This window comes from Vanessa atalanta, chromosome 27, assembly GCF_905147765.1.
Source record: "Vanessa atalanta chromosome 27, ilVanAtal1.2, whole genome shotgun sequence".
NCBI classification, from domain to species: domain Eukaryota; kingdom Metazoa; phylum Arthropoda; class Insecta; order Lepidoptera; family Nymphalidae; genus Vanessa; species Vanessa atalanta.
In genome coordinates this window covers 5,823,408-5,962,744 of record NC_061897.1, presented here as the reverse complement: position 1 = coordinate 5,962,744, position 139,337 = coordinate 5,823,408, and the positions used below count along the sequence as shown (strand labels likewise).

Below are 139,337 nucleotides of genomic sequence, written 5' to 3'. Positions count from 1 at the left end.
CACGAGACAATATTATCGATTGACTGTTGCTTACACCTTAACTATCGATAGTATATCGATAGTGGACTATCGATAGTATATCGATAGTGGACTATCGATATAAATAAATAAATATTGGACATCACATACATTACTCTGATCCCAATGTAAGTAGCTAAAGCACTTGTGTTATGGATATGCAACGCTAGATCAAACCTCAGAGCCCATCATTTTTTATTGGAGTTCTCTATCGAAAAGTTCTCAGTAGCAGCCTCGAGTCTGTAAGTTGGAACACTCCTGTGGCTCCGAAAGCCCATGGTTTTGAGCTTGAACTCTTTTCATTTGTATCGCTTTGTCGTCCCATCGGACTATGAAAGGGAATACAGTTACATCTGCGTGTTTGCGCACGTACAATAATTCGTCCTGCGCAGTTTGCTGGTCTAACTTAAGTGACCGAAATTCGTCAAGACTATCATTATTATATTGCTTAACGACTTAACGCAATTCTTGGAAATTTCGTTAAGTCTTTCATCTACTTAAAAACTCTTAAATTTTGAAACTGACAAAAAATTAGGGTACGCACATAAATTGTAAATAAAAGCCAAAAACGATTTTTTAAAATAATTTAATTTGTATATTGTATTGTATTGACTAATGAACTATGATAAATAAATAAATTAATTAATTAATGTCTTAAATTAGGAGAGGGTGAGCAGCGGCCGGGGCGGGTACACCGGGACCGCCTTCTCGTGTGCTCGGTACGGCGAATTGTTTATATTTTCACCTAACTCAGATTCAGCATCCTGTAAAGAAATGACTTGTTAATCTTACCGTAGAGAGAAAGAGGGGGGGTGGGGGTGTTAACGATAAAAGGTAGCATAGTGTTATTCTCGACTATTATCTCTGCGTCAAATTTCATTCTGATCCGTTCAGCAGTTCTGGCGTATTTGTATTATACATTCAAACTTTTGCATTTATTATATTAGTATAGATCACCTCAGGCTCCATGCTCCTGGACCAAGGCCCCCAGCCGGGCTCCTCTTCGTGCTCATAGTGATGTTGATGCTGAGCATGTTCATAGTATATCACCTGTAACAAATATACATGCATATAGTTTTTTAGTTAGTTAGTTTGGAGCTTATTTCAATGCGGGTCGAAGCGAGGTGGTATGAGCTCCAAACCTGCCCAAAGGGAGAGGAGGCCTTAGCCCAGCCCAGTGGAAAATACAGGCTGTTACCTACTATGAAGTTATTTGTCGTATTTAATTAGAAATTACCGATTGAGAGATTTAGAATAGGGTAGATACCAAAAGCCGTTCGACCAGATGTGTCCAAAGTTGTGCTACGCAAAGACTGGACATTAAATAGTTCTAAGGATGTTAAGCAAAATAAACACTATGTGGCTTACGATAACTAAACAAATATATCATCACAATGATATCAGCGTGTTACGGATGGTAGGGTGATGGAGGATGATACCAACCCAGGTTCACCAGACTGACCGGTGATTTTAGTGCTAAACTATAACGCATTGTTGTTCTTAGACTAAATGAGTGCGTAGAATTGCACACAATGGTTTTGGTGTCTACATATCGTTTGTTACGTTTTGCGTCTTAACTTCATAATCGAGAAGATACAAAAATTATCAATTCAATTGAAAAAAGAAAATAGCTATTAAACCATACTTTACAAAGTACTTTTGAATAATCATTTTGCAATGTGAAATTAAACATAACACCGGTACACAGTGTATAACTATTATTGTAAACCGGTTAAAAGCAGTCATGTAATTATATACAACTATACCCTGTACAAGATAGCTTGATCTTTATGACAGTGGTAATTTTTTCTGATCGACATAACTTTGCTAAGACGAACATATTATTACCTTAATTAAATTGTAAAAATATTAAAAAAAAAATACATATAACACAAAAGTCCCTAAAGATTCAAGCGTTATCCGAAATGACGTGTACAGGGTATAAACTATTATTTTTTTCTGCATGCCAATCAACAGAAACTTCATCGAATTATACGTCTTAAATTTGCTTAGCTACATATTTAAACCAATACCGAATTATATATATTTGTGGCATTTACAGTTAAACAAATTGGTGTTATAGTTACTTGGTGGTTGGGTTCTGTGCAAGCCATTCTGTGTAGGTACCACCCACTCATGATATATTCTACCGTCAAGCAGCAATCCTTAGTATTATTGTGTTCCGGTTTGAAGATGATGTAACTAAAGGCACAAGGGCCATAACATCTTAGCTTCCAAGGTTGGTGGCGCATTCGTTATGTAAGGTACTTTTAATATATCCAACAGAACTAATGTCTATGGGCAGTGGTGACCGCTTACCATCGGTGGGGTTATTACGATTAATTAATGTTGCAGTCGATCAGTATTATGGAGTATTATGCTGTGGTCCATGATACTGATTTATATTTTTTTATTTGATATCAATCCGCAAGAAATATTTGATAGCGACAGTTGCTATCCTCTAACCTCTAACTTATTGGTTTCATTGGAGACAGGACAGGTTCCGTCCAAAGAATTTGGTGATTCAACGTGGACGTGCTGACTTTTAGTCTCAATTCCACGCGTCAAGATTTAAAGCCGAAGATCTTAAGTCCAATAAATACTCGGGTGCAAGCAGAGTTCCGGCGAACTCCATCCCACCCAAAAATATTTTTAAGGCGCTTTTGAGGTCTAATCGAGGTCTCAGACCTGACTTTTATCAGCGAGGGATGTATTAAATCATCACCGTATAAATATTATATTACAATTACGTAATACGGTTCAAGTTAAATCAAAGATATAGTAAAATTTTAGAATTACTTTCAAAACTTATTCGTCAATTAAACTTGAATTTGATTACACCAAAATACGGAGAAATTAAGAAAGTCGGTATCTTAAAGGAATTTATAATCGCGGAAAATACGAGCTGCAATCCGGTTGAGTCAGGTCACTTTCACTCTAGTCTGACCTTATACTGACTGACCCTAATAGTCTGACATTAATTCTGACGCGGTCACGATCATCGATAATCGCTAACCGGCTTCCTACAGCACACTTATTACAGAAAGATGTCTCGTTATTTTATTAATAACACATCATTAACGCGAGCCGAGATGTTCTTAGTTGTTCGCTTGCATCTTGACCCATGATTGCGGGTTCAAGCTCCGAGAACTATTGAATTTTCGTGTGTTTATAATTGATTTCGTGCAAAATCAAAATATACTTTTATTCAAGTAGGCTTTTACAAACACTTTTGAATATTTTACAAACTATATTAAGTGAAGTTCCACTGGTTCGGAATGTAGATTCTACCGAGAAGAACCGACAAGATATACAGTAGTTAGTATGTAGTAATTTTAGCCAAATACAATTATATATGTGCATATGTAATATATCCTGCCTGGAAGTCAACAAGTATTAGCTCCACGTCTTTCTATCATCTATATAATCCCGTATTGAGTATATAGTTTCTATTTTTATTAATGTATTTTTTACAAATGATTCGAATTTATGAATCGGCAAAGCTATAATATCCGCGGAATTATTAGAGAAATTATATTAAAGAATTTATTGACTTTGTGGAGTCGAAGACTTGGTGTTATAAGCTTATCCTTACTTCTCGTGCACATACAATGATTATCAGTGATAATCATTGTATGATATGGAGAAAAAGTCTTTGAAGGAGGTTAAATATTGTGAGGAAATCTATATGCGTCTAATTTCAATGAAATTCTGCCTTAGATCGCCCGATGGCCAAATCATTATTTTCTTTATAATTTTCATAATGCCGTCAGATTTTCATCTCTAAATAATACTCAAGACCAAGTGAAAATATATTTTTAAAAAGAAACGAAAAAAAATATCTATGACTCAGAAATTGTACGTCAGAAGCACCCGAACTTCGCGCCAAAAAGTGAACCCAATCTGTGACAGGTAATCACGCGTTTTTTTTTTAAATGGTTTACGCTACAAGGTATAAATCTATAAGGCCTATACAAAAATAATTGTATCTGTGGGCCGGAACATTTCTTCAACACGGTCCAATTCTAATATCAGGTTTTTAGATAAACCTTTCTAAGTACTGAGGATTGTATGTTTATTCGCGTTGATTTAAGACATCTGTTTGAAGAAAGCCGTCAGACCAGTGGTTGTGTTATTTTCATATCGATTTGTTAGCACCGCAAACAATCAATTGATATAAATTTTCAAGTGTAGCCTATGTTTATGTTAACTCCATAGCTGTTCTCATTGGCAAGCTTGAGGGCTTGTCTCCACGAGAAACGGTACCGTTACTTCTGAACTATTCTGCGGAACCAGAATGATTCATCGAAGCCTGGATGTGATGAAAGTTTTGAAACATCTTTTGTGTGATTGTCAAGTTCGTTGAACGACGTCTATTGCCTATTAAAATAAATGATGACTGAGGGTCGTTTAAGTGTGATGTGTGGAGTCTCGCTTATCCGATTTCAGAGAGGCTCTTTAAAAGATAAGGCAGCAGATAAGGGATGGCTCCACGCTGCTGTATGCTCGAGGCACGGTGAGATCACCTTTTAATCCCTGAGGTAAGTTTTACTGAGACGTTTTTGTAAACGTCTAAGTATGGAAGCATATGACCCGTTTCCCCTCAGGGCTCAGGTGTCTCTACGAAGGTTTGCCGTGCGAGAAAAATAACGCTTCGCTTTTAGGAATACCTTATATCATGTAGGAGGCTGGCGAGTGGTCACCACTTCCTATAGACACTGGTACTGGAAGAAATATAAATCAGTTCTCATATCACCAATGCACCAACCTTGGATAAGACGGTGCGTCCTTTGTGGCTATAGTTATCCGGAACATAACAATACCACGCAATGCTGTTTAGCGGTAGAATATTTGACGAGTTAGTGGTACCTTCAAACTCAAACTCAAATTCCTTTATTCAATATAGAAGTATTACACTTTCTTATTGATTGTCAAGTTAAACACTACCACCGGTTCGGAAAAAGAAAACACCCTGACCCGAGAAGAACCGGCGAAAGAAACTCAGCGAGACTTTTTTTTTTTTTACGTCAAATTAATTATATACATAATTGTATATGAATAGAAACAGCCAGGAGGCGATCGTTTCATTCCCAAGGTGTGCTATCAAACATAAACCCACTAATTGTATAGTAACCTTTCGCACACAAGCGTTCCTTAACAATTTTTTTAAATTTCGCAACAGAAGCATTTTGAACGCTTTCTGGGATCCTGTTGTAGAAGCGTATACATTGCCCCACAAAAGAGTTACTGACTCTATGCAGTCGAGTAACAGGAGTAACAAGATTGTGTTTGTTCCTTGTACCAACGTTATGAGAATCACATTTTCTCATAAAAACATTAATATTTTTCCGTACATACAAAACATTACAGAATATATATTGAGAAGCAACAGTCAATATCTTAATTTCTTTAAATTTGTACCTCAATTGTGTAACGAATATTCGCTTTTACAAGATTAGTATCGTAAGTGTAAACATACATTGGCGTCATGTTGATTTATATTTTATTGGATACTAGTTATGACACGCCGCTTCACTCTTTTAAGGAGTTGGTCGCTCTTTTATGGACATATGGAATTCATCATAACAATTCTCTGCGTTGATAAATACATAATGCATCAGACACACCTGCGCGACGATGCGCAGCTGTAACGCGAGTCATATGTTAATAAACGACCACGCGAAGACCAATAAGTACATTGATCATTTTTTTTAATACCATATATAAATTGTCTTAGGACCGACAAGTAATTATCGCTGTCGTTTCGCTTCGTTACGCAAGTGGGCCGTAATCTTAATTATATTTAATGGTCACTGTCCGTGTCGTCGTGCATCTTCTCGTTGGAGTATGAAAAGTGTATCCTCTTGGCTTATTTCAGTCACAGCGACTTTCTCAACGGGGAGTAGCCATTAAAGTACAAAATTTTCCATTATTAAGTGTATAACTTCCATATTGAATAAAGGATTTTGATTTTATCCTTTGTGCGTGTAATTACGCTGGCAGACACTCTTCAACTTAAAACACAATAATTCAAAGTATTGCTGTTTGGCGCTAGAATGTCTAATGAGCGAGTGGTTCCTAAATCCTACCATCAAGAGATTTTTATAAACGACAAAACGGCGCCGACACTTCCGGAAATTGGTCTCTGTGATTCCGAGTATCAGGGCTAATGATAATTTCTTAAACCCAATAGTGCTGTTATTTCTTCGGACCATGATTAGAATCCCAAACCTGCCATTAGCAATGATTGTATAAAGAACATACTTTAAGGCTCATTTTCCAAAGTACCATTTTGGCGCTTAAGTGTTTCTTTTTTATGATATTGCCTAGGAAAATGGTAAGATTACCATCGCCCACAGATATTCACGCTGTATGAAATATTAACCATTCCTTACATCACCAAGGCGACACCAACTTTGGAAGCTGACATGTCCCTTGTGCCTGTAGTTACACTGGCCAATCTTGTTGTAAAAATATTATTTAGCATTATTTTTTAGAAAAAAACGCCTGGATATAGGCTCGGGTTCCATCACAGGACAGTAATTATTCTAAAAACAGGATTGTAAATCTGTTTATTTAAAAAGAGCAAATATGCGAGTTTATTGCCGTTTCATCCCACTGGAAGCTGCTTTTCCAAACGGTGGTGGTATTTAAATATCGACTTGATTTAATTATTAATTATATAATGTTTAATTATTTATTGAAATAAATAAAAACATTCTAGATCTAACTAGTGTGATCTGGAATAAAGTACCCGAACCGGATCAAACCAGTTCACATGTGCTCAATTTGTACTTCAAACTATACTATGTGGTTTGACATCGATTTGGATTGGAATTCAATCCATGATACATTAAAATTGGTTAAGTATGCTAAGGAAGTTGCAGCGGTCGATACTATTGGTGACCTGAGGCGCAGTGGTTGGATCGTGTGAATCCTAAATGAAGATTCAAATCGGAAAGGCGATCAAATTTTTACAAGAAAAATTTTTGTTTAATTATATTTCCGGTCTACGAGATGGAAAAAGAGTTTATTTTGCTGGTTCTTCGGTTCGAGGTGCTTATTGCCGAACCGGTGTTAAATATTTAATGTATAAGCAAGTGTAACGTATATTGAATACTAATAAGCTTCTGCTAGGACTAGGCACGACAATAATCTAAGGGGTCAGGTCGAACCTTTGACAGTTTTACGCAGTTATGATTTATACCTAAGTTTTTTAATTATCAATATATTTTTTTATGACGGGTTCATGGACCACCTTATGTTAAGTGGTCTCCACTACCACGTTACGTCACCAATGCTAACGACCTGTGGAACTAAGATATTATCAGACCTTGTGTCTGTACCTACACTGGCTCACTCACCCTTCCAACAGGTACACAACAATACCAAGCATTGCTGTTTCGCGGTAGAATCTGATGAGTGGATGGTACTTACCCAGACGTCATTGCACAAAATAGTTCTGTATTATGTTTTCATGTATTATAATTAAAAACCTACCTTCTGTGGTTGTTGGTGCTTATTCTTCAGCTCCACCCAGAACCTCGCCAAGTTGATTGCCAAGCCGATAAGCGCTATTATGAAGAATTTCACCTGAAATTATCAAATGAAAACATTACTAACAGCGGATAATAAATTAGACGCCTCTCTTTTTCCGTCAATATCGATTTAACGTACGTAAGAAAGAGACAGCAATGTTTCCCCAATGACCATATAAATAACACGTATACGTCACAGCTAATTGGTTAAATTAGTCATTCATTGAATAAGGTCATTTGTCTTAGACGCACTTTTGTGAAGTGAGGCTGAATGATTTTTTGAACGAAGTGAATCGTCGCGCAAGGAAAAAGGTTTATCTACAGCATCTTTCCCTATCTTTTTTTTATTTTATTTATTTATAAGGAACCAAAACCAAATAATGTACATGATGTATCATAACTGAATGAATAATATTACAATTTGTATGTACTTATTCTGTGAGTACAAGCGCCTGAACTTGGCCGAGCCTGTGTCTCAGACGTCTCTTCGTGACGTTAGACGTCTCTTTATATTGTATATTCTATTTTCTAATTAAAACAATTTTCTTAATGTTATTTAGTTATTTTCTTCGAAACCGTACGCGCAAGGGTCTGCGGCAGCCGTAGCCAAACTTAGAAATTATCGATAGACTAAATTATTTTCAAGAGCGACGTTAGTCTATGAACGGAAGATGTATTGGCTGTCAATCAGGACACTGGTTGAACGGCGCCGTTTATTAAAGTGACTAGGCGTTTTATTAAATGACCGATTTAATCAGTTGGCTGCGACACTCATATAAATATCTTATTTATTTAAACATAATTAAGGATTTAATACCGGTTTCATACTGATGTTTTTTTTTTTAACTGTAACTCGGTCTCAGCTCCATCGCTAATGTCTAACCCAAATCAAAAACCAAAAGATTAAAACAAAATCATCAAAATCGGTCCAGTCTTTTAGGAGTACATACATCCAATCTTACAGAAGAATTATACATATACATATATAACTATGAATGAGATAATATTTACACAAAACATAATGAAAACAAAATCAATGTACCTACTTGATTCAAGTAGGCTTTTATAGGCACTTTTGAATAGTCATGTAACGATAACGACGTTACATAACGATAATAATCACCCAATCATTTCACGGTCGATGAATCTCAATGTACATTCCAATGGCAGGAAGGTTAAAGAAAGATAAACAATATTGACCTTGAACTGACGTTATATCATTTACGAGCCTATTCCAATGGAAGTAGAAAAAACGATAAACAAACCTTAGATTTACGATTCGCTAATAACTCAGCTATATTGTACACTACTAAGAGTTTACGATTAATATATCTTTATTTATATTACTTCCAAAATTCCGATAACAGTTTCGTCGACCTTCAAAACGGCATTTTTTCGCTAAACCGTAGTGAATATCATAGATTAATCAAGCTCTCGACCAATGATATCGCGTCAATTTGCTGTCAAATGTTGTTCATTTGACAATTTACGGTATTCGCTTTGAATGTCAGCGATGTTATCGGAACTTTGGAAGTAAAATTAAAGTGGATATTAGTAGCTAAGTGTAAAAGTATTACAAATAAAGGTAAATTAATGATATTTTTAACTTTGCCGTTTCATAGATTCAAGACAATTGTAAGAAATACATTCCTAAAGAAGGGATATTATTCGATACAAGATTATATTGATGATAAAAAAGCGCGGAGTTAAAGCTTGTTGACTTCCAGGCAGGAGACATAACATACATATATAATTGTATTTAACTAACCTAACTGTTTATAGATGTTGAAAAAGAATAACTACTGAGTTTCTTGCCGGTTCTTCTCGGTAGAATCTACATTCCGAACCGGTGGTAGCTTTACTTTAAATAGTTTGTTAAATCGACAATTCAAAAGTGCTTGTAAAAGCCTACTTGAATAAAGTGTATTTTGATTTGATTTGTTTGTGGATAATATAAGAGATTGTTTATCTTTACTCATTCCGCCATTGGATTAAACTTTGAGCACTATAATAAAAAGTTATTCACCTGTAATTTGAACGATAGAATCTGTAACAAGGTCCCGATCTTCGCTTTGAGCACGGCTCCCAATATCAACAGTTTCAGGATTGCCTTCTTCTTCTTCTTCTTCTTGCCTCTTTGTTCTAGAGTTTTTAAGATTATTAAAAAAATCAGTAAAAATATTAACAATTTTATATTCAGAGCTGACTGTATGTATTCTACACGTGCAATTTCTGGCTCATGTGTGTTCAAAAGACTTACAACTGCCGTTGATAAAATATAATCTTTACGAATAAATAAAATCAAAATGTCTCTCTGTGATCAAAGTGCTGAAATAACCGAAATATATAAATACAACTATTTGCGAGTTACTAAAATCGATATAACTATTATTGTATTTGTAATCTTCTGTTTGGTTGGGGCTATCTTCAAAAATGGGCAAAAAAAACCGAATGTAATTTTATTTTATTACATATCATTAAACGTATTGTTTAGTACTTGTTTCATTAACATCGTTTAAGTTTTCGTACATATTTGTTTCGATATTCACCTTTTAATTTTTTTTTATGTATCTACTTTGCATAAGCTAGCCATAGATAGCCGGAAGTGAAATTAAATCTTCTATCGTTTCTTAAATCTTAAGTTAAGTAACGATCAGAAGTGGATTAACACGTTCATTGAACTCACGCAAACCACAATTGTCAGTGTCTGAATGCCTTGATGAATTTAGGCAATTCAGTAATTTTTTGAAACTCCCCGGAAAATATATATAGAAAAATCGTTGGTAACATGTCTTGACGACTTCTTCCTACAGTACGTGTATCATATAATTACATATAACATACTTTCTACAAGATATACTCAAAAATTGTGGAAAAAATCTTGGTCTCTAAGTTTGCCTAAATCACTGCTCCAGGTTCAAGACTAGGTTTGCCTAATCATTCAATTGATTTATCCATAGGTCCTCGTCATGATATTTCTTACACTAAATTGCCGTGCCCTAGTTATATTCGAGTAGAATTTTTAGTCGAATTAGAACCTTCGATGCTGGAAACAAGTTTGACAATCACTGACTAATGACTTCGTCATGGATGACCAGTTTACGGAGTACCTAAGGCTTTTAGAGAATGTAGTTTATTTATTCGTATCAGACAAAATATTTAAATCATTTTCAACTACATACAAGTTTCACAGACGGATTTTTTTAACATTTCCGACATCACTACTTAAGAATTTTTAAGGTATCGTGCAAATTAAAACAGCAAAAAAAATTGGGTCAAACATTTGCACCAATACAAAATTGGTCGCGTTGGTGCAAATCTTTGGACGTGCATGTAACATGCAACGATGCTAATGTCATGCTTAGATGCATTTATGAACTATAAATCACTATTTTAATTACCATTCTAGACGTACTTCTAACTACGGCTACGTACTTCTAACTACGGCTTATAAATAAATTTGGTGTAATTTCGTAAATTAAAAATAATTCTAATTTTGCTAAAAACACACTTACGTATACTGTTTTCATCCACTGATACACTTAGAAACAGAAAACAATGAGGTGAGCAACAATGTCAAATTAAAACTAATATAAATATGTCCATAGTCTATAAGAAGGTAGACAGGTCCCATTCACCTCTAGATGGTAAATGGTATAAACCGACCATTGGCAAAAGGGCTGCAAGAAATTAACCACACTTTATATAAAGGCGTCATCAAACTTGGGAACTAAGATGTCACGACTCTGTGCTTTTAGTACTAACTCGTTATCCTGATCTTCAAATAGACGACAATTACAAACGTAATGAAATATTTGAAATCTTTTTTATGATATCGATTGGCGGACGAGTAAATAGGCCATCTGATGGTAAGTGGTCACCATCATCAGCAGACAATGGTGCTATAAAAAATATTTAATAAAACCACCTTCAAACCGGAACACAACAATACTGTTTAGCTGTAGAATATTTGATGGGTGGGTGGTACCTACCCAGACGGGTTCACACAAAGCCCAGGCACCAAGATATGAAATGTCGTTTTCATGATAATCATAGAGTTAGATTTATTCATAAATCATATTGTACTCAGCAGTGAAGAAAAACATCGTGAGGAAGCCTCCATGTTACGGAGGTAATTCCACCAGTGGCGAGTGGTGCTGGTGAAATAAGTTTTGCCCATCAGTGGGGTTAACAGGCTGTTAGTTTACGTTTTATTTCTAATAGAATAATTAAATTAGTTGAACAATGCTATCATTAAGAAAATTTATCACGAGTAATTGAAAATTCTTCTATTTGAAGATTTGACTAAAGACAGTGGATTTAGGTGAAATACTGTAACGTTGATTAATCAGAATTAGAAAGAGACCGTCCACATAATCAATCTCTCTGCCTCTCTCTCTGATATCTTTTCTAAAATGTAAACCAAGAAATAAATCAAAATACGTTGAAATTTTGAACCATTCATCTAGACCATTTTGAAGAATAAGAAATATTTTCTACAATCATGCTCCATCACCAACCTTCTACGGAACTGCGATCTACAATTCCATTCTCTGAATTTTCACTGTCTAAAGCATGCTCAGCCATTGCGTCCAACGCTTTCGCTCCAAGACTCCAGGCGTCAGTCATAAGATCCCTGCCCCGTCTAGCTGTTTCGTTCTGGCCTACAACCCACGACTGAACCCTCCCGAAATTTCGACCTTTCTCTTCCATCTTCTTCATGGGCATCATCACTGGTTGGATCAGCTGTATCTTTGGCGGTTTCTGTTTCTTCTTCTTCATTTTCTTCTTTTCATTAGCTGATGTCGAGATTGTTATGCTGTCGATACCACCGCCATCGTCGTGCTTCTTTCTTGATAATGCTCTGAAACAAAGATGACTATCATAAGCTAAGAAGTTATTTAAACCAGACTGTTCGGTAGGTGTAACTTCATCATAACCTCGGGTAAAATAAAAATATATGTATAAGCCGTCTGGGGATGAAATTGTATTCGGTGAATTGTTTTCGACGAATTTTCCGCAGACGGGTATTGATAAATACATGGATCGGTTAAAATCACGAAATTTTGACACTTGTAAACTTTTTTTTTAGTCTGGCCAATTTGTGCCAAGAGGGCACAGATTATTTCGCCAATGTCACGTGCGAACACTTGTAAACTTAGAATTCTGCCTAAGTTTACAAGTGTCACAGTTTATGTGACAAAAAAAAAGACTGTAAAGTGTAAATACAGTTAGATTCTAATAAATCTGTCGAGAATCTAAAAAATGCTTTCAGAATGTTAGGATAGTTTTTCAAATTCGCTAGATGAATTATAAACGATTTATTAAAATTATTCCGTGACATTTATAGGATGACGATTTATGCATTCAAGTTCTGGTGTTTCAACATAGTTGCACACCCTGGAATCTATATATATAATAAATAATAATGCAATTTATTTGTAGACTATTGTGGACGTAGCATCTTAGTTAACAAGGTTTGTTATATACATATTGTACCTATTCATATGTTTGTAATTTACGATTTGTCGTCCCTGTGTCTTATAACAAATAAATAAAAACTGTATAATTATTTTGGTCGTTTCAACAAACGAAATCGTGAATCGTCACGGACATTGCTTGGTCTCTCTGATTTCCTTTGTGACATCTTTAAACTGACATTTATTAACAGTAATTCATACTATTCTGTTAACACGTGCAACTTAAACATTAAAAGTGGTAACTAGGACGTTCTAGGTACATTGTTTAAATTTTCTCTCCAAAGAAATCTCGAAGCTAATAGACAGTTCAAATATTTGTTCGGGTACTTCGGATGTCGCACATCGTATTTGTTCGACGGTACCTTATTTAATGTCTAGGATTCCGTTGCCGAATGAGAAATCTTTATAGAAATGTTCACTAGCTAACCTACTTAGACGTCAAAGAAGACCACGGAGATGTCAACGAAGACTTAATTATTCAAAGTGATACACGTTTATAGCGGTTTCTATATGTTAATTTAACCCCCATAACTAGAATGGTAAGGTATGAAGACCGAAAACGGAAATCGAACTCACGTTCATCGATATTCGAGACATATTAGCTTTCACTAACGGAACACACGTCTGATCTACATACGAATCATACGAACAAACGACCATCAACTATTTCGACTTAGTTTTTCTGAACAAAATGTAACAATAGTTATAAATATTAATGGGTTATAATAATAGTTAGTTTCTATTTCTAAAACCATAAACAAAATCAATCAAAAAATGTCTATGACTTTCGAGAGAACCTCTATAAGGTCTATTAGAGTGTTGCTGCCATCGATAGTTTGATTCTTCGATATGCTGAATAGCATTTGTTGATTTGTAGGCAGGATATAACATACATTAGCAGCCTGTAAATTTCTCACTGCTGGGCTAAAGCCTCCCATTTGAGGAGAAGGTTTGGGCCATATTCCAACACGCTGCTCCAATGCAGTTTAGTGGAATACATTTACTTGGTGGTAGGGTGGTAGGTACCACCCACTCATCAGATATTCTACCGCCAAATAACAGTACCAGTAGTAATGCTGAGTGAACCAGTGCAACTACAGGTACAAGGGACGTAACATCTTAGTTCCCAAGGTCGGTGGCGCATTGGTGATGTAAGGCATGGTTAATATTTCTTACAACGCCATTGTCTATGGTCAGTGGTGACCAATTACCATCAGGTGGCCCATTTGCTCGTCCGCCTACAGATATCATAAAAAAAAAATAAGATACTATATACTATATAAATTGCTTTATTAGCAGTTGAACGACGAATATTTCTTTTATTTCTTCCTTAAATCAGTGGCTTCTCCGGATCGCTAGTAAAGTTGGTTGGTATTGCATAACTATAAATTAAAAATAACCTTTTGAAATTACCTCGAAACGGTCACACTCCAAGGCTATACTATATTGCGTTTACTTTAAAGCGGAATTACTAATTTAATTTACGGTGCTGTTGTGTTTTTGTCTTCCTAGGCGATTTCAAAACAACAAAGAATCTGCGGTCGAATTATACTATTTTTTAACTGTAATGACAGGTTCCCGATGCTATTCCGATCCAAATTCGACTATTACTCGCTAGAATTAAACTCAGCTTGATTGAGGTTACGATACGATCTCGTTTTTATTACGATTCAACTTTGACCGAACCGAAAGCCACTGTGTTTCGTTTGTAGAATAAGTATCAAGTTTAACGCCAACGTATTTACTTTAGTTCCCGACTCCGCAAAGTCAATAAATCATTCTTGGGGCAAGGTATCTGCTACTATAATAAAATTCCGCAGACATTTTTAACTTTGCCGTCTCATAGATTCAAGTCAATTGTAAAAAATACATCGGTAAAGAGGGTATATTATTCGATATAAGATTATATTGATAAAAAAGCGTGGAGTTAATGCTTGTTGACTTCCAGGCAGGAGATAACATACATATATAATTGTATTTAACTAACACGACTGTATTTTTAGATGTTGAAATAGAGTAACTACTGAGTTTCTTGCCGGTTCTTCTCGGTACAATCAACATTCCGAACCGGTGATAGCTTTACTTTAAATAGTTTGTTAAAGGAAGATTCAAAAGTGCTTGCAAAAGCCTACTTGAATAAAGTATATTTTGATTTTGATTTTGACAATTTGATAGTAGAATATCCCGTGTATTACTTAACCCAATACTTTATCGATGCTAATTAAATACTTTTATTTCTTCCTTGATTGAAAGTGACTACCACTGCTTTGAACATCTGCAACAGCGAGGGGTTTACAGGTGCATTGTCGGTCTTCAAAGGCTATGTGCATTTTAAAAACTGGTTTCGTGTTAAAACCTTATTTTATAATCGGAAGTCGTAAAGACTTGATTAGTAATTCAATGCCTTGTTATTGTATTTAACTGAGGTTAGATTTCAAATTTTTGTCTCTCAACGTCGTTTTTAGGTTAACAACCTTCAATTTTAGTGTGTTGTATTTAATCAAAATAAAAAAATATTTATTCAAGTAGGTTCGTAATTGATTGTTTTTTTTTGGATGTGTGACATCTTCCCTCTCGCTCCTACAATCTGAACGAGTGATTTCGTGAAAAGGGACGGAAGTGTGTAACAGGATACCGGAGAAGCGCGCGCTGTTTGATTTGACCACTGATGACCGATGTTAGATGACCGTCAGATGTTACCAATCCATTTTCCAAGGGGTTATAATGTTAAAAATATTTGTTATGTAGTATATAAATTTGATATTGTTTACAATAACATTGATCATTTTGATAGAATCAGTGATGATCATTGTATATACACGAGAAGCAAGGAGAAGTTTTCGACTCCGCAAAATCAATAAATCCTCCCTTGGGCAAGGTTTCTATGATAAAATTCGGCAGATATTTGCCGATTCATATATTGAAATCATTTTAAAAAAAAACATGAAATAATTACAAGACTATATAAATGAAAAAAGTTTTAATTGAGGCAGGTTTTTTTAATATGTGAAAAAATATATATATTATTATTTATTTTGTATATAAAATCTTGAAAAAGACTAATGTAACTGCTCTACTATAATTCTTGCCGGTTATTCTCAGTAGAATCTACATTCCAAACCGGTGGTAGTTTTCCATTTAATACAGTTCTTTAAATTACGATTCAAAAGTAAAAGTAAAGTAAGCTCGTAAAAGCCTACTTGAGTAAAGTGTATTTTGATTTTGTTTTGTTTGAAAATATGTCCTAGGAAGGGGAATGAGCAATGGCAATTTTTGTTCAATGGTCACCACGACTTATGGACATTGCCACTGTAAGACATATTAACCATACCTTACATCATTCAATGCGCCACCAACCCTGGAAGATAAAACGTTAAGTACCTTGTGCCTGGAGTACTCTGGCTGGCAGTTGGAACAGTATTAATTATTGATGTTCAGAAGAATGTTTGGTATCTATCAAACGTACCAAACCCAGGCAAGCATCACTGAATTTTCATGTGCTTAATTCGTGTTTATAATTCATCTCGTGCTCTGTCTTATTTCAACGAAATTCTGCCACGTGTGTATTCCAGCAAATTTGGTGCAGCGTAGTGGATTATGCTCCAAACCTTCTCCTCAAAGGAAGAGGAGGCCTTAACTCAGCAGTGGGAAATTTACAGGCATGTTGTACCAATATGTAAAATGTGTTCGAACGATTCAAATCCCTTTCGATTTAACTGGTTGATTGACTACAATCGTCTTGTGTTAACCTGTAATAATATTTGTAGCAAGTCTTGCTTTCCCTTAAGTATAGTTTTGTATAATGTCATGTTGAAACAAGTTTTGAGTGAACGGTCAATTATCATGAGTCACGTCGGAAGCTGTTTTCTCTAAAGGATTTGCTCTTAATTTTGACCATCGATCTCGGTTTCTCTGACACACATCGCGACTTTCATTTTTCCCGAACTCACTTTTCGACATTTTTCACGTTTAATTGTATAATAACAATAGTAACAGCAGTATTCAAATGGCCTTCTGCTGGGGCAAAGCCCCCTCTTCCGAGGATTAGGCTTTGTCGTTTACATAGGTACTTATTTAATACTTTTATGAAATAACAAATATACATATATATATTTACTTGGTTGTAAAATTATTTTTTGTACATTAGTAGCCTGTAAATTTCCTACTGCTGAGCTAAGCTCTCCTCTTCCAGGAGAAGGTTTGAAGCATATTCCACCTCGCTGCTCCAATGCGGCTTGGTGGACTTACACATGTGGCAGAATTTCGTTGAAATTAGACACATGCAGGTTTCCTCACGATGTTTTCCTTTAGCGCCGAGAACGAGATGTATTATAAACATAAATTAAGCACAAGAAAATTCAGTGGTGCATCATCGGTTAAGATGGACGCGTTCTAACCACTGGTCCTTCTCGGCTCTGTTGCTCTGGTGGTAAACTTTGTAAGTACACCTGGGTAGGTATTATACCCTTTCATATATTCTACCGTGAAGCAGCAGACTTGGTATTGTTGTTTCGGCTTAAAGGGTGAGTCAAGGTTACATTGAAGCAGGGCAGAATAATTTTCATACCTTCTTACTTTTATTTATAATATAATAATTGTATGATTAGATGCTGAAAAAAAGTAACTACTGAGTTTCTTGCCGGTTCTTCATGCTAGAATCTACATTCCGAACCGGTGGTAGCTTCACTTAATATAGTTTGTTAAATGACGATTCAAAAGTGCTTGTAAAAGTCTACTTGAATAAAGTATATTTTGATTTTAATGGACAAACATCTGGATTCCTAATAGTTTTATTATATATAAATTTTCACCTCGATAATGCAAATATATCGTAATTGACACGCAATATATTATATATTTTACATATATTATATATTTTCTTATATAATAATACTTTTTGATTGTCTGATTAATAAATCCTTCTTGGGACAAAGTATAACTTATAAACAATAAAATTCCGAAGACATTTTTAACTTTGCCTCTTCTAATTTATAATCATTTGTAAAAAATACGTTGGTAAAGAAGGCAAATTGGACCATGACCATGGAGGTCGTCATGGTCATTCTAGGATCATCCTTTGAATTTCTTCTATATAATCATCCTGCGGCATGTAAACCTAATTATTCTAATAGCCCTTTGACTTACCTCGCCATACCCCTTTGAACGAAGTCAGTGATCCCCGTCAGAGACAGTTCGATCTCCTCGCCAAGTTTTGAAGGCATCTCGTCAAAGGATCTACCCGATGACCTCACTTCGGCATCCGCAGCATCTGGAGCAATATGAAATAATGCTTAATCTGATAACGTTTTGATCGAGACAATTTGTAATTATATTATGATGTACTTAGATTAGTCATATATCATTGGTTGATTAGTGTAATAATTTCTAACTTATTAAATTTCGATATCTCGTTTCTTGTATGTAAGAAAATCTTGGAATTTTAATTTGACCCACTTCCCGGTCTTCGATTAAGATGAAATACATACGCTCTGAGTTCTGATGACAAAACATGAGCTAAGAAACGTCATTACAAATCCAATATGGCGGATGTCCAAGATGGGGGACAGGCTATTTGAAATGCACCGCCATGATATGGGTATCAAATAAAAGTGTTTACTGTCAGGAATACGAAAAAAATAGTCACGTGACTTAAATCCAACATGGCGGACATCCGAGATGGCGGATTGGCTATTTGAAATGCACCCCCATGATATGGATATTAAATGAAAGGGTTTGCTTTTGTAATTTTTAATGCGTGCTAAAAGCGTGTTTTTTAGTTTTTTTTCACTATTTTATAAACACAAATTAAGTACTAATTATTTCATTAATGGAAATTCAGAGGTGCTTTCCTGGATTTGAGTCCACAATCATCGGTTAAGCACGCATTTGTACAATATTGTGTTCATTGACTGAAATATGTAGTATGTTATGTATATAGAGATGTATATTATGATCTTTTTTGGGGCAATGTATACGTTTTTACAACAGGATCCCAGAAAACGTTCAAAATTATTCAATTATAAAATTTAAAAGAATCGTTAAAGAGCGTTTGTGTGCTAAAGGATATTACAACACTAATGACTTTTTAGTTGACTGCACACCTTGGGAATGAAATGATCGCCTCCAGGCTGTTTCAAATAACTAAAATATAATTATAATTGTACATGGAAAATGGTTAAAAAAAAAAAAAAAAAATATATCCCGCTGAGTTTCTTCCGCCGGTTCTTCTCAGGTCCGAGGAGCTAACTTCCGAACCGGTGGTAGATTTTTGACAATCAATAAGCAAGTGCAAACACTTCTATATTGAATAAAGATTTTTGACTTTGACTTTGACTTTGATATATACATTTTATGTAGATCTTCCCGTGCGAAGTCGGATGTGGGAGTCAGACACAAGAAAGGTAATTTGTTACTGCAAAACCATTTTTGATTAAAACAAATCCCCCTTAGTTTCTTCTAACGGTTCTACTCAGTTCTGAGTTGTTTCTTTAAAAATCGGTGGTACATTTGACAACCCACTTTGTGGTAGGTACCATCCACTCGTCGGTTACCGATTTCAAATAGGGATACTCAGTATTGTCGTGTTCCGGTTTGAAGGGGGAGTGTACTAGTGTAACTACATGCACGAGATACATCGTAGTTCCCAAAATTGGTGGAGCATTATATATGTAAGGAATGGTTACATCGTTAATGCGTCATCGTAATAATGGAGGCAGGAAGTATAAGATTTTAAATTAACATGGTTATTTTTATCACTAACAGTATTTAAAACGACATTATCTACGAACACGAGTCTCGTGAACAAGAAATTCGTAGATAATGTCGAAATATCGAGTTCCAACAAATAAAAATAAAAAACATGGTAAATATCCCGTTTTAAATACTGTTAGGAATAAAAATAACCATGTTAATTTAAAATCTTAGTATTTATTGATTTGTAGGCAAGATATATGTAACTACTGAGTTTCTTGCCGGTTCTTCCCGGTAAGGAAATATACGGTTTGCCCTCCTTTATCAAAAAAAAAATCAATACGAAAGTATAATACTTGGATTTGTATTTCAACCACTTGGGGTCGAATTTCAACCACTGAACTAACACTAACATAATATATACATTCATTTATGTATGAAAGTCTATTTGAATGTGAAGATTGAATTAATCACATTAAATCTTCTCGCATTCATCATCCCTGAGAACAACTTTCATGTATAAAGAGACGACAACAAAAGAATGAATGGTTACTTTCGTTCAATGAATGAATGAGAACTGTTTCACTTTTCGTAAGACCGGTTAATCCAGCTTCACTTTTAATGCTTTTATATGATTGTATTTATATTAAAGGGCATTCACTAAATTCAATGGTTTGTTTTATAAGGTTTAAATGAATAAAAATATATCTGTCTCGCTGTTGTAAAAGAAAAGGCTCTTTTCTTTTGAGGAGAAGTTTCAAACGCAAGTTCATGTTGGATTGGTGAAAACTCATGATGAAAACGCAAGATGAATTCTCAAACGAACTACGAACTTTTGGGGTGAGAACGATTCGTACACGGTTACAGCAAACAGCATGAAGGTTTCATGCATGGTCAAATCTAGTCAGGTTAAAGAGAAATCCTATTTAAGTCAAGCGGGCGGATGTCGTGCGATTTTGGGCGATTTACAGAGGCCACTCGCGTCCAAAACGCCCATTCATTTACAGCATGATAATGACTTCCATTTTTTGGACTAGGTTCAGCATGGTCATGGTCCATCTTAGTGTTGCACATCGATAGTCAAGGTGTTAGCGATAGTATCCATAGTCTATCGATAGTATTATCACGTGTCAATACTATCGATAGCTCCCCATGAGCAATACTATCGATAGACCAAAACTATCGATACTATCGATAATCAACAGTATTGTTGTGAGCAATCAAAACGATACTATCGATATCCTGAATAGTTTTCGAGGTCTACAGCACTCTACCTGCCTTCGTTGCTAATAATTTATCTCTGTATGTTATAACAATAAAGTCACCTCCCGCCGTCTGTACGCTTAGATCTTTTAAACGACACAACGGATTTTAATGCAGTTTTCATCAATAGAGTGATTCAAGAGGAAGGTTTACATGTATAATACTTTCTTAGTCGAAAAAAAGAACCAATTCCATTCCAATTTTTGTTCTTCAATCAAATACTTGTATGACCTTCATTGTACCCGTGTAAAGCCGCGTTGATATATAGTTATAATAAAGAGTAGTATATTATTATTTTAGTGACGAAACTCTATGTTTACAATTATGATGGATCCTATGCCCCGCGATGGCCACATTTTAATTATAGTTATATATTTTCCGTAATGCATTGTTTTGATAGTCTGTAATAAGGTTTCAAGGTTAAAAAAGCGGAGCGTGCGTGTTTCGCACCCATTAGCGCACAAGACCACAACACGGGAATTATGCGAGTATCTACAGTCGTGATATGAAAACTTTTTCTTTTGTTTTCGAGACTGTTAAATTGTTACACGTTGCTACGGATAGATGGCGCTTATTAAAAAAAATCACGTCACGTGTCTGCAATTGTGCAGGCTAGTCCTGGGGATCTCGATAGCTAGATATAGTCAAATTATGTATATAGGAACACAACAATACTGAGTACTGCTGTTTGGCGGTAGAATATCTGATGAATGGGTGGTACCTACCCAGACGGGCTTGCACAAAGCCCTTCCACCAAGTAAAATATTACTAAATACTTTTTTTTTTGTTTGTGTGTTTTTGTTTTGGTAAATAAATTGTTGACAAACCTTACTGACAGAAATGAAATTGTTCAAATTAATTATTAGAATAATTATTACACACACTCGCTCCAGGGCCTCCATTTCGTTGTGACCCTAGGACCTCCTGATCTATAATCCGGCACAGCACACCAACAAGCAAAGTAATAACATCATACAACTTGCTTAGCGTTAACCAATGAGAATAGTAAAGGCATCGTGATCCCCGAACGCTCCCTTCGCAGGGACAAGCTAACCTACACCAGCTGCGTTTGTGGAAAAAAAGACGTCACACAAATGGACGTTACGAATGTTCCAATGGCTATGGGTGATAGCACACCTTGGGAATTGAACGATCGCCTCCTGGCTATTTCTAATCATATTCAATATGTGTACTTAATTTGATTGACAAAAAAAAAGACCCGCTGAGTTTCTTTCGCCGGTTCTTCTCAGGTCAGGGTGTTTCCTTTTCCAAACCGGTGGTAGCGTTTAACTTGACTATCAATAACTAAGTGTAATGCTTCTATGTTGAATAAAGGAATTTGAGTTTGAGTTTGAGTACCCACTTAACAATATGTGGCCTTTTTGCCATTCTATATCATATCTATATCTATTTTAATAATGGGGATGAAAACAGATGCTCGAGTGACCTTGACAATGTATGAGTCCAGATAGTATGAGATTTCCATATGTCGATAGTTTTTTGTTGACACATAGTTTTTTTTCAGGAACGTTTTTTTCGTGATTTACAGGAACTAAGTCAATGTGTGAACACCGAGAACTACTCCGAAAACGTATCTATCGCTATCGCTGGGTACCATACGATCTTGAAGAACGCCAAGATCTTTCCAATGATACAGGAGCGAAAAAAAGGAAGTCCTATAAATACGCTGCAGACATCAAATCAAATCAAGTCAAAATATACTTTTTTTCAAGTATCCTTTTACAAGCACTTTTGAATCGTAATTTTACATACAACAAACTATATTAAGTAAAACTACCATCGGTTCCGAATGTATATTCTACCAAGAAGAACCGGCCAGAATTTCAGTAGTTACTCTTTTTCAACCACAAAGTTTGTTATTTAAGTACAATTATATATGTATATAATATATATATAGTCTGGAAATCAAAAAGTATTAGCTCCACGTTTTTTTTTGTAATCTATATAATCTTGTATTGAAGAGTATGTGTTTTTTACAAATGTTTTGAATTTATGACACGGCAGTTAAATATGAGCCGAGATGGCCCAGTGATTAGAACGCGTGCATCTTAACCGATGATTTCGGGTTCAAATCCAGGCAGGCACCACAGAAATTTCATGTGCTTAATTTGTGTTTATAATTCATCTCGTGCTCGGCGGTGAAGGAAAACATCGTGAGGAAACCTGCATGTGTCTAATTTTAACGAAATTCTACCACATGTGTATTCCGCCAACCCGCATTGGAGCAGCGTGGTGGAATATGCTCCAAACCTTCTCCTCAAAAGGGAGAGGAGGCCTTTATCCCAGCAGTGGGACATTTACGGGCTGCTAATGCATTTTAATATATCAATTTATTTAAATTCCGGTTCAGCAATCTACCATTATCCGTAAGATCCGTCCCTGTGTATATTTGAGGTGCGCGTGTAATAACAGTTGCTATATTTGGCAATTGATAAAAAGAAGTATCTAATTATATTTAATATATTGAGGTAATACGTTATACCATTTTTTCATAAATGTTGATTTATCTCACGAACATCGTAAGCGTGCGGTATGATGTGCCAATCTTAATCTAGAAATTACGCTATCACGATGTGAAAGTTGTTTGTTAAACAAATATAGTTTATTTAAGAAGATTTTACGTTAATTTATACGTTCTGGCAAACTGTTCGATATCGATATAATTTTGACGACCTCCGTGGTCGAGTAGTGTGTACATCGGTTTTCATGGGTACGCCACTCCGAGGTCCCGGGTTCGATTCCCGGCCGAGTCGATGTAGAAAAAGTTCATTAGTTTTCTATGTTGTCTTGGGTCTGGGTGTTTGTGGTACCGTCGTTACTTCTGATTTCCATAACACAAGTGCTTTAGCTACTTACATTGGGATCAGAGTATTGTCCAATATTTATTTAAAATAATATGGCGACACGGGACGGATATGGACCATCGTAATAAATTTGGTTATATCAATAGGCTATTTGACAATGCGAAAACTAAAGTGTCAATTATTGTAATCAGTATATATGATGAGTTTAAAAATGGTTATTTATTAACTTGAAAATTGAAAATGATATTTAATTCATTCAAAAATCCATAAATAAAAATGCATTTTTTTAAACGTTTGCCACGTGACACAAAACACTTCTGAATGGTCGGGTTTATGATGACATCACTTGATTGTTAACCTCGTTTGCGTGCTGTATGTGAATTATATGTGCCATAGATTATAATACAGGCAAGTGACGTCACCGAACCCATTGCAGCGCCATATTGTCAAAGTATCGTGTACGCGCGCTATTTAAATGTGGAAAATTTAATTTGATATTTTTCAGCAAATATGTACTAGAATTAAAAAAAAAAACAACTTTTACTGGGTTCATTACCTTTTACTAAATAATATAAAATGGATTTTAAAAACCAGTCAAATAGCCTATTATACGTAGATGGTAAACTGTTCAATAGAAAATACGGCGACACAGGACCGGTGTATTTTGATTATAACAATTTACGATTCAAGACTATCAAATAAGAATAAAATGAAAAATAAGAAACGAAATCAATATCAAAATGTTAAAAGCACTTTTGAATCGTCATGTTACAGTATAGTACCGACAAGAAACTTGGTAGAGAAATATTTCTTCTTATTATTGAGATACATAATATACATCAAGATGTATAGATATAATAGATAAGATGATACATATATAGCCTATTCCAACGAGAGGCCAAATCGAATTGCCGCAATTTCATTGGTCGAGAGCTTGTATAATCCATGATATCTATTGTGGATTAGCGAAAAAATAGCTTTTTGACTGACGGCGAAGCTGACGTCGACTTAAGAATTAAAGTGGATTCAAGTTCTTAAGTGGAATAGTGTTGTATTTTTACAGAACGAGATACAGATTGCAATCTTAACAGACTCAATATATAATTAAAAAATCTATACTAATATTATAAATGCGATTGTAATTCTTTCTGTCTGTTTGGTTCTTTCACAGTAAACCACGGAACCAAATAAGTTGAAATTTGGTATGAGGTAATCCTCCCAATGAATCCCAAGGATAAACATAGGCGACAATTAGCTTTTTATATTTATATTCGAAAGGCTCTTTAGAAGCACTTTTGAATCATTTTCTAATATATTCTAACGATAAAAACTCATTAGATACTCATAGATACTCATATACATATACGAAAACTAAGTTACATCAGTAATGAATCACAAAGAGAAATGATACCGTACGTAAAAAATACGCCACGAGAAATTCAAGAATAAATGTGAAATTATTATAATTTTAACAAAATGGCGTATCGAATTTTATCATCCCATAATTCAAAATGTGGGACGTTTAATTTCACGTATTTATTTAAACCGGTTGCGTTTTTTTTTTTACATAAGTAGAAAGTTCGCGTCTCTGTAATTATAAGGAAAGTGTTATTAGGGAGTTTTAAATTTTATGTAAAAGAAAGTTATTTTAATATATTTTAATTTGTTATTTATATGCAGTTGTTGCCCCGGCTTTGCTAGCGGTATTGCGGTTGGTCCAGCTATAGCTTATTCCAATAGAAGTAGGAAAAAAGATAAACAAACCTTAGATTTACGTATTCCATGCGATTTGCTAATAACTCAGCTATATTGTGCACTGCTAAGAGCTTATGATTAATATATATTTATTTATAATAGTTACAACACAATTGCACTTAACCACTTATTTCCATTTAGATCTAATTTTTATACTTCCAAAATTCCGATAACAGTTTCGTCGACGATCAGAACACCTGATTAATCAAGCTCTCGACCAATGATATCGCGTCAATTTGCTGTCAAATGTTGTTTATTTGGCTTTTCTCCTCTTGTGTTTGGAATAGAGTATAGATTTAAAAAGTCTATGTCTACCTTTGGAGGCTGGCTTTATCGAATTCGGTTCAAGGGTCTTGCGGTGAAAGAGCAACAAACAGAAATACAGATAGAGTTACTTCCGCATTTATAATATAAGTATATATAGGATTGACAAATTAGGAATCAGAAGATAAGTTGTTACCACAAATAGAGATGGCGCTGTAAGAAATATTAACCATTCTTAATATTGCCACTGCGCTTGCAACCTTTGTAAACAGAACACTTAAATCTACGATTTAAATTAAGTACTCAATAAAGTTAACCTTTAGGGTTCTTATAAAGAAACCAAAATCAAAGTACTTTATTCGAATATGGTTTTATAAGGACTTTTGAATCGTAATTTTAAAGAACTGTATTAAGTGAAGCTACCACCGGTTTGGAATGTGGATTCTACAGAGAACCGGAAAGAAACTAAATTTGTTATGCTAACTGTGGAGCTAAAATATATTATAAAAAATAAATAAACGACTTTGACATTAAATTGACGCAATATCATTAGTCGAGATCTTGGATAGTCTGTGGTACTCAATATTCGTGAGAAAATGGCGTGTTGACGGCGAAGTTTCTATATGAACTTTTGGAAGTAAAATTAAAGTGGATACAAGTAGTTTCGTCGAATAGTGTTGTATTATAAATAAAGCAGCGTTGCAGAACTATTGATAGTTTGACTATCGATAGTTGACCTCGAAAACTATTCAGGATATCGATATTACTATCGATAGTATTGCTCATGGGGAGCTATCGCTACTATCGATAATATTGACACGTGACAATACTATCGATAGAATATCGATACTATCACTATCGATAGTAGACTATCGATATACAACACTAAAATAAAGATATATTAGTCAACTGTTTGTAGCGCGCCATATAGCAGAGTTTAAAGTAAATTGCTTGGAATACGTAAATCTAAGATGTTTTATACCTTTATTCCTTTTGCGAATGGAATATACAATAAAAGATTTATTTATGAAATATATAATTTAAAACGGTATATATTTATCACGCTTTGCATCGGTGAAGTTTATCCGAGCTTTCTACTTTGAACGATCACAGGTTGGGTTCCCATTTAAGGCATTATACCGGAATTCGTTGTGTTTTCACACCAGTTACCGGTATGTCCATTAGCGTTGTAAATGTCTACAGTGATACAATTTATTAATGTCGAAATCTTTATCTTTATCTTAATTTGTAGACCAGATCCTTCGCAAGGTTGGAATAATGGTCTACTTAAAATATTTATATCGTAAAATACATTTCTATCGATCCTTTTTTTTACGATAACTTTGATAAACATCATTACATCTCAGTCAATTTACAAAGAATATCAATGAATTATACACCTAAACCTTGGATATAAGACTCCGTACATTAGTGATAACCGTATCTCTTTTGGGCTTGATTCATCTTCTATTATAAAGGATTAACGTTTGTAACAGTTTAGATTCGAGCAGAGATTCCGATGCTCGAATTTGAGCTGAGAAGAACTGAGTGTAAAAAAGAGCTGAGCTTCCTATTCATACAAAATTGCATCAAATTTGGTTCAGTCGTTTTGCCGTGAAAGAGCACAGACAGATAGAGTCAAGTCAAAATATAAATATATATATCAGCACGAGTATATTGAGCCGAGATGGCCCAGTGGTTAGAACGCGTGCATCTTAACCGATGATTTCGGGTTCAAACCCAGGCAGGCACCACTGAAATTTCATGTGCTTAATTTGTGTTTATAATTCATCTCGTGCTCGGCGGTGAAGGAAAACATCGTGAGGAAACCTGCATGTGTCTAATTTCAACGAAATTCAGCCACATGTGTATTCCGCCAACCCGCATTGGAGCAGCGTGGTGGAATATGCTCCAAACCTTCTCCTCAAAGGGAGAGGAGGCCTTTATCCCAGCAGTGGGACATTTACGGGCTGCTTATGTTATGTATGTATGTATATATATATATATACATAAAATCGAAATACCACTCAGTGATATGTATATCACGAAAACTCAGAAACTATAACACCTACAAACTTGTAATTTAACAGGTAGGTTCCTTATAAGGCGTAGACATCAGCTAAGATTTTACAAAACTCCACCACCAAAGGGGGTAAAACATGGGTTGGAAATTTGTGTTTTATAAATTTCGCGCGGTTACATCGGGTGATTTAGTACAATGTATATATGTGTGTGTGTTCGTTTAACTCTTTACCAAAGAACAAACTGACACAACGAAAGCAGTTTCATTATACCGCAACTCCGTAAGCAGATGAAACAATACTAATGTTTTCATGCAATTTTGACACTTATATACATTGAAACAAAGCCTCAAATACATAATTGACTTAATACAATTATATACATAGAGGAATTTAGCGAGCTGAAGACGTTTATTTCGATGTCACGGTGGTTACGTTCAAATTTCTATTAATAGTGTATTTGTCACTTATTCTTATTTCTTAACCGATTTATATTGAACGAGGTTCTGTGTTTTCATATTTTGTTTCCAAATTGTTGATAAACAACCTAATTTTAAGGTTGGAATTACAATATTTATTTATGCTAATATCTCCGAAACGTAGCATTTTAGGTAAGGGGTCACACCGAGAATCTATTTGGTCAATAGAGTTAGAGAGTCCGGCTTTATTTAAAACAATTTTAAAAAGAGAGTCCTAAACAAGCAAGGCCGCCGGTTGAACAGGTCCGTTTCGTAAAGTCGCTAGGCGTTTAATTGGATGACTGATTAAGCTATTTGCCTGCGACATATATACAATGATTATCACCGATTCATTCAATAAGATTCATATTATTCTAGACGCCACAAGTTCACTAAGTAGAATGAAAACCAAGCGTATCTTTATTTATAAAATCGTTTATCCTGACTGACTATAAACACAGATGCTTACTTGGTAGTAAGGCTTTCTGCTACCTGGGTAGCTATCACTGACTCATCAAACATTATTTCGCTATATAGCAATAAATATTGTGGTGTTCTGGTTTGAGGTGTGAGTAGCACAGGCACAAGGGTCATAACATCTTAGTTCCCATGGAAGGAAACACTGGCAAGAAATGGTTAATATTTCGTAATAGCGCCAATGTCTATGACCATATATTGGTCGATTTGTCGACCTACCTATACCATAAACAAAAATATATTACATTAGCAGCCTGTAAATTTCCCACAGCTGGGCTAAGGCCTCCTCTCCCTTTGAGAAGGTTTGGAGCATTTTGGTTGGTGGAATACACATGTGGAAGAATTTCGTTGAAATTAGACACATGCAGGTTTCCTCACGATGTTTTCTTACACCGCCGAGCACGAGATGAATTATAAACACAAATTAAGCACATGAAAATTCAGTGGTGCTTGTCTGGGTTTGAAAACGAAATCAACGGTTAAGATGCACGCCCTCTAACCACTGGGCCATCTCGGCTATATATAAATATATATATATTATACTAATCTATAGTAATAGTTTAAGCTGAAGAGTTTTTATGAAGGCGTATTATCGATTCGTATGTCCTGTCATTTTTGAGAAAAGGCTATGGATTAACGTTTGAAAAGTCCACATTGGAGCAGCGTGGCAGAATCTACTGACGACCTTCGTGGTCGAGTAGTGTGTACACCGGTTTTCATGGGTACGCCACTCCGAGGTTCCGGGTTCGATTACCGACCAAGTCGATGTAGAAAAATTCACTAGTTTTCTATGTTATCTTGGGTCTGGGTGAATATGATACCGCCGTTACTTCTGATTTGCCATAACACGAGTGCTTTAGCTACTTACATTGGGATCAGAGTAATATATTATGTGATGTTGTCCAATATTTATTTATTTATTTATATTTAAGTCAGTTTGTTCCAAATTGTTCCAAATATGCTCCGAACCCTCTCAAAGGGAAAGCCAAGCAGTGGGAAATTTACAGGTTGTTACTATTATTACTATTAAATCAATATTAATGTGGTCAATACGACCGCTTCATCCGACATTGTATAAAGAACTGATAAAATGGAGGCGAATTCCTAAAATGCTCAAAGTGAGCCAGTACTTTAACGTAATAGTCAACGACGTATCTAAGATTGTTACATTACAGGGAAGTGAAGGACCGAACGTGAGACCACGCTTAAGTCATAAGGAAATTAGCAATTTTATGTCCTTACAGGAAAGTAAACTTTTGACATACACACGACCTTGTATTAAAACGGTGTAAAATCTATTAAAATGCAATATGAATGAATTTATTAATAAGCATTGTAAATGTTTTTAAAGAAATAATATTTAACTCATTTAAATGGATTCGTAAAAATGTGTGGTTTTTTTTTTAATATATAAAATAAAAAAATATATTTTATTTTTTAATTACCTGCCCATTGCCTCCTTTGTTTGTCGACATCTTTATCCCAGCTGTCAAGTAACTTTCCCGCCATTTCCCTCGTACAGGACCACGCGTCCCTCTCACCGAAACAGTCCATAAACGAATTAAAACTCGGCGCCAAATTCTTTCCTAAATTCATGACATATTCGTATGATTTTTCAAATAAACTATCACTTTTAACGTTCGTAAAAAACAGCACGAAAAATATGAAACATATTTTCGCCGCCATTTTGACGTCAATGTCAAAAATTTACGCGGCGTTTTTTTTTTTTTATTTCGATGTGCTAGTGCTTTCACGTTCAAGGCTGAACTGAATCATCGGTGTGAAAGTCGTCTTTATACATACTTGGTATTCATATACACCGGTCGGTCCCACACGTAGGGGAAAATAAACTTAAGTGTGAACAAGACAGTGTTTATTTTTAATAATATTCGTTATATTCCCATCTCTCTCGTATTTGTATATTTAATGGTTATTATAGGCCATATTATTTGTATACTTTCTTTTGACGCAAGGAGTTTGTCTTAACTCATAACTGTGCGTAAAGTTAATTGAGAACTTTTTATCTGTTTTAATAATTTGTTTGATTTTGAATGTATTAGGGTCATGTTGAATTTTTTTTTTTTAATTACTAACTCTTTTACATATTGAATATAGAAATTGATATAAATCAAATAATATTTATAATATATAAATATTTAACACGTATAAAATGTGTCTAATAAAGACAATATATTCTGTTTAAGAAATATTTCTCTTTAAAATGTTTATTGGAAAGTAACTCACATTTTACTACACAGATAATAATTATTTTTAATTATTAAGAGAAATGGACAATTTCTTATAAATGTAGGTATTTAGCAAAACTATAGTAATAAAAAAAAACAACAAAATTTATCTTATAAAATCTGAATGTAAATAATATTAAATTTTAATGAACTTTGTAGATGGATAATAACTACTAAACCATATCAAATAACAAAGTCATCTTTGACCAAGCATTACAATGTTCAGACGAGCAATATCAACGAACGCGCGTTAATTTTTAAACAATTAGTGTAATCGTAGATTACGTTGACAGCTGTCAACATTTCAAGATTCGTTCAATCAATCCTGCCAAAATTATATGTCATTCTTATTTTATTACTCTTTGCCATTGTACTCGCGTCAAAAATACTGCTCCGCCAATATGATATAAACTATTCATATAGATCCTTAGGTATTCTAGCCGATACTTGAAAGTCAAACAGCATTACTCAGTTTTGCTGTGTTTCGGTTTGAAGGGTGAGTGAGCCAGTGTAACTATAGGCACAAGGGACATAACATCTTAGTTCACAAGTTTGGTGGCGTTTTTTATTCGCCATTGTCTATGAATGATGTTGACCATTTACCATCAGATGGCCCATTTGCTAGTCCGCCAACCGATATCATAAAAAAAATAAAAATTATTTATGAAAAGATATACTTCTACATTTTGAGAATAATAAATCATTACTGGAGACATTTATAACTTTGATGTCATCGATTAGAGCCAGTAATTTATTTTGTTGTAATGTGCCTATCCTTTACGCAGGATAGTTAAGCGAGATGATATCAACATATATAATTTTATGAAATACTAGCAGCCCGACCCGACTTTGCCAAATTAAATAAGAATTTTATTTACTTCTCAATCGTAGCGTTACCTTCTAATCAAAACCATCAGAGAACTAATTTAAATACATACATAATAATCGAAATATCGTTATATTAAACGTCGTCCATTGTTCGACGTAGGCCTTTCCCAAGCTGCGGCAAAGATCTCCCGCATTAAGACAGGTCCCAACCACTCCACTTTAAGACTCGTTTGCTCCAACAACCATCACCAACCAGCACACTGCCACCTCAATCTGCTAATTTTACAAGCTGTGTCATTATCTCCAGTTCGTTTCTGGATAACCTCATTCCTGACTTTATTCTCCAAAGATACTTCGAGCAAAGAATATTATTTAAAGATTATCAATTGTATTTCTCGTAACGAAGGTTTTGTATGAGGATATGATTCCGATTAATTTAATTATCTGTGCTTGTAGATAACGCAAGGTAAACGCTTTCCGTCTGAAGACACTCTAACAACGATATGTTATTTAGGTTAGTGCGTTAATTATGAGCTCACGTTAAATATATTTAATTGTTTAAAATCGATTCTCTATGGACACACTTTCGTTAAAAAATATTCTGTTATTTAAATTATTATAATTAAAAAGTTTCATTGTTGACAATAAAGTAGTTCAGGTGAGAATAAACCTCCTTTGTTTTTGTTGCAGGAAAGTAAACACGAGAATTGAACAAGTGATATTCAATGGTAGGTTTCCTTTGTTCTTTATATTATGGGTAGGCGGACGTGTTAATGGGCCACCTGGTGGTAAGTGGTCATCACCTATAGACATTGGCGCTCTAAGTAATATTAACCATTCCTGACATAACAGACAGGGAAACATAACAATTAGGATTATTTTTCATCAAGCAATATATGATATACGAATACTATAAAGCGGTTATATATGTTTGTTTGTATGTAGGGGGTAACGTCCGGAACTAATGATACCATTTTTAAATTTCACTGATATAGCAACATTATTGTCTGTTACAGAGTATTAATTAAATATATATCGTATCATTTTCTTTATTCATAAATCAATCCGTGCGTAGTCGGGCGTTTCACTATTTATAATAATATATCGGTCTTGATTTATGAAGATTTCCTTGTCGATCTTGTTTGTGCTTCTGTCTTGATGGTTTATCTCCAATTGTGTTCAATATCCGTCCTAGTGGACCTCGGGAGTGCACTAGAGATAAGACATGCACTGTAAACTCCAGTGCATTCGGACAATATTTGAGAACGGCCGCCGTAGAAACTGGGCCAAGAGGTGTATATGTTACTATAAAAGCTCGAACTACGGTAAATCTTAAGATTTTCCAGTAAAAATTAAGATTTACCGATTATGAATGGTGAATGTCCATAAAACGTTGGGAATCGAACCTTCACCATCATTCACTTGGTAAATCTTGGGATTTACATGTTAGGTTAGGTTGGAATGGTAAAAGTCCGAAAAAGTCGTCCCTTTATAATAAATAAATTACCATCTCATGTCGGTATATCTTAGGTTTTAATGGAAAATCTTAAGATTTACCTTAGTTCGAGCTTTTACAGTAACATATACATAATTTTGTTGTTTGACGTCGGATTGAGTTCAGAATATATATTATTGATTTACATTTCAATATTTAATGTTTTCGTCCGTTTTATATGTCAAAGAGGAGATATATATATGAGCTGAGCAAGCCGTGAACTTTAGATATAAAATAATGAAAATTCATTGGTGGTAAGGTTTGAACCAGGGAACTTTATAGATATGTAATTTCAGATCTGGATACGGATATATGGCTAAAATGTTACCGATTTCTGATGCGGTTACGGTTACAATATTATTTATTAGTCAAAGTCAAAGTCAAAGTCAAAAATCTTTATTCAATATAGAAGTGTTTGCACTTGCTTATTGATTGTCAAAAATCTACCACCGGTTCGGAATTTAGCACCTCGGACCTGAGAAGAACCGGCGAAAGAAACTCAGCGGGATATATTTTTTTTGATTTTTTTTTTTTTTTTTACCATTTTCCATGTAGGTACAATGATAAGTATATTTTAGTTGTTTGAAACAGCCTGGAGGCGATCATTTCATTCCCAAGGTGTGCAGTCAACTAAAAAGTCATTAGTGTTGTAATATCCTTTAGCACACAAACGCTCTTTTGCGACTCTTTTGAATTTTATAATTGAATAATTTTGAACGTTTTCTGGGATCCTGTTGTAAAAACGTATACATTGCCCCAAAAAAGAGTTACTAACCCTGTGTAATCGGGTACTTGGAGTAACAAGTTTATTCTTGTTCCTAGTGTTAATAGAATGTACGTCACAATTTCTGGGAAAATCATTTATGTTTTTGCGTACATACATAACATTATCAAAAACAAATTGAGAAGCGACAGTCATTATTTTAATTTCTTTAAATTTACCTCTTAACGAATCTTTTGGGACCAGGTTATAAATTGCACGAATAGCCCTCTTCTGCAGTACAAAAATAGTATTAATGTCAGCTGCATTACCCCAGAGTAGGATGATTATCCGATTGATTCGGATAGTTACAAATATTATATTATTTAGAAATTGTAAAAGAGGAAATGATTAGCAAATAAATTTACATTATTTGAATGCTTTATTTGTAAAATCACAGACAAGACAAATCAAATTCCATTTGTCGTGAAAAACAGTTTTAGTTTCTTTATTTCAGTATGACACTAGGTAAAAATAAAATTATAGAAAAATCAAAATATACTTTATTCAACTAGGCTTTTACAAGCACTTTTGTCATTTAACAAACGATATTAAGTAAAGCTACCACCGGTTCGGAATGTAGATTTTACCAAGAAGAACCGATAAGAAACTCAATAGTTTTATACTCTTTTCCAACATCTAAAAATACAGTCATGTTAGTTAAATACAATTATATATGTATGTTATATATCCTGCCTGGAAGTCAACAACAATTTTTTATCATCTAAACCTAAAACTTTTTATATCTGTTTCAGTTACGGTTTCGGATAGATTTATATTTCGGATATCTGATAATTTCCATTGCAGTTACGGAGCTACATAACAACCCGGGTTTGTATAGTACTCGTGAAGATTCTCGTATTCCAACCTCTATTTTGGTGTGCTTATAATAAAACAAGAGATGTTACGTGGACACACATATTCTTAAAATTAAACAATATAAGGGTTACAAGTTGTGTGCTCCTTCAATTATAGGAGACCGAAGCATGCACAAAGCTTAAGCAAAAAATAATAATTTAAATACAATTAAGATAAATAGTGAAAAAAATATACGATATAATATATAACTAGAACTTAATAACGATAGATAAAATTAAATATTTTATGATAAGAAACGAAATTGTTATTAAAAATGACGTACGAAAATTAATGAAACAGAAAATTAATAGAATTAGAAAGAGATAGAGATAGAGAGAGAGAAAGAAAGAAAGAGGTCTCTAGGGGAAAAAGCTACTTTAGTTTTTTGTACCAAAAAAAAACTTCGTTCCAAAAAACATTTGTAATCTATTCTAAAACGATTGAATGATATTATAAATAAATCATTTCTAATAGACTTAATAACGTTGCGGATAGGAGACATTAATTTAGGTCATAGGTCGATGCAACAGACACTGACATACTTAGCTAATTACAATCAGATACACACACAGACACATGTTTTATCTCCGAAACTAATGAATAGTAATAATAAAATCCATGACACGTGAAGACTTGGTGGTAGGGCTTTTGAAGCCCATCTGGGTAGGTTTGACCAAATATTCTACCGTCTAACTTGGCATTAAATTGTGGCGGAAAGATCGAACTGCTCTCTTTTGTAAAATATGATAAGAAATAGCAATTATTGGCTTTTTAGTAACTATGGAAATGACAACTTGTGTTGCTAACAATAACATTGCAAAGAGTGATATTATAAGAATGAAATAGCATAATTTAAGTATAAAAATGATAAATATATCATTATTTATACAGTTTAAATACATTTCGAATTGATGGAAGTCGCTTAAATACTAAATACCATACTAATACGCACCTAATTCGTTGATTACTTTATTACATCAAACTCACACTGACATTTGTTTTTTTTTTATTCGGCCTTCCACAAAATGCCGAAAGCTGTGCTCTTAAAGGTCTTTGTAGGTTGACACGGGAAACAGTTCAGACAGCCGGCTGTAAATATAAAATGAAAGTTGTTTGTGATTATTTTTTTGCACGCACCCGTATGCGTCGTTGCCACTTTGATACACCTTACTGTATGAGTCATTTTGGATAGGTATTACATTTTCCTGATCCATGGCGGTATTGGCCAAAAGATACTAGCCCGGTAGATATGATGGTTACGTCACGGTAACAGCCTGTAAATTTCCCACTGACTCAAAGGGAGAGGCCTTAGACCCACTGCTGGGCTAAGGCCTCTCCCTTTGAGGAGAAGGTTTGGAGCAAATTCCCCCACGCTGCTCCAATGCGGGTTCGTGTATACATATATGGCAGAATTTCATTGAAATCAGACACATGCTTTTTGCCTTACGATGTTTTCCTTCACCGCTGAGCACTAGATGGATTATAGACACAAATTAAGCACATGAATATTCAGTGGTGCTTGCCGCGTTCTAATCACTGGGCAATCTTGGATAATTACGTCGTCCTGACCAATTTTGAGCAAGGCGCTCAATCTCAAGGGATACCGGTCAACTACGCAGGACACATTATAGTGGATATATACGTGCTTGTCAAATACGTCAAATAGTGTCCACTTTGTTAAATATTTGCCAATAAGAATCGTTTCGACATAATGATGAGTTTTGAACCTAGAACTGGAATCTGCAGTCGTAAAAATAGCCACTAAACCAATGATATGTTGTTAGCATTGACACTAAAAAGGTAGTGCAGAGGCGGCCATTTTGATTTTGTTTAAGAAGAAACGTCACCATGACATGACAGCGCGCCATAACAGCGGAATTAATAATTAGAGGGTTGATTTAATATCTTTATTAATTACTGTTACTGATTGTAATACTTTGTTTTAGAAAGATTTTATTGACATTTTTATTAATAAAACACATCTACAATAACCACGATAAGTTCATAAAAATATATAAAGACTTAGTGCTTTATCGATACTAGTATTAAGATGTCAAATTTGTATGTTTATATGTAGGATGTATAATTTCCGGAATATACGTACATTATATTTATTTCATGTATCATCATGTATCTATCTATTACAATTTTTGTCCGAAAGGAATGACTCTTAGAACAATTAATTTAAACACTTAATCTCTGAAAGATATTACCGATTCCGCATTATATGTAAATAAAATATTCTTCGCTTCGTCATTGGTTGGCGGACGAGCATATGGTCCACCTGATGGTAAGTGGTCACTACCGCCCATAGACAATGACGCTGTAACAAATATTAACCATTCCTTAGATCACCAATGCGCCACCACCCTTGGGAATTAAGTTGTCATATCATGTCCCTTGTGCAGGTCGTTACACTGGATCACTCATCCTTCTAACCGGAACACAACAATACAGAGTACTGTTATTTGGCGGTAGAATATCTGATGAGTGGGTGGTACCTACCCAGACGGGCTTGCACAAAGCCCTACAACCAAGTAAAATACACTTGATCTTTCTTTAGTAATATATATATATAATATATGAGGATAAAAAATATAATATCAAAATAATAATTTACTATACAACTAATGAATATACGACACTGAATATTTGATTATTTTTGAATGAAGTTATTTTACGCGGGCAACTTTACGCATGGAAAAGGTCTTATCCTCCCAACATTCCTCTCTCTGTCTCTTTCTAATTTATACGGCTTTAAACATGTTATATTATTTAAAAAAAATTTTTTTGTTTTTATTCACACGGTTTTTTAAATGGCAATTTAATTTTTTTCATTGAATTATTCTCAAACATTGTTAATTTATTTTATTGTTTGTGATGTTTAATAAAAAATCGGTAGCGGAAGCACTTCGTTCTAATAGGGCCTCCCACGGTATCATTCTTTTTTATATAAATATTTATTAACCTCACATTAGTAAAATAAATATCCTTTATATCACTGCACGTGTCGACGAAGGTTATAATTAAACTCAAATATTAAACTGACAAGGACTATATTTCTTGAAATATAAATAGGTCACTACATCATAACCGCCGTTTTGAATGCCGCGCCCCACCGCGCGGCCACCAGTGTACCCAGTTGATAAATAAAAATCATTTACCGGTACAGCTACTTTATATTTACGATAATTATTAGAAAACTAATAAAAGTTTTAATAAACTAATAAATTAGGGATAAAATAAATTTTACGACAATCATTCGTTTCAGTTCATTCGGTGATGTTTAATTTATAATTTACGCGAGATAATCTGTTGTACCGATTGTAATACAATAGGAATATCGTTCATTAATTTAAAATATGGTCTAACTTGTGCTGCACTCCGTGACATTACTTTACATAACATTGACATTTAACTTAAAACACTTGATTATACTCTATACAAAAATGACATCTGTCAAAAAGATCAAGCTATTTGCTTGATCTTTTTGACAGATGTCATTTTTTCTGATCGACATAACTTTGCAATGACGAACATATTATTTTCTTAATTTAATGATTTTAAAAATTATAAAAATATTTAATAAAATACATATTACAAAAGTTCCTATAGATTCAAGCGTTATCCGAAAATTTTAAGTCTTTTTCTATTGTTATATTATTGCTTCAAAGTAAAATTTAAATAGAAACACTGAAAATAATAGACGCTTATACAACGTTACATTGGTCGGACGGTAGGACACGAATGACAGGCAGTTAAAAATATCAATTACAAAAAATCATTATTAAAGATCATTGTTAAATTATCGTTACCTTTTGGTTAGGGTCTCTTAGCTGGTATAACTCTTTTTAGAAAAATAATTAAAAACAAAGTTGAATTCTAATTTGAATTATGCATTCCATCGTTCCATCGACTGTTATATATTCTGTTTCTCATCACTAGCCCGTCACAAAATAAATTTATAAATTTTGAGAATAACATGGCAACAAATAAAATTGTTATTAAAAACCCCGTTTGAATTCAAACATTAAAAAAAATAATAATTATAAAACCGAGTACAGTAGTGACAGAGAAAAGAGGGGGAGAGGGGGGGAAGGTAGCCTGGTGGGCAAAATGCTTTTTACTCATAGCCTATTCCAATGTAAGTAAGGAAAAAAGATAAACAAACCTTAGATTTACGTATTTCATGCAATTTGCTAACTCAGCTATATTGTGCACTACTAAAAGTTTATGATTAATATATCTTTATTTATAATACAACACTTTTACACTTAGCTATTTATTTCCACTTAATTTTTTCCAAAATTTCGATAACAGTTTCGTCGATGTTCAAAATGCCATTTTATCGCAATTCCATTATGAATATCATAGTTAAATCAAGCTCTCGACCAATGTTATCGCGTCAATTTGCTGTCAAATGTTTGTTTATTTGGCTTTTTTCCTCTTATGGTTGGAATAGAGTATACGTGGCCATTATAAGTTCACTCTACTGTAAGTCGCGCTAAAGAACTTCGTTCCAAAATTAAATAATTGTGTAATTATTGTACTATAGTATAACCTTATAATCGGACTATTTAGATCAGGATAATGACCGTGGTCTTTATAGCCTAAATGAGTAGCGCGGCAACTTTGACGGCAAGGAAATGTTCGTCCAGTGGGGAATTCTATAAGGCCCGTCTAGACTGGCAGACGTTTTTCCTAGAAATCTAAAAAAAAGGCAATGAATGAACGCCGCGCGCCTTCTAGTTAATACGTGTTTTCAATTGATTTAAAAAAAAATCTTTCAGTAACATTAATTAACAAATACATTAAATAAATCTTCTAGTAATTAATTACTAGATAGTTAATTGCCGCTGTCATGGTTCGCTGGTGACATTGAGATATCTTCATAAACAAAATCAAAATGGCTGCCTCGTTACCATAGACGCAATGCTCCGCTAGTGTCAGTAATCAACCAAGCGTGGAAACTAAGCTGTTACATCCCTTGTACCTGTAGTTACACTGGCAATTCTTCAAGCCGGAACATGACAATAGTAAGTATTTTTGCTGGCGGTATAATATATTTGAGCGGCCAGGTAGATATCACCCACTCCCCAGATATTCTACCGCCAAACAGCAGTACTCAGTATTGTTGTGTTCCGGTTTGAAGGGTAATTGAGCCAGTGTAACGACCTGCACAAGGGACATAACATCTTAGTTCCCAAGAGTGGTGGCGTATTGCTGATGTAAGGAATAGTTAATATTTCACAGCGTCATTGTGTATGGGCGGTGGTGACCACTTACCATCAGATGGCCTATTTTTTCGTCCGTCTACCTATACCATAAAATACCTAGACGGGCACCATCACCACTACGATATACTTAAAAAAAAATATATTTTGTGCATTTTTACGTATAAACACCTCGGATCTGAGAAGAATCGGCGACGTAACCAGCACTTGGTCGTAGGGCTTTGTACAAACTTGCCTGGGTAGGTATCACCTTGTCATTATTTTTTCTACCACCAAGCCGGGATATATAGTATTATTGTGTTCTGGTTTGAAGGGCGAGGAAACAGTGTTACTGTAGGCAAAACGGACGATATATTTTTGATTTCAAGATGGTTATGCATTGGTCATGTAAGGCATTATTAATATTTCTTACATAGCCATTGTCTATGGTCGGTGGTGACCACTTACCATCAGATGGCCCATTAGCCATTTTACTTATATCATAAAATATATGCATTCATTTTAAATATAAACTATAAAAACTTATATTGGTATGCGCTTGTCTTGGAATTAAAAAAAAAATGTATTTAATGAACAAGTTTTAAAGGGGCGAAATGTCAACAGTGCAGAACAGAACTATTCTTAAAAAGAAAACAAATTGGGAACTCACCGCAGATCGTGAAATGTCAGTAAGTGATTTTATAATATTGACTTAAATAATAGGTACTTGGTAACTATATTCAAAGAACGAATCGTTTAGCCTGCGGATAGTAGAATTATTTGAATGATCTGTTATCAAAGATTTACCTTACTACCAGTTATTCTTAGCCTTTTGATTCCGTGAGTATAAATCAAAATGTTATTTATTTATTTATATAATGTTACAGTATTGAATATAAATTTAATTAAAAGCTACCACCGGAAAGTAAATTCAAGCGAGAAGAACCGGCAAAAATTTCAGTAGTTACTTTTTCCACCATTTTAATGACAGAGTATGTCAGTAAACAACAATGACTTTTTATAAATATCCTTCCTAGAAGTCAATTAATACGTAATATGCCTTTTTTATCAATGTTTTTGATATGAGCTTTAAATTTGTTAATTTTATCGTATAGATGAGCGTAGTGGGTGTAAGTTCGCGCATGTACACTTTCGGCCAAATTACCGTAGCCGAAAGACAAGTGAGTGTCCAATTGAGGACTAGCGTTTACTGACGGACCAATCACGTTCAGCCTCGGCGCCACCAGCTCCTTTATTCCTCCAAAGAAACCTAAAATTGCACTACTGCGCAGGTTAAGGTTACGCTCGTTTCAAGCCACTATAGGTTTAGAATTAAGTTTCGTAGACTATTTTATTACCTGTGAGCAGAACGAATCGTATTTTGCATATAGCTTGTTATAGTTTCAATACTGGAAGTCAGCGTTTGCTTCTTCTCAAAAGGAAATGGGTTGGGTAACCATATACTAAATTGTTGATCGTAGAGACCACTTCTTTCCTAAAAGGCCGATTACGCACCTGCATGCCGAAAGAGCCCAGATAGCCTAGTGGTTAGAAGACGTACATCTGAATCGATGATTGCGGGCTTAAACCCGAGCACCACTGAATTTTCACGTGCTTAATTTTTATTTATAATTTATCTCGTGCTCGGCAGTGAATTAAAACATCGTTAGGAAACCTAAATTTGTCTAATTTTGAAGAAATTGTACCACATCTGAATCCTCCAAGCCGCATTGGACCAGCGTGGTAGAATATGCTCCTAACCTTCTCCTCAAAAGGGAGAGGACGCCTTAGCCCAGCAGTAGCCTCCGCTGTTCCAGACCATTATCCATCACGCGAGCCTTTGCTTATATAAACAACCGCTGGTTTTTAATCGGTATGGCAATCCAGAAGTCTCATATAACTCGTTAAGTAAGATGACACCCATGTAACGTTTTAAGCCAATATTACTTCTAATAATTTTGTTTTCATTAATGACGAGTTGATTTGTGGCGTCACCCCTAGAAGACAAGAGGGGGAGGTTATAAGGTAAGTAACGTTATTTTCAATAGTACTAAGAACATGATTGCAAAAGCTTATGATGATCGGTTGAGTGTAACAAACAGATAAATAAACTAGCCGTCGCATATACAATATCAGTTAAGCCAGATAAAAAAAGGCATTTAAAAAAAAGAGAGTCAGATAACCAGTTATGGTAATAATAAATGATCTCAGAAGATCAAGGAAAAAGTATACTTGGTAATCTCGGATTATAAAACAGACGAATGGAGCGCACGGAACATTGTAATGTTACAACAAAGCGAATATAAAATGATAAAGTGAGCCGAGATGGCCCAGTGGTTAGAACACGTGCATCTTAACCGATGATTTCGGGTTCAAACGCAGGCAGGCACCACTGAATTTTCATGTGCTTAATAATTTATAATTCATCTCGTGCTCGGCGGTGAAGGAAAACATCGTGAGGAAACCTGCATGTGTCTAATTTCAACGAAATTCTGCCACATGTGCCAACCCGCATTGGAGCAGCGTGGTGGAATATGCTCCAAACCTTCTCCTCAAAGGGAGAGGAGGCCTTTAGCCCAGCAGTGGTAAAATTTACAGGCTGCTAATGCTAAAAAAAAAGTGAATATAAATTTCCGGTAGAAGCCTGCGGATATGATCACGTTTTTGGAATATAGATGACTGTTCCATACTTTTTATGTTTCAAATCAAATCAATGCTAAATAATCGTATTCATTAGCCTTGACGGAGGAAGCGCCAATTAGCGGAGGGGATATCAAGCACACGGACAGATGCAATCTGCACAAGATAATAAAACTGCTTCTTTTGACTGGAGACCGAAATAATATCGATCTTACTCCATTGCCGATCCTTTTTTTCACGTACTTATTCGCAGGGAAAGGTCTCGTCTAACCTCACGAACCAGGATCTATCGGCATTCCATGAGTGACGTATGCAGAGCGGAGTTTTCGTGGTCGAGTCATCTCACTAGAGCTCTCTTGGGGTCCCGTGTCTTCAACAGCGGAATTCGCGCGCTCATAACGTCCTGGAGGATGTAGATCTGCTGATAGACTCTTGCGTCCATATTTGCAAAAATGTCCAAAGGTGGAAAGTGCGCTAAGAACAGTCTTAGCCAGTCTATGCTGCGCTGGATTTTAGTTCTGCATCTTATTGCCGATCTTGTTCCAACTAACCTAATTCTATTTTTATTTTAAATTTTAATGATTTGCTAGTGAATTTCTACAGAAAATACAGGAACCATTCAATACAATCCTTACTATCTGTTCTCCTCAATGTCCCCATTCGCTTTAAGGAAACATCCGCATCTGTTTTGCTATAAAATCTGATGATATATCGGTAGAATTGAAAACTTATCTCTGTTTTTATAGATTCTATGTACCACCTCATGGTTAGTGTTGCCGTAAGATTAATAATCATTCTTTAAAACACTAATGTGCTATCCTTGGGAACTAAAGTGTCCCTTGTGCCTGTAGTTACACTAGCTAACTCACCTTTCAAACGGAACACAACAATAATGATGCCTTATATTGTAACGTAGTTTCCTTGAATCGTAACCAGGACGGCAATTGAAAGATTAATGGCAAGAACCCTATGTCTAAATTTTTTAGCCCGACCCGGAGTTTGAACCCTTACTAAGATCAGCCTTAATAGCCAACAATTTAATCAACGAGACAAATTCAATAGCCATTACCCAACAAAGTTAATAGCCGTTCAGAAACTGGCCATACATAAATGTATCTTTTTTCTTCTCGATTCTTAGTTAAAATAAAACTATATAGTATTATATCTGCATAAATGAATATCGAGACATTCCTAGCCTTAACACCCAGCTGACAAGGCCGTTGGAACTGGAAACATAATGACATACAAGTGTTTGGTATTACCGCGAACGCACGGTTCAAATTAACACAGATAAAATAATACATTAAAAAAACAAATAATAATAAAATAATGACACATTAAATACTTTTTTGTTTATTAAAATAGTGTTGATTCGAAATTTTGACGTGTTCTATTTTTAAAAATGAGTGATATCGAATCGAATGTTCAAACGGTGCGTAAATTAGGACAGTATTCAAAAATTAATTTAATTTTAAGGTCAATATTCCACGGTTGTTGTTTTGTTGCCTTCGTGCTAGTGTTGTCGTGGGGTTGTAAAATATGGTTTACGATAAGCGCAGCGGACATGAAAGAACCAATACTGAAGGATTTGAAAATATTGACGCCATTTTTTTTTACAAATTGGAATTTTGTAAGTACCTACGTTTTTTGTTTTTTTACTAATAAAATATAACCGTGTTATAAATGCACCATTACCTTATAATTGTGATGATATAAAATTATAATTCACGGAAATCTCCGATTCATTGGAGATTTTTGTCATCAATGACAGACATTTTTTTTTTATTTTACGCGGGAAAACGTCTTGTATTAATTTTTAAAGCCACGAATAAACTTTTAAAATCGATTACACTTATTTCTATGAGATCGGATACAATAACTAAATATGTGTTTATTAAATATAAATATAATAATAATATGAATGTAAAATTTAAATAAACAACATTAATGACTTTTTTAATTGATAAAACATAAATACCTTAAATTCGACTTTTTATATTAAATCTTGTAGATAAAAGTTGTGTTTACTTCTAATAAACTTAGGATAGGTACCTCACACTCATCAGATATTCTACCACCAAACAGAAATGCGTAGTACTTGTTATATAACTATAAGAGGGAGATCTTAGCTCCCAAGGTTGGTGGCGCGTTGGCTATTCAAGGAATCTATACTGAAATCATAAAAGCGAAAGTAACTCTGTCTGTAACGCTTTAATGGCTAGACTGAACCGAATTTGATGAAATATCGAATGAAACAAGCTTGAATCCTAAGGATTACCATAGATACAGCCTTCCCCATCCGCTGAATTCGTGGGAAAATAATTCCATTTGCCCGTCAAATAAAAAAACAATTTATTTTAATAGTAAGTAATAAATTTATTACACAAAAAAATTATTAAATTAAGGCTTAGTAATGTTAATTTTTTTTTAAATCGGTTATACAATTATAATATATTTTTTCTACCCATGTAAAAATCACTGTATTTGTTTTTAATTCGTCTTCACATACGTTACCAAATTAATACGACATACCATACTCAGGGTTGAAACGGTCGAGTTTTAAATGAATTATAATGGTACTTACGCCATTATTAAAAAAAATATTTACAAGAAATTATCTCACGCGCCAGTTGTTCTTTTGTTTTGTTACACATTTAAATTACAGAAATCGTTATTTTTCTATTATATTATACTAGCGACCCGCCCCGGCTTCGCACGGGTGCAATGCTGATACTAAATATACTACAGAATGTCTTTATATATAACGCTCACAGCTTTTAAGTCTCTAGACAACACCAACCGCTATGTCCCTGCGTTTTGAATCTGTAATATCTTCGAAAATATTCATTTAAATTACATGCTGTAAACGGCCATATTGATCTATATTAAATGCACGATATATTTAAGGGAGTCAATTGGAAAATAATTAATGGTGTATTGCTTAAAATCGCTTCGAAAATAAGCCATTATTTCTCGTAAAATGTAAAGGATAAAAATAGTTCTTGTAGGTTATTCATAAGAGATAGACATATAGCGTCGCGGACTTATTTGTAGACCGTTTTAAGGTGTACAATACTGTCGTACATTATTTTGATCTATATCGTAGGATTCAGCCAGCATTTTTGCAACATAAGCTCAAAACTATGTGTTCATTTACTACATCACATTAGAAACTTCTGAAGTTATCAATGTTTCTCTATTATATCATGAATATCAATCTCCATCCATCCTCCATCCTCGTGCCCTTATCCCAATTTTACTTGGGGTCGGCGCAGCACGTCTTCTTCTTCCATACTTCTCTGTCAGACGTCATCTCACAATTAACATTCTTTCTAACCATATCGTCTTTCACACAATCCATCCATCATTTCTTGGGTCGTCCCCTACCTCTATATCTATCCACATCCATACTCAAAACCTTTCACACAACATGGTCCTCATTCCTCCGCATAACATGCCCACACATACATGCATGAATATCAATCTATATATTTAAAATAAACGTATCATAATCCGTTGCGTGGTTTTAAAAATTTAAGCGTACACAGGGACAGACAGACTGCGAAAAGCGACTTTGATTTATATGGCAACGCGTGCGTAATTTTTTTGGCGCAAGTTTATAGCTTAAATTGGAGATACGTTTTACGTAAACATTAAAGTAAATTAATGATTATTTAAGATTTGATATCCTTAATGGTCTTGCTTTGTAGTTTGTAGATACTTCGTTTTTTTCTGGAAAAATCTTTTGTTTATGCTGACATCCTCGTACATTATAAAAAATATATTTCGATGCGAGTTTCCACACAATCTAGTATAAGTAGGTACTCATAAAACTTAATTAGTACTTATTTAAGTACATTGGTGATAAATAATAACTAGTTTTTAATAGTTTTGTTTAAATACTAGTTGTAGACCGCGGCTTCGCTCGCATTTTGTGCGTTAATTAAAAGATGTAAGGGATAAAACAGTAGCCTATGTATTTTATTGGGGTTTGCTTCATACCAAATCTCATCAAATTCGTTTCAGCGGTCTGACAGACAGACTGACAGATTTACTTTCACATTTATAATATTAGTATATATTTTATTTAAAAACTAGCTGTGCCCGCGACTTCGTTTGAATTTAATAAAAAAGCGTGACTTTATTATTATTTTACATATAATTCTAAAATAAAAGTAGCCGTTCCGTCAAAATCGGTCCAGCCGTTTCAGAGATTAGCCGGAACAAACAGACATACAGACAGATAAAAAAAAATATGTTATTTAGGTATATGTACCGTGTATTCATACATATGCATTAAGTAAAACGCGGTTATTTTAATATTGCAAACAGACACTCCAATTTTATTATATGTATAGATAATTAGTATACATTTTTAAAAGTAACATTTTATTAATTTATTTATAGTAGGATGACTGGCTAGATGAGCTAGCTGATGGTGATAATTACAAATCTAAGATATATTCCTTGTGTCTGTAGTTACACTGGCTCACTCACGCAATAATCCGGAACAAAACTATATTAAGTAACGCCGTGTGAGGATTGGTTGGTATCTACCCAGGCGGAATTGTAAAACGCCTCAAATATAACACAATTAATGTTGAACTATTATTATTATGTTATTTTTGTGTTTTAGTTAAATTTTATTGTTGAAGATTTGCTCAATATGATGTTATAATCAGTTCCTGAAGAATAATTCTCTCCGATTCCTCTCATTTCCGAGAGAGATTAGCCATGTATAGCCTTTTCCAATGGAAGTAGGATTAAAGATAAACAAATCTTAGATTTACGTATTTCATGCGATCTGCAAATAACTCAGCTATATTGTGCACTACTAAGAGTTAATGATTCACAAATATTTATTTATAATACAAACGATTACACTTAACTACTTATTAATTTTATTTATAATACACATAATTACACTTAACTTTAATTTTACTTCCAAAAAATCCGATAACAGTTTCGTCGACGTTCAAACCGCCATTTTTTCGCAAATCCATAGTGAATGAGCCGAGATGGCCCAGTGGTTAGAACGCGTGCATCTTAACCGATGATTTCGGGTTCAAACCCAGGCAGGCACCACTGAATTTTCATGTGCTTAATAATTTATAATTCATCTCGTGCTCGGCGGTGAAGGAAAACATCGTGAGGAAACCTGCATGTGTCTAATTTCAACGAAATTCTGCCACATGTGTATTCTGCCAACCCGCATTGGAGCAGCGTGGTGGAATATGCTCCAAACCTTCTCCTCAAAGGGAGAGGAGGCCTTTAGCCCAGCAGTGGGAAAATTTACAGGCTGCTAATGCTAATGCCATAGTGAATATCATAGATTAATCAAAACCAATGATATCGCATCTATTGGCTGTCAAATGTTGTTTATTTTGGATTTTCTCCTTTTATGTTTGGAATAGAGTATACGCAGGACATTATGAGTACACATTCTATATTCCATCACTCTCACAGTCTGATAGGATGTTAAATAGGACCGAAAAGAGTTTCAGACTTAGGACCGAAGTCTAGACATGTTCTTCGAAGCACGGCATTATTACCACTACCTTTTATATTCTGAGGAGCTATTTTACAGACATAGGTTGCTGCTGCAACTTCGACTAATCCTTGCGTGAATCCTCAGTTTAATCTTAAGTGAGCGTCAATTCTTGTGGTGATACATATGATCCAATTTCGACCGAATAATTTTCTGAAAAGGTTTCGAATCGATTTGTTTGCGATAAAATGATGACGTATTGACGTAGACGATGGCGCATCTGGCGCCAATAAAAAAAACGTCAAAATCAAATTCAAGCGTCAGTAGTGTATTGCTTTAAAGGGCGGATAGAGTAAATAAAATGGGAGGTTCGATCCTGAAACCTTGGGCTTTTCTATCCCCCTCCTAGCACAAGCTTTAATCTTATTTGGAGAAGTAAGTACTTATATTAATTCCTCATAATAATTATTACTATAAAAAAAAAAAAACAAGAAAATATACTTAAGTTGCACTTCTGAATCTTTGTTATATAATATTATATTCTGCATGTACGAAAATTAATAAATATTTATATTTAAACTATCATCAATAATTTTTAAAATTTTGTGACGTGTTTTTGAACGATCTACAGATTGGCCTTAAATGATCCTCTAGATTGTGCGCTCTCTGCCCTCCATCTCGAGGACGATTGAAGTTATAAAAAAAAACTTAAAAAAAAATTGTATATGATTTTATCGTCTACAATATTGATAATAAACACAAATAGCGTAAACCTCACAGGAAACGAGTTATTTGGAAAACAATGTGTAAAAAAAATTGTGAACTTTGTCCTTAGTTAAGGTCGGTAACGTACACCCATATGTAGGTTTTGAGAAAAGCTTTAGGCTGTCAAAATTAAAGTTTGTACAAGTTCATAGTTGGGTATTCCGAGATACTTACCTAATTTTGACTAAGAACACTGGCCTATGGCGGTTGGAACGTTGACGAAGTTGTTACCGGTACTTTGGGTGTAAAATTAAACTAGATATAGTATTTAAGTGGAATAGTGTTGTGCTATAAATAGATATATATTAATGATAAATTGTCTATAGTAGTAAATATAGCAGAGCTTGATGGAATACGAATATTTCAATTTTGTTTATCTTTTCTCTGTCTTCGATTGGAATATTTAAATTACCTAAAGCCTAGTGGGAATTTCTGAAAATAACTTTTGATACATTTGACTTAATGGTAAGGCTTTGTGCAAGTCAATCTGGGTAGGTACCACTCAGTCTACAGATGTGCTACCACAAAGCAGCGTTGTTATTTATTGTGTTCTGATTTGAAAGGTAAGTGAGCCAGTGTAACAGGCACAAGGGACATAACATCACAGTTTCCAAGGTCGTTGGCTCATTAGTTATAATTTAATATGGTGTCATGTCTGTGGTAGCTAACCATCAGGTGGTCCATTGCCCGACGGCGCCAGTCGCTTGAAAAAAAAAGCAAGGAGGCTTACTCGTAGTAAAATTAATTACTATTGCATCTTCCGTGATAATTAACCTTCGACTTGTATTATTTGTAATTATATTATTATTCAAATATAATTACAACAATTATTACACGATGAATAGTTTATTAACAATTGTACCGCGTAATAAATAGATATAATCGTTTTAAAATATCGTTTGATTGAAGAAGCGGTATTAAGTGATGAGATTTTTGTACATCTTGCTTTATGTGGTCCAGTGGCGGGAAAACTGCAAAATTGCAAAAAAAATTTGGAAATATTATAAATTATATTAAACAAAAACTAACTTTATTATCATAAAGATATAACCCTTATTTGAGTATCACGCCTTATATTTACATTTTAATGTTGGTATGAATTGTGAATGTCAAATGTTTTTTATTTGGCTTTTGTCCTCTTGTGGTATATACAGGGTTATTGGTAATTCGACGTATTCCCGTTAGGAGGTGATAGGGGTGACTATTTGCGGTAATTTTAACCCCCATATGCATATCTAATAATAATATAATATTCTAGTTGTTATACATTTTTGGAGCGCTAATAAAACGGTTATGTTTTTAAAATAATCTGCAGGTCAAGTTTCATAACGATTTATTTTTTGTTTTTAAAGCATATTTGTGGAAAAAAATTAAAAAAAAAATTGTAATAATATCTTTTTCCTTTTCGCATTTTTAAATTTGGACCGATAATTATTGTTTTAATTAAGTCAGAAGAAAAAAATAGATTTTAATTGATACTTTTTATTATATAAATTTTTCAAGTTGCATTTTTGACTTATTTTGAAAAAATCTAAAAAACGTGATAACTTAAAAATGGTTCACTTTTGCATCATGCATATGGGGGTTAAAATTATCAAAAATAATCACCTCTATCACCTCCTAACGGGAATACGTCGAATTACCAATAACCCTGTATACATGTTCCTACATTATACGATCGACGAATATTTTATGGAAATTCGTTATTTCTGATGTTAGGAATATAAAAATCCTTATTTAGGCATGTTAATCAGTTAAAAAAAAATGTTAATATATATTTATTTGTATCTTTGACACTCACCATTTTTAAAATAAGAAGGATGGGAAGATTTTTAATTAGGCTTTTGTTTATGAGTTAAACACACATGTGAAAGATTTTTTTAAAAAACTTCACCCGAGTTGGTGACTTTGGGAATGAAAAATTGGTACAGAAGTTCACTTTTTTATTGTTTGGGATATAGAAATCGTTGTTTTGTATTGTATTGTATTTATGAGTAAGAAATAAAAAAGTAGTGTTACAAAATTTAAGCGGATGAAATTGAGGATGAATTTTTGTACGAAAGTTCATTATTTTTTATATTAGAAACACGGAAATCGGTATTTATCTATTTAAAGTAAAATATTTTTAATACCCATGAGGTTTACCATCAGGTATTCATGTTTGTAGATGTTTATCCTTTATGAAATTAAATAAAAATATCAAAGTATATAAAAAGTAAAGTTACATAAAAAAATGCTAATTTCAAAATAAGAGAATATTATAAAAATCGTTATCGTTGAGTACATTTGTTCTGTAGTAATCATTAAAGATGGCGCCAACTAATTACTGTGAAGCTTAGTCACGTAATCGAGATCTTTGGTATAGAGTATATACTCAGATTTGGAACTACATAATATAAATATAACAAACTTCACATACTTGGTCGAGAGGTTAAATCGTGGATCTACTAGTAGAAGCTCTCACCCTATTAACTTATATGAGGCACCTTAGGACTCGTGTTAAGTGGGCAATTTCTGGGTTGAGTATTTTAACTCGTCTTCCGGTCCGGTGACGCCGTAGAGGATATTCAGGCCAAAAGCAACACAGAACCCAAAAAAAATGTATATATCTTATGGATATTTGAGAAGTGTGAAATAAAATTTAAAACAATTAAATTTTAATTAAATTAAATGACATATTTAAATTGATTAATTGCTTTGACCGTAAATAGTTATACTCGTATGTAGCATTTTGATAAGATTCTCGTAAATGTGTAAAGTGTTGAAATGTAAACTCATAGGATACCCTCTATATGGGCAATACAGGTAACCAAAAAACTAAGTTATATTCTAGTTGACAATTTGAAATCTTCTTGAGCTGGTGAAGTTAAAATCTAGATTTAGGCACACTGGCAAATGGTCCACCGAATTGTAGATGGTCACCATGGACCACAGCCCACAGATATTGGCACACGCTGCCATCCATAGAATATATTGTTTCTAAGTTTTGATTGGGCGGGCTCACTCATCCTTCGAACCGGAACACAGCAGTAACGAGTACTGCTGCTTGGCGGCAGAATATCTGATGAGTGGGTGGTACTAACCCCGACGGACCTGATTAAGGCCCTACCACAACGTTCAAAAAATTTCTCTACGTACTACTCTAGACCAGTAAGTAATCTTGCCATCGCGATGTAGAAATATAAATATTTCTGCGTGGCGCCATCTAGTAGTCCATGGTGAAGTTACGTGCAACAACCAACTTTAGTTGGTTGTTGCACGTAACATACTTTAGTACATGTACGATAAAAGGAAAATCTGATTAATATTAAACTTAAGATATTTAAGAGGCTGTTTTATGTCCTGTAATACACAAGCTATAGTTTAGTGATTGAATAATTATATAGGAAGAACAAAATTATTCTTAACAACCTATTGTGAAAGGAAAATCATTTACAATTTATTAACGAGTCTTAATTTTTTGTGATGTGCAGACAATCGTTCAACATTATCGGAGTACAGCGGCGTTATTTTGTAAGAATTACCTTCGTACCTCACTCATGTTATATCGAAAAGTGCGTTACGGTGATACGCTATATACTCTATCCAACAATAAGAGGAAAAAATGTCAAAATCAACATTTGACAGCAAATTGACGCGATATCATTGGCCGAAAGCTTGATTGATCTATGGTTTTCACTATGGATTTGCGAAAAGAACGTTTTGAACGTCCCTTGTGGTTCGTCGGTATCTTGTGACATTGAGATATCTTCATTAACAAAATCAAAATGGCTGCCTCGTTACCATAGACGCGATGCTCCGCTAGTGTCAGTAATCAACCAAGCGTGGAAACTAAGCTGTTACATCCCTTGTGCCTGTAGTTACACTGGCTCACTCACCCTTCAAACCGGAACACAAGAATACTGAGTTCTGCTGTTTGGCGGTAGAATATCTGACCCACTCAGGGTGGTACGTACCCAGACGGGCTAGAACAAAGCCCTACCACTAAGAAAATCGTGAAAATCATAGATTAATCAAGCTCTCGACCAATGATATCGTGTCATTTCGCTGTCAAATGTTGTTTATTTGGCTTTTGTCCTGCTATGGTTGGAATAGAGTATATATCCAATAAATGTTAATTATTATAAGTAGTATGTATCATTTCACGATGGTATTCTGCCATAAGTTTTGAGTTTGTTTGTTGTTTCATTCTACAGATATTTAATTGTCACTCGTTCATACTCGGCTGATGCGCAGCGGACCTTGAGATTTCACATGTTATGAAACTATCAGCCTATAATTACACTGTTTAACTCACACTCATCACTCAGTATTTCATTCGAATACGATTGTCTTCTTTATTTCTAGGTAAACACGGACCAATTTCCTATTGAAGTATTTTTTTATTCGACTACAAAATATTACGACGAAAATGCTGCGATTTGAAAATTGATTTAGTAATTTTATATACATGTATTTGAAGGCTTTATTATTTATATTCTGCAAGTATAATCTCAATCTCAACGTAGCGACAATAAAAGCTCTAGTAGTACAACACGGAACTCTTTTGCTGTACTATAAGTGTTACGTTTTTGACATTCGACGATAGATGTCGCTAGTAGTAGATTAAATCGCGCTAACGAAGTTCACTGTTCGTGGATATATAAGAGCGGCCGACAGAGAGCAAATCATACTTACCTGGCGTAGGGGACACCGTGATCATGAAGGCGGTTCCCCCAGAGCGAGGCCTATCCATTGCACTGCGGATGGGTTGACCTCTGCGATTATCCCTAATGCGGATAACTCGGACGCGTAATTTTTGGTAGTGGGGACTGCGTACGCGCCGTCCCCCTTAAAAATAAGAGATATAATCATAATAACTGCAGTCGACTGTAGCGTTAACACCGACAGTTAAATACTTATATACTAGCTAAATATTTATGTAAGTAAAAATATTCTTTAATCAAATAGACCCAGAAACACTTCTGAATTTTTATGTTACCACCACAAAATATTTAGCTACCACTGGTTCGGAAAGTATCTTTGGAATCTTCTTATAGAAACGAATACCGTGTTACAGGAGGGATTTATTAACTTTACGAAGTCGGAAACTAGGTGTTATTAGTTCACCTTTCCTTCTCATGTCTATACAATGATTGTCACCGTCTCTTTCGAAAAGATCCACATTATTGTAAATATATTGTGAAGCAACTGTAAGTATACCCTCTTTATCAAAAACATCCGGAATAGTCCCGCCATTTAATCAACAATAATCATCATCCGGTCAACTCTTTTTTGCAGCAAGAAAACTGTTTTAACATCTGTAGCGATAACCCCAAAGCAAAATGCCGTAATCGAGCGGAATCAATATCAGTTAGTTGTCTAACTTTTCTAACCGCGTATGCTACGGAGCTGACACGCCCTGTTAGGGAAAAACTGTAGTGTCGTTTATATTTACATCACTATTGTTTAAAGTCAACTTAAAATGTTGCCTTTGTTACATTATGTAAATTAAACAGTAGGGATTATGTCTTTTTAGCATTTGTTACTAAATATTTTTTTCAAATAAAATCAAATCAAAATATAGTGGAATCCGTTTATAATGACATAATAACCGAACGTCACACAAAGCGTTTTGTAAAAAATATATATATACCTATATATTATGCACGTAGTAAGTACATACGAAACATGTATGTATGTACTATATTTTTCATATTTTAATGTAAGTAATCTGTAATAACAGTCTCTAATACTATTGTGTCAATAAAGGCGGAGTCATAATAAACGGATTCTACTGTATACTTTATTCAAGTAAGCTTTTACAAGCACTTTTGAATCGTCATTTAACAAACCATTTAAAGTAAAGCTACCACTGTTTCGGAATGTAGATTCTACCGAGAAGAACCGGCAAGAAACTCAGTAGTTACTCTTTATCAACATCTAAAAATACAGTCATGTTAGTTAAATACAATTATATATGTATGTTATGTCTCCTGCCTGGAAGTCAACAAGCACTCCACTCTTTTTTATTATCAATATACTCTTGTATCGAATAATATGCCTTCTTTACCGATGTATTTTTTACAATTGACTTGAATCTATGAAACGTCAAAGTTAAAAATGTCTGCAGATTTTTATTATAAAAGTGGATTAATTTTTTGTGTGCTCATATATATAAGGTTCCTTTAGTAAGAATCATCTCACATGAGGTTATTGACTCATTCAAATTGGCATTAAAAATATTGTCATGCTCAACTAACTCATAATGAAATCTTGGAGTATTATCATTTTCCTTGATTGCTTTAATGTTTTGAAATTCAACCAGAAGTTTTGAGTAGTCATTAGATCAAAGCCTTATCGTCTTCATCACAACACACATTGAGTCGCTAAATAAATTTAAAGATGATCCCGCAGACAATTAATATCTAGGCATCCTCCTCATTATATATTTTTATTTACAATTGACTTTATTCCTTATTTTCTCGGAGTAGTTTGTTGCATAACTCTTTTGAAGATTTTAATTCAGGCATGGTCATTTTTAATTTAGCCTCTGTTTCTTTTAAATTATTATATAATATTGTCCATATTAAACTGGAAAAGTGTAATTAATTTGTTTATTGAAAGAGATGATTATCTATGTGTATGATTTGAATTAAATTAATTATGTAATAATTAATTTCCATTAACAATACATTTTCTTGAAAGGATTAGAATTATTGATGTAGGATTTTAAATCAATTAATAATATACTTCTTATGTATTTATTTTTAATTAAGAAGTATGTAAAATCAACGATATTCTAATGAAAAAAATCATTGTGTAAAACATATTAAGAAAAAAATATTAGTTAAACCTTTTATATTTATTTATATGTAAAATTTTTATCTTTTATTTTTTATAGCTAATATTATATTCTATTTAGGTATAAATATATTTATATTAGTACTGATTCAAACAATATAATAAGCTCAGTTATACTTAACATAAGAACTATGGTTTATAGAATAAACTGTCTGTCTGTGTGTGTGTGTGTGTAATTATGGACAGCATAAATAATTTGAAGAACCATCTGAGGTCAATGTTAAAATCTTCAACGTTGCTTCCATCTGTTTGTCAAGCAAAGTGAGACAATAACTGAGCTATATATATTGAAAACATATATTGTTTACAATAAGAAAGCCTTATGTGAGTTCAAGTTAAAGGCGACTACATATATGTTAAAACAAAATACTCCCCGGCTGATATATTATATCAAATTTGAAGTTTCAGCCGTTGAAGTTCACCAGTCGAACCGATGATACTTTTTCTTGAAGAGTTTTTTTAACGCAACACAAACACATTTGAGCAATTATAATTTAAATACACTACAGTAGCTAGTAGCTTATAAATGCTTAAATCTTTATTTTTTTAACTATTTATTTTCAAATATTTCAAATACGATTTTTTTTTTTTTTTTTTCTGGCTTTTATTTGTGCCAAAAAGACACAGATTATTTCGCCAATGTCACGTGCGAGCAAATACGATTTAAATTTGACATGTCACCCGCCACCCGAATCAGTGTTGCACTATATATTAGTGTTGCGTATCGATAGACTATCGATAGCCCAAAACTATCGATATTATCGAAGGTATCAATAGTATTGCTGCTCCCAATAATATTGCTTACAGAGATCTACTATCGTTAGTATTGTCGTTGTATTGCTCACGGAGATCTATCGATAGTATTGATCAAAACGATACTATCGATAGTACTATCGATATCCTGAATAGTTTTCGAGGACAACTATCGATAGTCAAACTATCGACAGTTCTTTAACGCTGCCCGAATATGTGAAATAAATAACACGTTCATTAATATTAATTTTAATTTTAAATTTTATTTTTACTAATTTTTTTTTTTTATTCGTCCTTAGTAGTATGTTTTAGTCAATCAAATTGGTAAGAATATTTAAAAAATGTTAAGTAATTAGTGTAGATATAAGCGACTTGGTGTAAATACTGTTGAGCTTATATTTTTCAAATAAAGTTTATTATTATTATTAATTTTCTAAATATAAACAAATTTAACAATTCACTTATAAACAGTAGAAGCATAACACTTACATAATATAGATAGTCAAAGTAATAACTACCACAATTTTAGTAAATAAAGTGCACTGAACCGTGAAGTATTTAGTCTAAATAGTATTCATCACACTGAATCCGCTGAACCGATTTAGATGACATGTATAATTTTTTAATTAACCCTTCGAGGAATTGAAGGGCGTTGACGGTTTGTGTGTTATAGGTAATATTTTATGAATTTCGCACGGATAAAGTCGCAGATTCAGCTAGTATATTATACTAATAAAATGATTTAAATATTTTTAATAGATTTTAAATGCCCGGGGTGTAAACAAATTCAACCTACAGAATCCGAGTTGTGAAAATCTAGGATCTTCTGGCCTGGTCTTATATCTTGCCACTAGACCCACTTTTCCGACATAAATATTATGTATAATATTACATTGTACATACCATGTTTTATTTATTAAATAACTAGCTATATACATAATAAATGTAGCATTGTATGTTAATCAATATAAATGACATTAATTGCCTAATCATATCACTTATAATTATTTTATAAGAGACTGGTAAAAAATCTGTTATCGTAATCCTAGAATCGTAACTGAAATTAGTTTTGAATATAATTTTACGTTTTAATTGAAACGAAGTCAGCCAATAGGCTATTTGACAATGCGAAAAATAAAGTGTCAATTATTGTAATTGGTCAGGTTAATGATGACATAACTTGCTTATTAACCTCGTTTGCCTGCTGTATGTTGATTATACGTGCCACAGATTACAATATAGGCAAGTGACGTCACCGGCCCCATTGCAGCGCCATATTGTCAAAGTAGCGTTTTCGCGCGCTATTTAAATATGGAATTTTCATTTTGATATTTTTCAGCAAATATGTACTAGAATTAAAAAAGACAACTTTTACTGGGCTCCTTAACCTCTACTAAATATTATAAAATTCATTTTAAAAACCAGTCAAATAGCCTATTGTTTGGTTTACCAGACCACTTATATTGAGTGGTGCTATGACTCGATATGTTATAGTTTGGAATCTTTTGTTATTGTTATGTAGGTGGCATTGCGCCAGCTGATAATAAGTGATCATTATTACCATGGGCGCTGTAAGAAATATTAACAATTCCTTACATCACTTACGAGCCATTAACTTTGAGACTTAGCCACACTCACCCTTCAAACCAAATACACTAATACCAAGCATGGATGTAAAAAATACAATATAAGCCTTTAAGAAGAACTTCGATCATAGGGGCTGAGCACGTGCCATCGTCAATCGTAAAGATTATAAGGTTTTATAAGAATATTGGGAATTTTTGTATAATTATTGCTGTTAACGTGGTGAAATAGGGATTCCTATTTAATATTGTATCATCCATTCAGACTAAATTATTTGACTAAAAAAACTATAGACAATAAAATGCAAAAAGGCCAACGACACGCGGTGTTCCCAGGCGGTCACCCATCCAAGTACTGAACGCGCCCGATGTTGCTTAACTTCGGTGATCGGACGAGAACCGGTGTATTCAACATGGTATGGACGTTGGCCTTATTCTAATCAAAAAACTCTGATATAATACTTTCATTTATCATACTTATTTAAAGGTTATTATTTTAATTGTATCAGAATAATGGTTATAGGTAAAATTCTCAAGGAGTACTGCAAGGTAGCGTTTTAGGACCGTTACTTTTTCTGATCTATATAAATGAAATGTCAGAATATAGACATACATGACTGACAATTCTATTGAGATGATAGTTAAGTGTGAAATAAAGCAATTAATTATCTGACAAATAAGTCATATTATATTAAAGATAAAAAAGCTTGTAAATAAAATTTATTAATTAAAAAGAAAATTATATATCCAATATAGAAATTAATGAGTTTTTAACATTTTTGTATTTAGATTGATAAATCTCACTATTTTTAACGATTTTTTCACAACTTTATCAATATGTACAAAACTAAGTTTGTTATCAATCACAGCCATCCATGTAATTATTGAATATTTGCGTAAGTATAAACAGAGATATCCTTACTTTATACAATTTTTCACACGATTCAAGCCGTTGGTTTTGGTCCATTCGACAAGCATCTGCAAATCTTGTTGCAAAATGATCACAATATTTCGCAAAATGTATTAATACGTCGACTACCCTTACTCTTCAATTTGGTACAAAAGGCTTTTATTGTTACTTTCAGTTTCTACGGCATAAATAAGTATTTAATCAAACAAGCTTTTCAATTGCTAAGAAAATGTTTATAGAATCAAATGCTTATAAGATGTCTGTGTAGATACAGTCGATCTGTTTGGTTTTATCAATAGATTATGGTAAATCACCATCAAATAATACTAAATTATATACTGTGGATCGATTTCGAATGAAATCATGTTGTTTTTTAGTCATTGTCGATGGCATATGCCATTTTAAAAAGGGATATATTATGAGCTGAAAATACAAGCATTTTTGTGGAACAAATCGTTCGACACTCGTTATTTATCTGACGCGTTCGACTAACGCCTACGCGATTGGGCCGCCGGTATGACCATCATTTTCCTTTTTGCCTTTACGTAATTAGACCCCTGAAGAACCGCCATACTGGTACAAATGACCTACTATTTTGTGTCATCATCTCCCGGTCTATAACGATGCTAATTCAATTGTTTTTTTATATGTAAATACTGATAAATTTTGTAACTGGAAAGCTGATATCGAAGGAAACAGGACCTTATTAATATTAAAACTATATTTTAAATGCCTGAAAATGTAATGTTAAATAATTTATGATTGATAGCACACCTTGGGAATGAAACGATCGCCTCCTGGCTATTTCTATTCATATTCAATTGTGTAAATAATAAAATAGATAAAAAAGATCCACTGAGTTTCTTTCGCCGGTTCTTCTTAGGTCAGGGTGTTTTCTTTTCCGAAAAGGTGGTAGTGTTGTTGGTAGTATTGAATAAAAGAAATTTGAGTTTGAGTTTGAATGCGTACGGCAAACGATACGCGGTATTCCCAGACGGTTACCAACTTCAACCTCAAAAGTACTGAAAGCGTCAGATGTTTCTTAACTTTGGTGATCAAACAAGAACTTGACATGTTTTGGGTATTGGCGACAGTTTTATTAAAACACATTAAAAAAAAACTGCATTCATATTTAAGCATATGCGCACGGAGGCTTATGAGTCTTGACATGTTAAGGTTGATATCGAGAAGACAGGAGTCCAAAAAGGTAAAATGTAGATATAATCCATTAAGAATACATTATGACATATGACAACGTCCATCGTAACTTGCTAATAATAAAACCGTGTTACGCTTGCGACATTGAGACGAGAGATGTCGCTAGTAGTACATTAGATCGCGCTAACGAAGTTCGCTGTCCGTTGATATATAAGAGCGGCCAACGGGAAGCAAAGCATACTTACCTGGCGTAGGGGACACCGTGATCATGAAGGCGGTTCCCCCAGAGCGAGGCTTATCCATTGCACTGCGGATGGGTTGACCTCTGCGATTATCCCTAATGCGGATAACTCGGACGCGTAATTTTTGGTAGTGGGGACTGCGTACGCGCTGTCCCCCTTATATTAATATGAATTAAATAAATAAACTAATACTTACAGTCGTTAAGAGTAATAGAACCTTGGCAGTTTTAGTCCGATTCCTTTTCTTTCCATTCCTTAATAGCACCTAGAGGCTAGAATCGATAGTTCAATGAATGGTTTATGTATTAAATTGTATAAAATAGACATGTTATATTAACCGCGAATGAAAAAAATAAAAAAATCATTCGTTTATTAAATACAAGTGTATTTATGGTAGTGGGGCCTACATTGGCGCCTTTAGCACGAAAGCGATGCCTTTAGCACCTTCAGCGCGAAGCAATCGTCAAATGACAACCTAAACTCGTTTTTAAAGTAAACGATTACCGCTCGACTTAAGTTTTAATATCACTTGGGGATTATTCACATCCTGCTTTGTTAACCGCCTTGATGGAAATTAAGAGTATCTCAAATTTGCATATACGTCTTTGAATTGGGAACAATAAACCTAAACTAGATATTTGGTTTATCTCCAGCAAACATTTTGGAGAGGATAATAATCGAATCTACCCACCTGAAATTCAAAGTTTTCCTACGCCTTTAGCATTAGCAGCCCGTAAATGTCCCACTGCTGGGATAAAGGCCTCCTCTCCCTTTTGAGGAGAAGGTTTGGAGCATATTCCACCACGCTGCTCCAATGCGGGTTGGTCCTACGCCTTGCCGCCACACAATAGCTGCTATATCGCTTGTACTATTTAAGTAAGCTTCTAGAATATACTTACAGATAGCAGGTTCGATATTTCATAAGAGATTATTACATTCACTAACAATAACTTTCTTTTCTCCTGCTCGGTCTTTTATTTATTTTTTATGTTTTTTTTTGATGAATGGGTCGGAATGATACCTTCACATCCCATTCATCTAAAAAAAATTACATTAAGGTGATATCAGACGGTTCATTCGAGTGAATGGTTCATTTTTCCTTCATTCCATGTTCACACGACTTAGCTGGAATGACGTAAAAAAGAACATTCATCCGTAGTTTCTTTCAATATGGCGTCGAATGAAGTCGTGTCTCTTGGAATAAGTTTAATTTGTGATCATTTGATCAAGGAGCTAAAAAAAAGATTAAGAAAATTGCGTTCGAGATTAAATGGCCAAATCCGAGTGAACGTTCACTCTGTGTTCAGACTGTTCATTTTTCGTTCATTCGGAGTGAGAATGGAAGATGCCGAATGAAGCGATCCAACGTCGTTGGATCAGTTCGCTAATGAATTCATTCGCAACTTTTGCTTCACTTTGTGTTTAGACGCGTCACTTTGAGTGAAAGATGCCAAATGAAACACGAACATGAACAAAAAATTAATCACCTTTATTTAAACAAAATTACATATTATTAATTTATATTATACTAGCGACCCGCCCTTTCTTTGCACGGTTGCAATGCTGATACTAAATATACTACAGAATGTCTTACAACGTTCACAGTTTTTCAGTCGTTAGACAATACAAACCGCTATGTCCCTGCGTTTTAAATTTGTAATGCCTTCGAAAATATTCATTTAAATTACATGCTGTAAAAGGCCATATTAATCTATATTTAATCCAAAATATATTTAAGGTACTTAATTGGATAAGGATTAATGCTGTATTGCTTAAAATTGCTTCGAAAATAAGCCATTATTTCTCGTAAAAAGTAAATGATAAAAAATGATTGCTGTTGAGATAGACATATACCATCGCGGACATTTTTGAACACTATTTTAAGGTATACAATACTGTAGTACATTATTTTCATCTATCTCGTAGGATTCAACCAGCGTTCGCAATGTTTTGCAAAAAAATGTGTTTATTTGCAATCGAATACGATTATATTAAAGATTTAAGCATGCATAGGGACAGCGGTAAGCGACTTTGTTTTATACTGTGTAATAAAGTATTAAATCACAACAGACGTTTGGTTCGTGGCTTAGTGAATCTTTTATTTTAATTGAGGTAGTTCGATGTGGTGGCATACTTTTAGGCCTTTTATTAGAAATAGGCCATCTAGGGACGTGGGCAATATTTCTTGCAACTTTGTCAAATTCAGGACATTTGGGGCACTCGTTTTAGTAAACAGGATTCGTGTTCTCAGTTTTACAATAGACACATCCCACGTGTGGTCTGTATTCTATTTTTTTGTACATTGACTTGTGTTGTGGTCCTAGGCACAATATGCGCGACTCATTTCAGCAGGTCTGTACATTTTGACCGCATCATCAGGAGTCTTCGGGAGCCTTGCTTAATCGTTTTGTCGTTTAGGATTAACCATAATTATATCGTTTCATTGGGTATCACCATTAGCATTAGCATTAGCAGCCCGTAAATGTCCCACTGCTAGGATAAAGGCCTCCTCTCCCTTTGAGGAGAAGGTTTGGAGCATATTCCACCACGCTGCTCCAATGCAGGTTGGCGGAATACACATGTGGCAGAATTTCGTTGAAATTAGACACATGCAGGTTTCCTCACGATGTTTTCCTTCACCGCTGAGCACGAGATGAATTATAAACACAAAATAAGCACATGAAATTTCAGTGGTGCCTGCCTGGGTTTGAACCCGAAATCATCAGTTAAGATGCACGCGTTCTAACCACTGGGCCATCTCGGCTCCGACCAATGATAATTCAGGTTAAAGCCGTACTAGTTAATTTATCTTTGACTAGCGACCCGCCCAGGCTTCGCACTTGTGTAATTTATTAATCAAGAAAATTAGAAGTGCGCTTATAAATTTATTCATTAGTTTATAATATAAGTGGATACATTATAAATGAGGAATTTGAATAATATCACAAATGGTTTGATTCGTAACTTTATTGTGAATCAGATTTGATTTTGTCCACGGCTTATTGGTTAAAATCGTATTTTTACAGCCAGTTTTAGCAAGTGTTCCTATCCCAAAGTTTATTGTGATTATTGCACGATTCGAGATTCCGAACAGCATTGTCTGTTAAAGTCAGGGATAAGTTATGTTTGTATAAGAATAGTTTTCATATTATTGCTGTATTGACCGTTGACAATTATATAAGCTAAGGTTCATCGAGTTGAAATTTGACACGAAATAGCAAAAGCCAACACTGTTCCAAATCCCGGTTATTAAGACTCAGTAGTTTTGACTAATTAGACAAAATTGATAAAAAAGGCCAACGACACGCGGTGTTCCCAGGCGGTCACCCATCCAAGTACTGAACGCGCCCGATGTTGCTTAACTTCGGTGATCGGACGAGAACCGGTGTATTCAACATGGTATGGACGTTGGCGAGAGAACTGTCAAATAACACAAATATAAAACAAAGCGTCTTAGTTGAAAGGAACATTTATAGTTTTAATACTCCTTACTTTAGAAAGGGCAGGGATAAATTATAAAGATATGCTATAACACGAATACTACTAGATTGGAACAAGCTACCAAACAACGAGGTCAATTTCGATATAGCTATAGACTCAACGAATATGGAGTACCGCAAGGTTGCGTGTTAGGATCATTTCTTTTTCTGATCTACTACGATGATATTTATTTATTTATTTGGGAAGCCAATGCGATATACAAAGTGACTAATTCTATATATATCCAGTCTTAAAAAATATTACCATGTACATCACTCTTACAGGCTAACTCATCATGTAAGACAAAAAACATAAAAAAGTAAAGAAACAGACAAAAAATACTACTGTGCTTATTAAAGAACAAATAAATTACAAAAACAAAAAAAAAAAAACTAATTAAAATTATAAAGTAAACATCTAAGAAAAAAAATACATTATAGGAAAAAACAAAGAACAAATATAAATACCTCTGATAGCAAATACAACAGGGACATGAAAAAGGGATTTCCTTAATTTATTTTTAAAATTCAATTCAGTGTTGTTTAAAAATGGAATTATAGGTTTCTATAGCCCTTTATAAAGGAGCAGTTTTGCCTGAATTAGTTTCAGTATTCCTATATTGAAATGTTTGTTTATGCTTATTTTGGGCTCTTGCATTTTTCCTCGGTACGGCCAACATGATTTTACTCAATAACGCAGAACAAACCATACGTCCGTTTAAAATTTTATGTAATACACAAAGATCCATCATGTCTCGACGATTGGATAGTGAAATCGTCTTATAAAAGTGTAACTGATCTTTGTAACTTTTATTGCAATTTAATTTATTACTTTTAAAACACAAATGGCGCATATTTTTTTCTGTACTCTTTTTAATCTGTCCTTATGACTTTGATAGTACGGACTCCAGACAGTAGAACAGTATTCTAGCTTACTTCGAACCATTGAATTGAACAAAGTCAGTCTACTGCTTGATTTCTTAAATTCTTTTTTACTTCTTATTATAAACCCTAATGTTTTAAATGTTGTTATAATTAAATTATCTATATGCGGTATAAAACTTAATTGACTCTCAATTATAACACCTGAATCATTTTTTTTCTGAAATTTTTCTAAAATATGACTTTTGATATTATAATTAAAGTTTATTTTAAATATTTTTCTACCAAAAGTTATAATATAGCATTTTTTATTATTTAATTTCATATTATTCTTTTTACACCATATCAAGAGTCTATCCAAGTCTTGTTGCATTGATTTACAATCATCAATACTATTAATTGTTTTAGAAAAATTAAGATCGTCTGCATATTGATAAAACTTACTATTGTTGAAACATTTTGCAATGTCGTTGATAAATATTCCGAACAATAAAGGGCCGAGGTGAGAGCCTTGTGGAACTCCAGATGTAGCAACAAATGTATGGGATTGATATCCCCCAATAACAACATTCATTTCTCTACTTATTAAATATGATATCAGCTACTTACCAAAACTTCCGCATGTACCATAGCTTTCAAGTTTATGTAGCAAAATATTATGGTCAATTACATCAAATGCTTTAGAGAAATCCGTATATATGCAGTCTGTTTGATTATTATAGTCTATGATTTTCGATATGTCATCAATAAATAGTGTTATGTTTGTGCCGTATATGCACATAGGTATTAAAGTAAACAATTGATAAAGCTCACATATTCTATGACTAATATGTTTCACATCTGTGTATCTCTTACTCTTTGATATCATGTATAAAAGTCGAAACATTGCATATGTAAAACAGTGCGTCACAGTCCGTATAATTGTACCGTCTCGTTAATAAATCGTAAACCAGTTAGTGACTTTCATTATCCTCAACATCAGCCCAGCAACAATTGGTGACCCCGACGTGATTCTTCGACGTGTTCGACAATGTATATCTCCTTTGAATAAAACCATGCTGATTCATTGAAAGTACAGACTTCATGTGCCATGTCAACACTGGACAAATTAATGATTCGAAAATCTTAGCAAATGTTGACAAGATACATATTGGTCTGTAATTTTTTATTTATATTGAATACATAACAAGCTCACTCTGAAATAGAAACAAATCTTTAGTCGAAGTAATTGACGGTTTGAATTCGAATAACTAACAAATTAATTTAAACAAAAGTAAATACGTATCCTCCCTAAAGCATAGCATGAGTAGTTTTCACATCAATATTTAATAAATTCAAACAAATGTCAGTGTTGAATGAAAAACAAAAAGGCCAACGACACGCGGTGTTCCCAGGCGGTCACCCATCCAAGTACTGAACGCGCCCGATGTTGCTTAACTTCGGTGATCGGACGAGAACCGGTGTATTCAACATGGTATGGACGTTGGCGACGGTACACCGAAAAAATACAAACGAAAACAGTTAATTCAGTCGTGCCGTTAATAAATTGACGTTTTGTTAACACTCATTATTACGCGAAAATAAAACTTTTTATATATACTTGGTTATTCTTAAACTTGGCAAAGTTAATATAGAGATGAAGTCCAGAAATTGGTAATAATAATAAATAAAAGGTGTGAACACCAAGTAACTCAGTGGAATAATTAACAATGAGCTACAATTGGAATGTCTGAAACATCCACCGTACTGCCCGGACTTTTTTTTGGTGATAAGGAATGGTGGCGCATTGGTGATGTAAGGAATGGTTAATATTTCTTACAACACCATTGTCTATGGGCGGTGGTGACTACTTACCATCAGGTGGCCCATTTTCTCGTCCGCCTACCGATATCATAAAAAATAAATCAGTTTAACATTTTTTTCGGTATTTGGACAACTTTTAACAAGGAAAAAATTCAACTCCGATGCGGCAGTCTAAAACGCCTTCAAAGAGTTTATTGATTCTCGGCCCCATGGTTTTTTGTAAAGGGATCAATGAACATGAATGAGATGGCAAAAGTGCATAGGTAACAACGGTGCATACTATGACTAATTAAATATATTTTACAAAAAAAAAATGACTTTATATTCCCCCCGTACAAAACGCCAATTTCATATGTAAGGGCCTAATGTTACATTTCTGTTAATATACACCCTCGCAATATTATAATCCCTTATCTTTGTTTATTATTTAATAAATTTACAACTAGTTATTATACTCAGAATTTAATTATTATTTTGCAAATACGAAATAACAAACGCAGATTGCGTTTGTTATTTCGTATAAATTTCCTAATGATATTATATATTATAATAATATTAGGACTATATAGGACTTAAATTGCACGGAAGTGTACTGTAGTCGAATGACAAGTGAGTGTCCAATAGACAAAAAGCATCTACTGATGGACCAATCGCGAGCAGTCTTGGCGCCCCCGGCTCCTTCATTCCTCTAAAGAGACCTGTAAATGTTCTTTTGCGCAGGTCGAGGTTGTGAGCTAAGATTACACATCAAGAATTATTACGTTGCGATATTGAGACGATAGATGTCGCTAGTAGTACATTAGATCGCGCTAACGAAGTTCACTGTCCGTGGATATATAATGGCAGCCAACGAGGAGCAACGCATACTTACCTGGCGTAGGGGACACCGTGATCATGAAGGCGGTTCCCCCAGAGCGAGGCCTATCCATTGCACTGCGGATGGGTTGACCTCTGCGATTATCCCTAATGCGGATAACTCGGACGCGTAATTTTTGGTAGTGGGGACTGCGTACGCGCCGTCCCCCTTAAAAATAGGAATTCACCAATCTTTTCATACACTAAACAGTGATTAACCACCGGCATTCTCGGTTAAATAGGGGCTTAACTGTTAAAAACTATATGTAATTTTTAATAATTGCTTATTTACGTAAATGCTTCTTTTTCGTTGAAAACCTTAAACATATACATATATATACCTACGTATGTTTGTTTAACTACTTTTACGGTGATTAAGTGGCTGTACGTCTTAACATCTTTGCATTAGTGTTGCATATCGATAGTCAACTATCGATAGGCTATCGATAGTTAAGGTGTTAGAGATAGTATCGATAGTATCGATAACTCCCCATGAGCAATACTATCGATAGTATTACGCTTCAACTAAACTATCGATAGTCCAAAACTATCGATACTATCGATAGTATCGATAGCTCTCCGTGAGCAATACTATTGATACTATCGATAGTATTGATCAAAACGGTACTATCGATAGTTCTATTGATATCCTGAATAGTTTTCGAGGTCAACTATCGATAGTCAAACTATCGATATTTCTGCAACGCTGCTTTGCGTTTTCAAAATAGAACACTATAGTATATAGGCATGAGTACGATATATTGAAACTAATCTAAAATCAGACGTCGTAACCGTTTTCAAGTCAAAGCATTCAAAATACGATAACATTATACTCATGAAATATTGGCTGTATCACTCTTTAAATTTATAGAATTTGTTTCATCTCTTTCTCACATATCGTTTAATGAAAGTTAAACAAAGATAGGGCGACATTATCAACAGTGATATTTAATCCAAATATCCGTTCCACAACCGATGTCACAAAATTCGGATATCGCCTTTGCCTTTAAATTTAAATTAGTCTATAAAAAATAAAAAATGATTTTTCTTATAGTCTATAACAATTTCAATGAACTTTGCTTCGTACTTAGGCTGTGAGGACTGTCTGAATAATAATATTATATATCTGAATTACTTTAGTGACGTAAATTTGTAGTATGTACATATATATTTTATTAATAACATTATATTCAGGAGTACTTAAGGTTCTTTGATTTTTTATATATATGTCACTTTAGTTAAACATTTATATTTACATCTAAAAGAAAATCCATGAACCCATTAAAAATTTTAAAAAAGACTGTCTGACTGAAGTGTCTTCAAAGGACCGGCAGATGTCTTTATATCGAAATAGTTGATTTTTGGAGAAAAATTATAAATAAATAAAATCACTAAGTAAATCTGGAGTACATCCAGACATAGATTTAGTGATAATAATTGAATACGAATACAATTGTATTTATATATTTAATACTTTCATTGAAACAAATCAGATGAGATGGAGTAAATAAATATTTTGTATTTGTGTTTTTGGTATGTACTGTCGCCAACGTCCATACCATGTTGAATACACCGGTTCTCGTCCGATCACCGAAGTTAAGCAACATCGGGCGCGTTCAGTACTTGGATGGGTGACCGCCTGGGCACACCGCGTGTCGTTGGCCCTTTTTAGCAATTTTTATTTTTCAATTCCTGAGTCAAAACTATTGAAATTTGGAATAGATTATTTTTATAACGTAATCAACTGCTAAGAATTGATTTAAGAAAAATTAAATCTAAATAATGGACATAGGAGATTCTTAGACGGACGAGATGAACTTCAAAGCCGAGACGAGATGGAATTCAAAGTCAAGATGGACAACTAAATCAGTATGAAAACAAGCGGTATATACCTAGCGAAAAATATTTAATAAAATAAATAAAATTGGATTATAACTTAACAATTATAATCTAATTTTAGGATTTTTTTTTCTTTCTTGACTATGAATACGTGTATACGAGCCACACATACTAAGAAGTTTTGTAAGCACGTGTGTCACTCACTCATACTAATGCACGTCAATGTCCTGTAGAAATATATACCTACGATGTCCCTGAGGTTGTTTTGCCTGAATTTATTCAAAATTAAAAGTAGATACAGTTGAAAATAATTTTAATTTACATGCATAATTCTGTTAAATCAGATACATCATCATCTTAATTTAAAGTTTTATTTGTTTATAGTTCCGGTTCACACCAAAAGTATCCGATTAATTTTTATTTTAAGACGTTTTTTTTTCTTTTCTATCAGTTGTGTTTGTGCATTTATCTCTTTTGTACAAAAAAATCAAATAGATTAAAATTGTATGCTGTTCGTTGCTGGTTGATTGACAAAATATGAAATAAAATCCATCAGTCAAATGTAGAGCTTCTTTCTAAGAAAATACACTCGAAACTTCAGTATAGGATCGTAAAATCAGAAGGGGTGACATTGATTATAACTATTATATTGTTTAAAGACTACAAGCATCAAAGTAGTGTTAATACACGATGATTCATGAATTATTTTTTTAAGTTTCATGAGTATACGAAGTTTGTTTTTACAGAGTGGCACTGCAGGCTTGATAGTTTCAAAGTAATAAATAGTAAATATGATAAATAACGCAAAAAACATGAGGCAGAATAAATTAACAATAAAAAAGACCTTGAAGTTCTATATATGCTTGTACTAAAAATTACACGATCATTTTTTTGACTGTCAAATTGATATTTTTATATTTGAAGCATTAAAAGTATCCATCAAATAGTCATCAGCATCCAAGACTATATCTCGTTTATCACTTGCCAAATTATACAAGTCATTTATATGAATGAGGAAGAAAAGTTGACTTATAATAGACCCCTTCGGGACCTTACACAGTTAAAGTTTCGTATGACTGCTTCCAAGTATAAAACAAATGTTTAACGACGTCCACAATAGTCGATGAGATGATATGTCGAGCGATCCCTTGTAAATTGAAATTATTCACTGTGTAACAAAATTTGTGAGTAGCTAAATGTTATTCAAAGTTTTGCCAAAAGTTCTTAATATAGATACAGGTGTTTACTTTGATTTGCCTCCCGCGGCTTCGTTCGCGTTTTTGGGTCTGGTTGGCCCCTTGGTTGGTTACAAAAAAAGAGTCAGGTTTTTAAATTTAAGACTGTATTTTATTAATTATATTTTTCCACCTAAAAAAATAATTATGTATATGTAATCGATCGCTAAAATTTTTCCTCTAGGCAACCTTATTATATATAACATATATTATATACCATAAAGTTTAATTATAATTGTACCATTGAGAGTGCTATATATAGGTGGATTTTGAAATGGGCCACCTGATCGTACGTGGTCACCACCGCCCATAGACAAGGGCGCCGTAAAAGAATATTATTGAATCCTTACATCGTCAATGCACCACCAATCTTGGGAACTAATATATTAAGTCCCTTGTGCCTTTCACTCACCCTTCAAACCGTTACACAACAATGCTGATTACTGCTGCTTGGTAGTAGATTATCTGATGAGTGGGTGATACCTACCTGGCCGCTCACATATCTTCTACCGCCAGTAACAATACTTACTATTGTCATGTTCCGGTTTGATTGTGATTAGGGAGTGTGCCAGTGTAACTGCAAGGACAAGGGATGTAACAGCTTAGTTTCCACGCTTGGTTGATTACTGACACTAGCGGAGCATCGCGTCTATAGTAACGAGGCAGCCATTTTGATTTTGTTTATGAAGATATCTCAATGTCACCAGCGAACCATGACTATCTAGTATTTAATTAAGCCAACCACAAAGCCCATCCAAGACAAGGGAACCTTAAAAAAACACCGTACGTATTTCTTAAAGCTGCAAGCGCTCCGATGTTGCAGATGTCCATGGGCGGTAGACACTTTCCATCAGGTGAGCCTCATGCACGTTTGCTTAAACCTATATATAAAAAAATACTTTCATACACTATACGTCCCTAACTTCAGTTCAAATAATGGGTATACATGAATTGTTCGTAAATGACTTCTTTGAATACAGGAAAAATTATAATTTATTCGAATATGAACAGTTGCGGTCAAAACATTAACAAAAATAACAATGAAGGTACTTAAAATCCGACTTATAACAGACAATTAAAAACAAATAATTAAATATTATATTTAAACATACTTTTTTTTTTTTTGCAAATGTAAATTAATACGCTTATAAACACAAACTACTCAATTACGACGTTAAGTTGCCTCAGTACATTTTAAGACACGTTTTAGACAATATAGTTTTTAAGATGGCGATTATCATGAATTTGGTAGTTCTAAAGTTAATTATACATTGTGTTGAATTTATTTCATTACTTATAGTGATGGGGTATGGATTGTCGTTGATTACGGGAATAACAGATAATGGTGACATGCCACAGATAATATTAGATACAAAGAAGTATTCATTCGCGTTCTTAACTCATTGGAATCTGGTAAGTTTAATTTCTACAGCCTATTATAGTCGAAGTTAAAATATATATATTATTATATTTAATAATTCCCTAGCTCACCCCTTTGGGGGGCAATTTGTTATCAAATGAATCAATTGATAAAAATAATAATTATTTATTTGCTGACCATATCGAACCCTTATATTTCTCACCCCTTTGAGGTAAATATAATAATCAGGTCTCGTCGATAGATAGGTGTATGACGACGTAATGTGCACACATCAATCCTCCCTCCTAACGTCGACGGCATCCTCATCAGCAGTACTCTGTATTGTTGTGTTCCGGTTTGAAGGATGGGTCAGTGTAACTACAGGCACAAGGGACGTAACATCTTAGTCCCCAAGGTTGGTGGCGCATTGGTGATGTAAGGAATGGTTAATATTTCTTACAGCGCCATTGTCTATGGATGGTGGAGCACTTACCATCTGGTGGCCCATTTGCTCATCATAACAAAATGTCTCACCGGCCTCACAGGAGGCATCATTGGACGCGTACTCTGATCCCTTAAGTGGGCTTTCAATAATCAGTTTTTAAACTCGCTTCCGGTGACGATGTAGAGGCCATTAGGCAACGGAAATAAATATAGCGAAAAAAAAAAATGGAATTAAAATGTAGTTATGTACTATTAGTAATTAATTGGGTTTAATCTGAGTTGGTTATATTATCGCGAATACAATAACAATTTTATTTTATTACATTAGCAGCCTGTAAATTTTCCACTGATGGGCTAAGGCCTCCTCTCCCTTTGAGGAGAAGGTTTGGAGCATATTCCACCACGCTGCTCCAATGCGGGTTGGCGGAATACACATGTGGCTGAATTTCGTTGAAATTAGACTCATGCAGGTTTCCTCACGACTTTTTCCTTCACCGCCGAGCACGAAATGAATTATTAACACAAATTAAGCACATGAAAATTCAGTGGTGCCTGCCTGGGTTTGAACCCGAAATCATCGGTTAAGGCGCACGCGTTCTAACCACTGGATCATCTCGGCTCCTAATAACAATTAAAATTTAAAAAAGGTGCTAGTATTTTCGTACGTGCTTGAGAATATATACTTCTACCGTGTAATTAAAACAAAATCATTTGCATTTTGCATGTGTTAGATTTTTTATTAATTATTAATTAATAATTAAACCAAATTACCTTAATCAAAATATACTTTATTCAAGTAGGCTTTTACAAGTACTTTTGAATGGTCATTTAACAACTATTTTAAAGTAAAGCTACTACCGGTTCGGAATGTAGATTCTACCGAGAAGAACCGGCAAGAAACTCAGTAGTTACTCTTTTTCAATATCCAAAAATACAATCATGTTAGTTAAATACATTTATACTAACTTTGTATATTGATAATTGCAAAAACACAATTCATGTATTCATCAATAATTTAACAAGCAATAACAATTATATTATATCACAAAATTATATCGTACCTTAAATATTAGCACGTTGCTAGTCCAGGATCAAAGTGAATAGTAAAAAGTCGTAGTCCCAACTGTGTTCCGTACAGAGCTCCCATCACTTATATAAGCCTCACTACGAATCACGTGACTCACAAAAACAGAAAAGTCAAAGTACTCTCATATTTAATATCAATGTATTTAGCGATAGAATATAATTATGAGTGGGCGGTACCTACCCAGATGGGGTGGCACAAAGCCCTACCACCATCACAAACAGTAATTAAATGTCGAGATGGTTCAGTCATTAGAATAGTAACTAAGATAGTGGTTTCAATTCCGGACGAACACAACAGAACTTGTAACTATTTTATACTTATACTAGCGACCCGCCACGGCTTCACACGGTTGCAACGCTTGGTACTAATTCTACTACGGAATGTTTTACAACGTTCACAGTTTTAAGCGGCTTCAAATAAAGGGGGTTATCAATTCGACACGCATGTAGCATTGTTAGAATTGAATGACATTTAAGTATGATGATCTATTTTTCAGTCGTTGGACAACACAAACCGCTATGTTTTAAATCTGTAATATCTTCGAAAATATTCATTTAAATTAAATGCCGTAAACGGCCATATTGATATATAATAAATTCAAAATGTATTTAAGGTACTTAATTGGATAAGGATTAATTCCCCTTTGATACTATTACATCGGCTAATGCCGACTTGATGGGACACACTTTAAACACCGACCCCGTTGACGGGGTCGAGGTCCCTCGTTTATTACCAACCGTCCGCGCCTAGGCGTATGATGGGTCTCAGAGCACACATGTCCTCCCTCCAGACGTCGACGACGTCCTAAGCCGAGGTGCGGCCTCACAGAAGGAGGCCCTTAGGAGGAGCGTTCTCTGAGCTCTTCAGTGGGCTCTCAACATTCGGCAGAGTCTTCCACGACTCGCTCATCCGCCCGGTGACGCTGTAGAGGCCACTCTGGTCAACAGCAACTATCCATTCGAAAAAAAAAAGGATTAATGATGTAGTGCTTAAAATCGCTTCGAAAATAAGCCATTATTTCTCGTAATGATTATTTTATACAATTTAATTATGATAAATTGTTTCATTTTGTTATAAACACAGTCTCTGTCAAAAGTCTAATGATTTTGATTGGTCAGTCGCAGTAGTTAATACAATTATTATCGTTATTTATTTGTCTAGCGCAGATAACGTTTTAAATAAACGAATCAGTAAATGCATACAGATAATATATACTAATAGATGTAGTTGACGTTAATAGTATCAGTGTTGTCAGTATATATTTTTTATATAATTACAAGTTTTGTTGGTGATTTTATTTTTAATATCAAGTTAATATATTGGAATGGATTAAGTTATTTTATTTTTTTTAATAATTGCTTGTAAGTAAATTCAGTATAATTAAAAAAAAAAAAACGTTATGATACCGTAATGATGGTGACCTTTGATTTGGTGATTGTCATTTGGTATTCTGTAAGATTATGTTTTAAAATAATACTACCTACTAGCGACACACTCCGGTTTTTTGAGTATGCAGTTTAATAATAAAAAAATAGTATATGTATAATATAGCTTACCCCTATAGATGAACAAACAAATTATACCTCCTTATGATATTATATTATTATTATGTATTTGATACATACGAAATAACATTGTTTAAGAATCAATCAAACACATTGATATTAGTTGATACGGCTCGTCTGATGTGCTAAAGTTACTTCTAAAGTGTAATATCTCACGGCATTTTACTTTAATGTAATGTAGCCAGTATCAAACCGATTATTATCCCGCAGAAAAGGACTATTCATTTAAAATATAGTTATAAAAGCAATATAAATGCTGATATTTTATATACTTTTAATACAAGAGGCATAAAACTCTGATGCAGCACAGAGTTAGTGCATTAAATGACTGATATTATCATACACAAAATCAAAGTCAAAATATACTTTATTCAATTAACAAACTATATTAAGTGCTACCACCGGTTTGAATGTAGATTCTACCGAGAAGAACCGGCAAGAAACTCTGTAGTTATTCTTTTTCAACATCTAAAAATACAGTCGTGTTAGTTAAATACAATTATATATGTATGTTATGTCTCCTGCCGGGAAGTCAACAAGCATTAACTCCACGCTTTTTTATCATCTATATAATCTTGTATCGAATAATATGCCTTCCTTACCAATGTATTTTTTTATAATTTTATTTAATTTTATACGGCAAGGTAATAAAATATTATTATTACTTACTCTATTTACATGTAGTTTATAAAGATTGTAACTTAATTTCGTTAATATTTTATTTATATAAGCCTGCTTAAGGATAATTTATAGTAAGTAATAAAAAAATTCGAAGAAGCAAAAAACAAAACGTAATTTTGTATAAACGACTGCTGTGCGTGGAAACATGGATGTGTTTGTGTTTGCGCGTGTGTGTGGGTGTGTTAAAAAAAGTAATTTGTAAATCAACAGACCGAAGCTAAAAACTAAGACGTATTTATGTTTCTTGGAAATTTATATTTTTATAGATTCACTTACTTATCTTGTAAAACATATATATTTTTTTTATGGCATTGGCAGCCGGACGAGCATATGGGCCACCTGATGGTAAGTGGTCACCATCGCCCATAGACAAAGGCGCTGTAAGAAATATTAACTATTCCTTACATCACCGGGAATCATCGGGAATGAAGATGTTATGTCCCTTGTGCCTGTGATTACACTGGCTCACTCATCCTTCTAGCCGGAACACAACAATACATAGTTAACAATACTGTTATTTTGCGGTAGAATATCTGATGAGTGGGTCGTACCTACCCAGACGGGCTTGCACAAAGCCCTTCCACCAAGTTAAACCAAAAATATATTCATATTTTTTAATTTCATAAAATAAACAATCATTTTATTTTAATATTATATTATTTTAATATGACAAAAAAAATTATGATTAAATGGGAATTCTCATTTCGATATGGCAACACTCCCATAAGACATTTTAACGTACCCTCTTTATAAAACAAAGCAGTCGCCCGTAACCTTAGTTCGGGCGGTTAATTAGTCTTAATTATTTAGTTTAATTTTAATTATAATTATACAAAATATATTAACAATAAACATACAATAATATAATAATAAATAATTTAAAAAATGGAAGAACTATGGCGTGATACGAATATATTCTATAATGTTTTGTGTTTCTTGATAACGGAAAATGAAAAATTATTTGATCGGAGTGATTCTAATTTGTATTGGAGGACTGTGTTCCACATATTCGGTATTCTCCATCATGTATATATCGGGATAACTGCCCCCAGCCTTAATGTTGCCAACAATCCAAACCCAGACATTAGAATTTTATATACATTTAAAGAGGCCTACCTTACTGGATGGAATTTTGTAAGTACCCACAGATTTTTATACCTTTAATTATACTTATTAACAAGCTACTCGTCCTGACTTCACTCGGACTTCACCGCCGAGCACGAAATGAATTATAAACACAAATTAAGCACATGAAATTTCAGTGGTGCCTGCCTGGGTTTGAACCCGAAATCATCGGTTAAGATGCACGCGTTCTAACCACTGGGCCATCTCGGGTCGATAGGATTATGGATAGTCAATATTGCAGTTAAGAGTTAACTTGCATAGAAATAAACTCAAACGACTTAAACTCGCTGAATGAAATTTTATATGAAGGCTAGTTATTTAATCCCTAACACATATGTCTAAAACTAACCACTAAAACGCGAGCGACGCCGCGCGCGACATCTAAACTTATGTAAACTTCGTATCTTAGTTTATTGGATTCTAATTAACGGTCTTTGGCTAAATTTTGTATTTCGTACATTGTTTAAGAAATCATATCAATCCAAATGCAATAAGTTTTTGCAGTTATTTAAATGATAAAGTACAACTTCTTCGGCGTTATTAAAATTAATTATTAATGATATAGTAATCATTATTATTATTATTATGATAAATGTAATTTCTCCTTTTTACCATTAGAATAACACACAATAAATTAAACATTAACAATATACATTTATAATAAAATAAACATTGTAAATTAGTATAAGGTGCGAAGTTGTCTTTGAGCGATTTGCACTTAATTATACCCTGTTCAAGATAGCTTGATCTTTTTGACAGACGGGCTAGTGATGAGAAACAGAAAATATAACATATATAACAGTCGATGGAACGATGGAATGCGTAATTCAAATTAGAATTCATTGTTTTTAAACTTATTTTTCTAAAAAGAGTTATGCCATCTAAAGAGACCCCAACCAAAAGGATCTCCGTTCGTAACAATAACTTAACAATGATCTTTAGGATTTTTGTAATCGATATTTGTAACAGTTACTGCCTGTCATTCGCGTCCCTACCGTCCGACCGATGTAACATTGTACAAGCGTCTATTATTTTCAGTGTTTCTATTTAAATTTTACTTTGCAATAATATATAATAGAAAGAGTCTTAAAATTTTCGGGTAACGCTTAAATCTTTAGGAACTTTTGTATAAAATCATTAAACTAAAAAATAATATGTACGTCATTGTAAAGTTATGTCCAACATAAAAATTTACATCTGTCAAAAAGATCAAGCTAACTTGTACAGGGTATAAAAGTTCAGCGAGCAAACTCAAGTGGTTTTAAATGTTTTAATGTCACGCTGTAAGCACGCATCATATAATAACACTGTCATTCCTACGTGACATTCGCGGAATAATCTGTGCCCTGCCGGCACAACTAAAAGCCACTAAACTAAGAATTGAATTAAACAATCTCATACATTTTCATTCTCATAACGCTCCAAGAAGTATAACTTCAAAAGTGACTTGGAAAGCTCTAGTACAGACTAGAGCTTTCACTGTAACATGAACTAAACAAATCCTTTAATCCTTTACTCCTTGGACTGGAAGGGATTATAAACAGTCAAATATTTAATTCAATAATCGTTGTGACCGATCGTCGGAAAAGAGTAACTTCTGAGTTTCTTTGACAGGGTATTGAGCTTTGGGACTATTTGGAAGGCACTCTGGTCGATCTTTAAAAGAATTATACACATTTTCATTAACTTTAGTCTTTGACGACCTCCGTGGTTGAGTAGTGTTTGTGTTCGGTTATCATGGGTACGCCACTCCGTTAGTTTTCTACGTTGTCTTGGGTCTGGGTGTTTGTGGTACCTTCGTTACTTCTTATATTCGATAACACAAGTGCTTTAGCTATTTACATTGAGATCAGAGTAATGTATGTGATGTTATCCATTATTTATTTATATTTATTTATTATTTAGAACCGTTTGAAACTATATATAAATTGGATTAACAATTCATGTTTAGATCGTTTAACTATACTGAGTATCCGATTTCAGTCATTTTATTATCTTATTGTAATTAATTATTTTAATGCAACTACTAAATATTAAATACAAAATATAAACAATTTTAATTAATAAGTATAACTTCTCAGGCGCGTATATAAGCACACGCACCGTTTTTAGGGTTCCGTATCCAAATGGTAAAACGGGACCCTAAAGACTCCGCTGTTAATAAATATAATTAAACACAATGTAAATAAACAACATTTGACATTGAATCGACGCGATATCATTGGTCGAGAGCTTGATTAATCTGTGGTATTCATTATGGATTTTCGAAAAAATGCCGCTTTGAAAGTCCACGAAGTTGTTATCGAAATATTGCAAGTAATAATTATATATGTATATATATAGATACAATTGGAATAGTGTTGTATCTATACATGTAATAAAATTGGAGTGTCTGTTTGTAATATTAAAATAACCGCTTTTTACCGCTGTCGTCCTCTGTCCGTCTGTCCGTCATCCGACAGACGGACGGACAGCGGAGTGTGACTCATGAACCGTGACAGTTACAGTTGAAATTTTCACAGATAATGTATTTCTGTTGACGCTATAACTAGAAATACTAAAAAGATGAATACAATAATTTTTTAAAGGATCATAGAACAAAAGTATTATTTTGCTTTTTTTATAGATAATTATACGGAACCCTTCATGAGCGAATCCGACTCGCACTTAGCCGGTTTTTGAGTTATTTAAATATCGTTTAAGATTCACGTGCTGTTCCCACTGGGTCACTAACTGCTTAATTGATTACACTAAACTTCAATTAATCAAATAAATTAATTGTCCGATTTGAATAATACTGTTTACATTGTACCCACACTAAGGTTATCTCGTCGACATGTGGATGTGTGTGTCGATAAATTTTATAACTAATTACGAACACGTTCCGATCAAAGTTCGTAATTAACACTTTTGTGGTAGTAGACAGCTTTGTGTAAGTCTCAAGTGTCAAGATTATCACGTATTCTAGGATATCGATTTAATTAAGTACTACGATTTCCAATAATGTTGAAAATTACTGATTTTTGAATATAATACTAGTAACAGCCATCAAATATTCCACTTATGGGCTACTACCGTGTAAATGGCAGTTTTTCGTTTGACATAAGTTACGTCACAATCGTCCGCCCAGCATGAGATGATTTTGATGCACAATTGGTGTTAAAGTTTTAATTACGTGTCCATTACGATTTATGTTATTTGGATATATTTATCTAAATTATCTCTTTAACCATCGTTAAATAAATAAGCATAATAACTTTAAAAGTAACATTTTGGTTGGTGGTCTCCCTCGAGATTGGAGTGATTGAGAGTGTCAGAGTTTTTAAAAGTTAATAATACAACGAGACAGAGGAAAAAAGAAAGGGAGAAAAAAGGTCACCTGAAGGGTGATAACAGTTTTTCTTTATTTGAAGATTTCTGTCAGTACTCTCTACTGTAACTTGAGAAAAACTTCATTTTAAAAAAGGCAAAAAAAAACACGACTTCAACTGAAAGCTTATGTTAACTAGAACTTCCCTTTTAAATGTGTATATTTAATAAAGCATGTAAATTTTTAATGTACACTTTGCGTGCATTATAAATATATATATTTTAAACATAATTAGTTTTGCATGTCGGTACGATAAACGATTTCTCCTAACGATACCAATTTTAGTTAAAATTTAACACGATTTACTCAATTACTTATATGTGAAGCAACAGACGGAATTGATAACGGACAGTACGGTCAAAGTTCCGTCACGAGACTGACGCGTGATAGCAGCTGATAAGGGCCGATTAGGGCTGATTTCAACACCCCCCTGATAACAATATTATCATCGGAAGCGAAGAAAATCACCATAGTTAATGGTGTTTAATATATAAATTAATTAATAAATAATTATATTTACTTGGTGGTAGGGCTGGTGGTAGGGCAGTACCTAGTATTGTTGTGTTCCGGTTTGAAGGGTGAGTGAACCAGTGTAATTACAAGCACGAGGGATATAACATCTTAATTCCCAAGGTTCGTGGCGCATTGGTGATGTAAGGAATGGTTAATATTTCTTACAGCGTCATTGTCTATGGGCGGTGGTGACCACTTATATATATACTATCGATAGTTTAGGTTAGAAGTAATGGTTTTTGCAATACTATCGATAGTATTGCTCATGGGGAGCTATCGATAGTCTGTCGATAGTCTATCGACAGACAACACTAAGAGACTATATATAGCAATTTAGTTTAACATCCGTTCTTTATGTGTACTTTGTTTATTAAATTGACGAGACGTCGAAGGCCACTTAGATAAAGGAGGTCGTCTGTGTGGCTATCGTTCATAGTTTAATCATTTATAACTATTTGTAATTATAATCATTCGATGATAACGTTAATAAGATTACTCTTAAGGTCAGACATATGGTCTGAGCCGGAATCAGCTATTAGATAATCAGTTAAAACGTGCGAGTTACGCATACATTGTTTTTTTCTCGCTGGAAAAACGCGTTACGCGCTTCCCCCACGTGATGGAAAGTGGGGGGGGCGTGGTACTCCCCGGGGCTCTGGACGCCGAGAACGCCCAGGTACGCTGGGTTTACCCACTAAATAACCAGCGGTACCCTCTCCGTCTTTCGGCGGGCGCCATGGGATCGCTTACGCATGCTACCGACGCACACATCCCCCAAGAGTCACTCATATATTAATTTTCACGATTCGAATATTAAATAGACACTAAAAGAAATTTTTAAGCGTAATTACTAATATTATAAATGTCTCTTCGTCTGTCTGTTTATCTTTCAAGGCCAAATAACTGGACCGAAAGTGATAGAATTTGGTATGAAGCAAGCTTGGACTCCAAGAACATAGCCAATATTTATGACATAAGTACTCACTGTACTCACAATCACACTAATTGAATTATGTATTTATTTACTTATTATACAGTGATTAAGGGCATTGCTCCGAGATTGATACAGGTTTCATCCAAAACCAAACACGTACTTAAATAATAGAAAGAACTAGACGGATGTATTTTCTGAAAGCAATTTCAAAAGCTGAGTCTCTTGCCGGTTCTTCTCGGTGGAATCTACGTTCCGAACCGGTGGTAGCTTTACTTTAAATAGTTTGTTAAATGACGATTCAACAGTGGTTGTAAAAGCCTACTTGAATAAAGTATATTTTGATTTTGAATGTTTAAATATTTAAGAATTTAAATATTAATTTGAAGTTATATTGGATATCCTTAAATACAGTATTAGACCATCTGATGGTAAGTGGTGTACCACTAGACATTATCAGTGTAAACGATATTAACAATTCATTACGTCGTCAATGCGACTTCGAAACTAAGATATTATGTACGATATGTTTGTAATTACACTGGCTCACTAAGTGTAAACGGGAACACAACAACACCGGACAAAAAATCTTTCGTGATGGTGAATTACCACTGGATGATCCATTTGCAACATTTAATATTAAATAAAACAACCATTTGCTTATGTCGTATGCTTAAGCATAAGTTTTTTTTTTTATTTAGCAATTAGCGCAATGAGGTTAAGATATTATTAAAAAATCTACTTTGGTCGTTTTGTAACCAAACCATAGAGTTCTTAAGTTGAAATTTTTAATTGATGTTAAAATTTTATTCGCAGACCTTCCAGACCGTGTTCCTCGGTCTGTCGCTGGTGCATGATATCCTGGAGTGGCTGGACAAGCAAGAAAACTCATTAGCTGCAAAGATCAGATACTGGAGAAATGTCATATTCAGCGGAATGGTGGTTCCGTTTACTTTAGTGAGTAATTTTGAAATATTTAGTTAAAGAACACACGAAACGAATAAGGAGTCCCACGACTCCTTCTTGTATTTTTATAATTTGGAGGATGTTTTAGAATATATAGATCGCCAAATTAGTCGACGTCGTTAAGCATGTCTGGGTATCTACCCTACCGATTGATCATGTATTCTACCGCCAGCCAGCAATAGATACTTAGTATTTCTGTTTTCCGGTTTAAAGGCTGAGTGGAACCATATGGCGATAATAACCGATGGCAGCTTTACATTTAATACAATATAGTTACTTGACCATTCAAAGTGTTTTTACTAGTCTACTTCAATAAAGAATATTTTGATTTGATTAATGATTAATAAGTTTCACAGCGCCATTTTCTATAGGCAGTGATGGCCACATAACATCAGTCAGTTTTGTGACTTAAAGCGTTTGCAGCAAACTCGTAATAAACGATACTTTTCAATTACAGTTCGTAACGGCCATGTTCTGGTCTGTGTACGCCATCGATAGAGAGCTGGTTTTCCCGCGGATTTACGACCAGGTTGTACCCTGGTGGTTCAACCACTGCGTCCACACCAACATAACCATCGTCGTCATCATCGAAACATTGCTTCAAGCGAGAAGATACCCCACTAACCAAAGATTGGAGCTGATTCTCTACTGGATAGTTGCTTTTTCGTACGCTATAGTGTGAGTTTTTTATAATTTTAGTATTAAAAATATCCCACTTGTGGGCAAGAGTTGGGTTTACCACGCCACTTCACTATAGGTTTGGATACAAATATTAGGGTGTGTTTACATACACTAATATTTGTTAACAATTAAAATAAAAGAGCGTATTGAACGTGTGCAACTTAACCAATAATTGCAGCTTTAACTCTGGCAAGCAGCGCTGAATTTCCATGTGTTTATAAGTCATCTCGTGCTCGATGGCGAAGGAAAATCGTCAGGAATCCTGCATATGTCTTATTTTAATGAAATTTCAAAAGTGTATCCACCAACTCGAATCAACTCGCCTCAGCCCAACAGTAAGATATTTACAGCGTGTTACTTAAATGAACACTTACGAATTGTCATTTTTTCCCCAGTCCCATTTATCTCTAGCTCCTCCCCCCTCCTCTCGTTGGCATAATGCGGGGGAAATGCCACAATGTGTTATATCAGCGAAAAAAAAAATAGAAGGAAGGAAATAGGGTTATTTTTATGCTGATTATAACAACTAGTTATCAAATATTTTACTATAGGAATAAGATTTTCCTGTTCATAGTTTTTTAGGGTTACATAGTTTTTAGTATAAGTCGTTCTTTTTTGTTCCACTGCAATAAAATGCTCACAATCGAATATACAAGACAAAGAAAAAAGAAGTATTCTAATTAACATTTGTCAGGAGGATATCAATTTAATCAATGTACTACAATTTCTGTGGACTAATGCCTTTTCTCCTTTTGGAGAAAATATTTAGAGCGTATTTTTCCATTCCAATGCGTTTGAAAATGCTTAGGTTTCGTCACGTTGTTTTCCTTCCCCGCCCAGTGGCCAACTTTACTAAAGTTTCAATAATCTGGCCAACGCGATTTATGTTTTTTGTATAATTTAATCTGAATTATCTCTTTAACCATCGTTAAATAAATAAACATCAGAACATAATAAACAAAATTTTTTATCTTAAATTTTGTATGATTTTATTATTTCCACTTTTTCAGATATTACACGATATACTTCGTCACGGATCGCTGGCTGTACCAGGTCTTCGGTATCATGAACTGGTGGCAAGTTTGTTTATACCAATTAGGAATCTGGTTGGTGTCATATATCTTCTATAAAATCCAGTTTCCGATCAACAGATTAATCCACGGTCACGAAGATAATGAAATAAGTACAGAAAAATCAGATGATGATGACAAAGATAATGCTGTCAATAATAAAGTCAACGAAAATGATACGAAAACAAATGAAATGAAGACATTTGAAAATAGTCAAACTATAACAGATTCGAACACAACGTTACCTAAAAAAACATGGAGCTTAAAATTTAGGAGCATCAAAAATCACTTCGAAAATTCTAGATTGTGACGACAATTTATACAAAAAATCAATATTAAAATGTTGCCATTAAAGAATATAGTGCTAATAATAATATAATAGAATTTAATCCAATGATAGATCATATGATAAGCTTAGTGAATTTTAAACGAAAAATACAATATTTTGCATCAGTAGACGCTGTTTTTGAAATGGTACAAGGTGTAACTATAGGAAATAAAATTGAAGACATCAAGTATGTATATATCGAAAATTTATGAGACAGGCGAAGAAACAGATATAAAATCAAATAACGCAATGCATAGTATACAAGAGGAACACAGACCTGATAGAACTGCTACACAGAAATCAAAAGAAATCGAAATATTTAAAGATGATTATAAAATATTTATAAAGCTTAAGCATTTTCCTGTCGAGACCAAATTTGATAACCTCGTTTAGATCAAATAAAAGTTCCAAAATAGATCGTTTGATTTTTTCAATTAACGATGAACTTATTATATATTAGTAGTGTTATAATCGATGTACAGGAATATTAATATACGATTATTGAAGCATGTTGACTCTCTAATATTAACAGTACAGGACAAAATTTTCAAGCAATCTTATCATCAGATTTTAATACTAACCTTGATTTACCCGACTTCAAAAAACTAAAAGGACTGTATAAGGACTTATTTGAGTTACAGTTAAAATAACTTTATTCCATAAGCATTTACGAGCTAATTTGAATTGTCATTTTAAACCTCACATATTTAAGAAATTATTTGAACTGTGCGAGACATTTTGATTTTAATCGTATAAATTCTTTATTTGAAATAAAAATGTTTGGTCTTTGTGCGAAGGTTCCTAGTATAATACGTGTAATTTAAAGAGTCATGGCAATGCATGGTCTTTATCTGGTGATGGAATTATTATATAAAATCATATGTACAATAATCATCAAGCCTCTGTACTTCTATGAGATAAACTTATCTCTGCCGTTGGATTATATATAAATTCTTAGTAAAGACCTAAAACACCAAATAGACTGGCTGTGAGTAGACTTTTTCCCATAAACAATGCAATAGATAAAATATTTTACTAACTATTGGAACTAAAATGGATCTTATTGAATCCGTCACAATTTTAAGGCTGATGAAAAAATTACTAACAATAATGTTTTCGAATCTTCACAATAAAAGTTATAGTTCACACATGAATGCGAGAAAAGATAGAGAAAGTACGTGAGTAAGGGAGCTAGATATGTTTAAGCAATTGCGTTTCAAATGTTGTCCGATGATCGTTGTCTAACAGCTCCCATAGACCAATTTGATGTCTTAAGTTGGTAAGTTTTCAAAGTTAAAAAATAATGAAAATTTATATTTCTAGCTTCAAAGAACATCAAACAACATTATTATCACAAGTTTAATTATTCAAATCTTTTATTCTTATTTAAATTATTCGGTTAATATACATATTTTGTTGCACTGGTTTTCATCGCTGTTAAGTTGGTAACCGTGCTTGATGTAACTGAACAAACAAAACACAAAAAACTCCAATGTTAAATTTATTTACTTTTTATATGTATATTTATGTACAGTGGAATAATTTCAATGTATCCATTGTTCTTCTACGTGGTTATAATTGGTTAGATTTATAGAATTGTTTTTTAAGGTTTTAAATATTTAATGATGTATGTGTATGTGTAAATTGTATTAAAATAAACGCTTTAGAGACTGAATTTCTTATTTATTTATTCAGACAAGACAAATGATAGAAGCATTAATTGCAGCATGATTTTTCATAAGCTTGTGTTTATAAGCGTGATTAAAATAGAAGCGTGAATAAAAATGATTTTTTTTTTATGATATACCCTTGACGAACAAATGGGTCACCTGATTGTAAGTGGTCACCACCCACAGACAATGGCGTTGCAAGAAATATTAACCATCCTTTACTTCGCCAATGCGCCACCAACCTTGGAAAGTAAGATGCTATGGGCACTGTTCACTCATCGCTTAAACTGGAACACGACAATACTGAGTACTGCTGTTTGGTGGCAGAATATCTAAGGAGTGCATGGTACCTACAAGATCTAAAGGCCTATCATCAAGAAGATCCATCTGCTGTGTTTCTATAAATTCACGTCAATTTTTTTTTTCGAAATGGAGATACCTTGGCTCAGTATTATTACCATTTAATCGCAGTTACTTTATTTTACATCTTTCTGTGTCTTTATTTAGTCTAAATTGTCGGCTACACGTGCTTTTTTATTCATACTGATATTGTAAATTTGAAAGTAACTCTGTCTTAAGGAATAATCTGTCTAAATTTAGTATGGAGATAGTTTGAGTCAAGGGCCACATCATAGGACAATTTTTTTAAGTCACTCCGCGAGTTTTCCATGAATCTGCTGCAAAGTTTTCTTATTTTTTGGATAGAAGCCGTTTGCTTTGTGACAAGAATGAAACGAAAATGAAAAATTTTATAATTATTATTTATTAAATTTTTACAAAATCCTAAACTACGAATATAATTACAAAATGTTTACCAATAACTTGATCGACATGCAACAAATCGACAAAGTATTAAACGACTTTTGATATAAAAAAATATTTAATTTGCACGTCGTAAAATTCTCTGTCCGATCACGATGACTTTTGGTAACCTTTGAAAAATACTATCAACTTAACATAAATATAGGTAACTAAGAGTATTCACTGTTAAAGATTACTGTAGTTTGTTTGTTTGCGATCAGTACGGTCTCATTAATTTGTCTCTCAAATCTATAAGATTTACTAATCCAATGTGTATAATACTTTGTTCCTTAAATAGTATTTTTATTGGAAGTTTAAGGACTACATCTGGGTATGATTTTAATATATATTGAATGGATGCGTAAAATCCAAATTTAGGGTCAGTAAAACTGTAAGGCATACTAATCGGTAAATATAGGCAATGACGTTGGTTTAATATAAAGTAAATAATTAATTATCCTTTTTAAATAGATGAAGTTCAGTAAGTTTAGATCTTTTCAATATTCCACTCCGGTTTCCTCTACCATTGATAATTTAATGGTGCATTGATTTTTATTGTCGAATAAATATTTTTTGTAGTACTAATAAATATATATAATTATATTTTATCAAATATCTCTAAAAATTATTCTGTACTTGATAAAACTTTATTATCTCATTTCGTATCTTCGTTTAAATATGCTAACACACTCGTTACACGCTAACGTTTGTTCTCGTCAAAACCTACAGCATCTCCGTTGATGCTGAAAGGTTTTCCACCATCTCTCAAAGGTTACCTAAAGCACATTACTAAAATATATCGCTGAACTGACGATATACCAATTGCCGAGCTGGTCTCACGAGACTTTCATCATAAACTACCCTTTGAGGCTGGATGTAATAGGAGGATGGCGTTCTAATACTGACTCCAGATATCGTTGGTCGTTTTCTTACTTGGTAGTGACTGATTTCTGATGCGGCGTATTGAGGTTCTGAATGTAAGTTATTTCTAAATCTTGAATAAGCATAATCTCTTTCAGCAGGAACTATAAACCCACTTGGTATTCTCACTGGTAAGTTTGGAGCTAAAGCTTCGTTTAACCTGACATCATAATCATTTTCAATTGAATCGGCTAGATTTTGTTTTATATCTGGTATTTTCAAAGGTTTACCGGTTGCCGTGTATCCCTTCGATATTTCCGGTTTTGGTTCTGGTTTTTTTGTTTTGACCTCTCTATATTGGTTTTGTGTCTGACCTAGATACGGTTTAAGGTAATCGCCTGGTGATAGTGTAGATTCAAGTTTTTCTTTTATTGCTTCGTAATTATCATTAAAGTTTCTTAAAACTTTTGTAGCTAGCAGTTTCGCTTTCTCGTCTGTCACTGTTTCTTGGGTAGTAGTGGTTGCTGTTGTAGTTGTTGTTGTGGGAGGCGGGGGATTTTTTTTAACTACAGCGGGTGTAGCCTCTACTGTTGTCGTAGATTCCTTATTATCTTTAGATTCATATTCAATGTCTTCTTCATCATAATATTCGTATTCTTCTTCTGGTACAGATGTTACCGTTGGTTTCTCTGTTGCGATAGTTGTTGTCAAACGTTCAGTTGTTGTACTAGGGATAGTCCTTGTTGTAGGTGGTTCTGGTGTAGTTGTGGTCGTAGTAGTTGTAGTAGTAGTAGTAGTCGTGGTTGAAGTAGAAGTAGTGGTAGGTTTAGGGGTGGTACTGGGTGGTGAGCTCAGATCTTTTCCGGCTACTGGCTGTAGCCCTCTTGGAAGATACGGACTCCCACCCCTAGACGGTAAAAAAGGCCTCCTTACAATTTTGACGTTTGGCCTAACATCTTTTACCTTTGCAGTAATATCTTCTTCAACATTTTTTCTTCTTGGCCTCTCTGTTGTCTTTTCTTTTTCATCGTAGTAATAGTCATCATCTTTCGATTTAGCGGGTCGTTGATCTCTGTTAAATGGATTATAGGAATACTTTTGAGATCTCGTTGGCGGCTCGTCGTAGTACTCTTCTTCTTCATAATCTATAGGCTTTTTTGTCTTTTTAACCTTTTCAACTGCACTAGGGTAATGAGGTCTTGATGGCTTAAATTTTTCTTTTTCAACAGGTTCGTGTTTGGGCCTTTGTTGGATTGTACTTGTTTTCGCAGAAGGCATTGGTCTTCTAACATCCTCATCTTCATAATCGTCATAATATTCGTCATCTTGTTTCGGAGGAGCTTTAGTTGTTGTTACTGGAACATAATCATATTTTTCTTTTTCACTTATTGGAACTGGTCTTTTGATTTTAGGCGGCATTCTTGGCTTACTAAATATGCCATGCCCATTTGGTTTCACTAGAGGTTGATTTTCAGGAGCCGTCGGTGTTTGCCGTTTCTCTTCCTGAACTTTATCGTCTCCATCACTATTTTTTTCAGACTTTGAATATGGTCTGTCATCTCTATTCCTATAAGGTCTGTCAAATAATCTTCTACCTTCGTTGGATTGGTATCGTTCATCTCTTGGTCTGTTCTCCCTTGGTTTGCTTTCTTGTTCAGTTGTTTCATCCCTAAAAGGCCGTCTCTCATCACGTGGCCTGATTTCATCTCTTGGCCTTTTTTCGTCCCTGGATTTAAATTCATCTCGAGACCTTATTTCGTCACGTGGTCTGATTTCATCTCGTGGTCTGATTTCATCTCGTGATCTGATTTCATCACGTGGTCTGATTTCGTCACGTGACTTGATTTCGTCGCGAGGTCTGATTTCATCACGTGATCTGATTTCATCGCGTGGTTTAATATCATCCCTTGAATTACCTTCACCTCTCGTTTTTTCATCCCTTGGTCTTATATTATCGTCTTTATATTTAGATTCATCTCTAGGTCTTTCATCATCTCTTGGCCTACTTTTATCTCTCGGTCGATACTCGCCTCTTTTACCTCCTCTAGGTCTATCTTCTTCATCATCAGGACTGTACCTATCTTCCTCTTCATCTCTAGGTCTGTTTTGTCTCCTTCCACCTTTGTAGGGCCTTCTGTCTTCATCTTCGTAAGGTCTTCTATAATCTGGATATGGTCTTTTGTTAGATCGTGGTTTGTCGTATGACCTCCGATCTTCGTAATCCTCTTCAGGCTCATCTCGTGGTCTCGAGCGGGTTTCATATCTGAAAACCAATTTTAAATTCGCATAAAATATAATTAGATTTCTTTCATTAAATATGACAATAATATAAGTATTTAAAACTTTTATTATATTTATTTGTATATCTTGGCTGTTATTTAAACTAAATGAGTATTTTGGTCTCACCTGTCATCATAATCATCATGTGGCCGACGCTTGCCAGGTCTACGAGGTCTTGTTCTTCTTCCACCCCTGGAAAATTAAATTTGAAAAATATTTTATTGCCTATTATTCATTGTTTTGACAAATTATGGTATCAGCTTTTGAAACTGACCAAGTGAACATTTTTCATTTTAATACATGGATTAACCTAGTTTTTTTAAAACGTTTCATTAACTTGATACGAGATGGTCCAGTGGTTAGAAAGTGTACATCTTAAACGATGATTGCGGATTCAAACCCAGGCAAGCACCACTGAAATTTCATGTGCTTAATTTGTGTTTATAATTCATCTCGTGCTCGGCAGTGAATAAAAACATCGTGAAGAAGCCTGCACGTGTATAATTTCAACGAAATTCTGCCACATGTGAATCCACTAACCCGCATTGCTCCAATATGCTCCTAATCTTTTCCTCAAAGGGAGAGGTCTTAGCCCAGCAGTGGGAAATTTACAGGCTGTATATGTTGATACTTTGAATGATAACAATAATTTACCTGTCTTCGTATTCGTAGTCATATTCATCATCGTAGTAATCATAGCGAGGGTGAGGACGACGACGCGGTGGTCTCGGTGGTCTAGTGGTAGTTGTGGTTGTTGTAGTCGTGGTAGGAGGCGGCGGCGGTGGTTCTGTTGAAGCCGACTTGTAGAGAGCTTCGTTTCTATAAAATGTAAATTAAAAGCTTAATATATTTTAATCGTCTAATTATTACCTTGTAGCGTAATACATTAAAAAAAAAGAGCGCATGATCCCTTATCATGGACTCTTGGGTTTACTTTTAGGCGGGAAATTTGAGTAGAAAAGAGGCCTTAGCCCAGCCGAGGAACATTTAAAGGCTTAGCTTTTTTACTAATATACATCTCCACTGTTATTTTTGTTTACTTTTCTCCGAAAAAAGCCTTCTTTTTAAAACCTTCTTTGTCTATATTCTCAGTGAAACTAATGCTTATAACTTGTGTTAATTTACTTGTTTTGATTATTCTAAAACACATGGTCACCACGTTACCCTTATCGCATTAACAAAAACTGTTATATACCTGCTAAAGTAATTCGGTGAGTTCTTGCAATCGACTTCCGAGACGAAATGGCAGATGAATGTCTTCTGATCGAAGGCTGTGTAATTGGCGCACAGGAAATCGTACCTTGTACCGAAGAGGCAGTGATGGTAGACCTTGAAACAAAAGCACTAATTAATTCGGTACGATAAAGTAACGATTCATAACTGATGACAGGATTTAGAAATATAGAAATATAGAGCAGTATGAAAAACTTGTAGGTAATAGTTGGCTTGTCACTAAATCTAATTATCCTTCTTTGGACAGGTTATGGTACGTAAATGGTCACCACCGCCTATAAACAATGGCATTGTAAAAATTTTAACCATTCCTTACATCACTAATACGCCACTTACCTTGGGAACTAAGATGTTATGTCCCTTGAGTTAGTTACACTGGCTCACACAAACTTTAAATCACAACGATAGTGTGTACTGCTGTTTGGCGGTAGAATAGACCAAGGCGGTCTTGCGCAAAGCCGGCAGGGCATACCATAACCAAGAAAATATATAAATAAAATAAATTTTGTTTCATGACATAACGTTCCGTAATCCGTCATCTAAATATTATTGTGTTTTATAATGGCTTTAGTTTAGATTCTAAATAAATTACTTATATGACATACCTGACATTTATGAGGGACTGATGCATAGAAGCCATCATGAAGGCCGTCGCATTTGAAGTCCATAGTTTCTGGAGGTGGAACGGCCTCGTAAAATGGATATTCGGAGAGATTGTATCCATTCAGTTCCCGGGGCAAGTTCGGATCCAGCAAGTAATCAATTTGCGGTATCCCGGTCAGCTTGCTCGTCGTATTCGTCTCAGCTGCCTCCCCTGTGGTCTCCGCCTTGAAGTAAATATAGAAAGTTTTATAATAACAGGTTTTAAATTTAACACATTTGAGACGACTTCAAAGCGTCCGCATATTCAAAATATAATTCGTGTATCGAATTTCGCGATAATTGATGGACGCTGACAAATGGACAAACATACTTTCAAAATTTGAAACAAAAAGAAAATTAAAATTGATTAATAAGTATGCGTAACTAATTGTCGTACAATTTTGCATGGATAACAGTAGTAGTTATACCAGCCGTAAGTCCCACTGCTGGGCTATTTATTGAGAACACCTCATCTATCGAGAACATTTAAAGCTTATTCCACCAAGCTGTTCCAATTCTGGCAATATTTCAAGCGACACATGCAGATTTTCTTGCGATGTTTTTCTTCTTCTCTGTCTTATGGTTGAATAGGTAATCAAAACTTATTTTCCTTTATTTAAAACATGTTCAGCTGGACCAATTTTATTGAGGAACAAGTTTACAAACATATTTTCTCAATTGCCTGTGAATGTCATACGAATGGGCAAAGAGTATTTCCTTTAAGATGGTTTACATTCCACTAGGCAACTCCATGCTTTTTGAAGATTTGAGCAGAAGATGTCGACGAACAAATTATTCTCAGATAAATCGTCCTAAATACTGCACTGTATGGTTCATAAGCCGCTTCGTATCCCATAATCGTTCTACCAACTAGGACCAGATTTTAAGGTCTGGAGGCCCTGGGGTAACAGAGAAGTGGAGGCCCTTAGTTATTTTTTTTATAAATTATTTTTTTAGAATTTCATTTTAAAAGTAACTGATACAATGAACAAATAAATTATAACCATATTGACTAAGTTTATAATTCTTAACAGGTCGGAACGTCTCTTGTGGAGGCTACAGGGCAATTGCAACGGTAGCCCTTCCCTAAATGCGGCCCTGCTACCATCTCATCTCATATGAGATGTTGTACATATGTTTTATTAGAAGTTATTTAACGTGGCCTATAGAATGACCAATCAACTGTTTCCTCTCTTTCTCTTGCTTTCTGTCTCTTTCTATCTATCTAGTCTATCATTTAAAACATAATACTATACAGAAGAAACAATTTTGTTCCAATGGGGTGTCTCAAGACAAACCTCTTTTATATATCATGTTCCTCTGATCAATCTCGATCGGAACACAATACCAAGCATTGCTGTTTGACGACATAACTAGTCAGTCCCACCTGACGAACTTAGGCAATACCACCAGTGCCCTAGTTTAACAGACAAATCGCAACATAACAAAGGACGTGTACAGTTCATTACTATAATAGCAGTTGCATTCACCAAAAATAGCTAATGAATACCTTATATAATAAATCAAGAAGCAATATCATATAAAAGAGGAAATGAAAAAGCGATCAACCTTGGCAACAAGTCTCAGGAATCCAATGTTTCCTATTTGATTATAAGCGTTGCACGATTTCCGGTATTTTCTTTTGCCTTCATAGCGTAATTATCGGTTATTCGAGGCTTAAACAATCTACGAATGTTATATATTAAAAACTGTGGCTAAATTCATTTATAGCTTTGCCTGTATCCCATTTATTTGGGTTGGTATAACATAATGAATATTTTTCTATCCCATTCATCTCTATCTGCACTCACCCCCGTTTTTTGCCAGTCTCAGAATTTATAGGCGTTCTTAAATAAATACTTGCATTGTATAATACTTATTTTTATATAGTCCATACCTCCAAATTCTTTGTATATCCAGAAATCAGATAATTAATATTTTCAAATTGTTATTTTCAGCTCTATTTGAATTCCCCATGTGTCCCAGTGCTGGGCTTACCAAAGTGCCTTCCAACAAAAAGGCTTCTTATAATTTCTTTTCCAAAATCTTTCACCCCCTTTCCCTTTACTAGGGTCGCAAGTCGATGCCGTTAAGTAACTCCACTATCGAACCGACTGTAAAATGTTCATACGTTACGACGATTGTGACATTGAATATTATGACTATTTTAATCCATACCTCATCACTTTCTGATATTTCAAGATAATTATCACATTCAACGCAATAATGAAGACATTTAGGTGCACTGGTAAATGGGCCACCTGATGTTAAATGGTATTTTTTTTTTTTTAATGGCATTTGTTGGCGGGCGAACATATGGGCCACCTGATGGTAAGTGGTCACCACCGCCCATAGACAAAGGCGCTGTAAGAAATATTTACCATTCCTTACATCATCTATGCGCCACCAACCTTGGGAACTAAGATGTTATATCCCTTGTGCCTGTGATTACACTGGCTCACTCACCCTTCTAACCGGAACACAACAATACAGAGTATTGTCATTTGGCGGTAGAATATCTGATGAGTGGGTGGTACCTACCCAGACGGCCTTGCACAAAGCCCTACCACCAAGAAAATCATCAATATTGACCCTGTGGAAAATTTTGATCCATTACAACATTAATGTAACGTTGGAAACTAAGGTGACATGTCCTTTACTTGTCGTTACAATCACAAAACCTTAAAATGGTCATACAACAATACTAAGCTCTACTATTTGGCGGTTGATAATCTGACGAGCGAGTGATTAGAGGGGCTAGCGCAAAGGTCAACCTTGATGTAAAAATGAAAACGTCATAAGAACAATGTTGTCATTTACCTGAGCTTCATCTTCTGGTCCCGTAGGCTCTTCAGTTGGAGCTGCTGTCGTGGTACTGGTCTTCGCATGGATCAGAGATGTAGCTCTGACTGCGGCTGTTGTGGGAAGATCTACTGATAAAACTGCTACTGTCACACCTGGAAAGAGATAAATTTGCATTGATATCAATTGAAAATTCATAATGTCCTACGCAATTTTTGGTCAGAGAGTTCGGTTTTCAAGCAAGCTTATCGCTTTAGTAGGTCTATAGGAGCACAAATTCATATGATCTATTAATATTTAATATCCTTCTTAATACCGTTTTCCATTTCAGGTAAGTGATCACTTAAAAATAAATAAATTTGTACTTATTTAAAAGATTCTATGATGCAACCCATCTACATAAAATTAAAACTCGCGTTTTAAAATACATTCATAAATAAGACGTACTTACAAAAAATTTATATAGTATAGATTTAAAAGAAAATGTAAATTGTACTCGTTGCTATTCATGCGAGATATTATAACAATTTGATACATAGGAAATTAAATTTTAAGAGAGTGACTACTGATATTCTTTCTTATTCACGACAAAATCTAAATTCCTAACCTGTGTAAAGCTTTACACTATTAGTACTGTTACATAACGATTCAAAAGGGCTTGAATGAGTGTCTAATTGTACTAGTAATATTGTATATTTTCTTAATAATAACGTATGTAATATTTTAATTGGTGATAAAAAAGTAACCACTTAGTTCCTTATTGGTTCTTCACCGCAGAAACTTTAGAAGACTCGGTGGTGATTTAAAAATAAATAGGAAAGTAAAGTAACTGTCTGCATATCAGGTTTGGAGCTGACTTCACCACGCGGCTTGGTGAATTTCCTCTCAATGTTTTAAAACGATGTTTGATCCCAGAACAACGATGTTTGTTTCAAACATCACGGCTGAACTTTTGACTTGAAATTTAATTAAAAAATACGTATCTCCAAATGTGAAGTGTCTGTTTGAATATATTGATTTAGTTAAGTGTGCCATTTTTTCTAAACTCGTAATTATTTTGTTATTCAATCATAAAAACCTTGATAGCCATATAAATTTAATGCCAGTGTTTTTTTTAATCTTGCATTCATAATTTTTTTTCCTTGTATTAAAAACTTTTGGGAAATCTTATTTTTGGGCGTCATTGACCGATTACTTGTTATTCAATTTTAAAAGGATAATATGGAGGTCGTTTGTCTTAAATTTTACCTGAATCATAATTTATTTCATTTATTCGATTTTTTATAACTTTTAATACGTGATAAAAATCTCGTCCTGACTGATTTTGGCTGAGGCGGTCCATTTTGAGGGGGATAAGGCAACTACGCGGGACATATTATAATGCACATGTGTGTACGCAAACCCAGACCCGAGATGGCCCAGTGGTTAGAACGCGTGCATCTTAACCGATAATTTCGGGTTCAAACACAGGCAGGCACCACTGAATTTTCATGTACTTAATTTGTGTTTAAAATTCATCTCGTGCTCGGTGGTGAAGTAAAACATCCTGAGGAAACCTGCATGTGACTAATTTCAACGAAATTCTGCCATATGTGTATTCCACAAACCCGTATTGCAGCAGCGTGGTGGAATATGCTCCAAACCTTCTCCTCAAAGGGAGAGGAGGCCTTAGCCCAGCAGTGGGAAATTTACAGACTGCTAATGTCATGTGATCCCTCTCTATACTCTCATATTTTCATTTCGATGGGAAAGCAAATCCGACAGATTTGGAAGCAGTTCAAATACAGAACCAAATGCTTTACGTGCTTTCCGAGGCACGGGTGTGTACACAGTTCCAACTTTCAAACTTTGCGACAGAAAACCCCAAAACTTCTTATCGGCCCGACCTTAAGTTTGAACTCAAAATTAGGATATTTTTTTAATATAATTGGGTAGGTGGACGGTCCAAATTAACCATTCAACCTTGGGAGATTAGATGTAACGCCCCTTGTGCCTGCAATTACACTGGTTCACTCACCGTTCAACCAGAACACAGCACTAAGTACCGCTAACAGTACACTCAGTTTTCTCGACATACACATTTAATTTAATGCACGATAATACACCCAAAATACAGCAGTAAACGGTTGCGTTCTGGAATACATCATATGGACGTCATCATCATTATTATTAAAGCTTTTCAAATATATTCCACCTAGGTTCCAATTGGTCAAATGTCTGCCCTTGACTTTTAAACTTTGGGATTTTACTAAAAACTTGAAATCCGTTTATGCAATAGATTTCGTGAATTTAAAAACATTTTGGAATTTACCGTTATGCGTCTGATTTGTATGACCAGTTCCACCCGCGGTTTTGTTCACTTTGAATGAAGAGGAAGGAGGTACTTGATATTAATTGCCGAATTTCTGACAAAATATATGGAAAATTTAATAATGATGAAATCTTTACAATGAGCCAATTTTATTTTCGAATTTAAAGTCGAAATATCCAAAAAACCGTCGCGAATGCTTTTGTTAAAAAATTAAACTATTTTTTTTTTGAGTTTTCTAAATCTAAAATAAAAATTTTCTTTATTCAAGTAGTCTCATAAGAGTAGGTACTTTTGAATCGTCATGTTACGGTGTTGAATTAAATATAAAGCTTGCACCAGTCGGAAAGTAGATTCTACCGAAAATAGCCGACAAGAAACTCAGTTGTTACTCTTTTCCAAAATGTATTCTACAGCGTATGTCTATAAAGTTCAACTAAATTTTTTATATATCCTGCGTACAAATAAATAAATACTAAGTCCACGCTTTTTTTATCTTCAATACAATCTTGTATTGGGTTTCTTGATATGAGATTTAAGTTCTTTAATAGGCCTAGATAAAATATATATCATAGCAGAAACGAAAACCGTGGAAAAATTTCCTGGGAAGTCTGTAATAAACGATTTTGTGGGTACAGACTGATCCTAACATCAGCTAAATCTTAGAATCATATTAACGGAAATATACCGTCGTTGGATTATTTTGCAAATATAGCAATTTAATAGTTAGTTTTAAATGTTAAACATTGAAATGTCAATCGCATTAAGTCCAAGGCTGTTCGATCAGAATTATTCACTGTGAATTTAAAGTTTTTAATTATAATTTTAATAAGTATTAGACTTGTCTAGGATAAATCTTATGTACAAATTATTTTGATGGTCGTCAAGTGCTCTATTATTTTAAGTCCGCAGTCCCCGAGTTCCTGTGATCTAGATCTGGGTGGAGTTCAAAAATTATCATAGGTTTTTCTGAAGTCCAGAATTCGGGACACCACTCTGGTATCAGAAAGCATGTTAATTTCAATCGTATCAGAACACCGTCATATCAGATTAAGAGCGAGGGCATAGTGTAAGTGTTTGCGCAAGCAAACGCAAAGTACACTCCACTTTGCGTTTGCGTGCGCAAACCACTTGTGCCCTGTAGTTTATCCTATTTGTAATTTAATAACGTTATAACAACATTTTAATTGCACATATTATCTTTAATAATTTGACCTTTTAATCGTTTAAAATATTATAAGCCGGCACCTGCCTGTTTCAATATGTCATAGCGTCATATTACATATAGCCAATTAAATAAACGACCCATTAAACGCAAAACATTTTTTCTATATCGGTGCTGATCATCTCTGATCTTATTTTAACAAGTTCAAACTAAAACTAAAGTTTATAAGATTCGTTTCAAGAAGACTTAAAATGATAATAAATTGCTATCATTGTTTTATCAGTCCCAAGTCCATTTGGATTGAAGTTAATTAAAGGTCTTGACCTCTTTCCTTCAGGAGATGATTTGGAACGTATTCCATCTAGCTGTTCTGGTGCGGGTTTCATTATACAAATATACCTATTTAATCCGACACAAGCAGTTTTCCGCACGATGTTCCCCTTCACTCTTGATCACGACACGTATTAATCCAGAATAATGTACTTCGTCTTTTCTGCTTTTTAGATATATTAAGTGTCATTATTATAGAGTGTATTAATAATATTATTAGATATTATTTTTGGCGTATAATTGAACTAAGGTCGTTTTTTTCTTTTACGTGTACTTAGTTTACGTTAACTGTTAAACATTAATAATATAAATCCGAAATTGGCTTCGATTTGGTTTTGTTTTTATCTGAATTTTTCAATTTTGTTTGTCACAATGCATTTCGTGGATAAAAAAATGTTAACTTAAAACTCTTGTTTTAGGGTTTACACGTGAACTTTTCGCCTTTGTAAGGTTGTGTGTTATAAAAAAACTTATCTCATTAAGGACTTTACATTACTTACTTAAATCGTGAATATACTTTAAGTGGTAAAATTTGAGTTACGTTACTTCCTTTTTTCTCAGTATTAATTACGAAATATACTTTAAATATGTATATATGTTAACTTAGATGATATTTATCAGTTACTCTTCAGTTCAATTTAATGAAAAAAAAACAATTAAAAGTCAAATAAACATGGAAAGTACGCTTTGATTTCGGATGTACTAGCTTTTTATACCTAAAATATCTATGAAAACCTTTTTTTTTTATTTACATGAGATTATTAACACAATACTAAGGGAGCCTTCAGCCTATTTTTGCAAAATATTTTTTTACTTAATCGATACGTGCATATCGCGATCCAAGTCAGTCGCCTTATATATTTACGGAAAGGATGTTGTTCTAAATGGACGGAATTACGTAACAGTTTAATTTTATTAAGGCCCTTTTAAAACTAGGCTCGTAGTCGAATTGGTACCATTCCACAATGTAGGCTTCGTTATATATGATCTTAGGAAGGTCATGAGCTTAAGACGTTATTTTCTGTTATTTTTTTGTGATCATTCAGGTCGTTGACCAAACAAGTTTATGAGATATTTATATTCAAAGATATACTTACAAAACAAACTGAATCCCAGCCATCTGTGTCGTGATCGCTTCATTGTATCTTAATCTGTAACAAAAAGAAAATACTAAATTAATATCTGAAACCGGTTTAAAAAGAAAGCGTATATTTTAAAAAAAATCTACGTTTAACGTAAATTTATTATGATATTATTACATTATCTGTTCCTTATACAAATTGATTAAGAGTCGAGATGGCCCAGTGGTTAGAACGCGTGCATCTTCCATATTCCAGCATCCGTATTCCAGCCCGCATTGGAGCAGCGTGGTGGAACTTTCTCCTCAAAGGGAGAGGAGGCCTTAGCCCAGCAGTGGGAAATTTACAGGCTGCTAATGTATGTAATGTAATTTAGAAGTTATCAGTGCACAATATAGCACTATTAGCAAATCCCATGGAATACGTAAGTCTAAGGTTTGTTTATCTTTATTCTCCAAATCAAATCAAAATATTCTATATTTAAGTAGACTCATAAAATAACTTTTGAATCGTTAGTGTTGAATTAAATTTAAAGCTACCGCTTCGAAAAGCAGATTCTACCCAGAAGAACCGGCAAGAAACTGAGTTACTCTTTACTTTTTCAATTACAGAGTATGACAATAAAGATTAATTAAATGTATTAATCCTGGCTAAAAATCAACAAATACTAACTCCACGATTTTTTATCTTTTTTTTTATTTATTTATTTTTTTTTTTTTATTTTTTTTTTTTTTTTGTCTTGTATATAAAAATATATATTTAACAATAAATCAAGATTAAGAAGAACCAATAATCAAACATAACGCTTATTCAAGAAGATTATATAAGAAGTTGTGCTTCTCATTTTCAACCGATTTTTGTCGTAACAAGCGTGAATATCTTGTATACAATTTTAAGAATGTAGTATGGAATTAATGACGACTGTCTTCTATTCCATTCTATTGTTAGAAGGTCATTAGATTCATAGTGGTTCAGTTGATATAAGTCTGTTTTAAATTAAGTTGCAAATTTAAATCTGTGATTGATTTTTTTTTTTTTTGGTTCTTCATCAAATTCAAAATATATAAATTAACTTTTTGTTCATTTTAAAGTAAAGTTCATTGATGATCACCACTTACCACCAGGCTCATTTGCACGTCCCCCTACCTATATTTAAATAGCTACTGTACAAATCATGACCGCTTGGAATAATGTCAAGAAAATTAACAGTATTTCCTCGTTGAATCGCGATTTCGATTCTCCGAGCGAATAATCCACTCCGACAGGACCAGTGGAAACAATGAGACAGGTTTGTCAAGACAAGTAATTAGGTTTTACTAGTTCTTGAAACCAGTAACCGATTGGACACATCTCATATCTGGTGTCAAGAATTCTATATGCGACCTCCTTGTACAGATATCAAAGTATTTAATATAGTTCGAGCTTTTACAGTAACATACATATATGTATGTCTCAATACATCCTCACAAACTTTCATAATATTAATAGTATAGTATTAAAGTTTCTTATAAAGTTTGATATGAAATCGTCTTCATCAAACATAATATCTGACGATCGTAAAACCATTCAATAAATATTTGACATTTATTTGAAGGTAACCTCAAAACATTTCACGTTTACAGCATCCACGAAACAAGGAGATGAGATGATTGTATCTTATTTAAACACATAAATTGATGCTGCGTTTAACATCCGTCACGAGAACTCATTTATCCTTTGAATATTACTATAAATGATATAACAATATCAAAATATACTTTATTCGAGTAGGCTTTTACAAGCAATTTTGAATCCATTTAACATTTTACAAACTATTAAGTGAAGCTACCACCGTTTCGGAATGTAGACGGATCGACAAGAAACTCAGTAGATACTATTTTGCAATATTTAAAATACGAAGTTAGGTTAGTTAAATTGAATTATATATGTAGGTATACGATATATCCTGCCTGGAAGTCAACAACTATTAGCTCCACGCTTATTATCTATATAATGTTGTATTAGTGTTGCACACCGATAGTCCAAAACTGTCGATACTATCGATAGTATCAATAGTATTGCTTACAGAGAGCTAGCGATACTATCGATAGTACTATCGATATCTTGAATAGATTTCGAGGTCAACTATCGATATTCAAACTATCGATAGTTCTGCTTCGCTGTGTTGTATTGAATAATATCGTTTTTAATAATGTATTTATATTCTGTGGAAAGGATGAACAGCTTAAGCGGCAAAATTGACGTTTAGGAAAATGGGATTTAAAGTAGATATTTTAAACTTCATATCAAATCTAAAGTCAAAACTCCCTATTCAATATAGATATAGTCAAAAATCTAACACCGGTTTGGAAATTAACATCACGGACCTGAAAAGAATCGGCGAGAGAAACTCAGCGGGTTTTTTTTTAAATGTAATTTTTTACTACTATCGTTTTATATATAATAACATTAAATATAATTTCCTTATTTCAAACAATCATTTATTTTTGTATGAAGTAGGTATTTTATAATAAAAAATTATAATTCGATTACAAAAGAGGACATGGTCCAGAGGTTGTAGCACGTGATTTTTAATCAACGATAGCGGCTTCAATTTTATACAGGTAACACTGATTTTCCGGTTTGAAGTAAGTGATTATAGAGAGTCAGTGTAACTACACAAGGGACTCATCTCAGTTCCCAAAGCTGGTGGCGAATTGGTAATGTAAGGAATGGTCAAATTCCTTACATCATCAATGTCTATAGCCAGTAGTGACAACTTACCACCAAGTGGCCAATTTACCCGTCTGCCTACTATATTAAAAAAATAATACCTGCATATAGCTGTGTGGGTGATTCTGTTAAAATAAGATAAATCTCGATACAGACAGACAGAGTTGCTTTCGCATTATATAATAATACTAGCAGAACTAGTCGTGGCTCGTTATGTGGTAATTTATGTTAAATATAATATATTCTATATGTAATATGTCAAATACAACATATAATTTATTGGAATAGGCTTTTATAAATATTTTATTAACATTTTAGATGATATATATCAAAGAGAAATATCACTCAGTGATTAATCACGAAATATCAGAAACTATAACGCCTACAAACTTATAATTAGGCAGGTATGTATAGGCAGGTACATGTAGACATTTGCTGGTCCCCACCAACTACGTTCTGAGCCGAGGTGCGTAGGAGACGACGACCGATACGACTTGGGAACCTTCAAGAAAAGAGCGTACTCTTTCCTGAAAGGCCGGCAAAGCCCCCCGGTGCTGTAGATGTCCATGGGCGGTGGTAGTCACTTTCCATCAGGTGAGCCTCCTGCTCGTTTGCCACCTTTTGACATAAAAAAAAGACACCCTCAGGACAAACGTCACTCTCGAGCCCGAAAGGGATCATCTTAAGGCAGAGTTTTAACACTCGCCTCAACGTTCGGTGACGCTGTAAAGGCCAGTAGGGCCAACAGCAACTCGGTTATCGTCGGTACGGTTGGAAGTTTGTGTTTTATGAATTTCGAGCGGGTAAAGCCGCAGGTTCAGCTTTAAATATAAAGTTAGGATAGTAATTTAGAGACATCTTCATTAATTAATGCAGAGCTCCAATGAGGATTTTAAAAGAGGTTCCATATTTTCGATCAAGTTTTAAGAATTCAATAACTCGAATTGAGTGACATTCCTATTATACATCACGTGGGGAAAAATTTATTGATAGTATTGGTGTTATGAATCGCCACTAGATGGCGTTATAACACGTCAACTTCTATAACGGTCAACTGGTCGCCATGACAGTTTACACTACACAAGCAAAACGACATCTGAGAAGGTTTACTAGTGTAGTTTAATTAAACAAAATACAATACTTCAGCTCTCTTTGTATGTATTTATGTACATATATACGAATACCACAATTGCTTTGCATAAATATTCAAGCTAGGAAACCACGGGATTTAGGGTTGTCAATTTCCAATTTAAAAATAATTAAACTTAAATTAAGTTTACGTGTCTAAGATTAAACGATGCAACCATGAATTATTTCATTGTTTAATATCCTAAATAGTGTTAGGTATGCTATTTATATCATAAAATTATATATCTGTTTGGTTCAGATTTCGAACGGGTTAAAAATAATAATTATTATTACTAATTTTTGTTCATTAATAAATCATCGAACACTATTGGATCCAATGTAACCACACAAAAAAGTGTCATCAAAATCGGTTCAGCCGTTGAGAAGTATTTTAAATATTCAATTCGTCAGTCAACAAGTCCTTTATCGTTTAATTTTTGTTAACATTACATATGTAATTTAGATTTTTAGTGGCAACCCTATTGATTCTATAAGAGAATTCCAGGCGTTTTATAATCATCTGATCGTGGGTCGTTGACCTTGCCTTCGTCCTTTTACCGTCGAGGAATAAGAATGTTGATATGATAATGGGGGGTAAAACCTAGGTCTTCGATTACGCATACAGAACACAATGCTATTAAATCTACCAAGGCTCAACGAGGCGCCACTGACGCGCCCTCAACGTGATAGCCGTCAGTGATTTGTTTTGTTGCAGCTCACAAAGATAACCATCAATATTGTTAAGACCCCCGGGAGAGGAGGCCTTAGCCCAGCAGTGGGAAATTTACAGGCTGCTAATGTAATGTAAATATATTAGATAAACATATCTTTTGCGCTTAAATTGCTAACGCTGGGTGAACCCTAGATAGATTAAAATATCACTACAGTATTGTAAACCGTAAAAAGGTCTACAAAAAAGTCAGCAATGGTATCTATTTCTTAGAGATAGCCCACAATAAGCTTTTTTTATCCTGTACTTTTTACGCGAAATAATGACTTATTAACGAAGCGATTTCAATCAATACAGTATTAATCCTCATCCAATTAAGTACCTTAAATACATTGTGCATTTAATATAGATCAATATGACCCAGAATTGACTGAAAAAGTTGTGAACGTTGTATATAAGGACATTCTGTATATTTAGTAGAAACATCGCGACCGTGCGAAGCCGAAGAATTATTGTTGTATACAAACATTGTATACGAATTTCGACCAATGGGCGAACTGTTTTTTTTTTTTTATCAGTGATACAATAGACGAAACGTAACAACAAATGACGTAATATATTATTAAGGTTATTGCATTAGTTATAGCTGAGGTCACTGAGGTACAGGGTTCGGTTCCATTACACGTTTGACAAATTATAACTTTTGTTTTTTTAACATGGGCCACCTGATATGTTTTTGTACCTGAAGTTACACTGGCTAATTAATATATAAATTATAAATGCTAGTGTTTGTTGATTTGTAGAAATTCAGCAAACATGTCATCAGGGATGCGGTAATGGATATAGGATACCGAACTGATACCCTTACCCCCAAAATGCGGGCTAAGCAACGTGTGGAAACTAGTATACATTTAAAGTTATAGTGTGTTTGTTTAATCTATTTATTGTGTATATTAACATGATCACCTCTCGGGTAAGGGATTGGTACAATCTGACGGGCAACTCCAGCACCGCGCGTTTATTAAATCGTATTATGTAGAAACAGCAAACGTAATTATAAAGGTACCTATTCTACAACAAATTCATTATCTGATTGGTTATTAATCTTCAGCTTACACATGTAAATCGCAGGTTCGATTCTGAAAATCTCCCATAAAAAACAAAGCTTTGAACTTAATAGGTACCTATTGTTCTTAAAAAAAAAAAATAGGAATTATATTAAAAAATAGCTGAATAGAATCTGTCTTAGTTATAATAAGGATTATTAAAAAAAATTGATACAATAAAATTTCGTTAATTTTTTTTTTTAATTCGTCGTCTGTATATTTATTTCTTGAGGCAATGGAAACAGTGCGCAACGCTCTACTGCGCACTTTCACTGTTGATATGTATCGTAACGCGTAGATGAACCAACAGTCTTGGGATGTATTCCTACATATAAATATATAGAAAGCCTTGTATATGTATATAATATTAGACATGATTATGATATCATCCAAACAATCTTGGCTTTTAAATTGAGTGCTCTTACGCCCGTATAACAGAACGAACCTCACTTATGAATCTAGAAGAATCAAATACCCGGATTGGCAAACGCCAGTAAGGAAGACCACACTGTGTGACCACTTTCCGTTTGCATACGGTACAGAGAACGTTTTTGGGCAATGGTATACGTATATATAATAAGATACCGGGAAATTTATAAAGTTTATAAGGAATAAATCTTATTATTCATTAAAATAGTATTTTTTAGACAAAACGCCTGGTTTTAGGCTCGGGCTCCATCACAGGACACTAATTATTGTAAAAAAAACAGCATTGTAAATCTGTTTATTTGAAAAGAGCAACTATGCGAGTTTCTTGCCGTTTCTTCTCGCTGGAGGCTGCTTTCCGAAACGGTGGTGGTATTTTAATATCGACGATTCAAAAACGCTTCGTTGTGAAGTTTACTTGAATAAAATTGCTTGTTTGATTTGAGTGAATATTCTCATACGTTTTTAATTTCTTAGGTAAGGATAAGTACTAGGTACCAACTATTCATCACATTCATCATTTACTTGGTGGTAGGGGTTGTGCAAGCCCGTCTCGGTATGTACCACCCACTCATCAGATATTCTACCGCCATACAACAGTACTCAGTATTGTTGTGTTCGGTTTGAAGGGTGAGTGAGCCAATATAACTAACACAAGGGACTTAACATCTTAGTTTCCATGATTCGTGACGCAAAAAAAAAAAAACAAATTTTATCTCTTAACAATATTAATATACATAAGTATAAAGAAGTTTATTATTTTTATAACGACATACATATATCTATCATAAAATTCTCTGCGCGCGTGACTAATGACAATCCAAAAATAAATAACTTTTTATAAATTGATTTTTTTATGATGCTGGTATCTGGTGGTAAGTGATCTACATCGCCAATGCACCACCGCCCTCAGGAACATAGATATCACGACCCTCGTTCCTACACTAACGCTGGCTCAATCACCTTTCAAACCGGAACACATACATACATTTTTTACATTAGCAGCCTGTACATTACCCACTACTGGGCTAAAGTCCTCCTCTAGCTTTGAGGAGAAGGTTTGCAGCATATTCCACCACTCTGCTCCAATGCGGGTTAGTGGAATACACATGTGGCAGAATTTCGTTGAAATTAGACACATGCAGGTTTCCTCACGGTGTTTTCCTTCACCGCCGAGCACGAGATGAATTATAAACATAAATTAAGCACATGAAAATTCAGTGGTGCCTGCTGCCTGGGTTTGAACCCGAAATCATCGGTTAAGATGCACGCGTTCTAACCACTGAGCCATCTCGGCTCAGAACACATCAATACTAAATCGGTAGAATATCTGTCGAGTGTGTGGTACGTTCAGACTTGCACAAAGCCCTACCCAGTTAAATATTACAATATCCTCCAAATTCTTAAAACAAAAACAGCCGTATATGGCGTAGCTAATATTTTTCAAACGTGACACGAATATGGGTCGCCCGTTGCAGCCCGATCACGTCGTATTCCGTCAGTCACGTTACGTAACTGTATAATTGACGTGACGAGAAATTAACTTTGAAAAGTTTTGGAGGCATTCATTTAAAATGGCTGCCGTGATTTTTATGGTTTTTATATTTGAAACTATTCAACCAACTTGTAGCAGCGTGACAGCCGAGATGGCCCAGTGGTTAGAACGCGTATATCTTGACTGTTGATTTCGGGTTCAAACGCAGGCAAGCACCACTGAATTTTCATGTGTTTGATTTGTATTTATAATTCATCTCGTGCAGGAAAACATCGTGAGGACACTGCATGTGTCTAATTTCAGAAATTTCCGCATTGGAGCAGCGTGGTGGAATATGCTCCTAATATTCTCCTCAAAGGGAGATTATGCCTTAGACCAGCAGTGGGAAATTTACAGACTGTACATGTTGTTGATGTAGCAGCGAGATGGAATCAGCTCTTCAAATCAAGCCTTCTCTTCGAGAGGATAGGAGGTCTTTGTCCAGCAGCTTAACACAAAATAGCTATTAATTTATTATCTTATTAATAACCTTTAGTAAGCTTGGCTTTGATCGCGAGCAAATAGGCCACCTGGTGGTCAATGATCAACAGCCCATAGACAATGGCTTCGAAAGAAATTTTGAATATTTGTAACAAAGCTTATGCACCATTAATCTTGGGAATTAAGATCCCTTGTGCCTGTTGTTACTGCTTGACGGTAGAATAAGCGATGAAGTTGGTGGTACCTACCACTACTACTACTGTATAAAAAACGCAAAATTGATAGCGTTTTTTTTTATGACGCAGATACTTTATTCAAGTGGATGATATTAACAAGAGTTTAATAAACTCTTATTAATATCATCTTCCAAGATTAAATTTTGACGTAACGCTACTACTAACTATAAAATCAATTGTTTCCATCAAAGCTACTAGCCTAGACTCGAACTCGCAATCTTTTCTTGTGTCTGGTCTGATGAATTTTGGTTGAACGATTGTTACACAAACTCCATGCATTGGAGTTCCGTCTTCTCCTCAACATAGTAATCATGAATAGGAAAGTACTATTAATACATATATATACTATTTATTTATTTGTAGTGGTCGACAAAATATATCCGCAAAATTCGTATAATCGAGATATTTCGACATTAAATCCATGAAATTCAATGACATGACAGTTCAAAGGGCGGCCATGTTTGACGTTTACGGGTGCGTTCAGTGAGCGTGTTAAATAATAATTTCGTGCTCCGGTAAGCTAAGCTTAATGGAAACTTATCCACAAGAAATTATTAATAAATGATAAACCCTATTTGATTAGTTTTATTTATTTTACTTGAGCGAAGCCGGGTTTTTGTCTAGTATTTGTACATTATATAAACATAGCCTAGATATAAAATATGCAGGTTGCGTTGTAATCTTCTTATGGTCGAGGGCTCATTACCGCCATATTTGACTCGACCCAGTGACCTCGTCTGACTAGCTCACTTAACCTTGGAAGGTCAGTAACACAATTTAAACAATCCATTTAATATAAATAACATACGAAAATATATACAACTAAATGTTGGTAGGTTTTAGGTATAAAAACCTCATGCCCTTGGAGTTGCCTTTCCTTGGGGTTCAAGCTCGCTTCATACCAAATTTCATCAAATTCATTTAGTATTTTTTTTTACGTAACAGATAGAATTTAATTGATCACCATCGCCCAAAGAAATTGGCGATGTATGAAATATTAACCATCCTTTACAACGTCAATGCGCCACCAACCTTGGGAACTGAGATGATACGTCCCTTGTGCCTGTTAAACTGGCTTACCTTTGAAACCGGAACACAACAATACCAAGTATCGCTGCTTGGCGGTAGAATATCTTATAAGTGGGCGGTACCTACCCAGATGCACAAACCCTTACCACAAACTAAGCCTTGAAATCTTAACGGACAGATAGATAGTGTTCTTTCGCATTTGTAATATAAGTATACATGGCACAGTAGCTCAACCTCCTTGGAGATCATTCCACCAGGCTGCTCCAAATCGTTTCAGTGATTAAGTCGTGGAATCATAACACAGACACATGCAACCTGCATTGAGGATAGGTATCCTCACGATGTTTTTCTGAATTATAAACCCATATTAAGCATTTGAACCCATTTACAAGTGATTTGAGATTATATAGATGGGTTAAAGAGTATGTCAAACATCAAGATTTTTCTTATTTTCATTTATATTGCTAAACGAAGAAATCCTGTTTATATCTACGATTCAAATCGACGCTAAAGTAACTCTTGGAATAAACTATGTTTCGAACAAAGGGTAATATTCCAAGGACTGTCTGATTTGCATTTAAATTCAATGACTGTATAAGGAAAATAATTTGAAAAGGGCGAGAACACTGCATACGTGGAGAGCATTTTATTTTATAGACAGACAATAAAATACACTATCTGGATGTGTAATACTAGTTGTAACCTGCGGCTCTCGGCTCGCGTTTTAGGGGTTGGTCGTCAGTTGTTGGGGATTAAAAAAAAATACCCTATATCCTTGGAGTTTAAGCTTGCAACATAAAAAAACAATACTAATATTAGGTTCAGTGGTTAAAGACCAACAGACATACAGACAGAGTTACTTTCGCAATTATAATAAATAAAATAACACGTATGAATTAATTTTGATAAGTTTGCTATACACCTTAAGTCTTGGCAAAGAGTATATGCCTTAAAAAAATAATTAGGGTATTTCTGTACTAAATAATAAAATAAGTATGTAGTGAGATTGATCTCAGTGAGCCAGTGTATATAAAGCCTCTGTCAAATACTTATACGTAAGTACTTGGTTCCAAAACAGAAAGTATGAAAAACTAATAAAACCTTTAAGATTTAAATATATTTTGTAAGCTATTTTTGTATTTACTGATTTTTTAGGTTAACAGGTCTAATTCTGTATAATATCAAGGTGGTCATCATTGCTGACTACACTTTAAACTATTAAAATTTTATTTAACATCTACAATGTAGTTTTTACCGTCAACGCTAACTTTGAAAATTAAACGTGCCAACCTTGAAAATTAAGACGTCTTTGCCCAGTACACTAGGCTTTCTCGCCATACTTGTTACTAGGTGTTAAGGCTTGATCATGATCACCCCTCAAACCGGAACGCAACAATAATTAAAGTATTACTAGTTAGCGGACAATGTGATGCGGTGTAGGTTTGCATTATTTAATTCAACAGAATCACATGACGGTTCAAAAGAGAATTATATATTTTGATTTTGACTCAAACTCAAACTCAGACTTAGACTTGACTCGACTCTGACTCTGACTCTGACTCTGACTCTGACTCTGACTCTGACTCTGACTCTGACTCTGACTCTGACTCTGACTCTGACTCTGACTCTGACTCTGACTCTGACTCTGACTCTGACTCTGACTCTGACTCTGACTCTGACTCTGACTCTGACTCTGACTCTGACTCTGACTCTGACTCTGACTCTGACTCTGACTCTGACTCTGACTCTGACTCTGACTCTGACTCTGACTCTGACTCTGACTCTGACTCTGACTCTGACTCTGACTCTGACTCTGACTCTGACTCTGACTCTGACTCTGACTCTGACTCTGACTCTGACTCTGACTCTGACTCTGACTCTGACTCTGACTCTGACTCTGACTCTGACTCTGACTCTGACTCTGACTCTGACTCTGACTCTGACTCTGACTCTGACTCTGACTCTGACTCTCACTCTCACTCTCACTCTGACTCTGTCTCTGACTCTGTCTCTGACTCTGATGGTACCTAGACTACTTTGCACACAGCCCAAACGCGAAATTTCTTACAACGTATTTCTTAATCAAGCGCAAAATAAACACTTTTACATTTTACTTCAAAGATAATAATTGTATTAGCAATTACATTCTACAAATTTTAATCTAAAACATTTATTTGTTAAAATATGACCTATTATTTTAAAATCTAAGTTCGAACTAAAGTACAGAGTCGAGTAAGTGAACGGCAAACGCCCGTCGACTTTCGAGTGACAAAAACGATTTTGAAATATATCGACCTGAATACGTGAATTATTGATGAAGTTTTGTAATGTTTGTCGCGCCGCTTGATAATGAATACGCTGGTTGATGTAATTATTGTTTTAGAAAGAAGAAAATGTTTTATAAGCTAAAATAATACGAAGACTTTAAAATAAATAAAAATACCGAATTCGATTTTCAAGTATAATTAAACATTATAATATTTATAAAACTCGACTGACATAAGCCGCCATTTTGGTTTTATTAAAGAATACTTATAGAAATGTCACTCGGAATGGTGTAAGGAGTTTAGTACTCCATGCATTTTTTATGAAATAGGGAAAAATGATATCTGATGGTGAGTGGTCACAGTTATAGTTTCCAGAGTCAGTGTCAATGGGCATTTTAAATAAGTGTTAATGGCTATTTAAAAAATAATAATCACAGTAAATATACAAACTGTCAATATATATTTTTTTTGACAAATCACATTGACGTCCCGATGACTAATCTTCTCTGTTTTTTTTTTTATGTCAAACACTAAGATTTCGTTTTCATTCTGATTTAAAAAAATGTTCAATCTAATTAAATTATTAGTCGGTTATTTTCAACTTGATAGCGTCGTAATAACATTTAGGTCATGAACACGACTATGAATAATACTATTTTAAAACATTAGAGTCAAATCAAATCCATTTAAGCATGTTTTATTCATAAACATAAATGCCTAAAATAAAGATATAGTATTACTACTTAAAACTTAAATGTCATTAAATGTGTCTTGTCATTTCGAACGAGCTAATGAAACTTTCGAAACTTTGGAAGGGAATTTAAAGTGTATAATAAACAAAGATATATTATTAATAAGGAAATGTTTTTAGTGCAAAATGTAGCAGAGTAATCGCAATACGCTTGAGATATTTAAATCTAAGTTTCGTTCATTCAACTCATCCTGCTTTTGGAATTACATTGATACATTGGTAAAGAAGGCACATTATTCCATACAAGATTTTTTTTATTTTGTTTTAGGGAAACAAACAATATAGCTAATAAAATAAAGATGATAAAAATGGAGCGTGGAGTTAATGCTTGTTGATTTCCAGGCAGGAGACTTAACATACATATATAATTGTATTTAACTGACATGACTGTATTTATATATGTTGAAAAAGAGTAACTACTGAGTTTCTTGCCGGTTCTTCTCGGTAGAATCTACATTCCGAACCGGTGGTAGCTTTAATTTAAATAGTTTGTTAAATGACGATTCAAAAGTGCTTGTAAAAGCCTACTTGAATAAAGTATATTTTGATTTGATTTGGTTTGAATGTACTCTTGTTTCCGATTCCACGCGGTCATGATTATCGAGGTAATTATTATTAATATTTGATGATTAATTAACGAAATTAATTCGTTCCTTATGTCGTAATTTGGATTTGTAATGAAGTGTACCGCTCACCAGTTAAGTTTATTTAACATGCAGTTCATGAGTTTCTAATTATAAATTTTTACTTATATATATATATGAAACAAAAACACGTTGTTTGTCTGTGTTGCTATCGTTTTTGAAAAGTTTTTTTTTTTTTAATTCATTATTATTAATATGATTCTATTGGGGGTGGTAGAGCTTTTTAGATATTCCACCGCCAAACTGCAGTATCAATTAGTGTTGTGTTCCGGTTTGAAGGGTGAGTACGCAAGTGTACAGGCACAAGGAACATAACAATTTAGTTCCCAAGGTTGGCGATGGAAGGAATGGTTAATGTTTCTTACAGTGCCAATATCTATGGCATTAGCATAAGCAGCCTGTAAATTTTCCCACTGCTGGTCTAAGGCCTCCTCTCCCGTTGAGGAGAAGGTTTGGAGCATATTCCCCCACGCTGCTCCAATGCGGGTTGGCGGAATACACATGTGGCAGAATTTCGTTGAAATTAGACACGTGCAGGTTTCCTTACGATGTTTTCCTTCACCGCCGAGCACGAGATGAATTATAAACACAAATTAAGCACATGAAAATTCAGTGTGCCTGCCTGGGTTTGAACCGGAAATCATCGGTTAAGATGCACGCGTTCTAACCACTGGGCCATCTCGGCTCTTTATTCAGTAATACGCTTTATTTATCACCATTGTATGTATATTATTCGTTTTAATCTATGTACACATATGTATAAACATTATGTAATAAAATAAACAATTGTCTTTGTATATTTACATAAAATATAAAGACATAACTAACTGTTGCGAAGTAGGCTAGTGGGTCGTGTTGATTGCTTGTTATTTACAATTTTTAAATGTCAATATTGTATTATATAATGTCTCTTTGAACAGGTTTTTGTTTGGTAAATAAATTAGCAAGTCCTCGCAACAAAGTCTGCGTTGACCTAATTTTTAAACGCGTATATTCGCGTGAGATGTTCGCTTGAGAGAACGTTAAAGTCTATAATGTCACATCAATAGTCTAATAGTCTGTACGCGGGATGTGGGCATAAACGTGGGCAAACAACGGCTTCAAGGCAAGAGAGTGTACACCTTCCAAATTCTGGGCTACGGGTTGTTATAGAGATTTTTTTTGTCAGAAAATTCCGGATAAAATTTCATCGGCGCGAGTTTTCCGAATATTTTTTATTAATTCGGATTTTTCTAGCACCTCTTTTTTTTAAAGAATAGTAGCAACGCCCCCAAATAGATCAAGGAGTTACTAAATTTCCTATTTACCCCTCCTTTACCTCCACCCTGGGACGACAATAGCTCGACTGAATTGAGACCTCTTAATCATGACTTTATTATCTCTCATTAGTTAAAACCTATTTCGGAATCATTATCATTATTTTATCATACGAATTCGGGTTCTCTATCTCGCTCAAAATCACTTAAATGAACTTACAAGAAATTTACCAGAAATCTTCTACGGCTTCTACTAAAAAATACTTATGAGTATCTAGCGTGTTCGCTTGAATAAGAAATCACGCCTTTATGTTAAAATTCACATGTTTTAATCAACAATGTCATCTCTATAAAGTTTTATATCTATATTACCATAATTAACTTGAAGAGTTCATTTGTTCGCTTACAAACTTGTTTGTTTTAACGCGCTAATCTATGTATGTACCATGTCATTTCAATCATCGTATGTTCAACCAAACAGCAGTAATTAGTACTGTTGTGGTTCGGTGTGATGGCTACTGAGAAACAAAGGTGGCCTTAGTAATCTTAGCTCCAAAAGTTGGTGATGCTGTAAGGAATTGTTAATATTTCTGACAGCCCCATTGTCTATGGGTATCTGTATTACAAAAAAACAATAACCATAGATTAAATCTTTAATTACATTATACAATAGCGAGACGTTAAAAAAACATCTTTAAGCCTAAACCCCGTTTTACAATACCGTACAATACATACCTCTTGACCGACTTACAATAATAGAGGTTATATAATTTCGTAATTACATAACGGCGGTTGTTTCCACGTGATATTTCCGATGTGTGACTGACGGTTATATTGACGTTATTACCAACTATAGTTGCGGGTTCGATTCCTTATACATAATACATGTTGATTATATCGAGTTTAAATTTTGGGTCAATATAGCTTTGTCTCTTTTTAATGCGTTATTATGATGGTTGAGAAACAGAGATGTATAGTAATGTTCTGATCGGTCACGACATCCTTTTGTAGAAAACTCTCACGACTTCACGTTTTTTCTGTGTCATGGTATACGATATTGTTAATTCGAACTGCCCAGAAAATCCTATAAGAAAAAACCACAAAAAATATTTTGGTTACCAGGGTTTTTTTTATGGCATTGGTTGGCGGACGAGCTTATCCACCACTAGGGCCATCTGATGGTCAGTGGTCACCACCGCCCATAGACAAAGGCGCTGTAAGAAATATTAACCATTCCTTACATCACCTATGCGCCACCAACCTTGGGAACTAAGATGTTATGACCCTTGTGCCTGTGATTACACTGGCTCAGTCACCCTAACCGGAACACGACAATACAGTGTACTGTTATTTGGCGGTAGAATATCTGATGAGTGGGTGGTACCTACCCAGACGGGCTTGCACAAAGCCCTACTACCAAGTAAAGCCTGTGATCCAAAGATTTGCTGACGTAAAGTTGGATTATAGACCGAGATCGTCAAAAAAAAGGTACTGTTTTACGGAGCGTAATTCATAAGCGTCTCAATAAAAAACGCTTCGTAAGTTTCGAAATCGAATCGCATACAATAACCATTCGTTATATATAAACAATCCGATATGTAACATACAAATAAATATACAATAAACATATAGATATATCCTAAAATAGATTTGTTTAAAAAAAAATTCGATTTTCGTCCAGTAATTCTTGAAAGTTGACAAGTTGCATAATATTATATTTTCCTGTATACATTACATACAATATCCGAGAGGTTATAAGTAACAGCCTTAATGTTTATAGATTTTGAACTTAAACCCACTAAAGATAAGGTATAATTTTCATTAAAAAATAACACATTTGTACTATTTCGGTACTAAAAGAAAACTTCACAGATTTGTTTGTAAATCTCAAATTTGTAATAAATTGACATTTAATTATGAATTCTATTTCAAGCAGATTAAGGTCCAAACAATAAAATAAATACAAAATTTTGTTGGATGATTTGTTTTCGTATTTTGAATTCTATTACGTTGTGATAACATCCATAAATTTAACATTCATTTAGTTGAGACAACAAGGCCGTCATGTTCCATAGACTAACTAATCTGTAGAAGTGTCAAATCGATATTTTTTTTATTAGGTGGAAAAAAATGAAATACAGAGCTTTGGTTTTCTTTACAAATCAAAATACTTGTTTCAATAACATTTTATTTGAATAATTTATATCTAGAAAATAATATTATTAAGATTTCTGTTATATTATTAAGTTTGTTCAAAATGCATTAATTCTGTCTTGTTTCTATCAGTAACTATTCAAATCTTATTTTAAGACGTTTCTAGATAACCAATATTTAACCTTATAAAATATCTAAACACTCTTAGCTCTGTGTTATAGCGCGTCCGAACGATCTTGAGCAAGTAGCCTTTACTGGTTCATGACATTTTGCAAATAAAATAAAACTATACGAACGATGTTCGTCGGTTTATGGTAATTTTTATCTGTCGAGCGGCCATTTTGAAAGTTAAATTTATAGTAAAAGACAGACTAAAAAGGAAATTGATGGTATGTAAGAATTGAATGGCAACCTTGACGTGTTTATGTTTGTCGAAGTGATTGTTTTTTTTTTTAATGTTTATATGTTTAGTTTAAGGCAAACGTGACGTATTGGAAGTCATGTTAACTGTATTCACATTCCATTTTAGTACAGCGTAATTAATTAATCTCCAAAAGAATTTCCTCAACCATTTCACTAAACACTGAAATACTTCTTTTTTAAATTCTAATTAGCTAAACTGTTAAATGAAAAATGGCCCAACGACATTGGAATTGTAAACAATGCTTTATATAAATATATAGTGGACATACGACATTTTTCAACTTTCATATACTGATAAAGAACTCAGGGTTAAATTCATGAGTCAATGTCGTTTCAAACTATAGTTGTCTCCCTCTGACATACTACATTTTTGTTAAATGAAAGAGATGACAATATGTTTTTAGTATTTTATATTCGTAGCTTACTTTCATCATCTTTTTGTGATTAATAGACTTAAAATTGATAGATTACACTTAAAGTTACAACATACAATATGTATATTTTTATGGAGAAGTTTTTATATAATTCGCTTTTTAGTAACTCGCCGCTAGATGGTGCTGGAACATAGATATGTCGTGCTGAACGATTCCGGTCACGGCGGCCAATCTCAAGGGAGACCAGCCAACTACACAGGACATATTATAGGACACAAGTGAGTGCGCGCACAGGTGACTCTCGTAATGCAATCGGAAGTCAAATCCGACACGACCGGAAATTACTTCAAATACTAAATTTTACGTAACCTCCTAACACTGAGCTTTTGGTGGTAGTTCTACGAGTTTTAACTCACAAAAAATATATCTTCTAATAAATTTGTATATCGTCCGAGCTCTTGTTTAAGCATACAAAATTGTAAAAGGTTGTTGGTACCCAGGCCAGTTATAGTACCTAGTAGTTATAGGCCAGTACCCAGGCTTGCCCAGTGCGGGACTACTGGATGTTTTGTGTTTATGTTAACTTTTCAAGTCAATAAATTTACAAATTCGAATCGTAAGACGCTATCAGAAATCAGCACGGCTGCACCGAATCGATTATCGATAGAACCGTTACATCACTTCTGCCCGATTAACAAACGCTTTTACTTACCGAATATTGCAAAATTATGGTCAAAAGAGAGCCGAGATGGCCCAGTGGTTCGAACGCGTGCATCTTAACCGATGATTTCGGATTCAAGCCCAGGCTAGCACCACTGAATTTTCATTTCAATTGGCGGTGATGACCACATTTAACCAACCTATTTAAAAAATCAAGATGCATCGCGGGGCATCGTTTTTTAACGAAGTCGCTTTCCTTATTGAGTATTTGAAAAGACACAATAAAATCGATTAACAATGTTTATATTGAATTAAAACATTAACACGTAAAAAAAGGTTTCAATAAAACCTATGAAGAGATAAAATAAGAAATCCATAAGAGAGAGAAATAGAGATAAAGAGAAAGAGACGGAAAGATTACCTTTCGTGACGTTTCTTGACGTTTATATCTGTCAGTTTATTCAACTGTAAGGCGCGTAAAGGAAAACTTAAATACATAATAATTACACTTACCAAAATAACTTCTTTACAAGCACAATATATGTAAATATATGTTTCTTGCGCACTTATCACTTCACAGCACACATAGTCTCGTGATCAACACAGATTACACATTAACTAAAATACAAATCATGATAATAAAAAACGACGTAAACAAATATCGCGTAAAGAGTAAATTTTATATATATAAAAAGGAAATCTTTTAAAAAATCGAGAATTACTTTTGACGCTCTGTTACTTTGCTTTTCGGTTGATTGCATTGATTATTTATAATCTGTAATTTATATATATATATATATATATACATTTATATATTCTATATAAGAGATATGACGGTCTCGCAAAAGCCTTTAAATTCTTCCGTGATATGTCTTAAAGTGAACTTGATAATTGTAATTTTAGCAAGCATTACCTGAAGCACAATAAATTTTTGTGAGCTTTGGTATTTTGCTGAACCTACCCTTAGTAGAGTCAAGCTGCGAAAACTACACTACGGATCCGCATTGCCACAAGACAGATTAAAATATATCTAAATAAGTAAATCGTGACCGGTTAAGACTTACCGGTCGTTTGTTTGTATGCAGAATAATCTCCGGAACTAAATCTAATCTCATTCTAAAATATTTTTCACTGGTTGAAAGCTACATTAATTTTTATTTTTATATATAGATTTTGATTAAAATGTTTTGTCTTCTATCTATAAGGTTAAATCAATGCTGAGAGAACGAGATAGAGAGATAGATCAGTGTTTATTTTAATAACGTTTGTAAGCAAGATTTTTACACAGTGAAACCGATAATTACACTATCTATTTTTTTACCAAATGAATTAGACACTACATAAATAAATAGATATACTACTAATATTATAAATGTTTAAATTTGGGTGAATCTTGATACTCAATCACACCATAGTCTGGAATAGCACATAAGTTACTTAGCAGAAGTAAAAACTACATAACAGAGCGGGGGTGCTCTCCCCTCTCATCGGCGAAACAGCGGATGTAAAGTTCGTGCTAATAAAAAGTCGATCCCGTATTTTTACCCTAAGTGTAATATTTTTTAATTTTCAAAACTATATGTAACTTTAACTCCAAGCAATCATTAGAACTTATTCAATCATGATACAAAGTATTCTACCTAAAAAAGAAATGACCTAAAATATCGAATGTTGTAAACTTATCTTGATACGCTATTTTGATACGTGTGTCCTTTAAACTTTACAACTATTATACTCAATGGCACGTATCACCTTCTGCTATTTACGATTACGTTCCTCGTATTCGACTTCATTATTCAAACTCTACGATATATTAAAATATAATTGTTCATTTGCAGCGATGCAATGTTACATGGAAATAGATTTATATAATCAACAATGTATTACCAAACTAAATCTGGGAGTCGTGTGAAAGCAGGACAAACAAACACACATTCACTTATTTTTTTTTAACGTCATTAATACCTATTATTATTCTACGTGTATTCGTTTTACTTCCTCGATACAGTAGATTAGTTTTGACGCTGTTCCGCATATATATATATATTTAATACATATTTATGTAGTTATATATCGAACCACCCCGATTTCGCCTGTATGTAGATAATCTGCCACGTGTGTCTAACAAAATTGACATTAAACTAAAGTTCTATTAAAATTGGACATTATAAAAGATTATGCCTTATTACAAATAAATTCAATAAATAAAACTCTATCATGAGTAGCGACTCCTTTCGGTTGCGACGTAGTTCTGATTACGCAAACCCGGGGGAAATAAGTAACACTAAATCATACGCCGGACGTTAAACAAACTTCCTTCCAAGTTATATATACGCAGTCTGATATAATTTAGAATTGATTTAGTTCTTTGCAATTTTACTATCTATGGTTAAAAGAGCTTATATCCTTTTTAGGTAATTAATTTTTAAAATCGTCTAATTTTCAGGTTAAACTATACCGATACGTAAATCGTAATACGATCTATTCGTAAACCTAATTTATTCAAAATCGATTCAGTAATTATCGTATCACGAAATGTCAAAATCACAGACGAATAAAATGTGATTTATTTTTTTAATGTAGTGCGGAAATATTTTTTAGATAATTTTATTTTATATGATAATGACATTTCCCTATGAATTACTGTTTTTTTTTAATATATATTTATTTAAATTGTCAAGGAACTTTTTTTTTTTTAAATGTTTATTTATACACAGGACAGAAGACAAATGGACTAATTAAAGGTTTAAATAAATTTTATACGTAGACATTGAAAACGAAGGTATTATTTTATATATTATTGTTTTTTTTTATTATCTATAAAAAAATATCAAGACGCCTGATTAATCTATGGTTTATTAAATAATAATAAATTATCGGGTGACGCTAAAAATATTTCAGAAATTTAAATCGATATTTGATCAAAACGAGGAACTAATGACCTATCGATTTCCATTGTCTACGCAAATAAAGTTGCAACTTCTTAAGTAACACGTTTGTCTGTGCGTTGAGGCAATATGAGTACGTGGATAGAATCGTAAAAAAACATTTCAATGAACGAAAGCCTTGAACGGCCTGTCTGTACTTAGGTGATAATATTGTTAAAACATTTTCAGATTTTTTAGCTAAAAATTTTTTAATTATCTTTTTAACGTATCACATCGTAAAAACTTTGTTAAAAAAAAGCAGACATTTCCCTAAAACAAATATAATAAAAACAAATAAAATAAATTAAATTAAATTATACAACTTTAATGATATTAATCCAATTTAAATAGTATTTATAATCAAGCGAAATCCAAATGTAAACGACTTACTAATCAATCCAATAATAAATATAAGAAAACGTTGATTAAAAAAAAAAAGAAATAATTCGAATCAAAATCAAACATTAAAACTAAAATTCACAACATAAAACGAAAAGCAAATAAAAATACTACCTTTATACGATTTTAACCAAACACTTTAAAATCACAGACCTCAGTACATTTTCACAGTAAACAAATACAACAGTACCTTACTTTCAAACGACTTGCCGTCAACTAGCGGATTCGACTCGAGGCGAGAGAGAGGGGCGTAGGGTGACCATCTAGGAAGTGTACAAGGAGGGAGATATTTCGACGCATTCGTCGTTCAATTAAAGCAAGGACGATGATAAAATTTATTATAAGTGATATCACAAGCATGTATAGATAAGGAAATGTAAGGGAAACACAACTAAACCAACGATATATACGAGAAAAAATATGGGACCATGAATAGTCCCTTGAGGAACTCCTATATTTATTTATCATGTACATAAAATCGCTGCTAATATAAAAATATACTATATGACATGAGAGAAATCTGTAAAGATCCTATTTACTGACCGAACACGAAAGAAAATATAAATACTATTTAAGCACCCGGATAGTCCGAGTTACTGGAACTGGTTTAAACCAGTAGTTACTACTGACATAAATGTCTTGAGGATAATTTTTATATGAGTATATTATACTAATGAAACCTTTACTATATTTTAAATATACCATTCTGATAAATTTGTTACATACTTTTAGCACGTAATAATTTATCATAGATATGCTGAATAATTTGAGAATAAATTAAGATTTATTTTAATACTAAGAAAAACACTGTTTAAATCATTATCACGCGAAATGGTGGCACAGGTATGCTGTCAGCGTTTCCTTATTGAATCGTAAGTCAGATTATCTGGACGAATAATGAACCAGTCCTATCATCAGTGGAGACAACTGTGCAAATGTTCTTTTTTATTGAAATTATTGCACTAAACTTCAAGGTTTTAACTGAAAACGATACAAATTTATACGCAACATTATTGATAGAAAAAATCATAATAAATTATTAATCTGTTTTGTTTAATAAATTAAACTAATTCATATTCATCAAAATTGAATATATTTCATTTATTGATCTATATAATACTATATTAAACGTTTCGTTAAATATCAAGGATTTCATATAAAATGAAAACGAAAACATAATTAATGAACTGGTTTAAACTGGTTATTCGACTGGTTTTTTCCACGGAATGGTCATTTGACCTTCATAAAAAAATCAACCGATAAATATTGGGTTAGATGAATGTTATGTGAATGAATGAATCATAAATTAAATTTAAATTTAGAATGTTTGTATTTCCTCATAATACATTAAAATGATCTAGGAGCTTAGCGAACACTAACATAAGGTAGACATCAAATTTATAATCTTTATTATCATCTAAATCAATTTTTTAAATTGGTTATATGTTAAAAAGATAATAATATACAAGTCCTGCTGAGCAAACGCCTCTTTAAGTCTGTTTAATTTAAATAATATATATTTTTTTTATTTTAAGTTTACAAAACTGACTTACAACTAGTGCATACTAAATAATATCTAAGCTAAACAGAGTGTAATGAAATTGCAGTCTTCTGGATGATAACCTAGCATGCTTTAAAAAAACATATAGCTTAGTTAACAAGAACAGTACTTGTGTAATTACTGACTAGTTAATTATTTAATTATTACATAAAATAATGTGATTTTGTTTTAAGTTTATTTTTAAGAGAACCAACAGATTCACTGAAGACATCTAAGTGTTAATGAAAAAATATTTATGCAACCGGTTATGAAACAAAGATATATTATATCTATTTCACTATTGATAGAATTCAATTCGACGGTTATCACATTGACTTAGACATTATATACCTAAATATGTAATAGTTCCTAATTTAAATATATCAGCAAATATTTTTCCACACCCACTTTCTCTATCTTGTGACGTAAGTTCTACGGGACTGTCCGCGGTGTATAAAAATTGAGACCATCCTACAAGATTGCGTGCGACGGACAATGCAGCTGGTTGCGCAGGCGCAAGAAACTTGCATTAACATAAATAAGACGCCCGATTGAGTTTTATTTGAAAGACGAATATTATGAAATTTTTCGTTGTAGCTTTTAAATATAAAAATATATATATATCATTTATCTAGTACCGTCATTACTTCTTAAATAAGATTATTATTAATATGTTTATATATTATAATCAATTTTAAAAACGTGTATTTGTGTATATGGAACTGCTTATAAAAGTAAAAACAGATTCAATTTTTGTAAGGCTTTCTTCAAAATTTACACTTAAAAAATGTATACGACCGGTTGATACACGATTATTATATAACACGGAGACAAATATGTGGGCTTAAAACATTGGCTAAGGTATTAAAATGGAAGGTTATACGTAAATATGCTAGTAATTATTAAGCACATATTTTTCTTAATCAAGATACTTAACAAATTTTATACCTATTCCGTGCAAACTCTACTAAGAAAACATATTTAATAAATAATGCAAACCAAATCGATATACGTTTAATGTACGAAGAAATATAACTGGAGTACCTCAAGGGACCGTTCATGGTCGTAAACTTTTCCTTTTATACATGAATGACTAATGTAGAGGAATATTTATTTTTCGAATACCAATGTAAGTATATATGTCTTTATACATAATTGCGTAATTAATACTAAATATTCCAATACTTTTTATTACAGGATTAATCTAATCGTAAACGGTTCGGTATGCTATAAATCTGTGTGTGTAGATTTTATGTATGTATTTCTTTGGATTTTTTTAAAATAAAATATAACTAAACACGTGAGCACTTAATTGTGAAATATTACCTGGATGATGGTAAGTGGTGGTAACTTATTACTTACAACCTACTACAATAATTTGTTAATTACGCATCTACAATTTAAATATATATCATTGTCTATTATTCGTTTAAGCTTCGTTTTTTGATGATGACGATAACCCAAGACTTTAAAATAATAATACTACACTTTACATAGTAAATTTTTATGGCTTCAGTTTTGTACAACAACAAGTGGTGCTAAATGGAATGGTGTTATATATGTTATGGCTAATCTCTTCGAAGTTTAAATAACTAAAATATAATAATTATTGTAATGTTACATGGAAAAAAAATATCCAGCTGAGTTTCTTTCGCCGGTTCTTCTCAGGTGCGCGGTGTTAAATTCCGAACCGGTGGTAGATTTTTGACTATCAATAAGCAAGTATAAACACTTCTATATTGAATAATTTTTGACTTTGACTTTGAGGTAATCACAACGAAATTTACAGTTATTTACTTTATATCGAGGTTAGAGCTACAAATGCCGATTATAAATTACACAGTACATCAGTTAGATCAGTCAGGAAGAGTTTCAAATATAGAATTAACCAAATAAACGTGTTCGTTGAAGCGTATCTGTGTATTAGAGCTTGGCCTATAAACACACTTAATGATGTCGTGTTAAGCACTATTTCCTATATCAACTAATTATAAGTTTACATAAGTGATTTCCTATTGAGTTTCCTTGATTGAACGGAACTAGTTTTTTTTAAAGTTCCTTTTTCAATCACGAATACAATTTTCTTATTGATTTCATCGTTTCTTTAAATATTTGTTATAATTTATTTGGAATATTGTCAGATTGGTAGAAAATTTTCAGAAATTTAATAAGGCCCAAAAATTTTGACTGATTAAGTATAACACTCTTTTTTTGTAGTATAGGTAGACGGATAAGCAAATGGGATACGCGATGGTAAGTGGTCACCACAATCCATAGAAAATAGCTCTATAAGAAATATTAAATATACTTTACACTGCCAACGCCACCAACCTTGGGAACTAAGAAGTTATGTCCCTTGTGGAATACAACAAAGGGAAGGCTTTAAATTTACTATACAAGTGATTCCATTATTGTTTGCGACTAACCTAAGTCAACAGACAGTAGTTTTTAATATGACTCCGAGATAAATCTCTGCTAAGTGACTTTGACGATGATAGAGTTCTAACTGCAATATATATAAGCGGGGTCCAATTGAACGCTATCTCATACCGAGATAATGATTATAACATACACAAACATACGAACACATCGCGTGACAACGTGACAGAGACATTCGTGTTCAGTAGAGCGCTGCACTTTCTACTGATATACAGATGGACACATAATTTTAATTTATTCTCATAATGAACTGGCTTTTACCTGTTTATTGTTAATATACATTTATTGTGATTATTATTATTATGTTACAACCTATTTAATAAAGTACATGTGTACATATTAAGCAATATAAAAAAAAAATATTTTATTGTATGTGCTGAGTGTGCGTTGATGTCTTCTGTTGGTCATTTTGTCATCGTTGTATTTGAATATTATTTTAGCAACTCTATAAAAAAGTGATAATGAATTCGATTTTAGTATATAAATAAACAACAATACATATTATCAGCCATGATCAAGCATGTAGTATTTCGTCTAATGTTGTCAATCCACTGCCTCCCATGACGTTTATATGTTTGTATCTTCTATTTACTTACTAAGTTAGTAACATCATTAATATACATGTATAATATATTGGTATAATCACACGCGTTTTAAAAGATTACACTTGTAAACCTTGCTCTAACGTTGTTCAAGTTTAGTTATGTCCCTTTAAATCCAAAGATAGCAACGACGAACAGGTATTCATATTTTATTAAAGATAATTAACTTTAAATTTACAAAATAAAATACTCTGTATATACATATATGTCGAGTTGCTATTTTAGCAATATTTGTAATTAATCTAACTTATTTACAAAAAAAAAAAATGTTATTAAGGACTAGTAGTCCTTAATAACATAGTATATGTGTTATTCTGCTGTAAAGTCTATATTATTATTTTTATTATTATTTTATTTTACTCTTTATTGCACACCAAATATACATAAAGATAAAAAAAATATATAGTCTTTAAAACGAAGTTGGCCAAGCAAAAGGCGGTCTTATTGCTTATAAGCCATTTCTTCCAGACAACCTTTGGGTTAGAGGAATAATGTGTATGGAAGACGGCAATATGGTGGTGCAGTAAAAACTTACATAATGGAATAATAACAAATACAACTCAATAAATATAGCAGATACATAAATACAAAAAATACTAATAAATAAAATATAAAACAGATTATAGATATTTATAAATAAATCATATATACATACATATATCTATATAGTATATGTAATAAAAAAAATAAATAAATATAATAGTATATTATTGTAAATTTTTCATTAAAAATCCATTCAGTAGTTTCATTCAAGAGTAACAAACATACATGCATACAAACTTTCGCCTTTATTATATTAGTAAGAAGAGAAAGAGATTTGCTATTATTATTATTATTGAATATGCTTACATCTTTATTATTTAGATGATAAAGCTTCCTTTACAGTGGCATTATTATATTCCAAATTTAGTCGAGGTATTTTTCATGGTCACCCACGGCGGGCCTGGCGACAGTGGAGGCGATCCGGCCCCACTTGAGTCGCTGGGTCGAGAGGAAGAAGGGCACACTCACCTTCAGGATGACGCAGGTACTTACCGGGCACAGATGCTTCGGTAAGTACCTGCACGGGATAGCGCGGCGGGAGGTGTCACCCTCCTGCCACGAGTGTGGTGCGCCAGTCGACACGGCGCACCACACCCTGAGTGAGTGTGCTGCGTGGGGGCCCCAGAGGCACACCCTTGCGGCGACTATGGGCGGAGACCTCTCGCTGCCGAGCATCGTCAACGAAATGCTCGGTAGTGAGACGTGTTGGTCGGAGATGCGCTCCTTCTGCGAAAACGTGATGTCGCAGAAGGAAGCCGCGGAGCGGGAGCGGGAAGAGGATGCCGCTGCAGACCCGCTCCGCCGAAGACGACCGGGGAGGAGGAAGAAGCGCTACGCGCACCTTCTCCCCCCGCCTCAATAGGCGTCGCGGGGACTAGGGGGGGTCTCAGTACCCCGAGAACCCCCCCTAGGTGTTGGAGGCCCGCATAGGCGGGCCGACCGTCAGGGCGTCACGGTAGCATGCGCAAGCGATCCCGTGGCGCCCGCCGAAAGACGGAGAGGGTACCGCTGGTTTTTTAGTGGGTAAACCCGGCGTACCTGGGCGCACTCGGCGTCCAGGGCTCCGGGGAGTCCCACACACCCCCCCACCTTCCATCACGTGGGGGAAGCGCGTAACGCGTTTTTCCAGCGAGAAAAAAAAAAAAAAAAAAAGGAGGTGAAGTTTTGTATAGAAATCAGTCATTATTTAAGTTAGAAAGATGATACTTTATTTTTGGGATAATAATTAAAAACTAATTAATGCAAATTTAAGCGTTTCTGGATATTGTACCTTTAAGGGGGTGAAATAAGGGGTGAAAGTTTGTGTGGAAATCCTTCATTTCTTAAATTAGAAACATGGGACTTTATTTTTGGAATACTAATTAAAAATTAGAAGATACGCATTTAAGCGTTTCTGGATAATCTCACCCTAAGGGGTTAAATACACACCATTGTGATATACATAGATATAATCTGTAAATATATTCAACTTCCACGCATAGCCGCGGGCAACAGCTAGTACAGGTATATATATAAAAAAACGCAAACAAAAAAAGACTTATATTATCGTCATCCTTAATTCTGAATTCGTCTAAAATATCTAACCCAAGACATGTATTAATACGGTCGACTATACTCCACACCCTTGAAAGACTGGCGTTAAAAAATGTTAACATCAATTAAATAACGTTATATAATAAATTCGTACGTTTTATTGTTCATTGTTAAAGGTCTTAAAACGTCATAACTTTCTTATGTAAATTGCTTTAATTAAACGCATATAAATTTTAGCCCGAATTTCCTTGTGTAATCATTTCTCGTTGATACTATGATAATGATGTTATGACTGATTTCAATCAGGGAAACTGTTCCTAGTGAGACCAGCCATCTGTGTAAGATAAATTATATTACAGATGACTGTGCACAGACACAGATACGTTATCAATGCTTACTATCGAAGTCCTATAGGTTGGCAATCTGACACTATACGAAAAAGATACTCTACTTTTGCATATTTTTTTTTGCATTAGCAGCCTGTAAATTTCCCACTGCTGGGCTAAGGCCTCCTCTCCTTTTTTCAAGCATATTCCACCACGCTGCTCCAGTTCGGGTTGGTGAATACACATGTGGCAGAATTTCGTTGAAATTAGACACATGCAAGTTTCCTCAGGATGTTTTCCTTTTCGCCGAGCATGAAACCTTAAACATCGGTTAAGATACACGTGTACTAACCACTGGGCCATCTCGGCTCTTGATACTATACTTAAAATAGAGTAAACAAATGCTACTGAAATGCTGGGGCACCGGGGACTTAGGTTAATATGCTAATCACTAGATCAATAATGTAATTTATTGTTATTAATATCTCAATGTAATAAAACTTTGCAAAGTTATAACTGATTCATTGAATGAACAATATATATATGTATGTATATCCTTAATAGGTGTTCGAGTTCAGCTGGATTCATTCAAAATTACATCAAATTCGATTCAGTGGTTTGGCTGAGAAAGCGTAACATACAAAATTACTTTCACAATGATATTACTATAGGCAACAGTCACAGAAACGAACAAACAGACTTGACATTATATAACACACATATTTAAATATAATTATTTAATTGCGTCATAGAATGCATAAGGCGTTAAAATTTTATTGTTCAAGTGAATTTGTCGCGATAAACGTACAAAAGCCGTATATGTTTCCCGTTTCTGGTTAATTTAGACACATTGAATGATACATACGGACATTGTAACAGGTCTAATTTAATATGTAATATTGTTTTTGTAACTGTATTGTTGTGTACGAGTTCAATGACCGAGCTGAATAATTATAATTTTATAATTATCTTTTTATTTACTTCGTGGTGGGGCTTTGTGTGAGTCCGTCTAGGTAGGTACCGGCTTATCGTCAGATATTCTACCGCCTAGCAGTAATAAGTAGTTAGTATTCTTGTGTTCATTTGTGATGGTCAGCCAGAATAACTACAGGCACAAGGGTCATAACATCTTAGTTTCCAAGGTTGTTACGCATTTGTGGTGTAAGGAATGGTTAATTCCTTAATTTTTATGGTTGGTGGTTGATACCTTAACGGCCTTACTAATAAATGTTTGTGTAGACGCAAGTGCATAGTTAGTAATTGTATCTCTTTCTTTCATCAGGAATTTTATATTTCAAAGAAGAAGACAAAAGGATTATCTTATTGCACCTTATAACTGATACTGTAACAAAATTATTATTACAAAATGTATCTTTGTTTGTTGTTTTACTGTTGGCCCTACTGGTCTATACAGCTTCACCGGGCGTTGGGGCGAGTACTAGACTCAGCCTTGAAGCATGTGTTGCATATCGATAGTCAACTAGTAGTATCGATAGTTAAGGTGTTAGCCATAGTATCGATTGTCTATCGATAGTATTGCAAAAACCATTACTTTTAACCTAAACTATCGACAGTCCAAAAATATCGATACTATAGATAGTATTGATCAAAACGATACTATCGATAGTACTATCGATATCCTGAATATTCGAGGTCAACTATCGATAGTCAAACTATTGGGCCCACTCGGGCTCCGAGTGACGTGAGGGTGTTACTCCGCTCTAGAGTAGTCGCTGTATATACTTCAAAAGTATTTAAGCGTAAGACAATGATAGCGCGATTTAAACCACTATTAACGCCATCTAGTGGTAATAAAATATAGCTAAAACAAATGTATATTATCCTCGGACCGGTTTTATGTTACACTTAAGCCACTTATGCCTTTAGACTCAGATCGTGCCTGATCAGTAATCAATAGTTATATTATTAGATTTCAAAGTGTTTAGCATGCGGAGTGCGAGCCTGCCTTACTTTTGCGTAACTAGTGAAAGTGAATTTAATGTTTCATTTGAATTTAAGTTAAGATTTAAAAACTAAGGCTATTGTGTAAATATAGTTTAAGTTAACTAACTTATGTGTTAATGTATTTAAGTGTTTGGTGTTATGGTTGAAATCATTTGTAACCAGCTGGATGTTTTTGGATAGAGTTGTTACCGTAACTATTACGAGTACTGTCTGCTTGTTGGGTCACGATTAAACCACTGAAATGACTGTCGTGAAAGACCTTTGAGCAATCTGGGACCTGTGTAAAGAGAAGGGATTTACATTACGAGATTAACGTACAAAACTATTTAGCACTCGGGACTTCGCTCGCTTTTAAGGGGTCGTCAAGTGCTAGCCACAAAAAAAGTTATATCCTTGCTTAGAATTCAAACTTGCTTCATACCAAAAACTTATCGATTTCGTTTCAACAGACAGACAGATTTACTTTGAATATATAAATTACGTTTAGAATACCTATTCTATAACGTAAAAATGGCAAACCATATTAGAAGGAACATGATCATGGACAGACTGTTCAAATACTCCAGTCTGGCTAAGGAATCCAGAGTTCCATGCAGACCAATCAAGACCCAAAGAAGACTGTCACAGATTCAAAATTAATAAAGACTTCTTCGTAAAGTCCAATTGAAACTTCTACATGAATTGTGGCGGAGGAAAACATCGCGAGTACACTTACATGAGACTAATTTCAATGAAATTCTGCTTCATGTGTCACATACCCAAACCATTTTTTTATGTTCAGTTTTTTATAGACGGATAATATTTCCAATGATACGATAATGATCAAATCAAATCACCAATCACAAGGCGTCAACAGCACGTTCGAAATCATCTTCGTAATTTCGACCAATCACCAGGCTTGAACAGAGGGTTATAAAAAATATACCTTTAGAAGAAACTGTTATTTTAATAAAATTGTCAACCGTTGAAGATCTTCGGCAATGGACATTACGTCATCGCAATTCGATGGACATAAATAGACACGTGTCGTTAAGATTATGTAATTATTTGATGTTCTATTCAAATACTGTATGTTATTAGGAATTTAAGTGTTTTTATTTGTTAAATAGCTAACCTTTCTGGTTTCGAAAATGAAATAAATGAAACGTTTATATTGAACAACAAATATATAAAGAGTTATTCTTGGTTTTTTTCGAAACCAAGGCTTCTCAACATCTCACCAGAGTTTCATGACAATCGTATCTTATTCGGAAGAAGGTCTCTACAATTTTTAAAGAAGAAGGTCTCTACAATTTTTAAAAATGATATCAACGACAGTAATTAAAATATCAACAAAAAAAAACTTTTGCCTAATTATTGAAGAGTCGAGATGGCCCAGTGGTTAGAACGCGTGCATCTTAATCGATGATTTCGGGTTCAAACCCAGGCAGGCACCACTGAAATTTCATGTGCTTAATTTGTGTTTATAATTCATCTCGTGCTCGGCGATGAAGGAAAACATCGTGAGGAAACCTGCATGTGTCTAATTTCAACGAAATTCTGCCACATGTGTATTCCGCCAACCCGCATTGGAGCAGCGTGGTGGAATATGCTCCAAACCTTCTCCTCAAAGGAGAGGAGGCCTTTATCCCAGCAGTGGGACATTTACGGGCTGCTAATGCTAAAAAATTATTGAACGTTGCCTATTGTAAAAACTTATACATTTGCGTTACACGCGTGGTAGTATTTCCTACCGCCATGCACCGTGCATGTTCCGTGCACCATTTTCCTCTTTTATATTTTAAAGAATTTGCCAATACCATCCGATGGTAGTCACCACCGATCATAAATACCGACACTAAACATTAAACACACTTACGAGTAACATCATTGTGCTACTTACTTACTAAAATATTGTGCTTGTACACTCACTCAAAAATTAAATAAGGCTCTAATGAGGTTCTATTACAGTATATCGGAATCGTTACAAAATTATATCAGATCTGTATTTCAATACGGAAGATATTATACGCAGCGGCTTAAATAATCAGTGGACCAAAACGCTGTGGACATCCGACCAAATGATTCGGTAAATGAAATTATTTTATTGATAACGAAATAAAGAACGATACAAAAATGATTGTTATTCGATTAAATGATGAGATATTTGGTGGTACAACTTGGTGCAAGCCCGTCTGGTTAGGTAACACTCAAAGACATAATGTTGTCTTAGATTTTCGCGATTATTACACATTGAAATAAAACTAGTTTTTTAACGGATTTAATCGCGTATATTATTTATTTTATTTTAACATCCCGACGTTTCGAGCACTTTGCAGTGTTCGTGGTCACGGGCAGACTAAGGTGACATTTGTCTGTTCGAATTAAAAAGAAATATTATTTACAACTACCGCCAACGATTTCTTAATTGGTATCTTGAGTAGCGTTCCGGTTGCACGCAGAAGGCACTAACTGTATCTTTAGGTCTTGCAGTCTGTTGGATTTGGGATTTTAAATTTTTAATAAGTGGATCCCAAGTGTTAGAAAGTCTCCAACCATCTTCTCTATTGAAGTTCGGATGTTTTTGAATTTCAATAGCCTCACGTATCATTCTAGGAATGAATCTGTGTTCTCTAGCGAGGATCTGTGGTTTATCAAATCGAATAAAATGGTTGGGTTTATCCAGAGCATGTTCACAGACTGCAGACTTTGAAGAACGCCTATTTTTGACATCTCCTATATGTTCCTTGACCCTAGTACCGATGCTTCTCTTTGTTTGACCTATGTAAGATAAACCACACTCACATTCGAGTTTATATACTCCCGCAGTTTGTAAAGGGATATTACTCTTGATAGGTCTCAAGAACTGGCTCACTTTCTTATGAGGCTTGTAAATGGTTTTAATCGAAGCTCGCTTCAAGATATTGCCAATCCTGTCTGTAACTCCCTTCACATATGGTAGAAATGCAGGTTGTCGCTCAACTGTGGGTGGCTTGATACGGCTTCTGCGATGCTGGCGAGGCACGGGCAGCTTGTTCTGGTGGAGTGCAAGCTTGACCTGAAGTAGCTCGTCCTCTAGGTGTTCAGCATCGCAGAGATGGTGGGCTCTCTGAAACAAAGATTTGCCAACGGTAGCTAACTGACTAGGGTGGTGGTGCGAGTCACCATTGAGGTATTTATTGGTGTGTGTGGGTTTCCTATAAACTGTGTGACTTAATGTATTGTCAGGATTCCTGATAATAAGGATGTCAAGAAAAGCTAAAGAATTATTTGCCTCTAATTCCATTGTATTGTTCTATAAATAAAAACATTCAATTTACAATGGAATTAGAGGCAAATAATTCTTTAGCTTTTCTTGACATCCTTATTATCAGGAATCCTGACAATACATTAAGTCACACAGTTTATAGGAAACCCACACACACCAATAAATACCTCAATGGTGACTCGCACCACCACCCTAGTCAGTTAGCTACCGTTGGCAAATCTTTGTTTCAGAGAGCCCACCATCTCTGCGATGCTGAACACCTAGAGGACGAGCTACTTCAGGTCAAGCTTGCACTCCACCAGAACAAGCTGCCCGTGCCTCGCCAGCATCGCAGAAGCCGTATCAAGCCACCCACAGTTGAGCGACAACCTGCATTTCTACCATATGTGAAGGGAGTTACAGACAGGATTGGCAATATCTTGAAGCGAGCTTCGATTAAAACCATTTACAAGCCTCATAAGAAAGTGAGCCAGTTCTTGAGACCTATCAAGAGTAATATCCCTTTACAAACTGCGGGAGTATATAAACTCGAATGTGAGTGTGGTTTATCTTACATAGGTCAAACAAAGAGAAGCATCGGTACTAGGGTCAAGGAACATATAGGAGATGTCAAAAATAGGCGTTCTTCAAAGTCTGCAGTCTGTGAACATGCTCTGGATAAACCCAACCATTTTATTCGATTTGATAAACCACAGATCCTCGCTAGAGAACACAGATTCATTCCTAGAATGATACGTGAGGCTATTGAAATTCAAAAACATCCGAACTTCAATAGAGAAGATGGTTGGAGACTTTCTAACACTTGGGATCCACTTATTAAAAATTTAAAATCCCAAATCCAACAGACTGCAAGACCTAAAGATACAGTTAGTGCCTTCTGCGTGCAACCGGAACGCTACTCAAGATACCAATTAAGAAATCGTTGGCGGTAGTTGTAAATAATATTTCTTTTTAATTCGAACAGACAAATGTCACCTTAGTCTGCCCGTGACCACGAACACTGCAAAGTGCTCGAAACGTCGGGATGTTAAAATAAAATAAATAATATACGCGATTAAATCCGTTAAAAAACTAGTTTTATTTCACTCAAAGACATTCTACCGCCAAACAACAGTAGTCACTATGGTTGTGTTCTGGTTTGAAGGGTGAGTGAGCCAGTGCACAAGGGACTTAACATTTAGTTCCCAAGATTGATGACGCATTGGCGATGTAAGGAATGGTTTATATTTCTCACAGCGCCTGTAGACATGTTGCCTGTTTTGTTAACGTATCTTATCTATATATTTTTTTGTTATTTTGTCACAATTTTTGACATCTACCAATCCGTATTGGATACTATGTTAGCTTACCACGCTGCGGTTGGAGCTCTAAACCATCTCCTCAAAGAGGAGGAGGCTTAGACCAGTGGCTGTTACTATCACAATTTATGTATAAGGGTTTTTTTAATTGTAAAATTCAAGCGTAAAGACATGCTGCGCCGATCCCAAAATAAAATTGGAATAAAGGCAGGATGATGATGATGTAAATTCAAGGGCAATCTCCATTGATTCGATATGTATCGTTAAAGACTTGTTGACCAAGAGTAACTACTGAGTTTCTTGCCGGTTCTTCTCGTTATCTACATTTCGATATCTACATTTCGGCTTTTACAAGCACAAAAGTGCTTGTAAAAGCCTACTTGAATAAAGTATATTTTGATTTGATTTAATTTTCTTTATGAAACTTTAGATTCCTGGTTGGTTAAGGACGTCATGAGGAAACCTACATGTGTCACACACAGTGCGTACATGTGTGCGTAAACAGATGCACTCTCATACTCAGATAGGAGGCGAGGCGTAGGACTAACCTAAACCCATTGGTTTAGGTGCTTTCGGAGAGACGTGATTGTTGCACTTCGGGCTGTTACTGAGAATTTTATAATAGCAAATACCAAAAAAATTTTATCAGCCCGACCTGTGGTTTGAACCCACGACCTCGATATTAGCGGCTTTATATTTAGCCACTAAACCAACAAGCTATTTTTGTTATAACACTATATATAAAAAAAATCAGGATCTACGAAATGTAATAAAGATATATATGTGAATTCTGTCACGTAGTTCTTGCAGTAATAAGCGTTTCAAGGTTTCATATCTTGGAGTCGTTTCCAATTGTGCAATAAAATTCCACATAATATTTATATTTATTATTTTTATATTATATATATTCACAGTAGCATTGATCACTTTGATAAAATCAGTGATAATCATTGCATGTGCACAAGACGTAAGGATAAGCTTAGAACGCCAAGTTTCAGACTCCGCAAAGTCAGTAAATCATTCTTGGGGCAAGGTGTCCGTTTCTATTATAAAATTCCGCAGACATTTTTAACTATGCCGTTTCATAGATTCAAGTCATTTGTAAAAAATACATTGGTAAAGAAGGCATATTATCCGATACAAGATTATGTTGATGATAAAAAAGCGTGGAGTTAATGCTTGTTGACTTCCATATATAATTGTATTTAACTAATAAGACTGTATTTTTAGATGTTGAAAAAGAGTAACTACTAAGTTTCTTGCCGGATATATGAATTATTTACATTAATATTATTGACGACCTCCATGGTTGAGTGGTGTACACCGGTTTTAATGGGTACGCCCCTCCGAGGTCCCGGGTACGATACCCAGCCGAGTCGATGTAGAAAATTTCATTAATTTTCTACGTTGTCTTGGGTCTGGGTGTTTATGGTGCCGTCGTTACTTCTGTTTCTCCATAACACAAATGCTTTAGCTACTTACATTGGGATCAGAGTAATGTATGTGATGTTGTCCAATATTTATTTATTTGTTTTATTTGAAAAATCTAAATTGTTTTGTGAAATTACAAAGTTATTAATATCGTAATGATTCAGTTTCACATTTTCACTCGGCTACGAGGCATAATAATCAGTTAAGGGAATTACAAAATTAATGTTTTAATTATAAGTAAATAAGTAACATTTTTTAACCGCCTGGCGATGTTAAAATTAGCAGGATTAATATTTACCCCTTTGGCCTATTGTCCACGCTTACAAGCTTCTATATCGGTTCTACTATTTTTTTTGTTTTTGTAAAGTTATAAATCAGTTTTTACTATAAATCCTTTTTTTTATATAAATGCCCCTTTCCCGGGCAAAGGCGTCCTCTCCCCTTGAAAAGGTTTCGTGCTTAGTGCACAACGCTGCGCCAATTGGGGTTGCAGATTCATAACCGCCATGCGATTTTCCTAGCCATATAAAATACACAAAAAATTAAATGAAAATTCATTAGTATGAGTTTGAACACGCAATTTTTCACAGGTTCACGTTTCCTAACCACTCCGCTTAAGGTTTAACTACTAGGGTCAACTCATTAACCTTAACGCTAATGAAAATAAGATGATATATGACTCGTCTTTCGTCCTGGTGTCAGAATTTCTTCACACTCGAAGGTTTTTTTTTATGTTATAGGTGGCAAACGAGCAGGAGGCTCACCTGATGGAAAGTGACTACCACCGCTCATGGACATCTATAACACCAGCGGGCTTGCAGATGCGTTGCCGGCCTTTCAGGAAGGAGTACGCTCATTTCTTGAAGGTTCCCAAGTCCAAACAGATAGGTTTGGAAAAACCGCCGGCGAGAGTTGGTTCCACAGAGTGGTTGTGCGAGGCAGAAAATCTCTTAAAAATTTTCGGACATCTAAGTGGTATATGGTGATATTTGGAATTTTGACGAGATGTCCGAAGGTGAAATTCAGGAGCCGGGTTTCTAACTTCCATTCATTTAAGGAGACTGGAATACGACAATACAAAACTGTTTAACGGTAGAATAGGTGATGGTAGCACCCACGCTTACACAAACCCCTCCACCGAATAAACCTTATTTTTATTTTCACGATTTTTTTATGACATAGATTCACGATCAAATAAATCAAATATAGAACGAAGCGTCATGGATAGCGTTATCTTTGGGTTGAAAGTAAAGTAAAAAGTTTGAAAGTAAAGTAAAGAACATCGTGTTTTTCATCTTATATTATAACTATTCTATTTGAGGAATGAGTATAAAAATTACTCATTTTTTTTTCGCAAATCCATAGTTAATATTATACGTAGGTAGATTAATCAAGCTCTCGACCAATGATATCGCGTCAATTTCCTGTCAAATGTGGTTTATTTGGCTTTTTCCTGTTATGGTTGGAATAGATACTTATCATTTCAATTAATGACTTAAATACACTTCCAAAGTTCCGATAAAAACTTTTTCTACATTTAAAACACAATTTTTCAGAGATTACTAAGGATATCAATGATATCGCGTCGAATATGTCTAAAAGTTAATTATTTCTCTTTCCTCCTCGTCTCATTGGAATAGACCTGATCGAAAGGCTACCTGTCAGAATGACATTAAAAATTTTGACAGGCGCCATGTTACAAGATTATTGGCACAGATTATCAAACCACAGCTTATAAATAGGTTTTAAACTTACGTAAGATACTTGTGTAACGAATTTTGAAATGCGTCCGTAACCGGTCACCCAAGGGCGTTACAATATCATTTATTGGGTTAACCAGTATTGCCGAGCATTTAATACATTTTTATATAGTATAATTATTATCCGATAAAATGTGATAGTATTCATTACTTTATTAATTGTATACATATTACGTGTATCTTAATAGGCTATTTGACTGGTTTTTAAAATCCATTTTATATTATTTAGTAGAGGTTAAGGAACCCAGTAAAAGTTGTGCATTTTAATTCTAGTACATATTTGCTGTAAAATATCAAAATTAAAAATTCGGTGACGACACTTGCCTTTATTGTAATCTGTGGTACATATAATCCACATACAGAGGTCAAAAGATGTTAACATGCAAGTGACGTCATCACAAACCCGACCAATCAGGAGTGTTTCGTGTCACGTGACAAACGTTTAAAAAAATGCATTTTTATTTATGGATTTTTGAAAGTATTAATTTTGTTTTTTTACTTTCGTTGATAAATGACCATTTTTAAACTCATAATATATACTGATTACAATAATTGACACTTTATTTTTCGGATTGTCAAATAGTTTATTATTAGTCGGTTTTATTCGAGTTATGTTATTTTTTTATTTACAATAATATGATTTCTTTAAATGAGATTAGTGTTATTTAAGGAATGGTTGATATACCTTAAGGCCTGGGCCGAATTTAGGGGAAGGTAACCGGGGCATCTGCCCTAGGGCCTCCACTTGAGAGATTCCGAGTTAACAAATATCTTAATTATAATAATGTTACTAGTTATTATTTTAAAAGTTACCGATATAAGTAAACAAATTATAAATTAAACAAGTAATTAAGTTATAACTTAAAATATTCAAATTAATTCATAGTATCATTATTATAGTATTCACGCCTCTCTTGGTCTAGGGCCTCCACTCCTTTGTGGTCCCAGGCCTTCCAGACCTTGAAATCCGACTCTGCTTAGGGCGCCATCATATATGATAAGGTAGCATAGGCACCTCGGAGTTTACACTCTCATGCCTCGTGCCTCTATGTATCCTCACATATTACGTACATATTTTAATAGTATATTATAGGAAAATGCATAGTCTCCGTTGTGAATGACCGCTAAAAATTTAAGTAAAGTAACTTGTTAATGCAATCCCGCTGCTGAGCAAAAGCCCACGCGGCTCCAAAGCGTTGGTAACAGATTATCATACGCAGGTTTTCCTTCATCGCTAAGAATATACATTTTTACATTTAGCATTAGCAGCCCGTAAATGTCCCACTGGTGGGATAAAGGCCTCCTCTCCCTTTGAGGAGAAGGTTTTTGGAGCATATTCCACCACGCTGCTCCAATGCGGGTTGGCGGAATACACATGTGGCAGAATTTCGTTGAAATTAGACACATGCAGGTTTCCTCACGATGTTTTCCTTCACCGCTGAGCACGAGATGAATTATAAACACAAATTAAGCACATGAAATTTCAGTGGTGCCTGCCTGGGTTTGAACCCGAAATCATCGGTTAAGATGCACGCGTTCTAACCACTGGGCCATCTCGGC

At 34.2% G+C, this 139,337-nt stretch overlaps 3 protein-coding genes and 7 non-coding genes across 11 annotated transcripts; 5 read left to right on the top strand and 5 right to left on the bottom strand.

Moving 5' to 3' along the window:
* Positions 1-643: 643 nt before the first annotated feature.
* LOC125074138 lies at positions 644-30,475 on the bottom strand. Its single transcript, XM_047685365.1, has 7 exons — positions 30,235-30,475; positions 18,182-18,305; positions 12,077-12,420; positions 9,583-9,698; positions 7,519-7,611; positions 976-1,068; positions 644-782 (listed from the first exon to the last, which is right to left on the bottom strand). Exons 1-7 carry the CDS (start codon positions 30,473-30,475, stop codon positions 678-680), a joined length of 1,116 nt encoding a protein of 371 aa, XP_047541321.1. The 3' UTR covers positions 644-677.
* Positions 30,476-53,751: 23,276 nt separating this feature from the next.
* LOC125074483 lies at positions 53,752-53,913 on the top strand. The gene has a single exon (XR_007120131.1). It is a non-coding gene; the product is annotated as a U1 spliceosomal RNA (small nuclear RNA).
* Positions 53,914-58,572: 4,659 nt separating this feature from the next.
* Positions 58,573-58,691, bottom strand: LOC125074463. Its single transcript, XR_007120111.1, has one exon. It is a non-coding gene; the product is annotated as a 5S ribosomal RNA (ribosomal RNA).
* Positions 58,692-60,566: 1,875 nt separating this feature from the next.
* LOC125074472 lies at positions 60,567-60,728 on the top strand. Its single transcript, XR_007120120.1, has one exon. It is a non-coding gene; the product is annotated as a U1 spliceosomal RNA (small nuclear RNA).
* Positions 60,729-63,865: 3,137 nt separating this feature from the next.
* Positions 63,866-63,984, bottom strand: LOC125074462. Its single transcript, XR_007120110.1, has one exon. It is a non-coding gene; the product is annotated as a 5S ribosomal RNA (ribosomal RNA).
* Positions 63,985-66,301: 2,317 nt separating this feature from the next.
* LOC125074461 lies at positions 66,302-66,420 on the bottom strand. The gene has a single exon (XR_007120109.1). It is a non-coding gene; the product is annotated as a 5S ribosomal RNA (ribosomal RNA).
* Positions 66,421-67,598: 1,178 nt separating this feature from the next.
* LOC125074482 lies at positions 67,599-67,760 on the top strand. The gene has a single exon (XR_007120130.1). It is a non-coding gene; the product is annotated as a U1 spliceosomal RNA (small nuclear RNA).
* A 1,375-nt stretch (positions 67,761-69,135) lies between these two features.
* LOC125074469 lies at positions 69,136-69,254 on the top strand. The gene has a single exon (XR_007120117.1). It is a non-coding gene; the product is annotated as a 5S ribosomal RNA (ribosomal RNA).
* Positions 69,255-76,550: 7,296 nt separating this feature from the next.
* Positions 76,551-86,449, top strand: LOC125074390 (androgen-dependent TFPI-regulating protein-like). The gene is made up of 4 exons (XM_047685710.1): positions 76,551-76,935; positions 82,557-82,697; positions 83,164-83,384; positions 84,398-86,449. Exons 1-4 carry the CDS (start codon positions 76,687-76,689, stop codon positions 84,765-84,767), a joined length of 981 nt encoding a protein of 326 aa, XP_047541666.1. The 5' UTR covers positions 76,551-76,686; the 3' UTR covers positions 84,768-86,449.
* A 791-nt stretch (positions 86,450-87,240) lies between these two features.
* On the bottom strand, positions 87,241-121,295 carry LOC125074196 (FK506-binding protein 5-like). Of its 2 annotated transcripts, none has more exons than XM_047685445.1 (9): positions 121,208-121,295; positions 118,281-118,385; positions 99,975-100,028; positions 95,093-95,229; positions 92,236-92,457; positions 91,593-91,726; positions 91,052-91,216; positions 90,524-90,589; positions 87,241-90,380 (listed from the first exon to the last, which is right to left on the bottom strand). In XM_047685445.1, exons 3-9 carry the CDS (start codon positions 100,015-100,017, stop codon positions 88,046-88,048), a joined length of 3,102 nt encoding a protein of 1,033 aa, XP_047541401.1. In that variant the 5' UTR covers positions 100,018-100,028; positions 118,281-118,385; positions 121,208-121,295; the 3' UTR covers positions 87,241-88,045. The 2 variants fall into 2 exon arrangements, with proteins under 2 accessions (XP_047541401.1, XP_047541402.1); XM_047685446.1 differs by lacking the exon at positions 121,208-121,295 and having other exon boundaries at positions 87,241-89,826; positions 89,881-90,380.
* Positions 121,296-139,337: the final 18,042 nt, after the last annotated feature.

What these genes read in the sequence shown, in the direction of transcription:
- LOC125074138 (XM_047685365.1), bottom strand. Translation starts at nt 30,475, where the DNA reads ATGGCGGCGAAAATATGTTTCATATTTTTCGTGCTGTTTTTTACGAAC. An exon ending in GTTCAAAGGGGTATGGCGAG is followed by an intron (nt 12,421 to 18,181) that starts GTAAGTCAAAGG and finishes TCTTTGTTTCAG; the next exon opens with AGCATTATCAAGAAAGAAGC. An exon ending in AGATCGCAGTTCCGTAGAAG is followed by an intron (nt 9,699 to 12,076) that starts GTTGGTGATGGA and finishes TAAAAACTCTAG; the next exon opens with AACAAAGAGGCAAGAAGAAG.
- LOC125074390 (XM_047685710.1), top strand. Translation starts at nt 76,687, where the DNA reads ATGGAAGAACTATGGCGTGATACGAATATATTCTATAATGTTTTGTGT. An exon ending in ACCTTACTGGATGGAATTTT is followed by an intron (nt 76,936 to 82,556) that starts GTAAGTACCCAC and finishes TTTTATTCGCAG; the next exon opens with ACCTTCCAGACCGTGTTCCT. An exon ending in GCTTTTTCGTACGCTATAGT is followed by an intron (nt 83,385 to 84,397) that starts GTGAGTTTTTTA and finishes CCACTTTTTCAG; the next exon opens with ATATTACACGATATACTTCG.
- LOC125074196 (XM_047685445.1), bottom strand. Translation starts at nt 100,017, where the DNA reads ATGAAGCGATCACGACACAGATGGCTGGGATTCAGTTTGTTTT. An exon ending in CAGTCCCTCATAAATGTCAG is followed by an intron (nt 91,727 to 92,235) that starts GTATGTCATATA and finishes TTTTGTTTCAAG; the next exon opens with GTCTACCATCACTGCCTCTT. An exon ending in CATGATGATTATGATGACAG is followed by an intron (nt 90,381 to 90,523) that starts GTGAGACCAAAA and finishes ATTGGTTTTCAG; the next exon opens with ATATGAAACCCGCTCGAGAC.